Raw genomic sequence first — 144179 nt, 5'->3', positions numbered from 1 at the left:
TGTATATGATTAACGATATATGGTTGTTATCTCTGGAGACAGTAGATAAAACATGGGAGAGCCTTATCATAATGGAGGGACAGCTGTCACCCAGGCTGGTTGCAGGAGGGTCTCTGCACAGTGTGTCCCGCCTCCCTCCTTCAGGCCCTCCTGCCCCTCCCTCCCCCACAGAGGATCTCTGGCCACGATGCAGATCTGGACACCGGACCTCAGAGGGAAGCCCTGCTCTACACCGTGTCCTACTGTGGCCACCGCCGCTGAGCGCCACCTGCTGGGCTTCTTGCAGACACGCCCTTGGCCCCGTCACAGACAGGGAAAGGAACTACCAGGTTACTGCCTCCAGCCCACCCCCCGGGGGAAAGCCCCAAGCGCAGCCAGATCTAGTGAACACACAGCAGAGACGAATCTCCAAGCCACGGTGCCAGGTGCGCAAAGCCACACACACCATTCATCCCACATGAGTCACTGAGCAGATGCTCTAAAGAGCAGACTAGCCCGTGGAGGAAGAAATCAGACAGCAGCTGCCTCCAGGGGGCGGAGCAGGAGTTGCCTGGGAAGGTTCCTGAGGGGACTTTTGGGGACAACCGTGCTGTTCTGAGTCTTCACGGGGTTTGGGGTTACACAGGTGTCCTGTCAGAACTCATCAAATGATACACTTGAGTTTGCTGCTTTTAAAAAAGAGAACTCAACAAAAACTGTTTCCCAATTAAAGATATGCAGAATGAAGGGTCTGGGGAGGCAGCAGCCTGATGACTGTAATTTACTTTGAAATGCATCAAAAAATGAGGTGGTTTGATGAAGACAAAAATAAAGAGTTAGATAAAGATAAAGGAAATGTGGTCAGATATTAACTATAAATCCAGGTGTCAGAGCTAGGGGTGTCCACTGTACAAGCATTTCTCCTTTGCTGTAGGCTTGGAGTTGTCATGAAAGGCTGGAAGAAAAACAATGAACTGAATGATAAAAATAAAAAAGAAATCAAGCTGTGGACACAGCCAAGCAGAAGTCATGGTACATACTGGGTGACAAGTGACTACTAAGAGGAACAGACGAGGACTGTAGGAGGCCAGCTGATCAGGAAAGGCTTCAGGATTGAGGTGCTCTGAGGGTAAAGTCTCAAAGGCTGGGTCGGCTGGACCCTGTAACGCTGAGGGCAGAGCCGTGGTCAGTGATGAAATCTGAGCACCAGCTCTCAGGGGTGAGGGGCCCCGGCTTCTGGATCCTGTGCGGGTCACTGTGGACTCCACTGGTCTACGTCTCACTGCACATCTGACAGTGGGTCCTGCTATTTCTACTTCTTGGGGACGCAAGTGGAGCTCACAGACAGTCAGCAATTTGCCTGGGTTCGTGCCCGTGGGCAGCAGAGCTCAGGACCGGCCTCGTGAACTGCAGCCCTGCAGTTCGGAGCACGGGGCAGGCCCAGCTCCCAGGTCCGCGTCCAGCTGCATCTGGCTGAGTGCTGGTCCCTGTGGAAGCGTGTGCTCATCCCCCTGCCTTAGCTGCACAAACCCCAGTGATGTGGACACATGAGCTGGCACACAGAGCTCACTCCAGAGAGAGGGCTCCTGTCAGAAAAGGACCTGCACAGGGTCCTCCCCGCACTGATGCAGGGACCCTCCTGGGGGAAAGAGGGCAGCCCTGTCCAGTTCCAGACCTCAGGGAGAGGCCTTCCCCATCTAACCGCTGGGTGTAATGCTGGCTTGAGTATTTGCGTGATGCCTTTGTCAGGCCGTGTTCCCAGTATGATGCTGGAATCGAACTATGTCCAGTTCTTTTGTTCATCTGTTGAGACAATCCATGTTTCCCTTCTCCATTTGCTGATGTGGTAATTTACACTGATAAATTAAATACTGAATCAGACTCGCATTCTAGAGTGATCCATAATTAGTCTTAATGCATTGTCCTTTTTATATGTTATTGGATTTCATTTGCTAGTGTTATGTTCAGGGTTTAAAAACTATCTTTCCTCAGTTTTTAATTAAACTTTTGTTTTTGAGTTTTAAAAAGTAAACTTACAGGGGTAATTATTTCCCAGTAAATGTATGTCAAGTCATTGCGTGGTTTACCTTAAATTTATACAGAGCTGTATGTCAAGCGTGTCTCAATAAAAAGGGAAGAAAAGGCAATTACACACATATTCACACCACAGCCCCTGGCAGACCCAGCTCACATAAGCACACACTTAATTATATACTCAGGGCACAGTCACATATCTGACACACTTCTGTAAAAACACACCAAACACACACACACCACACTCACACTGCACTTAAACAGACACACTGAGGCACATTCACATACACACAGACAAACACCACTTAGTCCAAAACAATGACCCAGCCCTCACCTCCCACACAGGCGTAGGATCTCCAGCCATACCTTCCTTACAGGAATTTCCCACCAGCCGGGACACAGGGAGGGGTGGCAGGGTCAGGGAGCGTGACGGGCGTGACCATGCTGAGAAACCACCCGACCCCATCCTCACACTTAGCCCACACTCGCCGGTGTAAGAAAGCCGCCACCGTCCCTGGGATGGGGCACCTTGTGCAGCTGTTTCTTTCCTTCTACCATTTGAATCAGCTACAGGGAGAGGAGGTGGCTTGGCCCACAGCCAGGGGTTGAGGACCCAGCAGGTCCCATCCCAGGAGACACGCTCCTGCCTCCTGCCATGTTAGACCCCAAGGGCCACCGCCTGGCATCTGCCAGCAGCCCATCGTTAGGGACCGGGAAGCCCCCGCCTGCACCTCCGTCTGTAGGTCTACACAACACTCGTTGCTCATCTGCAGGGGCTGTCTGCTGTCTGAGCACTGGGGAGGGCAGAGGGCCATCCTCGGGGTGACCCTGGGACAGCTGCCTTTGAAAGCTTTCCCCAACTGGTTTACCCGTTCTGAATTCCCTGGTCTCTCTGATAGTCTTTTACACCCAGGCGGTAAGCCTTGGCCTTCATATTCTGAGCCCCGTTAGCCTAAGAGAAAGAAAGGCTTTGAGTATAAAACACACAAGCACACGGAGCACAAAGCTGGTGATGACAGATGGGACTCACCTGGCTCTTAGGTTCCCTTAAAGGTGTTGGCAGGAGTGGTCCACAGTGAAAACAGGCTGGCAGCCTTCCTGTCTGCAGAAGGAGCAGGGAGTGGCCTGGTCTGCAAGGCACTGGCTGCCAGGCCCACAGCACTGCTCCCCACACTCCCTCCCTGGGGAGAGGCCACCCTGACCCGAGCGCCTGCCATCCAGAGCGCCTGGAGGGAGAAGGGGCCGAGGCCCAGGACCCACCTGACAGATGAGGAGGCTGAGAGCAGCTCAGAGCTCTTCCTGGTGAACCCTCACTACGACCAGGGCACAGCCTTGGCCCTGAAAGGCCGCTCCAGCGACCTCCCTGGACGAGCACCAGCCTTTCAGGTGAGCAAAGGCAGGAGCTGGGCTCCGGCCCGGGCGGCGCCTGCGGCCTTTCCTGCAGGCTCTATGGGGCCTGCTGTTCAGGACTTGAGGTCAAGATGCTTGGACAGCAGCCCCCGCCCAGCTCCCTGCCTTTCCTTGCAGGTCATGCGTCTCTCCTGACAAGAGCCACACCCTGCAGTCCAGGTGCTGAGGGTTCAGGGCCGAGCACAGCCTTTCCCACTGGCAGAGGCTCAGTCATAGGACGGGAGTCAACCCGAGGGAGGAAGCTGAAGGGCAAGGAGACGGAGCTGGAATTGGGTGGACACAGGTGTGGGCAGCCAGGGGACATCAAGGCCTTTGTTCCCTCAGCTGATCCCTGTCTGCTCGCAGCCCCTGGCTTTTCCCTTTTCTGTCTCGTGCAGCCCAACTGCAGGTCAAGAACCTCATATCTAATAAGAACCGTCTGGTTCTCAGAAACCTCCCTGGGGGTGGCTTCATCCTCACTGCACAGAGGAGGAAGCGGCCGCACAGAGAGGGCGAGGACCTCGCTCCAAGAGGCAGCGCTAGGAACTGGCCACGGTGGGTATGCGCCAGCCCCTGCTGCGGCCCGGGCCTGGCTCTGTCCCACCCGAGCGCAGTGACGGCAGCAGGCGACTTACCTCCCGAGTTAGTTTGTTCCATCTGCTCATTCGCCTGCAACAAAATGAAGGAATGTGGGTGGAGGGCAGTGAGATGAGCCCAAAAGACTCTAAGAACTTGATAAAGCAGAATAAGTTCTCAGAGCTGTGGAGTCTGTACCTTTTTCAATCCTTCATGCATGTTTCTAGGTCCTGCAGGTACTATGTTCTGAAGTCTTTTAAGAGCAGCTTTTATTTCTTGTCTGAAAAAATCAGAAAAAAGGGTAGAGGAGGAATGAGAGTTGATTGCTACATTAAAAAAAAAAACTCAAAAAACAGACCTGTCCTGGCGCCGTTCTGCCCCGTGCAGACCTGCCTGGACAGGAAAGGACACAAGTCACCCCATCATGACCTTCCTGCCCACGTCTCTGACATGACAGGCCTTGCTCAGGACTCCTCTGCCCCCTGTTTGGTGAGTGTGGGGGATGCTGCTTTGCTGGCCCCACGGGAAGGGTCTGGCTTCCAATGTGCTCATCCCTGTCATAGGAAGGTGACTTCAGGGACTCAGCAAGGGCCCTGCCTTGACTGTCTGGGGTGAGAGGGGTCACCCAGGGCCATTCACCTGGGGATCCAGTGCTCACACGTCTCTGGTGAGGGCACATGGTCCTACAATAGACAAGGCTGAGTTTGGAAAAGGTCGTCCTGCTGACACTCCCACCCCTTCCCATCAGCCCCTGCCACAGACCCCTGCGGTCCACTTGGTCCCTCCAAGCCACTTCCCCTTGGGATCCGTGCCAAAGGAAGTAGCTGAGCCGCTTCGTTAGAGTGCTGGGCTCCTGGACTTCATGTGCCCCTGGAGAAAGACAATAGGCTGGAAAAGAGGCCTGACGGATGGGCTGTCGGCCTGTTAAAGCAGACGGCGGCAAGGGGTGGGCTGGGACACTTGAGGGGGTGGGGCTAGCTCAGGCTAATCCAGTGTGACTGGATTTGAAGTCCAAGGAGGATCTGGACCCTGAAGGCTGGCTTCTCACTGTGGGCAGAAGAGATTCTGATGTGCGGTGAGATATGAGAGCCCAGGCCTTCCCAGCCCAGCCCATGAGGAGAGGGTGGGTAACAATGGCCAGTGGAGGCCAAACCAGGACTTGCCTAGTCTAGCCAGACACCAGTCTTGGCACTTTTGGGAAGATTTCCATTTTATCAATCACACCCCGAAATACGCTGGAACTCTCAGCCCTCCCCAGCCTCCTGCCCAGGACCCACGATGCCAGGTGAAGTTCTTGCCTGTGTGGGCTCTCCCTGGTGCTGCCCCTCCAGTACAATGCCCAGCTTGGCTCATAGTGGGACCCCTGGCTCCTGGCACCCTCAGCAATCCCTTCTGCTCTTAAAATACCCCCTCAACTCCTGAGAGCCCCTTCACCTCTTCCCAGTTCTCACTTATCAAGCCATCACCCCTGGGGCTTCCTAGTCCTTGTGCTGTCTGGATTCTCCAGCACCCAGAGCAAGCCCTGTGTGGCCTGTGCCATCTCCATCCTGCTCCCCCTAGTGGGCAAGGCTCAGAAAGCACCATCCCTGGCCCCACCTTCTCTGCAGACCCACGAGTCACACCTCTTATCAGGCTCCTCTGGCCACTTCTGGACTCACCCTGCACACCAGGGCTTACCACAGCCCTCTGCCACACACTCCTAAACTCCTAGGCCATGGGACACTTCTGGGAAGGCCCAATCTCAAAATGAGCCCAGCTTCTAGTAAGATTCTATGGGTCCTTTGTGAGCTGGAAGTGTTAGGTTGATTAGCTAGAGCCATGGTTGATTTTGAGATGTCTTCTTAGTGCGTACGCCCACTCCCCACACAGGATTTCACATGTTTTCAACTCCTCTGATCTCCCCTCTCTCTCCTGGACCCTGTTTCATGGAAGATTTCTTCCCTCCAGAGAGGAGCAGGGAGGCCTTCCATGAGCTTCACCAAAGCTCTCTTGGTCCCAGCCTTGAGCCCCTGCCTTGGAGAAGTCAGTGGTCTTCCTCTCCCCCGTGAGCAGCTCCTCCACCAGGAACTCACCTCCAGTTCCCGCTGCCTCTCTCCCTGCCTCCTGCCCGAGCCCCTCCTCACAGACTTGCTTTCTTTTACTTCAAACCCACTCCGGTCTCTCTCCTAAAATTGAGCCACACACGTGCACACAACTTTGCCTTTCCCTCGCTCGCCGAGTAGGAAGCCCATTCCCCTCTTCTCCCGGGAGCCAGGCACGGAGAGTGCTGTCTCCACGCAGGGGCAGCCCTGCTCCCCCACCTGCAGCCTTGCTGTGCTGGCTCATCAGAAGCTCTGCGGTTCTCTCCAAGGTCCTGAAAAGCACCTCTGCCCCAAGTCCTGGGACCATCCAGGTCTATATGCCCTCAGCCTGTCTTTGGTGCTTTACCCACTCTTAGTTGGGTTCCAGTCATTTGCATCCATAAGAATCTTAACTTCCAGCTGCTCAGAAGAGCCATATCTTCCCACCTCCAGGCCTTTGGGCCCACTGCTGGGCCCGGTTCCTGAACTCCAGTCCAGCCAGATCTTCAGAACCATACTTGTGAACTCTCTTGTTTCAATCCCACCAAGACCAAGCTCCCTTCCACTGAGGCCTCCAGCTCCTCAACACAGCCCATCCCTTACTCCCTAGGTGTGATTCTCTCCTTCTCACCCCCACTGGCCTGGGACAGAGTGACACACAGCAGGTGCCCAACACGGACCAGCGTACATACATCTGTAAACCTGATCAAGGAAATGCTCACAGCGAGCCCGATCTGGGAAAACAGAAAAGCACTGAGAGGACACGGGACAGGTGGAGGGCAGGGCTTAGAGGGGTAGAGGTGGTCTGGCAGCACAGGGGTCGGCCAGTGCCAGCGCAGCCAGGGGTCAGCAGGAGCCCGGGAGCTGGGGCTGGGGGTCAGCATGGGCATTTGAGGGGAGCCCAGGATGGCTCAGCCTGCACCCAGTGGGTCCTCATGAGGTCTCAGGGAGCCCCTCAATTCCCTGTGCCCTCACCAATAGGGTTGCCTTAGGGGATTAAAACAGCATTTACCTGTCTGAGGTGAGGGGCATGAGGACGTTGCCGTATTGCGAGTAGGTGATGAAGGACACCTGCAGTTTAGGGCTGGGGAGGAAGCACGTGTGTGAGAGAAGCTCAAAATTACACCCCTGAGCAGCGAGGAAGGGGGTACATTCCAATTTCCCTGCTCCCCACCCCAACTCTTCTGTTTGGCCCCATTTCCCAAACCCTGGGATTTCCCATTCCCTTTGTAAAGGGTTGGGAGGCCTGTAAGAAGTGATGTCTTGCTGGAAGAGAGAGTCTGGGTGGCAACATGTTCCATCCTTATCCCCCAACACCCTCAGGTCTTTCTCTCTCTCTCTCTCTCACACACACACACATACAAACACACACACAGAGGTAAATGCACCTTCTCCCTGCGTGCACAAGAGCGCAGGCACCCGTGCTCCTGCATGAGGGCCTCTCCCCTGGGCTCTCTTCTAATGTAAAATTCTTTGGAACTTCAACTTCCCACACTTCCCCCCTTGCCTGTCTTCCCTTCCTGCCTCTCACCTCAAAGAAGTTGTTCTACCTCTCAGTAACAATTCATACATATCTTTCCCTTTTTCTTCCACTCTATTCTGGTCCATTGATCCCCATTATCTTTTAGCTAAATTGCTACCATATGTCCCTTCCTGGGTTCCATCTTCTCTTAGTTTATGCTCCAACTCATTTTACCCATAATTACTAGATTTTTCTCCTGTAGCCTAACCATAATTTTGTTAGACCCCACCTAAAAATCATCTATAGCTCCCAGGAAATCCAAGCCCCGAAGCTTGGCATTATGACCCCGTGGACTTAGCCCCAAACTGTCTTGTCCAGCCTCTCTGCCAGCCCTCCCCTGAGTTAGCCCTGCCTTCCAGCCAAACAGATGGGTCACTGCACAAGAAGTCTCCTTGATGGTTCCTGTTAGCTTGTCTTTTCTTATCCTTCAAGACCTAGTTCAAAATTCGACATCCTTTGAGAAGCCATCCTTGCCTTTTTATTCCCTAAGAATACTTGCTTTTTTCCTTAAATTGCAAGTAAATCCTTTGAACTCCTCTTTTGGCCCTTGGCACCATCTGACCTGTGTTTAGTTATATGCTACTAGTTCGGCTGTTTCCTAATCTGTGAGGTCCTCTGGACAGACTCTGTCCTCTACAATGTGGCCTGACTCCCAGGCAGGAGCCAAGAAAGCTGCTGGGAGCGATGGAACCAGTGTGCTTCAGGTCACCACCCTGGGCTCTGCGCTCCTGACCTGAGGGGCTCCCATGCCTCCCGAGTCTCAAGAGTGCACTCCGCCCAGCAGAACAAAGCACCAGCCGTAGTTTGTGTGCCACTTCATCATGTTATCCACTACTTTGTAAATGTCCTTCCATTTGTCGCCTACGCCGCTCAACCTGAAAACAAAAAAGACCTGATTACGAGAGATAAAGCACCTCCACCGGGTGGGGAGTTTCTCCCTCCCCAGTTTCCAGCAGACCCTCTAGCAACTCCTTCCCACCCCACGGAGCTGAAGGCTGCCGCCCTCCCTCAGCAACGTCAGCGGGTCACTCTGGGGGCGGCTTTCGTCAGTGTGGGGGTGGGGAGGGTGACCAACCAGACTTGTATGCTTGGGGATGAGGGACTTTGGTGGCAAACCAGGATGGTTGATACACAAGGAGTAAGGGAGGACGCGTTGGTTACTGACACACCAGCAGGCACCCTGGTCTTGGCTGGGAGAGGATGTGCTACTCAGACTATTTTATTTCCTTTCTTTCTTATCAAACTGCAAAGCTGAGCCACTCTGGACACAGAAAGCCTTTCTGGGGAACACTTACAGGAAAAGGCAGAGCTTGGTTTGGGATGCTGCTGTCCTGGAGTCATTACGCACAGGAAGCTGCAGGACCTTTCTGTCCCCACTTTGAGTTTCTCACTCTCATCAGCTCCCACTGTAGTAGCTGAGTGGAGAATGAGGAGGCTGGAAGGCGTTGAGGCTTCATGACCCCTCTGTCTAGTGGGAAGGACTTGATGTGCTGAACTGGCCAGGGTGCAAATGTCCCTGCGATTCCACACCTCGGCAGGTCTGCACGAGCCCGGTTATAGGGGGCAAATGTGCGTCTCATTGGCTAAGTGCTTGTCAATGTTCAGCAGATGGTAGGGGGGAGCTGAGGACGGTGCCCTGTCCTGGGCTCTTTGCCAGTGAATGTTGGCTCATGTCTTTCAGATGACATGTGAGTCTGAGGAACTCCCGGGAGCTCCTTCATTTCACCTCTAGTGATCACTATGCCCCTAAACATCCTGAATGTCATATTTATGTGTGTGGCTTCCATATACCCAAGAGCATCCTTCTCCTCTCTTCCATTCCTTCTACCTCCCTTTGGCTGCATCTCAACTGTCAAGAGATGGCAAGTAAGTTAAGGATAGATAATTCTAACAATACTAGGATTATCATTCATGGAGTGTGTATATACAAGATACATTCACGAATGGCTTACAGTTCCAAAAGAATCCTATGATATAATCATTATTCTCATTTTATAGATGAGAAAATGGAAGCTCTCACAGGTCAAGGAATTTTCCAAAATTTCCATGACTAGCATGGATCTGAACCCAGATCTAGCTGCAAAATCTACTCTACCCTGTGAACTTGGCAGATCTGGGTGACACTGCTGTGTGTGACAATAGTGGGCGGCAAAGCATGAGACACTGTCAACCCACCCATGATGCAGACTTTTCCGTGGGAGCTTCTATGCTTCAGTGCAAGGCAGCTCCTTTCCTAACTACTGGCACCACTCTCCATTTTCCTTCTCATAACTCCTCTCATCTGCATTTTCCCTCAGTGAAGAGGATTTTGCAAAGAAGATACAGAGGAAACAAAGAGTCTTCAACCCACCCACCTTCTCTGGAAAAGGTTGATTATTTTGAAGGAAGGTTTTTATCGAAGCACACGGGTGCTTTGGCAGTGGAAAATGTCACAGGGACCTACAGGTCTAAAGAAAGGAGACAGTTTGGAAGACTTGGACTTCTGGCACACAGAGCTTCCATCATATTTTAGTGTCCCACTCTTAAATGGGAGTAGAAAGACAAGGACCACCAGAAATTTGAGTGTATCTCTGCTATTAAAGCTTGAGACCAAAACATCCTAGTGTGATAATTATGCCAGGAGAATGGGAGTGGCTGGGGCAAGGTCAGGCAGGGGAGCTGAGTTATAGGAAAGATAAAATTTCCTCCCGCATATCAAAAACACAGTTGAGAATGTGTAAACCTCAAACATCAGGAAACAGTGGTGTTAGAAACGCGGTCACAATGCCAGAAGAAATATCTGGAAGATTTGTAAGCACCTCCTCTGGGGAGTGGGCTCAGATGAGGGGTGGAGAGGGTCAGGAGTCTCAAGATTTTTGTTATGAACATAATATTGCTTGATTTTACATTTATGGTCAAGCATTTCCACTGAAATGTAAATAAAAACTTGCAGCATGGGGGATGTCACCAAAATGGCAGATTCTGAAACTCGAATCCCTTATTCTCCTGTAGATACATTGAACAATCGTAAGCTGTCAGCACCCACTTTGTATGAGCTCTAGGAGATGATAAAACATTTACAACGATAAAGCAAACACGCATTCAAGAAACAGCTAACTTCAAAACGGTAGGAGAGTTTTGATGCATATTTCACCACCCTTCCCCCACTCCTCCCCTGGCATGGTGGCAGTTTTGGTCTTGACCACTGGCCCAGTTCTATGTTGTCCTTGATCCAGAGGGAGCAGTGTAGATCTTAATCACAAATTATTGCCTAAAACTCTCCTTTCTTGCCTGGAGTCAACTAGGATATTCAAAAGCAGCTGTGAATGTAGATGAACTTAGAAGCTGACACATGTGCCCAGGTCAGGAGAATCCTCAGGAAAGCCTTGGGAAGACCTTAAGCTTTCCCCTTAGGCGATCCTTAGGTTCACTGCTAATCTGGCTAAGGGCTAACGGATGCCCCAGCAAAGAACCATTCTGCAAAGAATGGACGAAAGAATGAAAGAGGTGGCTGCTCTCTGTATGGGTGTGTGTGTGTGTGTGTGTGTACAATTCTGTGATGGTTTTATGTTTGTTTCAGATCCTGGCATTCAAGGAAATCTCCACCTGTACATTTGCTGAATAAGAGCTAAAAGAACAGAAACTTCATTGATCACACACAACAGGGAATATTCTTTGTAAATATGGTTTGGAAAAGTTTCAGAATAAACAGACTATGACCCACATCTTCATTAACAGATAAAAGCAAATGCAACCCAGTAAGCTGTGGTGAATTCTACTTTTATTACAATTATGAAAATCCTAATTTTCAACAAAAAAATCACAAAACATACAAAGAAATAGGAGATCATTATTCAGTAAAAAGAACTAAATCAAATTAGAGAAACCATTCCCAAAGCAGGCGAGGCATCAGACTTACTAGACAAACACTTAAAAGCATCTGTCTTAAATATGCTCAGAGGTAAGGGGAAAATAAAGACAAAGAAGCAGAGGAATCAAGACAACAGTACATGAGTAAAATAAATATCAACAAGGACATAAATTATTAACAAAATAAACACAAATTCTGGAGCAGAAAAGTGCAATAATAAATTGAAAATTTTATTAGAGTTGTTCAGTAACAGATTTTACCAAGCAAAGCAAGGAATCAACAAAGTTGAAGATAGGATAATTGATACTATTGAGTGTCAGAAGCATAAAGAAAACGAATGAGTAAAAGTAGTCAGAGTCTAAGGGACCTATAGAACACCTGTTAGAAGACCAACATACATATTGTGTGCATCATAGAAGGAAATAAAAGAAAGGAGTGAAAGATCTTTTTAAAAAAAATCACAGTCAAAAATGTGCAAAATTACTTGAAATACATGATCCTGCAATTTCACTAATCCCAGATAACCCCAAATGCAATAAAATAAACAGATCCACACTCAGACACATTATAATCAAAGACTAAGAGAGAATCTTGAAAGTAACAAGACAGAAGAGGCTAGGTTTTCTTCATAAAACTTTGATGCCAGAAGGAAATAGAGAACATATTTAAAGTGCTACAAAAAATAAAATGCAGTCAACTGAGAATGTCATACTCTACAAAATTGTCCTTCATGAGTGAGGGAGAATTTAAGGTATTCACAGATAAACAGATGCTGAAGGAGTTAATTTCCACTAAAGCTGCCATGTAAGAAATGGTAAAAGGAGTCTTTGTGATTAAAGTGGAGGCACACCAGATGACAGCTTGGAGTCATATAAACAAAAACATTCTGTTATCAAAATACATGAGCAAATATAAAAGCTGGTATAATTAAAGTCTTCTTTTGAATGAATATTTTATTCTCTACAGAGTTTAATCATTAAAGTCACTATAAATCAATGTTTTGGGCACAGTAGGTACTATAATTTGTGACACTGATAACACAAAGGGGGATAGTATGTCCATCAGTGTAAGAGGAGAGTTTTTGTCTGTGATTGAAGTTAAGATAGTTCAATTCTAATAAGATTGTTAAACTCTACCCTGTTACTTTACCACTGTTAAACTTTACCACAGGCATTTACCAAGTTAATGCCTATGTAATTACAGAGAAAATATCTATAATAGAATACACACAAAGGAAATAAGAAAATCAAAACCTGTCACTACAAAATAATCTAGTAAATATATAAGCAGGTAGAAATGAAGACCATAAGGAACAAAAAGCTAGAAGACATAGGAAAACAAATCACAAAGTGGCAGAAGCCCTTCCATGTAGTAATTACTTCAAATGTAAATGGATTAAACTCTCCAAACAACATAGCTTGGCAGAATGGATTTAAAAAAAAAAAGATTTATATGCATGCCGTCTACAAGAGACTTACTTTGATGCAAGGACACAAATACTTAGAAAGGAAAGGAAGGATTCATATTCCGTGCAAACAGAAACCCAAAGACAGCTGGGGTGACTATATTAGATGTAGACTTTAAGTGAAAAACTGTTATAAAAGGCAAAGAAAGGCATTACATTACATTTATAGAAGGGTCAATTCAACAAGAAAATATAACAATTTTAAACAGATATGCACTTAAATATCAAAATTTAAGAAGCAACTATTAGAATTTAAGAGAGAAGTAGACAGATCTACAACAAAAGCTGAAGACTTCAATGCCAAACTTTCAATAAGGGTAGAACAACAAGACAGTAATATTAGGAAATAGAGAAATAAAGTAAGAGAGAATGTGAACAACCCTATAAACCAATTGCACATAGCAGATTTGCACAGAATACTGTAGCTAACAATAACAGAATGCAGGTTTTCTTCAAGTGCACACGGAATATTCTCCTCAGTAGATCATGCGTTAGGCCACAGTGTAAGTCCAAAGAAATTCTAAAAGATGGAAATCATCTAAGTGTCTTTTCCAACAAAGGAACGAAGTGAGAAGTCACCAATAGAAGGAAACCTGGAGAATCCAAAAATATGTGAATATTAGACAATAGAATTTTAAACCACCAATAGATCAAGGAAGAAATCACAAGAGAAATTTAAAAATACCATAAGACAAATGAAAATAAAAACTCAACAAATCAAAATGTATGGGACGCAGCAAAAATGGTGCCAAGAGGGAAAATGTAGAGCTATAAACAGTATACTAAAAAAGAAGAAAGATCTCAAATAAATAAGGTAACTTTACATTTTATAGAACTATACAAATAAAAGAACTAAATCCAAAGCTAACAGAGGGAAGAGAATAATAAAGACCATAATGGAGATACATAGTATACGCACAAAAACTGAGAAATACCCCAGCATCTCAGCCGCCCTTGCCCATCTTCACTCCCTCCCCCAAGCTTCCTGGGATCAGCCCAAATTAACCACCTGCTCATAAGCCTTTTCTTTTAGGTTTCCCTCTTTTTGACATTTAAAGGTTTAATTCATCTGAAATTTATTTAAAACCATAGTGTGAGGAGTGACTTTATGTTTTTTCAGTGGATTAACTAGTTGTCCCAACCACGCCTGTTGAATAACCCATCTCCTTCCTGCTTCAGTGGTGCCTTCAAGTGGCACCATCATTGTTTTATGCCCACTTGTCCATACTGCCTGGGCCTCCTTCCAGGGCTTCTGTTCTGTCCCGCAAGCACAATGCCAACAGCAGCCTCCTCAAGGGACAGCCTTAGTCCAGGTGCCAAGATGCCCTCCTGGCAGCCTATGCACTCCTCGGTGCCCCCTATTTCCACTCCCTTCTCCAACCACTCTCGCCATCTTCTCAGTCGTGCTCCCCTGAAGCACAGGGCGGCCCTGGTCCAGCCCCTACCCTCCTCTTTCCTGACCAGAAGCAGGCTCTGAGCCTCTTGCCCCAAAACATGACCCCACGGTGCATCTGGAACGTGGCTTCCCTCCTGGGCACCAAATTCCTAGTGTCCACTTCCTTCCTGGCATCTCCTTGTGACTCTTAAAACTCCAACCCTGGGAGACTTAACGTACACGTGCAAGCGCACACACAGAGACACGTTCATGGAAACACAGGCATGAGCACACACCTGTGTGCATGGGCACACATACAGTTATGCTGAAAAAAATCTATTTTATGTAGAAGAATCTCAGGCTGAAAGACCAAAGTCACACAACTATCGAGTAGCAGAGCTCAGGTCTTTAGTACTTTTAACTCAACTCCGGGCATTTTTTAATAACAGATTTCCAAAAATACAGAGTTTCAAATGTTGGAGCAATAAAATGGGACAACGTATGTTATGCAGTCAGCCCAATGCCTGGACACATAAGTGCTAAGTAAACCATCATTGTCGTGACTAATAATCTCTTTGTCATCCGCAGGCATGGCTCAGCGTCGAGGGCTGCACCTCCCCGGCAGTCAGAAGGCCCGCCTGCCGTCCCCGCGCGTTTGCTTGTCTGCGGCGCCCCCTCCTGGCCCCTGCGTGTAGCTCCCGGGGACAAGGGCGGGGAGCGGAGCCCGAGCCCCGCGGCGCGCGCATCCCGGGAAGAGCGACCCCCACCGCTCTTCACCGAACCATCCTCGTCCTTTCCTCTATCCCCCCAGGGGGGTAAGAGAAAGAGTCTCCCGCTTTGCTTGGAGGAAGGGCCGTCCTCTCTTTGAGCACACAGACGCGCACCTATACACGCACGTGCGCGCGGCGCACTCGAACACTCTCTCACCCGCACTCGCACGCGTGCCCGCACACTCGCTCTCACTGGGTGGCCCCTCTAGGCTTACACCGACTCCACACCGCTTACCATCCGAAAGGCACACGGGATCAGAGCTACGACGACCTCGTTTGTTTACATTATGCATGGGGAAACCACGACCCCCAGAGGAGAACACGCGTCCTGCCCAGTCCCACAGCATTTGCTGGCCCGGCAGCAGGGCTGGGTGTTAGGGCAGCAAGGGTTGTGACACCGTGGTCGGTTCCTGGGAGAGGGGCTGCCCTGCAGAGCCGGGCAGGCTGGCTGCAGCAGCGGAGGACCCCGGAGGACCCCGGGGATCCGGTCAGCCACAGCCGAGGACCTTGTCCGGGACTTAACATCCAGTGGGAGAAGCAGGTGTCTCCGCAAACAGATGCAATAACGTGTTAGGAGACAGAAGATGGACGCCTGCGCCGAGCCCACCGGGAACTGGGGACGCCAGTGGTCAGGAGCTGGGAGAGGCCAGTCTAGAGCTGAGCATGGACAAGATGTTACTGGGGGTCAAGGAACAAGCAGGGCGCGATGGGCAGGGGAGGGGTGCTGAGGCCTGGCCGGGAGGAGAAGCATGGCTAAGCCCTCCTGGAAGAAGGCTGGGGATAAACAAGACGGTAAACTGAGCTCCCTTCTGGCAGTGCCCACCCCCAGGGAGGAGCCCAGCCCAGGTAGCAGCTAACACTGGGCCAGGACCGCTAACAGCTCTGCCCGTGTTACCCGCGCCCCAGAGCCATGCTTTAAGGCACTAGGATTCCCACTGTGTGGATGAGGACTGAGGCACAAGGAGGTTTCGTAACCTGCTTAGGGCTGTGCGACTTGGTGGCCAAGGCAGGATTTGAAATATGCAGACTGGCTCCTAAATCCATGCCTTTTTTTTTTTTCAGTTGTGGTAAAATATACATAACATAAAACTTTCCATTTAACCATTTTAGTGGCATTAAGTACATTCACAATATTGTGCAACCACCAGCGCTGTCCACCTCCAGCACTTTTTCACTTTCCCAAACTGAAACCCCAGCTCATGAGACAACCCCGGACTCTCCCGTCCCCCGGCCCCTGGCAACCACTGTTCTATTTTCTATTCCTTTGAATTTGTCTTTTCTAAAGGTACCTCACATAAGTGGAATCACATAGAATTTATCCTGTTGTGTCCGGCTTATTATACTAAGCATAATATTTTCAAGGTTCATCCATCTTGTAGCAAATGTCGGAATCTTCTTCCTCTTTTTTAAGGCTGTCATATTCCATTTTGTTTCTCCCTTCATCTACTGAAGGGTGCTTCTAATTTTTGGCTATTGGGAATAAGGCTGCTGTGAACATGAGTGTGTAAATATCTGTTCAAGCCTCTGCTTTAAAAAAAATCCACACTCCGCACCACGCTAGCATCGGCTCTCAGAAACCTCAGGGAAGCTGTGAGCTGGTGTGGGAAAACAGAGGATGAAGAGGTGAAGGAGCAGGGTAAAATGGAGTGCAAGAGAGACTGGGCTGCAGGCTGAGGGGGGCACCCTGAGAGCCCCCTGAGGAGGAGAACTGCCTGCTCTCAGGAAGGGGTGTAGGACTTGCCGACACTCTGGTGTCAGAGCAGCAGGGCCCCCCGGGGAGCCCTGGCGCCCTTGCAGGAAACTGCCTTCCTCCTCATCCCTGCTCGGACCATCTCCACACAGTGGGCCGGCCAGGAGCCCAGGCCAGTTGGGAGCCAGTTGGCCAACAAGAGCTATCTTGAAGCAGGCAAGTGGGCAGTGTCTCAGCTGCTACAACAGAGGTGGGACCCCCACCCCAACCCAGGCGAAATGCATCTCCCCCCTGCGACTCCCGCCCACTGAGCTCACTACAGGCGAGGGCAGGAGGGTGGTTCCCTGGTAAGACACGACGAGAGCCAATGAACAATAATAAACAGAACTAAAAAGGTAACGAAGAGATTCGAGGGGCTCCATTTGCCTCCAGGGACAGGGGATCACCGTTACGGATGTTACCAAGGCGCAGGAGAAAATGAGAAGCTCCCCAGTTCTTTCCACAGGATTAACAAACCGAACAAGGATCACACGTACACACACACACACACACAATCTGCACGTTGCACACAGGCGCACACCCATGCACACACTGCAATGATACTGAAAGACCCACCTGAAACACATATAATAGTTAAAAACAGAAATCTTCTGAACAAAACAACCCTATTTGTGTTTTTTTAAAGACCACACGGAGGAAGAGAAATATACATGAATGTAAGTGTCTGAAAGAGATCTGGACAGTACACATCAGATGGATCAGCGCAGCGAACTGTGAAGCAGAGAGTTTGCGAGGAAGTTAAAGAGAAAACGCATTCTTTTGACACTCTTCTTATGTTGTTGGAATGTTTACAAGCTAAATATATTCATGTAGTACTTCAAAATAATTAAACTAAATGTAGGTCAATCAATAAAAGTAAATAAAACCTGTAATAAATCGCTTGATAATATTAATTTGAGAAGCTGTCATACTTTAATAATTACTAATTTAGTATTTTAAGCTAAAGAATAAAAACTGAACATTTAGAAAACTTATAGAAAGATTTTTTTTATAATAGGAGGATTTTTAAATAGAGTCATTTTTGTAGTTAAAAAGGTAGGAATGACTCACCCAAACAGGACACAAAACCTCAAATAAAGGGAAAATACCAGATTTTATTGTATGGACATTTAAAACCTCTGTACAAAGAAAGGCATCATGGACTTGTCAAAAGACAAATGTCATGCTAGAGAAAAATATTTATAAGATTTATAAGCAGCCACAGGATTTATATCAGAATATATAAGGAGCTTTTACAAAATCAATATGGCCAAGAACCCAACAGAAAAATGAGCAAAGAATATGCACAAATTACAGAAGATATGAGAATGGCCAATAAAAACTTGAAAAGACGCCAAAGCCTTCTGGTTATCTAATAAAAATGCAAATTTAAGCAATAATGAAAAATTTCTTGTATCCACCAGACTGGCAAAACTTAGAAGCATTGAACACATGCATCACTGGCAAGACCTGGAAATGGGAAAATTCTGTTATTTTTCAAATATTTCCTCTTATCTGTCTATCTTTTCCTCTCTTCCTGGCACTCATATTAGATAAATGTGAACGTTTTCCGTTCTCACCCCCATCCCTCCTTAATTCTCCGTCTCATTGGCCCCCTCCTTGTGTCTTCTAGAAGAGCCCCCAGCCTGATATCCCTTCGTTCATTTGTTCTTCTGCCCTCTAGCCCTCCCATCTAGTTAATCATTTCAGGCACTTACATTTTTCACGCCCATTATCCCTAGTTGTTTCTTCTTCATAACTGCCTCATCTAGCCTCGTATTTCCAATATCCTCTTGAGGGTATTTATTATGCGCATATAAATGCTTTTGCTGTCTTGTCTATTTACCTGCTCCCTCTGGTGTTCAGTTTGTGGTCTTTCCCTCTCAGAGCTTCCTCTTCTCTCTTGTCTCATTTTTTCCTACAGCTGCTCACTTTCCTTGAGGAAGGTCAGCCACCATAGCTGGTCAAGTACACTAGGGAGGAGGAATGGGGAGCCTTGGCCCCTGGCAGCACCTCCCAGATACCTTTAGGGAAGGCGGGCAGGGCACTCCGCAGGGCAGAGCGTGGGGTGAGATAACCTGGCTTATTCTCCGCTTTCTGCTCATCACCTCGGGGCCACTCTGGCCCTAAGGGAACTTCCCTGTCCTTCCAGCCTGGGTGCTGTCTCTGTCCAGGGGCTGTCAACCTGCACTGCAATTGATTGTCCCCTAGGATGGGGAGGTAGCCAGCTACCTGCCCAGGTGGTGTGGCGCTCACTCCAGGTAGCTTCTGGGTTGCTCTGGCATTGCCTGGACGCCTGTGTCTAGTATAGGGTCTCTTCCTCATGGGCGCAGCCCTGGGCAGGCAGTGACCTCAGGGCGGTACAGGCAGAAGTGGAGCTGCTCCAGCCTGGCCCTGGGTAGGCTGAGTAGCCGTTTCCACTCTCCAATACACCTCCCCTCCCCTCACACACCCCACTGGGCTCTGCCTCCCTGGGGATTTTTGTCTTTGTTCTGGGATCTGTCAACTAATCATCCCTTTTGTGGCATCTCCAAGCTTTGGGTTCACAGACTAGAGTCAGCGTTCCATATTAATTAGTCATATTATTAGGAACAAAAGCAAAATTTAAAAACACAAATCACAACAGATGTTTTCATGGTTGAAGAAAGTGGATGCATACAATTCTGGTGAGGTCTGAATTGTTACGGCTTTCCCAGGGGACAGACATGGCGGCGACACGTTCCAGATGCTTGACAGGGCATTCCGTGACAAGATGCTGTACACTCACCTGTTCCTACTTCTTCCCTCTAAATATAACTAAATGCACTGGAAATCATCTGACAGACAAGCATGAAAGGAATCTCTAAGGTGGAAGGAGGAAGGCAGACTAGCCGGGAAGCAGAGGACTTGAGGGATGACACTGCACTGAGCTCCTGGGTTTTCTTTTTACCTCCCATTGTCTTAGTCCATTTGGTCTCCTAAAACAAAAATACCATAAACTGGGTGGCTTAAACAACAGAAATTTCTTTCTTACAGTTCTGGAGTCTGAGAAGTCCAAGATCAAGGTACTGGCAGAAGGGGAGGGGAGAGACTAGGCAAAGAGTTCTTAGATTTAACACCAAAAAGTATAGTCCATAAAAGGAGAAATTGATAAATGGACCACCTTCATCAAAATTAATTGTTTTTTTTTTTAATCTACAAAAGGTCCTGTTAAGATGGTGAAAAGACAAATTTCAGATGGGATAAAATACTTGTAAATCACAAAACTAACAAAGAACTTATGTCTAGAATTTACAAAGAACTCCTAGAAGCCAACATTAAATAAACAAAATTGAAAATGTACAAAAGACATGAACTGATATTTGACCAAAGAGGATACACAGATGGCAAATAAGCACATGAAAAGATGGTCAATCCCATTAGCCATTAGAGAAGTGTGAATTAGAACCCCAACAAATTATGACTACTTATCATTAGAATGGCTTTAAAAAGTGATAACGCCAAATGCTCCCAAGGATGCAGAGAACCAAAGCATTGCTGGTGAGGATGTAAAATGGTTCAGCCACTCTGGAAAATAGTTTGGCAGTTCCTTTTAAAACTAAAAATGGACTTACCACTTGACCCAGAAAATGCAATCTTGGGCATTTATACTGAAGAAATGCAAACTAATTTTTTACACAGCATCTTATTCATGAATGTTCAGAGCAGCCTTATTTGTAATAGCCCCAAACTGGGAACTAGTCAAGTGTCTTTCAATGGTGAATGCTGAACAAACTGTAGAATGTAACAGATGTTGTGGAATACCATCCAGCATCAAGAAGGAAGGGACTGTAGACACTTGTGACAACTTGGATGAACTCAAGAAAATGATGCGGAGTGAAATGAGTCAATTTTAAAAGCCACATGCTATATGATTCCACAAAGTTGTGAAGTAATATAGTTAAAGAGATCGAAAACAGGTTAATAGTTGCTAGAAGTTAGGGATGGGGTGAGTGGGGTGAGGGCTTCGTGGCTATAAAGTGGTAGTGTGTGGAGGCCTTGTAGTGATGGTACAGTTATGTATCATGATTGTGATACATGATACACTGTGACGTATCACACGTGATAAAATATCGCACAAAATAGCACACACACAAATTAGTACATGAATAACTCATGAGACCCGAATAAGCTCTGTGGATTGTACCAAGGTCAGTTTCCTGATTTTGATACTGTATTACCGTTATGCAGCATTAGCACTGGAGGAAGCTGGCTAACTGGCATAAGGAAACTTCCTGTACTTTTTGGCAACTTCCTGTGAATCTATTTCAGAATTAAAAACGCATTTTTAAAAAATGGTCCCAGGATCTCACTTGTAGGAATCTGCTTTAAGGAGAAAAACAAAGGGAATTTTAATTCAGGGGAAAACAGAGTAGGTACATTTCACTGTGTCTCTCACTGAAATGCAACTATAAAAGATAAACAGAATGCATGGAGAAGCTATTTGAGGACTTTGAGATCAAATAATAGCAGAATTGGGGCGGGAGACCATCATTCAAAGTAGCACTGAGCTGGTGGTGAGTTTTACCATTTTCCCTTCACTCGCAGCTCACAGCTGTCCCTACTCTTGGAGGCCTGAATTCAGCCCGAGGTGGGCATAGGTGCAGAGAGCACTCAGGAAAGTCTTCCCTGTTCCCGCCAAGGAACATGATTATATAAATTGATGCAGAAAAGCATTTGGCAAAATCCAACACTCATTGATGATAAAGATTCCCAGTGAACCAGGCACAGAAAGTAGTTTCCTCAAAATGAGAAAAAGCATCTACAAAAAAAATTGGGAACAAAGCAAGGATGCCCACAGTCACCACTTCAGTTCTACATTACACCGGAAGTCCTAGCCAGTGTAATACATCAAGAAAGAAAAAAAAGGCCAAACAGTTGGAAAGGAAGGAATAAAAACTGTCTCTACTTGTTGACAACATGATAGTCTAAGTATAACATCCCAAGGAATTTGTTACCCTCCCTTAAAAAAGATCTCTAACAAATAAATGGGTCTACTAAAGTTATGGAATATAAGTTCAACACACAAAAGTCAGTCATTTCCCAAAACACTAGCAGTAAACAATTTGAAACCCAAAAAGCCCTAAGTAAGTGGAGAGATACACCACATTCATGGACTGGAAGACTCAACAGAATAAAGATGTTAATTCTCTCCAAATTGATCTATAGTTTTAATACACTCAAAACCACAATAGGATTTTTTGGTAAATATAAGCAAGCTTATTAACATACACCAAAAGGGAAAGGCCCTAGAACAGCTGCAACAATTTTGAAAAAGAAGACTAAATTCATCTAGAGGAATCACACTTCCCAATTTTAAGAGTATCGTAAAGCTACGATAATCAAGATTGTGTGGCAAAGGGAGAGACCTATCAATGGAACAGAACAGACAGCCCAGAAATACACCCTCACAAATGTGCCCAACTGCTTTCTGACAAGGATGCAAAAGTATTTCAATGGAGAAAGGATAACCCTTCCACAAATGGTATTAGAAACAACTGGTTGTCTGTAAGTTAAAGAAACAACCCAATCTAAATCTCACACCTTAACAAAAGCTAACTCAAAATTAAAATCATAAAGCTAAAACCTTTTAGAAGAAAACACAGGAGAAAATCTTCATGTCCTGGGGTTAGGAAAAGAGTTCTTGGTCATGACATCAAATGCACAATTCATTTTAAAAACTTAATACATTAGTCTTGACAAATAGTCTAAATTTTGCAAAGACATTATTAAGAGAATGAAAAGACAGTTATAGACTAGGAGAAAGTATTTGCAAATCACCTGACAAAGGACTTCTTCCAAAATATATAAAGAATTCTCAAAATCAACAATAAGAAAGTGATCCAAATAAAAAGTAGACAAGACTTGAACATAAACTTCACCAAAGAGGACACAGTATATGAAAGGCAAATACGCATATGAAAAGATGCTCAATATTATTGTTCATTAGGCAAATACACATTTTTTAAAACCACAGTGAGGTACTACTACATACCCTCTAGCTGGTGGGAATGCAAAACAGAATATAAGTTCAACACACACAAGTCAATCATTCTTCAAAAACAAACTTTCCTTCGGAAAAGTCTGACAGTTCTTTTAAAGTGTATGAGCCAGGAGTCCTACTCCTGGATATTTTTACCCTGGAGTAATGAAAACTTAGTTACCCAAAGACCTCTACACAGATGTTTATTGCAGTTATATTCATAATTGCCAAAAACTGGAAACAACCATAATGCCAGTCCATTGGTGAATGGATAATCAACTGTGGTCTCTCTGTACAGCTGGTTACTATTTAGCAATCAAAAGAGACACATCACTGACACAGAGGACAATTGGGATGAAATCTCAAAGACATGATGCCAGTTTCAAAAGATTACATGCTGTACTGTTCTACTTACATGACATTCTTGAAATGACAAAGCTGTGGCGATGAAATCAACATGACAGTAGTTAGTGGGGCTTGGGGGAGGGGAAGGCTTGGGCTACATAGCATGAGGGAATGCTCTGGAGAGACGGGACTGTTGAGTATCTTGACGGTGGTGGTGGTTACTTGAATATTCAGGTATGTGTTAAAGTCTATATAAATGTTAAGATTCAGACTCATACAACTTTTCAAAATGGGACCAGAAAGGGAAATAAAAAAATTTAAAAATCTGTTCTGTACCAGTCACATTGCATTTAGCCTCATTAAATCCTCACAAACTGCAAGACTGGTCTATCAGTCCCCGTATTACAGATAAGAAAGCTGAACCTCAAAAGATGCTCAGGAGCTTGCCCAGAGTTACGCCACAATGAGCCCAGACCCTCCTTGCACTTAGCACCGGGGTAGTCAAGTCTGCGCGTGGTAGTCTAAGGCATTGGGAAAGACAAGTTGCCCTCTCTGTTCATGTCACATATTTGGTTTCTGTGCACAGCCTTGCTTAGCTGGACCTGCTCGGCTTTTAGTCAAGTGAACATCTCAGCAGGATCACTTGAGCTTCTCGGGTGCTGGTCGGCATATGTGGGTTGCACTCAGTGATCTTCTTTGAGGAACATGAAGATACTGAACTATGGGAAAGAATGCTGGACTAAGACCTGGCTGTATTTCATCTTGATCCCTTCCTAGATGATTCCAGCCACTCCCAGGTAGGTGCTGATGTCTATCACGAGTGCATTTTAGGCCCAGACAGTGTATCGACCTGAGCTTCAGGCAGCATTCCTGCCTCCACAGACGTCATCCCCGGTCTAAAACATTAAAACAGTGCTTACTGTTCTAGCTGTTACACTGTCATGCAAAACATGTGAAATAAGATGGCCAATGCCCATGAGGGTCAATGATCAGAGAATATAACATATGACAGACAAAAAAACAAAAATAACTATATATCTTTCTCTAAAATTTTACCTTAAAGCTGAGGATTCAAGTTAATATTTTTTCCCTTCTGGAAGACTCATCAGGAAGGCGGCAGAATAAACAATTATCAAGCATTCATCCCTAATGAAAACTACTAAGCCAAAATTAACAAGAAAATATTTTAATGATATTTTTGTAGCACAAGATTAAACTAAGACAGGTAAGAGGAATGTGAGAGGATCTAGAGAACCATAAATTATATTGCTTTATGTTGACATAACCTAGATGTTGAGAATGAACAGGCGTCCTGCCATTTCTCCTCTCAAAGGCACAGTCTGGGCGTTATACCCAACAAAGAGGTCGTTTTTAGGCTCCAACCCCCTGACTTGTTATTTACAAGTACTACAATATATGAAACCATTCATCAGTGCAGATTCAAACTAGCCTGTCTGTCTGGAGCTCACTTCAACTGCTCCTTGGGCCCCTTCAGGCTGGACTTCTGATTTCTTCTTTCTTTCTGACCCTGAATTCGGAAGACCTTCTTCCTGAGGTCCTTCTGTCGCTTCAGTTTCTCCTCTTCCTCCTTCTGCTTCATTTTGAAGTGTTCTTTGTTCTGTAGATGCTGTTGCTCCTTGGCTTTCTTCATCTTCTGACTGTGCACTGTACTCAGAGCATCCAGCAACGCAAGGATCTATCAAGGATACAATCCAGTGAGCATCAGAATATTCCTCCGGTTACAGCGCGCTTTCCTTCTAAATTTCAGGAGGCCTAAACACCTCAGCTGACCATATCAAAACTAGAGTCAGTTCATGAGCCAAATGAATATTAACCTAGTGAAAATTTATCTTGAACTAGGAAATTTTAACTTGCTTGGAATATAAGGAGAAGCATATTTATTAAGCAAAGTATTTTTATAGTGGCCTTCACCACAAAACCACCTTTGTTGATCACTCTGTGGATGTGACGTACAAAGAAGACAGAGTGATTTGCCAGCTGTGTGCCTGTTACTCTCCATTAAAATGCATAAGGCAGAGCATGACTAAACCAAAGAAGAGAAATGAACTCTGCCCTTTCCTCTAACTTCCAGATCAAGTGCCTCGAATAAGTCTGGCTCCTATCCTTTTCTGATGAAAAATAAGAATGCAGTAGAAATGCCAAGTGTGTTACTAAAAGCATTATTTTCACATCTAAATGCCACGTGCTGGAAGCCACTGGTCGACAGTACCTTCCTTTCATGAGGCTCCCGTATGACGGCTGGTCTCCGTCTGTCCTTCGGAATCTTGCCTGCCTTTCCTTGGGTTTTGGGCTTGTTCTTAAAAGGCAGGGCCTTCTGCAAGGCTTTCGGAATGTGGAGTGAATTAAAATGTTTCTTTTGCCTCATGATTGGCTGAAAAAGAAAAATAAAACAAAGACTGTGACATATTTAAATTATGATCTATGTGCATTTAAAACTTGCATAAACTCTTCTCAATGGATTGACTTTTTCCACAAGATCAGTAACACCAGAGTTTGCTGACCATCAGAAATGGCGACTCAATCATCCATCAAATAAAAGTCGGCTCAATGGGCACACACAGCTCCAGGCAAAACAAACAACATACGTATTTACAATTCTTCCAAGAAACCAACTGTATCCATTTCTACATTATGGACAGCAGGGTCTCAACAGAGCAAATGAGAAGATCCAAAGTTTCTTTTAATGGAAAATTCAGGCTTCATCTTTGGGGCATTGAGATATTTTTTTCTAGCCTAATAATCATCATCTAGCTCTTCATCTTGACTATCAACCTCTCTGGATTTAAGGACATAGTTCTTCCTCCAATGAGCAGCCAAAGTGTCCACATCTCTGATTCTCATTAAGAAGTTTAACTTTATTCTGTTTCTACTAGAAGGCTGGTTGAGAAAAGTGAGATTTAAACAACAAAGGAAGGCAAAACTCTCTCTACATTCAATTTTCAAGCTAACCAAATTCTATGCTTAAATTGAAATGACCAATATTTTTAACTGCCTCAGAAATAGTTAATAAGTTGAAACTTTTGCCCTAGGCCTTTACCAAGATTGACAACTCTGTAGAGAATATTTTCCTATGTCTTTACATTTATTATTAAAGACATCACCCACAACAATATTCAATATTCTAAGAAACCAAAATGCTTTAGAATGAAAGAAACCAGAGAAATCTTCTCAGAAAAAGAGTAAGCACCACAGACTGGACAACAGGTATGACCATCCTAAAATGTATTTTAAGAGAAATTCATGGCAACATGATTCAAATTTTATTAACTATTTTATAGAAAAACTAATGCCTGGAAAACTTCTGTTTCTAGCAGAATGGCAGACCAATACCCCGAACTACTCTCTTATTGCAAAACAATTAAACATCCTGCAATAACACAAACAAGTCTTTTCAAATGCATTGTTAACCTGTGACCAAAATATTGAAAGTTCTCAGAGACCAAAATGTGAATGAAAATGGAAATCCAGACAGGTGCTGAGAACTTAGAATTAAAAAATACCGGTGAGGCCAATCCCTGGAAAAGATATGGAAGAAGAGAACTCTGAGCAGCTGTTAGAGTCTAACCTGGTATGAGTTCAGAATACACACACTGATGCTGAACACACGTTCCCTGTAACCTGGCAACCCGCCCCCCCGCCCCCGTGGGGAGCTATGCAGCAGAAATGTGTGCACATGCATAGCAAACAAGCTGCATTCAAGTGTTCAAGGCAGCATTTATAATAGTCCAAAATTAGAAATACTGCCCATCAATGGATAAACTGTCACTCATGTAATGAAATTCTACTCAACAGTAACAACAAATAAATGCCTGCTGTATACAAGAACATGGATGAATCTCGTAATACTGAAGGAAAGAAACTAGGCAAAATGGTATATGCCCTAATTTATAAAAGTCAAGAACAGGCGGAATGAATTTACATGTCAGGAGTTGGGAAAGTGGCTCTCTTTGAGGTGGAGGTGGAGGTGGAGGTGCGGTAGTGACTGAGAGAGGTCACAAGTGGGGCATCTGCTGTCGTGATAATTCTCTGCTTGATTCAGGCGATGGCAACTTAGGTGTGTTAAAATTCATGGAGCTGTACACACTTATGATTTGTGTACTTTTCTGTATGTATGTTAACATCTCAATAAAAAGTTTATTAAAATTTCCCCCACAAAACCCTCACATTGCCTCAAAAAGAATTAGCACAATTACATATATACATATGAATTACTATGCTGTACACCAGAAGCTAACACAACACTGTAAATCAACTATATTTCAATTAAAAAAAAAAGAATTAGCACATTAATGTTTTTAAAAAGCAATATATGTATATGGTGGGAAAAGAAATACTTGAAAAGAGCTGTATACAGTGAAAGGAGTTTGTCTCCTTTCCAACCCACAGAAAACCACTATTACCACTTGTCCTGTGTTCCTTCCAAAAGTACTCTTATGAATGAACAACATGTTCATTCAAAGTCAGTGTAAGGCTTTCCACTTAAAAATTCAAACCACAAAAAACATTACACACAAAGCCTCTGGATGACACCCATCTACAGAGTACATGTGTAACTGTACCTTATACAGAGAATCCTTGTTGGGCTTCAGTTTGATGCCATGGGCGAGCCGGAGTTGACCAGTTGTCCGCATTCCTGACCAGGTATCTTTCTCACCAATTGGTTTCAACAAAGATGTGACTGGGTTATAGAAGGCTGGAACGGAGACAGGATACCAAGTTCTCATGAAGACGATATCTGGAAAGAGAGGAAATTTACATTAACATTTTCAAAAGAAGATTCTTATCTATCTCATTAAACAAAAGAACAAAATATTCACTCCAGACTCCTCTAGCTGGTTGCACGGTATTTGAAGAAACTTCACAAGTGAACTACTCTCGAATAGCACAAAACTGTCAATGGGTGTGAATCACATGGCTCCAGGCAGTGTGACTTGGCACACTGCACAAGATGCTCCAACTGGGGACAGCTACAGCTGCCTCCTGCTTCTAAAGACCTAAACCACCACCTATAATTCACACTGGCTAGAAATCAACAGTGAATGGTAACACGCTGTTTTGAACACACCACAAAGGGTATTTACCACTCATCAGCAATTTATCTTCAAAGGTGGCCCGGAAAGCTCCTTCTGGAGTCCGGAGAGCCTTCTTGATCTGTCCCCTTATTCCACTGACAGTTCGAATCACGGCGCCTTCAAACTTGGCCACTTCCAAGGCAGAATTAAACATTCCCTACAAGTACACATTTTAAAAAAAAGGACATACACATGAAGTCAGGCATTTTACTTCTTAGTTCATAAATATACTCTTGGTTAAAAAACAAAATATAATTCATTGAAGGGTGATAAAATAATCAAAATGTATTTTTCCTCCAAAAGTGGAATTACTACGTCAAAAGAAATACAACTCTATTTTCCCTGAAATAACATGGATCAAGACTGTGGGCTCATTAACATGCTCAATGCTATCTTCGTCAAAGAGAAGATCTAAAAGATATTTACTGGACTGAACTGGTCTAGATGGCCTTTGCTGTCATCTCACAGGGCTGGACTACAGCTCATATCCTATTACTTACGTGCACATGCTCAGAAAACCAACACAGTCAGATAAACGCTGATGACAGTATCACCTTGTGTTACAGGAACATTTTATGATCATCTTAACTCTGTGTTTTTAATAGAAACACTCTCCACTATGAAATTTTCAACAAATGTTGCTCAAACTACCCTCCCATGTTATACTGCATAACAGCGTGTCCATATCTCTGTACCCTGTCAACAAGTACTTTGTGAACTGCTTTGTCTTATTTTTCTACTGATCTGTTTGACAAACCTGATTTTTTCCCCTCTTAACACAAGCCAAAAAGGTAGGAGACAAAATCCAGTGAATGAAATAACATATTTTCAATATTAGCTCTGTCATAGTCTCATATGGAAGTAATAGCCTCAATATATAATATCTCTATCTTACTTCATCTTAAGACTTCCAAGCATATTTAAGTAACAGAGACCAATATAAAAAAGTAAACTAAAAATATCAAAGACCAAATTTATTAAAGATTTCAAATACTTTTCTGAAAACATCAGACCTATATTTTAGACCTACATTAGAAGTATTTCACTCCTCCTTTAACAATATATACATTTATAAATATGTGAATATACAGATATACAGACCTTAATGAATGAAGTGTTCTTGAAAATTTTATATGGAAAACCAGTTAGCTTTAATTTCTTCACAATTTTTATAGATTTATCCAGATCAAGAACAACTCCTGTGGCAGCTATCCGGAAATCAGGCTAAAAAGAAATCCCCAAAATTTGAATACAGGAATAATATCAACAAGAAAAAAACTACATTTCTCTGTGATGCAATAAATTACCAAACAGCACATCATTTACAATCACCTAAGAAAAAACAAGAATATCTGAACACGAAAAACAGTATTTTAATAAAACCTATCTGAAACTATAATACACATAAGCCAAAACTAATGATATCTTGAGTATTTTCCTGAGTGTGATTTCATGGTAACACAGTTTCACAATGATGAATGAATGAAAGGATATGAAAATTTGATTACAATGTTTGAGAAATTATATTTTGGACATTCACTGCGGATTCCATTTGCTCCTTATCTGTTTTCTTTTCTGTTAAATCAGCCAATAAAACTTGCTCTGGTTGGTCAAATGAAGGTTGTGTGAACATAATTTGCTAAACCAGCATTAATAGGGTGTAGTCTTATGTCAAGCATTAAGGTATGGTATCCGATGCATCCCAGAATCTAGTAGAGTGCTTAGATCATAGTAAGCACTGCTTAAACATTTTTAGAAAAATATGTCTATAAAATCATAAAAACATAAAATGTCACCAGTATCATTATGATTCTTCGACTTCCCTCTTCTCCATCCCCACACCTTACTTTCAAAAATATAGGAAAATTCAGAGCAAAGAGAAGTATACTATAACTACTAAAATGAGTAATTTTCAACTTAAAGTTTCAGGTACACATTGCATATTCAAGACATACTTCTCAAACACAATCTGTAAAATAAAACATCCAGGATAGTTACCATCATGCCACTGACAGACTGTATTGCCAAGAACCCAGTACCCTGTGGAGTGATAGGACCTTAAAGAAAACAGAAAAAAAAAAAAAAAAAGAAATACAGTGAATCACAATTTTGGATTCTGTTTTATATATATACTCCAATCCAAAGAAAGAGAAAAATCTTATGAATTGGGATTTATGAAAGGAGAAAAACAAAACTATAATGATAAAGTCTAAAAGGTTTAAATGAACCTACACACAAGTTGATTCTAATCCCTTTTTACCCCAAAAGGTTGCTCCACAATGCATGTGCTGTGGGGTATATTTTAGAAGCCTTTGTCTTCCATTGTGGTCTTCAATATAATAAAGTGGTATGGTCTGAAACCTCCTCCAGCCTACAGAAAAAATGATTGGATCTCGAGATTTGAGGATTTTCTTATACCAACGATGTTTCTTCAGACGCATCTGAGGGAAGAAAAGATTTTTCAATAAGATTTCTGGTGCCAGTATGTCCAAAGAACCTCAATTGTTAAGCATGCAGTAGAGAACACCTACCTGTACATATCCAATATTGCCCTCACTATTGCCCAAACCACCCAAAATAATTGGGTAATGGGGGTCAAAGTTAAGCACGAATTCACAGGGGACATTCTCTATCTCAATTCGGACATACATCCCAGGTCGAAAACCTTCATACTGAACTCTGGCTTCGTCATCTTGATCTTCGAATTCTGCCCGGTTAAGCTACATATGAGAGGGGAAAAAAACAATGAAAAACCCATCATGCTATTATCTTTAATAAATGTAAGATTAACATTTAAAAAAATGAGCAATTTCCAAATAACAGAACCAAGTACAGAATTATTTAGGCTTCACTCTAATTAAATCTTTTATCTTTTATCTTCATAATTTGTTCAGGATATGTCCCAACTGTTTTCTCTGTTGCTTCAAGGTATAGTATAGCGAATATAAACAACTCTGAAAGCAGCCCTTAATGCTGGCTGGCAAACAGTGTTCAACTTCCCCATCTAAACTTTTCTTACTCTCCAATTATTTCACACCTTTTCTCCTTTCATCACCCAATAACTCTGACCAAGCTGAATTTTTCAGAAAACCTTCCCCAAAGAGCCCTGGTGTATACAGAAGTCACACAGGCCAAGACTCACATACCCATTCACGATTTTCTTATGTTTTTCCAGGGAGCATTAGGCAGAAAACTAAGGCAATGCTTGCAAGGAAACAAACACACTGCCTCAAATCACTACACTGTGAGATCCTCAAAAATGGTGGCTATGTCTCAGCTACTTGTGCTTCCTCAACACTTAACGCTTCATACAAAATAGACAGATATTTTTCTGATGAACGTCTAACTGGAGAAACAATTAGATGACTGCGTGAATAAACACACTCATCTGCATCTCAACCTAGGAGTCCAAACAAGAGGCCCAGCAGAGACCTAAACAAAGCTACGTATCCGCACCACGATTACAGCCCTGAAGTGAGGCTGATAGAAACTGAGTTTTCTCACCTGTGCTTGTTTCTGCATTTCTCCTTTAAGATCATCGAAGTATGTGCTTTCTCCTTCATCATATTCTGCATCAAACATCTCTTTCAATTTTCTCTTTTTATCCAAATGCTTTTTCTTGGCACTTTCCTCTGCGCTGGGGTCAATTTCTTCTTTAACTTCTTCCTCTGTGTCATCAGTCTTAAATTTCCAGAAGAGAAAATTTCGTAAAAATTTGTGGAGACCTTTTCTTTAAACATTAAGGCAGATTTTAGAAGTTCTATTTGAGCTGCAAAAATCTTAGTTATGATCTTCATGAAAATAAAACAAACAAAATAAAATGCAACCTTGGGATCTAAATAACATGTACTGCAACAAGAGACATTTAGACATCTGCACTACAATTAATCTGCCATTCCTTAATACGGCTGGGAATGCCAAACATGAATAAAAATAACAGCAAGTGCCCCCAACCCAGATGCTTCCAGATACTGTTCTAAAGAAATATTAGAACAGGGAATCAGTTTTTTCTAAATGGCATTTAAATTTAAGAAGAGTAGAATGATGGCAAAAGGAATAGTGGAGAGGAAGACAGTGACCCAGGAGCTAAAACTGTCAATGATTGAAGAATCACAACAAGAAGAGGTAGCAAGTATTACTCAAAAGATCAAGAATAACAAATAAGCCAAGAACTTTTGATCTTTTCCCACCCTCCTTATTATTAGGAAGAAATCCATCCAGTCGTAATCTACAGATAACAAGTAAGATCTATGTTTCTCAACATGAGCCTGTTGCAGATCATTCTGACCAAAGATCAAGGACCAGTGGCTGACGGCTGGCCATGGCCAAGTCATACCTGGGTATCCGGGCCTGATTTTCCCTTGTGCACGTCCCCTGTTTCCAGGTCTTCAAAGTCGCCATAGAGCTCCTCTGGGAAAAGAACACCCAAATGACACCTGTAAGTGAGGTCTGCACATGACACTTCAGCGCCACCCAGCACCAGGTGGACTGCATGTTCTGCATCTCAGACTTCATTTTTACTGCTCTTATTTCTACACACTCCGGAAGAATCCTGCACTTACACAGGCTTCTTTTTCTTGTTAAATTGTTGGCATTCCATCACCTGTTTCTGTTAAGTAAATGGACCCAATCTACTTTTCCATACTTTACTTCAAAATCCCATTTAGGCAAAAGCTATTTTTCCAGTATATGTGATGGACACTCTGTAGCAGAGATGCACACAGAGGTGGCATGTATGGCCCTGCATGTGAGTCCCCAAACCGACAGTTCAAAGAGTGACTTGAGAAGCCATGGCATGAGAAAACAGCACATATGAAAGCCTCAACAGTAAGATCAAAACAGCACAACCATGTGACACACCTAAGGAAAATCTTGGATTACATAAAACACAGCATTTAGAGTAACAGTAATATCCAAAACTGCCTAGCCCATAAGAAGAGCTCATTCATTGTTTTTGGAGCCCTAAGTTTAGTCATGGATCCTACCCTTGAAAGAAATAACCAAGTCAAAACTCTGGGAGGGGACATTTACAAGGATATCAAAACATTTTCATATAAAGAAGAGCCAAAGAACCAAAGGAGACAGAAAAGATGGGAATATTTCATTTGTAATAAAAACAAAACAGGGTAAAATATTTAGGAATAAGCCTAAAAATAAATGTGCTGAAACTTTATTTTTAAAAATGTAAGAGCTTTAATATGCTTTAAAGAACACATGGAATAACATAGCTAATGCTTTTGAGTGCTTCACATACCAGGCACTGCTCTAAGAACTTTACATGCCTTAACTACACTCTTCAACACAACCCAATAATGAAGGAGGCATTATTAATATTATCTACTGAACAAATAAAGAGTACATGTGTTTGGAAAGAGAGATTCAGTATCATGAACATTCTAATTCTCTCTTTTACACAGTTGCAATGAAAATTAACCACCAAGGATTTCTAGTCTGGGAAAGATGGTATAGGCATACTTTCCTCTGTTCTTCCTGACTATGTATAACCATCAACTCCAGAAATAATGCAAGAGCATGAGATAACCAAAGGAGCAATCTGAAAGGTGGAAAGGCAAGGATGGGCTGGTGAGGGACCCCAGGACCAGAGGAATGACACAGTGGCCTGTATCTTATTACATCACAATTCACAGAAAGGCAACTCAGGACCAGTGTCTCTCAAGTCCCAAGCTAGCAACAGAAGGCAGCCCAGATAGGTTCATTCTTGCCTCAGATTGAACCAGATCTCATCAGCAATCCAGGTAAATCAAGCAGCACTGGCAAGGGGGATGGATCGGGCATCCCACTGACAGTAAGTGATGAAGGAAAGCTACACAGATGGCCCAGCCTGGGGAAACTCCTCTGCTCCCTCAGAAAGCACCAGCAGGGACCAGCAGCACCAGTTAAACCAAGCAGACCAAAACAGCACCACAAAGGCTCTGAAACTAAACTGTCACTGGAACCACAGCCCACGAAGCAGACCAGGACCTGCACACTAAACCTAAACAGGATGACTACCTACTAAAATTTAAAAATTACATAGGACCCAGAGTCTCCAAACAAAATGTGTGGATACTGTAAAAATTCACCTGTCATACCCAGAACCAGGAAAATTATCATTTGAATGTGAAAAGACAAGTGAAAACAACACTGAAATGAATCAGATGTTGGAACTATCTGACTAGTATCTTAAAGCAGCCATTATAAATAAAATTATAAAAGCCAAAAAAAAAAAAAGCTTCAACAAGCAACAAAAAATCTTATGGCTAGAACCAAAAACTTAAAAACCTCAGCAACAAACTGAAGAACCAAGTAGCAATTATAGAACTAAAAAACACAGTAACAGAAACAAACAACTGGGTAGATGGACTCAATAGTAAGAGTAGAGAAGACAGAGGATAAAATCAGAAAACTTGAGGCCACATAATAGAATTCATTCAGTCTGAACAATGTAGAGATAACAGCCTAAAAACAAATGAACAGAGCCTCATGGACCTGTGGGACAGAAACAAAAGATCCACACACTTCTATCATCAGAGTCTTATGAGGAATCTGGGGCTGAAAGAAATAATGACTGAAGAACCTCAAATTTGGTGAAAGACATAAACTTACAGATTCAAGAAGCTGAGTAAATCTCAGAGTAAACCCAATGAAATTTACACCACTCAAACTTCTGAAAACTAAAAAAAAAATTTTTTTTAATCTTGAAAGCAGCCAGAAAGAAATGATAGATTACCTCTAGGGGCACACTTTTAAAATGACAGCCTGTGTGTCCTCTGAAATCCTGGAGGCCAGAAGGAAATGGCATTATTTTTCAAGTGCTGAAGGAAAACAACTGTCAGCTCCAAATTCTATATCCAGTGAAACTACTCTTCAGAAATGGAGGAAACAGAGACATTCTCAGATGAAGGAAAACTACAGGAATTTGTAGCTAGCATAATTACCCTTAAAAAAATGGCTAAAGAAAGCTCTTAAGCAGAAAGGAAATTATTAAAGGAGAAATCTGGAATCGTTAAAAAAAAAAAAAAGACCAGAAATATGGATACAGAGAACAGACTGTCTTCTTATTAATTTCTAAAATCATGATTAAAAAAAAATTATACCACCATCTAATACTGAAGCCAATGGTATTTAAAAGTGAGGAAAATACAACAAATTAATGAATGTAACAAACAGACTCACAGATACAAAGAACAAACTAGTGACGACCAGTGGGAAGAGGGAAGGCGGGGTAATATAGGGTAGGATACAAACTATTAGGTACAAAATAAGCTGTAAGGATATACTGTACAACATGGGGAATATAACCAATATTTTATAATAACTATAAATGGAGTATAACCTGTAAAAATTGTGAATCACTACACTGTACATCTGTAACTTATATAATTTAAAAAAAATTTTTAAGTGGGAAGATATAGAAAGTTTTCCACATGTTACTCAAAGTGGTGAGATGTTAGTATCAGCAGGTATGATATTACAATACGTATAGTGTCTATTTTGAACACCTCTAATCAACACTGTACTGGAAGTTTACGCCAATGTACTAAGGTAAGGCAAGAAGAATAAGTCATCCAGATAGCACAGAAGTAAAACTGTCTTTATTCACAGATCATATTTGATGGTCTTTGCCATACCTTGGGGAAAAATAATTGCAAACTGCATGTGATAAAGGACTTGTATCAAAAATATGTTAAAAATTAAAATTCATTAAGAAGACAACCAAATTAAAATAATGTGCAAAAGATCTGACAGACACTTCACTGAAGAAGAAACAGATGGCAAATAAGCACACGAAAAAAAAGCTCAGTATCTTGGACATTAAGAAAATAAAATGAGATACCACTCTAAACCTAAAAGAATGTCTAAAATTCAAAAGACCAGCCTTATCAAGTACTGGCAAGAATGTGGAGCAACTGGAAGTCTCATAAAGTGCTAGTGGCAATGCAAAATAGTACAACCATGAAGGAAAACACTTAGTTATTTCTTTAAAAATTGAAAATGCATCAACCATCTGATCCATTTAATCCACTCTGAGATATATACCGAAGAGAAATGAAAGCAGTTGTTCATACAAAGACCTGTACGAGAATGTTCACAGTAGCTTTACTTGTAATAGCCCAAAACTGGAAATAACATAAATGTCCATCAACAGGTGAACAAAAAAACAAACTGTTGTGCATTATACAATGGAATACTACTCACCAATAAAAAGAAATTAACTACTTAGCAATAAAAAGGAACGAAAATGCAACAGCATGGATGAATCTCAAAATAATTATGCTGAGTAAAATAAGTTAGACAGAGAAGAGTGCATGCTATATGATTCCATTTATATAAAATTAGGGTACAAATTCTTGTATAGTGACAGAAAGCAGAAGAGTGGTTACTTGGTGACAAGGAGAGGACAGGAGGGAGGGATAACAAGTGGCATGAGGAAATTTTTAAGGTGACAAATATGTTCATTATCTTGATTGTGGTGATAGTATATGAATGTCAAAGCTTATCAAAATGTACACTTTAAATATGCACAGTTTACTGTACATCCATTAAACCTCAATACTGCTCCTAAAAAAAGACATGAATCTACCACACTTTCTTTTGGAAACAGAAAACTGATTCTTAAGTTCCTATGGAGAAATAAGTAAGAGAGAATAGTCAGAAGAATTCTAAAAAATACAGCACAGACAGGGAGAGACAGGAACCAGCCATGCCAGTTTTAGTAACTGGTGTCTTAGTAACATACTCTGAAGCTATATAAGGGTTTTAAACATAGCAATACTGAATGGACCAACAGAAATCAGTGACAGACTAGAAAAGTCCAGAAAATGATTTCTATATCTATCAATTAAGAATATGACAAAAAGGGCATTTGGTAGCAGGGAGGGTATAGCTCAGTGGTAGAGCATGTGCTTAAGCATGCACGAGGTCCTGGGTTCAATCCCCAGTACCTCCATCAAAATAAATAAATAAACCTAATTACCCACCTGCCCCAAAATTAAAAAAAAGAGAAAGAAAAAGAAATTTTAGAAAAGGAAAAAACACAGGGGCATTTTATTCAGTTGAGAAAAGAATAAATAGTATTCAAAAGAACCTGTGACCACCTGGAAAAAACTGTATCTATGCCTCACAACTCATACTAAAATAAGTACTAGATGAATCAGTGATTTAAATGTAAAAAGAAAATGGAAATCAGGAAGTACTGGAAGAAACAATGAGAAATTATTTTCTTTATATATGTATATAAAGATATATATATTTTATATATATATAAATATATGTATCTTTTTTTAAAGAACTTTTTAAGTATAAGACAAATCCCAAAGCCATTTAAGGCAAAACATAAATTTAACTTCATCAAAAAAAAATTCCACATAAAAGAATCAAAAAATTAAAATACAAATGATAAATGAGGGGGGTAAATGACCTCATATCACAAAAGACTAATTTCTCTTATACATAAAAAAATTCTTATAAATAAGTAAGAAAAAATATCAACAATAACCGAACAGAAATATGGGCAAAGCATACTGAAAGACAGTTCATGGAAGGAAATATAAATGGCCTTTAACATACAAAAAAGGTGCTCAAACTGGCAGAGATTTAAGATTCTGTTAGCATCCTGTTCATTAACAAACATACCATACAGATGTAAGATATTAATAGGGCAAACTGTGTGCGAAGTATATGGGAACTCTTATATTCACAATTTTTCTCTAAATATAAACTATCATAAACTTATTTCTTTAAAATAAATAGACAAAACACTTAAATGGAGGTCTCATAAAGGAAGATATTAAATTGGCCAATAAGCACACAAAAAGACAATGTCATTAGTCATCAGGGAGTTATAAATTAAAATCACAATGAGACAGTATTTTACACCCACTAGGACGTGCACTGAAACTGTCATCAAGTGCTGGAGTTCTCTTTGAAGAACTGTGGGGCGGTTTACTTTGTGATCAACCTGTAGAGACAGGAAGAACTCGGGAAAATTTGGCTTGGATACTGAGACAGATGATACACGCATGAATCCAAAGGGTATGTAAAGAGTTATGATGCACATAATGAGACCTCCTGGGGACAGCAGGGTAGACTTCCCAAGCTAGTTCAAAGACAGCCTGGGAGAGCAGGGAGGGAAAAGGGAAGAGCTGGGCTGTTAATGGTGGTTTGGAGGTGGGGCTTTGGTGAGAGCAGTAGTGCACATGGTTTGGATCAACAACTGTGGCACATCTGTGGAACAGAATACTTACTCAGCAGTAAGAAGAAACAAACTATAATCTGAATGAATCTCAAAGACAGTATGTTAAGTAAAAGCATCTACAGACAAGAGAGTACATTTTCTCATATAATTCTAGAAAAGCCAAAACTAACCTTTAGGGACAGAAAGCAGACCACTGGTTTCCTCGGGCCTGGTGTGACTGGGAGTAGGGACTGACTGCAAAGGGGCCTGCGGGTGCTTTCTGTTGTGATGGAAATTCTTTTTTTCTTGATTGTAGTGGTGCTACATGAGTATATACAATTGTCCAAACTAGCCAAACTATACTCTTAAAACAAGTATATTTAATTGTATGTAAAATATGTCTCAACAAGGTTGATTTATTAAAAAGTAAAGCATTATGTTGAGGGGAAGAACCTAGACACTAAAGAATACATACTGTCAGATTACATTTGTATGAGTTCCAAGATCAGGCAAGATAAATCTATAGTGACAGAAATCCCAGAGTGGCTGCCTGAGGTAGGGGTTGGGTGTTGACTGCAAAGGGCACAGGCAAACATTTTGGGGGTGACAGAAATGTTCTGATTCTTGTTTTGTGTGATGGATACAAGTATAATAATTAAGAAAATACAGTAAGTTGAAGATTAAGCTGTATCTTATTTTAAAAGTGTTTTCCTTAAAAACAAAATGAAAAAACTCTGTTTCTAATCCCACAACTAACGAATACAAGTAAAAGGAAAAATAAGACCTTGTTAATTTTTTAATCATAAGAAAAATGGGAGAATAAAAAATAAATCCGAATGTTATGGATCTAACAAAATAGGTAACTTGCAAATCTAACTAAAAAGAAAAAAAGAAAAAAGAAAAAAGGAATGATGTTAGAATTGAGAACATGTAAATAATAGATGAGAGCTTTATTCCATTATAAATTCAAAATTTCAGTGAAAAATCTTGTCAGAAAATATTATGAAGAATAGCTCAGGAAAATGTTAAAATATAAACACAAAAACTACAACCAACACTAGAAGAAAACCAATGATTTGACCAACGATCATAGAAGAAACTGAAAATGTTTCTAAGGAAGCCTTTACATATATATGCTTACTTGTCAAAATGCTTAACCTAATCTAATCACGCCACACATATAAGAATGACTATTTTTAACAAATGCATGATAAAATTCATGGAAAGCTTTCCACTTTTCTTCAATGCCCATATCTAGTAAGTCCATTAAACAGAGGGAGAAAATAAGATCGTTATGAAAGGAGGAACTAGACTATTACTGCTGTCAGAGTTCCCCAAGGCATTTCACAAATGACTATTATTTTCAACTTGACTACTAAAGATATGAAAGAAAATAAGATATAGAGAAGGCAGTCTTCTCTGAAAAATACAGCCCTTTACTTACCATCTTCTGCTAATATCTTGGCTGCATCTTTATCCTCTTCCCACTTCCCAGTCACGAAGCAATCTCTGATACTGTTCATAACCTTATACAGAAAAGTCAGCACTTAGTTGACAGGTTCCAATCATTCAACAAAATAACTGCTATTGAGAAACAGAAGGTGATAGCTTCCCTTTACATACTTTTCGAGACACTTCTATGGACATTCTCATTCCAGATGGCCCTATGAAATAGCTCTATCTTGATGTAGATGGTGTAACAACAGGGATAAAAACATAAATATCATAGCATTAACCAGTGGATAGGGAAAATACGATTAGCCCACTGACTTCATGGGTAAACAAACAGATATTAACTAATTTGTTACTTCAGACTTATCACGGCTGTTTGAAAACTTAATTCCTGTAGCCAATGATAATATTCTGACAAAGACAATACGTCTCATATGAGCACAATAGTGCAAAGAGTACTGATGAGGTTCCCAGTTCCAGATCTGCCAGATCATCCAATATACACATGAAGTGGACATTGGGCGCATCTCTCAAATATAGACTAAAACTTGTACACAACTCTCTGTTTCAGAGTGTTTCCTGGGGAACCTGACCTAAGACAGCACTTGTCACTCACTGCCAAGGCCTCAGAAGCACACATATAGAAATCTTCACATAGGTCCTGGCTTTCAATCAGATTTTGATCATGATTCATATTTTTCATACACAACCTCATTCTCAAAGAGCAGCCTTGAAGCTAGCATGATTATAATGGATGCAAAAGCAAATTCGCTCATTTACTCATTCCTTCATGCCTATAATCACTCACTAAATATTTACTGAATATTTACTCTGTGGTCAAGCTTTGCGGGCACTAAACAGTGAACTGTTCCAAGAAGATCCTTGCTTTTAGGAAGCAAGTTAACAATAGTTGACTTAAAGGAACCGGGGTCCAGATAAAGTTTTAAAAATAGACCCTCTATGATACAAGTATTCAACAAACTAGGAATAGAAGGGAACTTTCTAAATCCGATAAAGGGCATCCATGAAAAACCCACAGCTAGTAGCATACTTAATGGTGGAAGACGGAGCTTTCCCCTGAAGATCAGAAGTAAGATAAGGATGTCTCCTCTCACCACTTCTATTCAACACTGAACCAGACCTTCCAGCCAGGACCATTAAGCAAGAAATTGAAATAAAAGATGTCCATTTTAGAAAGAAAAACTATCACTATTCACAGGTGATATGATCCTACATGTAGAAACTCCTAAGGAACACACTGAAAAACTATCCGAGTAAATGAGTTCAGCAAGGTTGCAAGATACTAGATCAATACACAACAACAAATTTTATTTCTATACACCAGGAATGAACAATCCAAAAATGAAATTCACAGAACAGTCCCTTCCTTTTACAATAGCACCAAAAAAAGAATAAAATACTAGGAATAAATCCAACAAAAGAAGTGCAAAGTTTATACTCTGGTAACTACACAACATTCTTGAAAGAAAAGATCTAAACAAGTGGAAAGGCATCGGTGTTAACAGATTAGACAATGGTAAGATATCAATACTATCCAAAATACAGATTCAGTATAACCCCTATCAGCATCCCAGCTTGTTTCTTTGTAGAAATGGAAAAGTTGATTATAAAATATAGAAAACCCAAGGGATCCAGGTAAGACAAAACAATCTTGAAAGAACAAAGTCAAGGGATTCACACTTTCTGATTTCAGAAATTACTACAAAACAATAGTAATCAAATATTATGGTACTAGCATAAGGACAGTTGTATAGCTCAATGGAATACAGTTACGAGTCCATAAATAAGCCCATTTATCTATCTATGACCAAGTGATTTTTACCCAGGGTGCCAAGACAAGGCAATGGGGGAAAGAATAAGATTTTTCAACAAATGGTGCTAGGACAACTGGATATCCACATGCAAGAGAATGAAGTTGGACTCACATCACACCAAATATAAAAATTAACTCAAAATGTAGCAAAGACCCAAGTTTAAGAGCTAAACTACAAAGCACAAAATCACAGGAGTAAGTCTTCCTGATCTTGGATTTGGCAATGGTTTTTTAGGTATGATACCAAACATACAAATAACAACAAAAATGTAGAGAAATTAGATTTCATCAAAATTCAAAACTTTGTGCTTCAAAGGGCACAGAAAAGACAACCTACAGAATGGGAGAAAATATTTGTAAATCACATATCTGATAAGGGACTTGGATCCTGAATACAGAAACAACTTAAACTTAGACAACCCAATTTTTTAAATGGGCAAACAATATAAATAGACATTTCTTCAAATAATATATACAAATGGCCAATAAGCACAAGAAAGATACCTAACATTATTAGCCATCAGGAAAAGGCAAATCAAAAGTGCAATTAGTTATGACTTCACACCTCCCAGAATGATTATAACAACAAAAAACAACAACGAAATAGGTGATAACAAGTGTTGGTGATGTTATTCTGATGTGGAGAAATCGGAAGCTACGCACACTGCTGGTGGGAATGCAAAATGGGTAGCCACTTTTGAAAAGAGACAAGGGAGAACGTATAAGAAAAAACTTTACCTGTTTTCAGTAGTCAATAGAAACAAGTATAATGCTAGACACCTTCTGTGTGTAACTGGGATAAAGTAAATGAGTAATTATACAACTTTCTAATTTAATCATCTTCCAATTCAAACAGGGAATAATTCTCCAGTGGAAAAACAGAGATATAAATGTAAGATAAAAGAGGTTAAGTAAAAACCCTGTAGTCCTGAATCTGAATTGGAAATGTACACATGAATTCTCCCAGCTCTGGTTACTGAAGAGGCCTAGAAACAATCAGGACTTCTTATGGCTGTTTCCAAGTCTGGCATCAGAAATGTACAAGATGATGCTGGAACATCTTTTCCTATCAGACAGCAATAAAGCAGTCAAGGACTCCTAGGGTCATGTCAAAAGGACCCAGGAGCCAATATGAAGAGACTCCCACTGGCCACAGATGAGACAAATATGGTCATCAGTAAGGATAACAAGTGCAGTGGCAGAAAACACATCAACTATATTTAAATCCAAGTTAAAAATAGAACTTAAAAAAAAAAGTCACCTTTGGACAATCATTCTGAAAAAAGGAATCAAGTATTTTTACTGCTTATATGGAACTGGGTAACCAAATAGTAGACGAGAAGTTTCTCTTTATAGAAGTATTTCAGCTAACAAGCGAAGAGAAATTTGAACAAAATATTACCATTTTACATCCTTAATAAATTAATGGATCTAAGCATTGAACATCTATAGCTGCTAACAGCACAAGGTGATTTTGTGTGTCTCCTAATGAAAAAACACTACAACCTAGGAAGTAGTCTTGAAAACAAAACAATAACAACAAAAAAACCACCTAAATCTAATCAAACTTCTAGATGTGCTATCCATGGGTAGCTACAACTATTACATGGTAACTTACATTCTAATTAATTGAGATTAAATAAGACAAATAAAATTAAAAATTTTGTTTTTCTGTCTCATAGCCACATTTAAAGTGCTCAGTATTTTAAATAATATATACAAATGACCACACTGGACAGTTCTTTACAGATCATTTCCATCACCACAGACATCTCTATTGGTATTGCTCTGTATCAATTTATAGAAAATACAGAGAAGAGTGGAGCCTGACAAACTGCACATGGGGATGCGATGCAACTCAGGACACCCAGAATATGAGAAACTCTATACATCAAATACTTGGTTTCTTAAACAAGTGAAAAGGTAAGGGGAAAAAAAAGAGATGACTGGAGGGGAATATTGTAGATTAAGAGACTTAAAAGGCAGAGAAAAACAAAGAAAGATAACCTGGTAAACTAAAACAAACCCTGGTGTTTACTGATGTATACTTGGAAGATGAAGTTATAAAGAAAAGAAGAAATGATTACTATAGGAGTCACTGTTCCTTCTGCAGGGAGGAGAGGTCTATGACTGGGGTTGATACATGGAGTTACAGAGGTACTCACCTAATAATCCATTAAGTTAAACAATTATTTTTATGCGGTTTTCTATAATCTGTGTTAAATTTTACCATAAAAAATGGCTACATAAAATCTCATAAAGTGCATAAAACTGCTACCCAGTGAATTAATATAGATAATATGATAGTGAGTGGGCTTCCAAAGGAGTGACCTTTCAGCTAAACTGAATGATCAGAAGCCAGCCTTGGGAAGATCAGAAGAACATTCCAGAAGAGAAAATAGAGCACAAGAAATTCAAGATGGGATTAAACGTGGCAAGTCTGAGAACTGAATGAATTCTCCAGTGTGACTAGAGAGGTGAGCAGGGAAAGAAAATCTACCACTGTCATGAATTGCTGTTTGCTTACAAATGGTAGAAATTATAAAAGTTAACTTCTGGGACACTAGGTATCTCCTAGTTATAAAACACAAAGTATCTCAAATGTATGAAAACTTACGTGTAATGCTTCAAAATAAAGATTTATAATACTATTCACACTAAGAGTTGAACACTTTCCTTTTTTCCATAACACATGCACATGGTCTGACTAAACTCAGAACATATTATTGCTTAGAATGCATGAAACATTCACTCCAACTGCTGGAGAAATGTCCTGCTGTGTCATAAAAATACGAAGCTAGTAACAGGCAATATTGAAATCACATAATCTTCTTTTAGAACAATTCCCTCATTCTCTCATAAGTCACATATTCATACTCAGCCTTACCTCCTCTAAATCCCAGTCATGGGGCGCCTCCACGTGAAATCTGGAGCAATCCAAAGAGTCAGCCTTGTGCTTACACTCTCTGGCAGGCTGGCTGACACGAAACAACCCTCCAAGCTCTTCCCTGGTATCACCATCTTCTTCTTCTTCATTATCCTCTGTCACTAAAGAAACCGCCATGATAGAAAAGTGAGAACAGATCTACCCACTAGAGGACTCAGGACTGAGGGTCCCTGTTTGTGGTAAGTATGGTGGTGCCCCTGAGCGCATCAGCCACAGACAGAGAAGGCCAAGGAACTCCTGCTCAACGTCTGGAGGGCAGCTGCCCTCCCGCAAGCCAGCAGCAAAGTGTGCACTGAGGAGGGAGAATGCTAGGGCTTGGGGGAGGGAAGAGACACTTAAAGGCAGAGTTTTCAATTATCATAAAGAGTTCTTCTTGAAGGGCACTGAGTCTCTAATTAGTAACAGCACTAAGGCAAAACCTGAATGGAAATCAGTAAACACCAACCCTCCGATTAAATGCTCCTAGCTCACATATACTCCTTGGCCTTGTTCTAATCACAAAATAAGGACCACAATATCAGGTTCACCGCTTTATATTTATTTTTTGCATCACTGCGTCAAGCTCTTTTCAAAAAGAATATATAGACGTATTAATAAAATACAAAATCAGAGAAGGGCAAAGGGGGGAAAGAGAATGAGTTAAACACAGAGCTCATTCTCCAGAAGGGAAAAAAATGCCTTTATAGGCAGAATTATTTTTCTGGCACTAAATTCTACAAAAATTTTAATGAAAGACTTTGTATAGGAGGTACAAAATTACATAATGGAGAGTATTCTCATCAAAAGTTTTATGGCAAACCCATAAATCTATTTCTTATGACTGACTTTGGGTCCTCATGACCTGATGATTAAAAACATCTGCCAGATCTAAAGTTTGACAGCCAGAAATATCTTATGGATACCAAAAATACCACCCAAATCCTCCAACCAATTTTCTCACCCCCTTTTCAGAAAATAGTCTAAGAAACTAAAATGTTTCTAGATCTGAACCAGAGCTTCTTTTACCTGTCCCATAAATAAGCTTTCGAAGATTTGGAGCTGTTTGCTGCTGCCTCAGAAAGGCCTCAGCTGCCTTCCTGGACAGGTCTTCCTTCCACTTGAGGGCACCTGAAAGGACCAACACCAACATCGGTTAAGTCTGTTTATCTGTCCTCTCTGCTTCAAGCTCAGTGCTCATTCATTCTGAAATCCCTTTATGAGGTGCAATATTTGAACAGTTAACAAAATCTCCAGAACAGCAGACCCTCAAATGTAGACATTCAGTTTGTAGAACATTTTCAGGGCCAAGTTTATAATGGCCGTTAAATTAAATTTAAACACACCTGAAGTTTCTGTGGAATAGTTATTTTCTTCCTTGTAATCTTCTTCCTCTTTGAGTAAGTCTTCTATATCACTGGTCTCTTCGGTTAAGTTCTCTGACCCCAGTTTCTGACTACTGACCACCTGAGAAGGCCGTGGGAACTTTTTCCTAATAACCTTTTCATTTTCTGAACCCTCCTCCTCCTCTGTACTGACAGAGGAGTTTTCTTCAGATTCATCTTCGGATGCAAATGCCTCTTCAGCTGTGCAATGGCCTGAATCTGAAGTGGTGAGGGCTGCCTTTTTCACTGTCAAAGACTTCTCCAGATGCAAACTATCACTCACACCATTAGTTTGTAATGGTCCTCGCTTAGTGCCTTCTCTGACAGCCTTAGATTGTAAAATACCCCTCTCTTCCTCTGCAGTGGAGTCCTCTTCCTCACTGCTTTCATCGGCTTCCTCTGCTTCTTCTTCCACTGAGCTCCTCTCAAGGTCATCATCACTATCGGCAAACGCTGGCAAATCCACCTCCACATCCTCTTCTAGCTCAAGTTTTTGCCGTTTGATACCTTTACCAGACATATACTGTTTATCAGTCATTTCAGCATCTTCCTCCTCTTCTGTCTCATCACTAGAGCTATTTTCCAACCTGTCACCTTCAGACATTTCTTCATCATCTTCATCATCACTGTCTCCAGACTCATCTTCTTCATCTCCAAAAACGGCTTTCCGACGCACTCGCCCAGTTTTCAAATCCACCTGCTTTTCCTCTTTTGGCATCAACAGCCTGTATTAGAAAGGAAAGCAACAGAACTCAAATTGCACAATAATTGGCTAATCTAGAAATGGAAGTCAATAAATATGCAAAGAGATAGAAAATAACCTTAAGAAATGGTTTTAAATGACACAGCACAGAGAGGAACGATTTGCTCAATACTGGAATAGTTGATAGGCAAACTCATGCACATTTCCCTAAAAACACACTCTTCAAAAGAATTTATGAAGAGAATAAAGAAATAATCTTTAAAAAAGGTCCGATTTCAGAAAGAAATTGCTCAAAAGGGAAGTGAGTATTTAACAGATCTTTTAGAAGACTCATTATTTCCAAGTTTGAAACAGAAGATCCTTAGAGGAATGGCTGACTCCAGGTCCAAGGCAGGGAAAGTACAAAGTAAGCCTGGAACGCCCTATTGTGTCAGAAAGCAAGAAGAAGGCAAGGGCTAACAGGGCCATGCCAAAAGGACAAAGACAGACTAAAGGCATCACAAAAAATAATGATAGTAATGGGATAATAACAGATGAAACTTTCTAATAAAGTCCATTAGTCAACAGTGATGCTAAAATAAGAGTGGTAAGTTAAACTCTTTGTTAAAGAATGCCAGCCAACAAATGGAGAAGGAACAACACGTTAAGAATAATGCCATTCTGAAATCACCAATGCAATACTTGATAAAGAAGAATCATCAAGATGTCAAAACTATGGGATGAAATAAAAAACAATCAAGCTATTTAACAGCAGTATTTATGAAATTGTGAAAAAAAATTAGAAAAATTGTACTAAAAATGGATAACTTAAAATATATCAATAATAATAAAATGATGATTATATAAAGAGAACATATAGAAACAGGAAATGCTCACAATGCACATATAAAACTTTACACGTATTATGACTGTAACCATGTTAGCGTATTCATGTACACAAGGATTAGAGGAACACTCAACAATGAAAATAGTTAGCTAGCAACATTGATCATAATAGCAGGGGTCTTCTATTGATATTTCTTATCCATGAGACATCGTGGTAAGTAGTATAGTGTGTCCTATTGTATTTAATTATCACAACTCCTATGAGATATCAGGAAATTAAGGCTTAGAGAGATTGATTTCCCAAAACCAGTAGTCCTATCGCACTTAATTACCATGCTATATACCACCTGCTAGTTGGAGGGCAGCAGGTGAGTTTCCCCAAAAACTTTTTCCTGCATTTATACATACTTAGAATTATAAACTAATCTCGTTTTCAGACTAATTTTTAGTGGGAGTCATAAATCACTATAATAAAACCAAAACACCCACTATGTATAGGTATACAAATTCCCAATTCTGACTAAAAATAATTCACATAAGCCAGATATTAGTGGAAATCAACCCACAGAAGACATTACAACGCAATATAAGTAAAAATTTTAGAGACAACACATGTGGCTTCCGGACAGCCACCTGAGCAAGCTTCCTGACTCTGCTTGCTATTTTGGCCATTAAAATAAAGCCAAGTGGCCTTAGGACTCCTAAGAAACAAATCAACCAATGGAAAGGTTTTGTGATATTCAAGGAATACTCTGAGTTTGTAAAAACTGAATCCCGTATATTATTTCAAGAAAATACTTACACATGATGTTCACATAAGCGAAGAGCCCTCAGAAACACATGCACGTACAAAGTAAAGCAAAGCAAAGCAAAACCAAACAGCCTGGAATGAATCCCACCAAAATGTTTTATGATGGCAGAATTATGTGTGATATAATCTTCTATAATTTTTTTTATTAAAAATAGAAAAATAGCAAACTTACCCTTGATTATCTATATCCTCTGACCCCAGCGGTTTGGAATCAGAAAAAAGTGTCACTCTACTTGAAGCCATCTTGGCATCAATAGTGGAATGGGTGGAAATGAGACTCTGGACCAGTTCATGGGTGGGCCTCACCTCCTCCTGTCAAGGCCACCAAGAAAGAAAGTGAGGAACGCACAAGGATGCTGAAGAAAAATACACTGGTTTCAATCAGTTTCTCAAAATTACCCTAAACACCATTCCTGAGAACCTTTCTTACTGCTTCAAAAAAAAAAAAAAAATCTTACAACAAAGCCTAAAATTGATTGCTCTCTCATTAAACTTTTCCAAAGTTCATGGAGTATACAATCTAATAACCTAAATACAGAGGTGCCAGTGCTACAGAAAGCATTTATTTTGGCCCAATAAAAAAATCCCATTTCAGAACAAAGAAATTAAAAATCTGAAGTTTACTTTTTTTTATTTGTTGTCTTTTTATACAAAAATTTTATTCAAGGAATTTACTGCATAAAAGATCCCTCCCAGTGAGCAAAGCTGCATGTGTGAGGGCACTCACTAAAGCACTGCTCCAACCAGGGGAAACTGGGGGTGAGCCCCACGGACCTCCAAGGATTGGTTCAGTAAAGGAGAGTTATCGATACAACGAAATACTACAGTTATAAAGAGATTGGAGCATCTCTACAAATACTAACAGGGGAAAAATGGCATCACATATTCTTAGGTGCCCCCAAAAAGTTGCAAGAGCATTTATAGTTGGATCCCATATAACAAATACTACTGCTCTCTCTCACACACACACAAATACCACACAGATGGTGTTTACATATAATGTATAATAATCTAAAGATATATACAATATAGTCTAAATAAACATGTGTATGTTTAGAGAGAAAGAGAAAGAAAAAGACCAAAGAGAGCCAGAAAACACACTGATTTTGTATAATGAGAAAGCAGAAAGTATGCCAAACTGTTTCCAAAGCTCACACTGGGAGACGTGGGTCCCCTGTGTATCTTGGCAGCAGGGAGGTACGGAGGACATGACTTTCACCTTCTGCTTGGTGTAGTTAAGTGTTCCGTATATTTACAAGACACACAAAGATAAAAAGCTTCAGTAAACAAAGGCTGACTACAGTACTTCCCGTGACTTTCCCCTCACCGATTCCTGGAAGCCGTGGCTGCCCCCAAGGTCGACGTAGACAGCATCTTTGTCATACAGCACACCACCAACTCCAGACAGAGGTGCATACACCAACTTTTCTTTCTCATTTAAACAGCGCTTCTTTTGTTGTTCAGGACGCGCACAGGGGTCTGGGAGGAAACTGACGTCACTCACAGCAAAATCTCCTACACCTGGAAGACAGACCCAGGAAGATGGCTTCAGCTGACAAGTGACCGCCGGCAGAAATGGCCCACAGTCAGAAGGCTTCAGCCACAACAAAGGCATTGGCTGACACCAGCACTGTGCCTCTCTAGCTAAACACCACCATCAGAGCGGAGGAAATTTGGTCAACTTAACCCCTTTGCTGAACGATGCAGAGCTGACTTACTCTTAAACCCTCCAGCAAGATGAAGCATCCTGAGAAATAAAGTCATCCCAAGAGCTCTACAAATACAGTATATTTTACCACAAAAGGATACCTGGCATGTGAATTTGGCTTTTATTTTTCAAATGTGCTCCTCTTAAATAACCATAAAGAGACACCTTTCGGTCACACTTGCTATTTGTTCGGATATCTTCTGGGTTTGTCAAATCTTCCATCCTGGAAAAATAAGACTCAATTATACCGCAGAAATTAATGTCAAAGTTCCTATATCTCTCTTCACATTTCAATGATTCATCACATTCAGCATTTCACTAAACATATTGTTTAGAAAATTATAGAAAACAGAGAAGTAAGAACAGTTCACCATCTACCAGAAGAAAAGGTGCAGACACATGACTGCCTCTCTCTCAAGCTCTACATGATACACACTCCATAAGCAAGATGCCAAAAATGGGGAATGACATACACCTGGGGTTACAGAAGAGTGGAGAACATATCCAGAAAAACTGTTTCTGGAAGATTAAGCTTTGATTTGGGTTTTTGAGTGTGGCTTGGATTCTGGCAGGTGGAGAAAGGGCATTCTAGCCCAAGAAAAAAAATACGAAAAAAGCATAAAGGAAGGAAAGCACAGGGCACATCTGAGTGACAGGAGCAGCGTGATCCAAAGGCAGCATCACTGAAAATGAAGGCTACATCCTGTAGCCTTAAATGCTTCAAAATCCTCACATTTTTCTAAACATTTATTCTTTATTTACTCCTGAAGCCATAGCATCTTTAAGAAAGGATACGAAAAAGCAGGTATTTCCCATCAACTATATTTCTCTCTCCACTGTTTAAAACTAAGACAAAATAAGCTCTAGTACTGTTCCTTTTCTAACCTTTTTCGCTTTGAAACATATGGGTCAGGAAGAAGTTTACATTCACTTTTTACCTGTCTGCAAGAATATAAGGGTGAGACGTTTGCCATGTAAGAGGCCTAAACTTCATAACTGTAATAAAACGGCCCAGATTATGAATTTCTTGGTTTTGATATTCTCCATGCACCATTCCAGAAAGGTAGAACAGCTTGGCACCCTAAATATTAAAAATTAATTAATTAATTAATCAATTAAATTTCAACTGAATTTTTGTCACTACCACACCAAAATAAAGGCCTCTAAACAAGAAGCAATACTGAATAGATGTATGTGTATGTATGACTGAAACATTATGCTGTATACCAGAAATTGACACAACATTGTAAACTGAAAATTAAAAAAAAAAAAAAAAAAAAAAAAGCAGCAGCAGCAACGGTAAGAAAGGGAGACTTCTAGCAACCCACTGTGCCAATGCTTCCAGAAGGCCTCTGGCTTCTTTCAGGACTCATCTTGTTAGGGCTTTGTAGGGACAGAGCTGTAGATGTATTTAGTTTCAAGTCAAGCAGTGACATCTGAGTGCAGCATTGCACAGGAGAAATGAGGCTCCTGGGCACCAAAAAAATTCTGTGACCAATGGGACCCAGTGGTCTCGGGGAGAGGAAGCAGTGGCAGTGTGTGTGCAATACAGTTCTTGGTCCTGTGACAAGGAAAAACTTTGGACAAATTCTATTAAATCACAAATCCAAAAGACATATAGCCAGACGCTGCCTCGTGCTGGTGCTGGGGGAAGCAGAGATAAATAAGACACACCAAGAGGCCCAGAATGAAGACTATCGTGAGGAAATATTCCAGGGATTATGAACAGATATATAAAGGAAACGAAGGAGGCGATCCTGTAGAGAGGTTTGTTAATCTCTCCTTTTCATTCTATTTTTAAAGGATTATAGTACTCTTCCTACCGGGTAGACTTCTGTCCAGAACCTGTGTTTTAATCTCTTCTTTGTCTTCTTCAGTTGCTTATTATGCTTGAAGGAGTCTAGGTGAGTGAGAATGCCCATAATTTTAGGAAAGCCATGTACTTGACAGATGTTTAGAAACTCAAATGTTTCCATTTCAAACCCAAAGCTGGCATCTATAAGCATCAGAACCTAAAAACAGAAGAGAAACAAAATTTCTCAAGGAGGCTACCCAAAACAGACCATCATCAAACAATGGCCCACGGGTCAAATCTGGCCCGTCACCTGTTCTGCAACTAAAGTTTTACCGGAACACAGACATATTAATTTCTTTATATTGTCTGCAACTGCTTTTGCATTACAACCACAGCTAAGTAACTGCAACAGAAACTGTGACCCGCAAAGCGTAAAATATTTACTATCTTTATATACAGTCCTTTGTTGAAAAGTTTGCCTACTCCTGCTCTAGATTAAATTAAACAATTACTTTAGGGAATCACCATGATAAAGAAAACCTTCTGACCTGCTCTACAAGGCAAGCTTGAGACAATATCAACCACATTTCAATAATCTGGATATATGAGAAATAACTCAGAAAAGGCTAGGTCTAATTTGGTCCTTAACCTGAAAAGTTTTCACTTCAAGAAATATTTTTCTGTTAAGTATTTTTAAGCCAAGCAACACATCTCTGATGTCCAAAAAATGGGAGGATGTGGTAATCAATGAAAAACATAAAAAATGTGAAATTTTTTGAACATTTTTTTCAATCTTCTAACAGAAAAAAGAGTTTCTCACTGGGAGGTATGTAGTAGGAAAGCTCTATCTTTCTTATATTAATTTGTAACATCCAACTGCTCATCCATAAACAAAGGATAGTTTTGAACAGTAATCTATAAGAAAATGTAAGCAAAGACCAATTTTTTATATTTATGACTCTTCAAACATGCAAAACAACTTCAGAATTGATTCCTGGAGACTTAAAACATCTCTGTCCTCATCTTTCTGGAGGTAACGTAAAAAAAACCTAACCCCAAAACAAAAAATTAATCTTTGATTAAACTAGGGGACATTTAGAGCCTTAAAACAGAAAATACATGAAGGCAGGCCACGGGGCATTGTGAGAAAGCACAGCTGTGTGGGCTGGCTGTGGAATATCCCTACACCTCATCTGACACCATGGACTGCCAGGGAGCAAGTAGCTAGATGTAGGGTCCGAAGAATAAGTGGCAAACAGTCCCTTAGCTGACAATCTTTGTCAGCTAAAGATAAGTGAGCCTTTATTACTACTCCAATGTACATACACGTGCCCGCACACACACACACACACACACACACACACACACAGGTCCACGTACCCAGTGTGCCTTCACTGTGACTTAGGAAGCTTTATGACAGCCCAGAACAGAGCAGTCAACATTAGCCAGGTGAAATAAATAATGGTACATACAACAGAATAGTTAAAAAGAATGAGTCTGAGCTTATCTTATACCTTCAAGACATACTAAGGGAAAACAAGCAAAGCACAGAACAGCATGTATGATAAACAGTGTGTGCTCTAAGAGTTGTACATATATTTATGATCTGGAAGGATACCGCTGAAGAGAACTGAGAGACTAAGGGTCAGAGAAGGAAAGCAAAAGCATGCATCGTGCATATCCCATACCCTGAAGTACAGTTTGAGTATTTTTGGGCAAATGTGTGTGTTCCTTTTTAAATTTTAAAAACATGTATATGAAAAGCATCTTTCTTACTATGTGTATGCTTTTAAAATTAGTATATGGTATATGTTACATAAAAGAAATTAATGACATGCTTAATTGTTTCAATCATGTCAAGTATACAAGATTTAATAACACTGTGCTATTTTGTGTGGCCAATGACATACTTATTTTTATTAATTGCAGAATTACATAAGCAAAATGTGAATGGTACTTAGTTTCTGGATATTAAGATGGCACAACTATAATAACTATATTAAATTACTTTTTATTTTATTTTTTAGGAGACTTCCTGAACCAAAGGATAAAACCTGCATCTTCTTTGTCACCAATGAAAATGAATAAGAAAATCCAACATATCTGTCACCCCACACTTCCTAATCAATATGGTTTAATTTTTTTTCTTTTTAGCTTTATTTTTGCTAGTTTAAAAGGTAATTAATGAACATGACCATTTTATAAATGCATTCATGGCTGCACAATTTCCATATGCTGAGTACTGTCTAGATTTTCCACTATAAACTTTGACAACTTCTCAAGGGTAATCCATGTACTTATTTTTACCATAATTATTAAGAACGGAGTTCCTGATACCATCAAGAGCAAAGTTCCCAGCCTCAGATAAATTACTTAACTTCCAGGAGCCTCGATTTCATCATATGTAAACTGGAGACCCAGTTACCTCTAAGGCATACTGGGGGATTTGATGAGCTAAATTTGTAGAAAGCCTTTAGCACAGTGCCTAGCAAAGGTCCAAAAAATGATACTTTCATTAAAAGTTTTCTCTGTCCTATGGTTTGCTTTTAGATTTTAGAATACATTTCATTATGTGCATTCCATTTATATTATTTATCCATTTATTATAACAATTATTATTATCATTATCATCAATTCAAACACATCTATTGTATCCCTGATGATACTCATCATTCCTTTAATAATCATAAACCTCTTCCCTTCAACATGGGATAAACAACCTATCACAATGCAGCAAGTCCCCACCAGAAATCCATGCCATCCCCAATAACTTACCAGATCTGCTACTTTAGCCAGATCAATCATCATGTTAATGTCACACCCACATTCAATAATGGTGAGTCTGCGCTTTTTACCTGTAAGTAGAAAGATAAAAATTTTACTTTTAAAAACCTTGGAAAAAAATCTATTAACTCTAATTATCATTTTTAATTGCATCCACTAAAGCACCTTACACACTTACAAAGAGTATACCAGAAATTCATTTGCAGAGGAGAAAACTGATCATAAAAAATTAATTCCATCTTAGTTTTCTTGCTATGTTCACTAATTTTAAAATAATACCAAAAGACCAGCCATATGAATCAAGTGCTCAAACAGGTACAGTTCCAATTGGAATGGGCAGACAAGTAGGCTTCATGATGGTCATGATCCTCCTTTTCAGCAGTGGGCCAATGCTTCTCTCTCTAATAAAGTTTCCTCTGTTCTCACCACAGCTAAAACATCTAAGCCTAATGCAACAGAATGTCCATGGCATAATCATTATTTCTAAATTAAGTTAAAAGAAATCAGTCAAAATAATAGAATGCCTTAAAAAGAAAAGCCTCAATCCAACTATATTATTGCTCTAATAAGAGATTTCAGATTCTACCACTGCCATTTGGGAATCTGCTTCAGCTTCCCTAAAAGTTTAGAAAGGTCACCATTTCCCAGAGCAGACAAGCTCTCACAGGAAAAAAAGAGAAAAACTCCCTCACTTCCACAAGAACATGGCTTCATGTGGGCAAGCCTGGTATGCAGCAGGTACTCACTATCTGTTAAAGGAAGGTGCTCACTCTGACCAAGCCAGCCTGCCCAGGCCTGCCAAGCCCTTCAGAGGACCACAGCTGGCAAATCCATACAGCAGTCAGAAGAAGGTATACGTCTACATCATTATTATCTATCCTTTTCTGAAGCTACAACCACCTTACTAAAAGTACAAGAGTGGTAATATGAAGTGACAATATTACTTTAACATTCACCAGTCAAGAAAATATTCAAAAAAGACACGCATGTCCCCCAGATGACAGGATGTGCCACATCAGTCTTTGACAGCACTCTCCTACCTGACACGATTGTTACAGGGCCCCGGATCTCAGTCAGCTTCTGCCTGGTGAAGTTCCGAATGAGGCACTGGATCAAAGTGCTCTTTCCAACTTTTGGAGGCCCCATCACCACCACCACTATTGGTGGGGGCTCCAGTGGAGTTCGATCAACCACTGGAATGTGATGCTTTTTTGTCTTCAAATCCTGAGTTCTATTTATTTACAAAAAAAAAAAAGTAAATTCACTTTCAAAATATAAAAGGCATCACCCCTAGAAGCAAAGATTTTCAAGACAGCAGAACAGACAATATGTGAACACAATTAACTTGTTATCTTCTAGCCCCAATCCAAATAACCACTTCAGTAACTATATACAACAGATTGACTTCAACAGTACAGTGCTGAAAACCATATACACCTTAAGTCTGGTTGCTTTGTTAGTTGACTGTACTAGTTTAAAAAGAAAACAATAAGGCAAACGTGGAGGTAGTGTACCATAATAAATAAGAGCTGAGGCTTTGGAGTTAACTTTGGCTCTTCTACTGGGAAAATGGAATTCAATAATGGTTAAATTACACTGCCTTTAACGTACATATAATAAGCACTCATTAGATAAAGCTTTTTAATACTACATATTACAATTATATGAAACATATCCAGAAAATGTAATACCACATCTATTAACCCAGAAATTAAAGTTTACAAATACTATAAATAAACTCTCAAGCTTCTCTCTTGGGCAAAAAAAGCCAGTAAGTGTGCAGATGCTAGAGGCAAGGAAAGACTTCTTACATTTTAGTTAAAAAAATACAGCATGCATCTCCATGTCCTTCAGAGTTGGGACAGATTCATGAACCCAAATATCTGGAGAGGCTCCTACTGTTTAAAAAGAATAAATGGAAAAACTACTAGACTCCAGCTAAACATACCTGTGAAAGGATCTAGCCATTCGCACAGCAGACTGGACTGCAAAAGCTTTGGGGTTTCGCTTCCTGGCATCTTCCTCATCTCCAAGTTGGAGATCCTGCAAATGCCGTTTCTTCTTCTTTTCAGCTTTGGGCCCACTGTTTTTCTTTCTGTGTTTCTTCTGGTCCTTAGTCTCCATAGTGGCTTTTTACCAATTCACACGTAACTCTAATCTACACTGAATACACTGAATGGGGTAAGGATGGGGGAAACATTTTACAATCCAGAAAACACCCAGAGAAAAACAGTATATTTCATTTATCTCCTTATGGGGAGATACGCATTTGCTCACCCATTAGGGATGGAAACTGCTTAACATTATCCCCAATTTCATTTCTATTATGCTAAAAATCATTTACCTCTGCTTAGATTACTTTTTGTCTTAAATGTCTACATCAGCATTGTTCATTTCTGCAATGATGGAAATACTCTCTATTTTTTAATACAGTCACCAGCCACGTGTAGCTAGTGAGAACTTAAAATGTACCTGGTGAAATTGAGAAACTGAATTTTAAATTTTATTTAATTTTAATTAATTCAACTCTAAATTCAAATAGCCATATGTAACTAGTAGTTACCATACTAACTCAGCCCTAAATATCAATTGGACTAATGAAGTGGCTTCCAAACTTACACTATGTTTATGATAGTTTGAAAAAGTAAATCATTTTAATAAATCTCCAACATAATGGCAGTATTACTTTTAGCTACTGCAGAATCTCTAAAACTTTTACACATAATAGTCGTGTGTATACATTAAAAAAACAATAACTACGTGTGTGAAGTATGATTGGCCCTAGATGATGCCTGGACACCATACGGATTTGCAAAATCCTCACAATAATTTCTGAGAGTCCCAGGAATTCATGGCCCATAAATTGGGCATCACTGGATTATTATTATTTTTTTTAGGAAATCAGGTCACATACAATATGAGCGCTTGCTTTAAAAGGCGGGGGGGGGTGCTCATTTCATTCAATTAAGGTTCATTTCAGTTCAATAAGCATTCATATCTGCCTATAATGCGCTAGGCACTGTGCATGGAGATGGCTACAGCTATGATCTGAAATAGTGGAGGAAATCCAAACCAGTGTCTCCTGTACCATGCAGTAGGGGCCACATCAGAAGGCTGCACAACTGTTGATCGGTCAGATTTCCCACGGACAGACACCAGCGGAAATACAAAGTCCACATATACCAGCACAATGTCAAAAATACAATGGCTGGGACTTAGGAGAGCTTGGTTCTAGGAACTCTTTGACTAAACAGCTGTTGTGATTTCAGAGACATTATTTTTCTTCTCTACTATATTTTGGTTCCGAACTTGTACTGATGACGCCTTTCTCCTTTTCTTTCGGGAAGTGGGGGCACAATTTGGAGTCAACAGATCTGGCTCAGCTCTAAGCTATCTGCTAGGATTCCCCTGCCCTTTAACGACCTCTCACTTCTCCCTGACACCTCCCCTCCCGGTCCCGGCTCTGCGCGAATTCCTTCAACACTTTCCCAGCAGGTACGAAGTATGTCTGCCCGTGGCAAGAGGCGCTTCTCGGGAGCAAAGACTGTCCGGGAGGGCCGAGGGAGGACCTTACCACGCGCGCGACTCGCGACCCTCCCGGAGCCCCAGCCCTGAGGACCCCAACCATCGCGGCCTCCCCCAGCCCGCGGCCGTTACCAGGTTCACAACTGCTACTCCTCCTTCGGCCCACATGGACAGCGCCGGAAGCGGAAATGCGCTCTATGAGCAAACTCTATACGCCGGCGGGAAACAAAGGGAGCAAAAGAAAGAGTTCCGCGGAGGGACGACTTTCAGGGGAAACGGGAAAGGAAAGATCGTGATTGGCTGAGGGCGGTCTCAGGCGACGATTGAGCGGCGCACTCCACCTAAAGCAGCGCCCCGCCCCGCCGCCGCTCGGCGCTGTAGGTCTGGGTCTCGGAGCAGCGAGCGGCGCTTATGCCCGAGTTCACCCGGAGACTTCGGCGAGAGTGCCGCCTGGCATCTGTTTCCAGATGCGGGAGAAAAGCCGAAAACAGCAGATTTAGCCTGGTCACCTTGGAGTCACCAGGCCCGTCTGCTCTGAAAGCTCCAGGCACCCGTCCTCCGACTGGCCTAAAGGAGTAGCATTTGATTGGGAGTCACACTAGTTGGTCCGCTTGCTCATCCTTAAAGATGACTTAAAGAGATTTCTCGGAAGTCTTTGGTGCTGGGACCCTCTTTTGCCGGGACCAACAGTTTCTGAGGGCAGAGACAAACTCTGACCCTGCATGAAATGACTTGGCCTTTCTCTGTTCCTGGGAAAGGAGCTTTCCCTGCGGGGCTGCAGCTTCTTGCAGTTTCCTTGGAGCATAACTATCTTCCCAGGGTTCCGCCCATTCCCACCTCTCCGGTGAGCTGGGATGCGCCAATGCCTAGGGAGCTAGGTACATTTTCAGAGTTTTGGAGGTTTTCTTTTCAATATGGTCCCACCCAGGCACCTGAAGCTCACTTTTTCTACCTCACAGTACTAGACTCACTATAGTAATCGAGACCCCACTACGCCTCATGCCTTTTCAAAGCGGTCTCGTTCTCCCTCAGCATCCCACAGCTATTCGCTCTGCATACCCTGTACACTCTGTGGTGTGCTTGGGAGGCTGCTGTACAAGGCAAACACTTCCCTCATCTGTAAAGAGCTTATAATTTTGTAACTCCCTCCGACACTATCCTCTTCTTGGAGACTTCAGTATACAGGTAGATAATTCTTCTAACTTCTTGGCTCCATGGATCCCATTCTTATCCTCTGCTTTACCTCAGATTCTCACTCCCTCTGTGATCATACTCTAGGTTTTGGCAGGTCCAAGGACTGGAACTCCTGAAGCATCCCACTCTAAAACACCACCTGACTTCTTTACAGGTAACTCCCTCTGATGCTCTGAAATCAAGACTTTGTAACCCTGCCCATACCTCCAATCCAAACCGCACTACCTTCTTCCCTTGATAACTTCTCTGTCTCTAATAAACTAGCTTAAACTCCATGGTCAATCATTATCATCAGTGTCTTGCATGCTTTTTCAACTCCTTCGCCTCCCTGTCACCTCATCATACTTGCTTGGTAAAATGAGAGCCCTGGATAAACCGAATTCCCCATCTACTCCATGCTATAGCAATACAACTAAACATGGCTGGAGGAAAACCCAGAACCATGCTGAGTGTTCTCACTTTAATGATTCTAACTTTGCCTGTCTATGCCCTTCCTCCAAACGAGTATTTCATACTTCCTCTCTTCAGTCCTTCTCACCACCTCCCCCTTCCTTCTTCACTAAGAAAATGGAAGTGGAGACTACCACCACCAGAGATCTCCACCACCACATCCGCTCATGTCCCTCTCTGCTGCCTGCCTGTTACTGTAGATGAACTACCACTGTGACCACCTAAAGGAATTCTGTATTGAGTACTGGATCCCATCCTCTCTTACTACTCCAGGGCATCACTCCAGCCAGTCTATTGTCTCCTCAACATCAGCAGTTTTTACTGGACTATCCCCATCATCATCATCATACCACATGTAATTATTTGTCTCATCTTCAAAACCACCTCTTGACCCCATTTCCTATACCAGTTGATACATCGTCCTTCTACTCCCTTTGTGCAAAATTTCAGAAAAGTGTTGTCAGTATGTTTTCTGGTTCCTCTGTCCTACTTCTCTTTGATTCACTTTGCTCCCAGAATACCACCTTCTGCCCAGGCTGCTCCTTCTTAGTGGCCTTTGCTGGTTCTTTCAGCCTTGCCTGGTAACGTTAGAGCCCAGAGGGCTCAGCCTTAGTCGTCTTCTCTTCTGTGTCTATACTTACTCCCTTGGTGATTTCATCATGTCTTTAAGTTTTATATGCCCTCTGTATCTGTTATCAATTTATTGTAACTCTGCTACAGATTCACCCTTCATTGCCTACTCTGAAAAAATGGAATTAGCCCTTTAAATATTTTTCCTTTGACACTAGTGGGATCCTAGGTTTTGTCAATAGAGTGTGATGGAGAAACTTTGCAGAAAGAAGCAGTCTTCCTTCTTGGTTCTGCTGTGCTTTGGCCACACTTCTTCAGGTGGGTGACTCCTGCAGGGCCTGCTCTTCTTGTGTGTGGTGACCAGCAGCATCCCACTGCCCCATTCCCACCTCCCAGCAGTTGTGTCATGGAGTTACTCTCCTGAGACACCTCCCCTTTCTCCAGTACCTAAGAGAGGGATTTCCAACAACTTTCAGTGGTGCTGAACCACAGGGACTCCCCCTGACACTGGTGGGCCATGGCCACACCCCTTCCAATGAAGTCTGCATCTCAGCTGTTGTGGAGCAGGTGCAGGGACAGGGAATCCCTTCCTGGACCCTCCATCACCACCATTGGGTAGTGGCTGCTCCTCAGAGCCGCTATTCTTATACCCTCAAAAAATTTGGGGAGGGGGTAGGTAATCACGTTTATTAAATGGAGATACTGGGGCTTGAACCCAGGACGTCATGCATGCTAAGCATGCACTTTATCACTAAGCTATACCCTCCCCCTCCTCTATACTCTTTAGAGTTCTCTTCATACTAAGCCCATGCCTCATTGCTCCAATTCCTTGTTGTTAGTAATTCTTGGGTTTGTTTTTTTTTGCCCATTAACTCAGTACTTTTATACTCTTCTTTTATCATTTGTTTTAAATTTCTTAAATAAGAGAATTTCATAGACTGTGATATGTCACCAGTGACATATTGTATAAAATAAATTATAAGAAGAGATTAGGTTTACACACACTTTAGCAATAGGGATATGCATGATTTACTTAATAACCTGCTACTACAAGCCTTAAAATTCAGTAATTGGGAGATTAAAGGCCAAAAATATGCAGATTTGTAATAAAACACACTGCAGAATAAACCAGATATCTCTTAGCATTCGAAACAGAAAAAATAACAATATTTAATTATTAAGCAATAAAATGGTTAACATTTATTTCTCACGTGAAAGACAACTTAGTAGGCACTTTACATTTCATCTTATTTATTCCTCACAAAACCACTATCAATAAGGTATATTTTTCACTGCCAATTTATTACTAAGGAAAATGAGGCAAAGTGAGCTTTAGTAGCTGGTGATTATGTAACAGTGCCAGGGTCCAGACTTACACCAGACAGTGTGACACCAGGGCTAATACAGGAGAAATCAGAAGCTAAGATCTCCCAAGAAAATATTGCAAATACACTGAAGACTAAGCATTTGTATTACAACTCTTTCTGTAATATGAGAAAACAGAACCCAAAGTGGATTGGGCAAAAGGAGAATCTATTGAGTAACAGAACTGATAGCCCCAACAGTATAAAAAACTTCAAGAATAGCTTGATTCAAGGGCACACACAGTGGAAGCCCTCTCCATTTGCAGTTATCCTGTCCTTTATCATGAGTTCTGTATTTAGATTTCACTTGGTATCAAGATGGCTCTCAGCAGCTATATGTCCACATCCACTAGGTTAAAATCCAAAGAGGGAAGAAAAGTGGTGGGGAGGAGGGGAAAGAGATAATTCTACAGAGGTTCTAGCCTCTAATTCTGTTGAATTGTTGTAAAAGAAAAAAATCCCTTAATGATTCTTAATACAATTTTTTCCTGTTCAAGTTACTGTGTGGTTTCTCTTTCTTCTTTGGGTGCTGATCAGTACAATATCATCTGCCAACAACTTCCAATTTTATATCAGTCACTCAGACCTCTCTCCTGAACTCCAGCCACCTCCCTGAATAGCCATTCAGACGTCTAACAGACATCTCAAACATAACATGCCCTAATGGAACTAATGATCTCTCTCAAACCAGCTGCCCTGCTTTTATCTGCATTGATGGCAGTTATGTCCATAAGGTTAATAAGGCCCAAGACCTTGGACACATCCTTGTCTCCTCTCTTTTTCTATGTTCCATACTCAACTTATCAGGAAACTCCTATTGATTCTACCTTTAGAATATAACCAGAAGCTAACCACTTATCACCATCTCCAATAGTACCAGTCAGTATTACCACTGAGCCCCATCTTATCCACATGGATGACTGCATGACCTCTTAATCAGTCTTCCTGCTTCCCTTAGCATTACCCTTACCCTTGCACAGTCACTTCACCATGCAGCAGCCAGAGTGATCCTGTTAAAACATAAGGCACTGTTGGGAATTTAAATTTTGATAAGCACTTAGGAAAATGGTTTGGCATATCTATTATTACTAACCATGCACCTACTCTATAAGCCAGTGACAGAAATATATGCTGGAAGACGTACAAGAATGTTCAGAGTATTGTCCAAACTGGGAAAACCCCAAAAGTCCATCAATAAAAGCATGAATAAACTGTAGTGTATTCATATGATGGAATATGTAACAATGACAATAAGCTACCATGATCAACAACATAGATGATTTTTAGCAAAAGAAGCCAGACAGAGAGAAGAACATGTTGTATGATTCCATTTATATAGAGTTTGAAACTAGGCAAAATTAACACATGGCAATAAAGTCAAGATAATTGTTAATTTTGTAGAGAAGGGGACATATGACTCTAGGGGCCATGGGGACAGCTTCTGAAATGCTACTGATCTGTCTCCGCAGCTGGTGCTAACTGATAGGTGTGTTTACTTTGTAAATATTTATTGTGCTGTATGCTTGTGATATGTGTACTTTCTGAATGTATATTCTATTTATTTTTTAAGTTTATAAAACAAAACCATATAAGATCATGTCATTCTTCTGCTCAAAACCTCTCACAGGCATCCATTTCATTTCAGGAAAAAGTCAAAATCCTTACAATAACCTCCCAGCTTTGCAGGCTTTGGTCCTTCCTCAAACCTCATCTCCTGTTACACACTGTTTCTGCTCACTGGACTTCATTGCCACTGGCCTCCTTGCTCTTCCTTGAAGATGCAGGCATGTTTCTGCCTTTGAGTCATTGTATCCATTCTCCTTCCTCCAGATAGTCGTGTAGCCAACTCCTTCACCTTTTTTAAGCTTTTGCTTAACTGTCCCCTCTCCATGAAGCCTTTCCTGACCCCCTACCCTCACTCCTAGCTCTCCCAGTGCTCTTATCCTGACCTACTTTTTATAGCATTTATCACCTTGAAACATACAAATGTGTAATTAACTATCCCTCTTTGCTAAAGGCAGGGAATTTTGTCTGTTTCATTCACTGATCCATCGCAAGTGGCTAGAATAGTGCCTGGCATATACAATACCTATTTGTTGAATAATGAATGGATTTGAAAATGAAAATGGGGTAGGCCTTTTCTGACATGGTCCCAGTGATCCCCACCCACTGGTATTCACACCTTTGATTTCACCCTTGAGAGTGAGCCAGACTTAGTGACTTGCTTCTAATGAATCGAATCTAGCAAAAGTGATGGGATGTCACTTCTGTGGTTAAATTATAAATGGCTGTGACTTCTTTCTGGTGAGTATACTCTCCACTGGGTCTCAGCTTGCACACTTTCATGAAACAAGCTGCATGTGGGTTGGCCCTGATGGCAAGGAACTGAGGACAGCCTCTGAGGGTTCCTCTCAGCAAGGGACTGGGCCCTCAGGCTAAGAGCCTGCACAGACCTGAATCCTGCCAACAACCACGGTGAGTGATCCTGGAAACTGAGCTTTTCCCAGGTGAGCTTTGCGATGGTCACAGCTGAGACTGCTATCTGTGAGAGACTGGGCCAGAGGCACACCCAGGTAAGCTGTGCCCAGATCCTGACCCACAGAAACTGTGAAATAAAAGTGTTATTGTCGGGGGGAGGGTATAGCATAGTGGTAGAGTGCGTGCTTAGCATGCATGAGGTCCTGGATTCAATCCCCAGTACCTCTGTTAAAAAAAAAATACCTAATTACCTCCTTCCCCTGCCAAAAAATAAATTTTAAAATTAAAAAAAAAGTGTTGTTGTAAGCCACTAAGTTTTGGGGTAATTTGTTACACAGCAATAAATAACCAATACAGGAAAAGAAGACATGAAACTGTTAAACACTGATAGAAAGCAGAAGTCAGAGAAAAAACGTGCATGCTTATTAAGTACCTACAATCTGACAAGCACTTTCAGATGTTTTTAATGTTATCTCAAAAACAGATATAAATGACATGTTAGAGTTCTCCAGAGAAACAGAACCAATTGAGTGTGAGTGTGCGTGTGTGGGTGTGTATGTGTGTGTGTATGTGTGTATGTAGACAGAGACAGTTTTATTTTAAGGGGCTGGCTCACGTGACTGTGGGGGCTGACATGTCTGAAATCTGCAGGGTAGGCCACGGGGCTGAGACTTAAGGGATGCTTCAGCTTGAGGCTCTGGAGGCAGAATTCCCTCTCTTAAGGCCTTCAATGGCACACTGACATTCAATGACAAAGACATGTGAGTAAAGCCTGGAAGCATTTAGGGTAGGGAGAATTAACTTTTTTGTCTATCAAGTACTTATTTCTTTGCATTATGAAATAAGGCAATGCTACTGGCCTCTACTATAAAACGAATGCAATGTAAATAATACATATATAAGATAAAAATAATAAAACAGACACAGGTATGTACATTACCCAACCAAAGGAAAATAGTGTAACCCACAACTTTAAAGTTCCCTGTGTGCCCCTCCTTAATAAGATCCTGAAAAAAGTAACTGCTATTAATAATTTTATTTATCGTTACCCAGATATTCATTATAGTTTTATTGCTATTTACACTTCCCTAAGTAATACAGTAAGTTAAATATTTTAGACTGCTACACAATATTCTAATATTCTATTATATGAATATAACATTGTAAATGTATTCATTCTTCTGTCTACTAAGGTCCCAGTTGCTACTAGTTTTTGATTTTGCTCTTACAATATCTCTTGGTGCACATATGAAATTGCCAGATCACAGGGGCTCATATTATCCTGCCAAACTATTTTCAAAAGCAAGTCTACCACAACAATGAGATAAGGCTACACACATATTAGAATGACTAATTTTTTTTAATTGACAAGACTAAATGCTGGATCCTTTGACAACAAAAAGTATAGGGGTCAAAAAAAAAAAACTTCAAGCAATATAAAGAACTTGCCCTACATTAAAAAGCATTACAAAGCCATACTAATTAAAACATTATCTTTGGCATAAGCAGAAACACAGAATTTAGTGAAACAGAAATCATAAACTGATCATAGTACATAGTACATAGGATGTTAGCATTTGCTGTCTTGACTCTTAAATGGATGGTACATTGTCACAATGGTATATGTGACAATGGAAAGTAATACTTGTAAGTGTGCATCCATATTGTTTGGACTTCCATTTATGCCTTTGGATGGTGTAAACAAAACTTTTGAATGTACAGTGGAGAATGCAGGAGATAATGTAGATAACCTAATGGATTATGTTGAAGGAGTATATGTTCCTGGAAGGCATGGCAGAGGCAGAAGACCAGAAACTGTAAGATTTCCACCAGAAACCTGGAAGGTTTATACATCAGTACTAAATGGAGTTCACAGGACAAACAATACAGTAAAAGGCTGGCACAGCAGATTTCAAAAGCTGCTGATAGTGCATCATCCTTCAACTTGGAAGTTTACTGGAGTGCTAAAGGCTGAGCTGCAAAGCAATGAACACGTTATCACCCAGGTTCCTGGTGGCCACCCTCAATGATGGCTGCCAACTTCACAACGATGCTGACAAAATCAATTTCATATAACCGAAATTATTCCCAGGTATAAGGAATATGAAACCAATAATCAGGTCAAAACATACTCAAGAGCAATTGGCCACTGACTTAAGAGTAACCCTGCTAAAAACATCACGACGAGGAAGAAGAGTTAATGTGAAATCCAAAATCCATCATGAAATACAACAAAAATAACATAAAATTTTAATGAAGTTAAATGTTTGTATTGTTTAATGAATCATGGACCAAATGTCCCAATATCCCAATGGACATTTTGGATGGGACCAAATTTCAAGGATCTTTTTGGTGCGGACAGATGTCTCATATAGGACCAAATAGCAAAGACCTCTTGTAGATCAAATGTCTCAATGGATGTTTTGGACAGGACCAAATGTCCTCAAAGGGTTCTAGGACCCACCTCAGATACTGAAATTTGTGGGATGCTCAAGTTTCTTATATAAATGGCATAGTAACTGCATATAACTTACACACATCCTCCTGTATACTTAAACCAATTCTAGGTTAATTATAATACCTAATATAATGCAAATACTATATAAGTAGTTGTAAATGCAATGTAAATAGTATATAAATAGTGCTGGCATGCAGCAAATTCAAGTTTTGCTTTTTGGAACTTTCTAGAACTTATTTTTAGATTATTTCTGATTCGTGGCTGGTTGAATGCGTGAATATGAAACTCTCAAATGTGAAGGGCTGACTATATCTTACAATTTTATTTGTCAATTATACCTCAAAAAAGCTGAAAAAAATAGGTTAGATTGTTATCTCTTACATCATACATAGGAAAGACAGAGAATGAAACAAAAACAACATTCTGCTGGCATGGAGTAAGTGAGAGACAGCTGTTGAATAACAAATCAAAAATCTGTAAAAGCTCCTACAAATCTGTTGCAAGAAATTATGCTAGTCTTAGAAAAGCTAATAGTTGCGACACTATACAATGGTCTAAGTACTTTACATTGACTAATTTACCTAATCTCCACTAGACCCCCATGCAGTAGGTAATATCATTATCATCATTTTGAAGATAAGGCAACTGAAGAACAGATGTAAGGGATTTGCCCCGGGTCACACAGCTGGTATGTAGTAGAACTAGGATTTGAGTCCAGGAAGTTTGGTTCCAGAGCCCATGCTCTGAACTGCTCTATCAGGAGTCAGTGAACTATGGCCCAAAGGCCAGATCTGGCCAGTAGCCTGTTTTCCAATGTTCCACAAGCTAAGAATGTTTTTTACAGGTCGTAAAAATATGTGACAGAAAGCACATGAGGCCAACAGGGTTAAAATGTTTACTATATGGCCTGTTACAGAAAATGTCTGCCAACTTCTGCACCATGCTGTTGGGTGAGAATAGGTTCTTGCCTCGTGCAGTAAAGAATTCAAGAGCAAGGCATGGTTAAGTGAAAGTAGGTGTATTTAGAGAAATACACACTCCATACACAGAGTGCAGCCTGTCTCACTCAGAAGGGAAAACGGCTTAGGAGATACACACTCCATAGGCAGAATGTGGGCCATCTCAGAAAGGTGAGAGGGAGAGAAGCTGAGAGGTGTGGGGTGTTTAAAGTAAAAGTAGATACACACTCCATAGACAGAGTGCGGGCTGTCTCAGAAGGTGAGAGCAACAGAGCGAGAGCAAACACGAGGTGTGGGAGTTGTTAGGTTTTACGGACTCAGCAATTTCACATGCTAATGAGTAGGAGGATTATTCCAATTACTTTGAGGAAGGGGCAAGGATTTCCAAGAAATGCGCCCCCCACACTTTTTGACCTTCTATGGTCAGCCTGGGAACTGTGATGGTGCCTGGGGGTGCACCATGAGGTTCCAGGTCTACTGGAAGTCGAATCTTCTGCCATCTTGGTTCTAACTGGTTTGTCCTGTGCCCAATGGCTGTGTCATTCCTTCAATGGTTGTGCCCTGCCCCCTTTCCTCCCACTTCAGTACCATGGTTACTTATACTAGAAGTAAAGACAAAGATACATAGCATGTTACTATAGAAATAATTCCCGGGTTACATCTAAATTGGGCTGGCATACTCAAACCTTCTTAGGCTCCTCTATTAAACATTTCAGGATATTGAAAGATGGGCTTGTTTTCTTACTGAGCATTACTGTTCACAGCTGTTTTCTCAAATTCAGGCTCATGCCAAAGGTAAAAATTGTGAACGTAAGCCTCTATTTTGTATGTAAATAATTATTAGAGAAAACACGTCACTGGCAAAAATACTGTTGGCTTCTTTATTGAACAGGCAGTTCAGTAACAATGGCCACACCCATTAATATATACCAGGAAATAGTAGAGAAAAACGTGTGTCCAGTTGGCCCTTGAATAACACAGGTTTAAATTGTGTGGGTCCACTAATAGGTGGATTGTTTTCAATAGTAAATACTACAGAACTATATGATCCATGGTTGTTTGAATCCACGAATGTGGAACCAGATATGGAGGCTGGTGCTAAGTTACACTCAGATTTTCAACAGCACGTAGGTTCAGCACTCCAGCCTCTACCTTCTTCCAGGGTCAACTGTAGTGTGATTCTTTAAATGTGTCAAATATTATTTCACATAAAATATATATTGTGTTAAAATAAAAAGACTGCAGTGATGTTTACACTAAGAAATGATAATACATGTCATACTGGTCATTAAAGTAAGGATCTTGTTTTTTTAGTTTGACTCTATCGGGTTCCAATGAAAACTTTAAACACAGAAAACATTATGTAATATATTCATATATAAAAGTCCCCCACAGCTCACGGACTTTTCACACATACATAATGCTGTATACCTGATTCATTCAAAATGTTTGTGATGTTTTACAAAAACACATGTACTACAGTGGCTACATCCATAGGAAATGTTTTATTTAATAAAATTTTTGTTACCCAAGCACACATTTTTTTCTTAAAAAAAATTCTCTGTATTTTCTTACTTCAGTGTCCCTCAGTAAGAATTCTCTGAAATATAGTAAGTAGGTTTTGCTTAAAACTTTCAGAAAGCCAAACATTTATAAAGTTTTACTCTGCTCTTATTTACCTGAGGTTTGATGAGGTATCTATCACCTTTAGGTAAGGCCTTTCTACCTTTGTTGTAGCCAGTAGAGTTCTTGACTCTGATTTCTCCAGTTACAGGGAGTTTGATGTACAGATGGGGCTTCTGACCATTCAAGATTTTGACAGGAGTCTCCACTCTTGTGGGAGTACAGTGAGTGCTGACCTCTCAGTGGAAGGCATCTACGTTCCTACTGCTTAGAGAACAACAGAGATCACAAAGGGTTGCCCTGGATCCCATTACATCTCAGACCCAGAAGTGAATGACATCATTTTGCTCACATCCCATTGGCCAGATCTCCTTCACACTGTCCAGCCTGGATGTGAGAAGCAGAGAAATATAGACTAGCTCTGTGCCCAGGAGGAAAAGGAAACACATATTGATTAAAAAAGAAAGAAAGAAAAACAAACAATAAAAAACATTGCCAGAGTTTCTCCCCTGTGTGAGTTCTTTGATGTAAACTGAAGGCTGACTTCTGGTAGAAGAACTTCTCATATTCATTACATGCATAGTTTCTTCCCTAGATATACATCCTGTCCCACCGGAGGCTCTAGATCATGGTAGGAGTGTTTTGCACCTCAGTCTTTCCATCATTTCTCTTCTGTGTGTATTCTCAGATGCGCAGCAAGAGTTGGTTTGTGGCTGTAGGTCTTCCCACATCTGTTACAATGACAGGGTTTCTTCCTTGAGTGAATTCTCTTATGTTTAACAGGAGTTGAACTATCCTAGAAAGATTTTCCACGTTCATCACATTCATAGGGCTTCTCTCCTGTGTGTGTTCTCTGATGTACACTGAGGGATGCTTTGTGGCAAAACATTCTCCCACATTCTCTACGTTCATAGGATTTCTCCCCTGTATGAATTCTCTGATGTTGAATGAGTTGTGACTTTTGGCAGAATGCTTTCCCACATTTGTTACATTCAAATGGTTTCTCCCCAGTATGAATCCTCTGATGTTTACTGAGGGTTGACTTCCAGAAAAGGTTTTCCTGCATTCAACACATTCATAAGTTTTCTCCCCTGTATGTGTTCTCATGTTTAAGGAGCACTGACTTCCCATGGCAGGTCTTCCTACATTAACTGCATTCATATATTTTCTCCCCTGTGTGAAGTCTTTGATGTTTACTGAGGGTTGACTTCACACAATACATCTTCTCACATCCCCTACATTCACAGGGCTTCTCCCCAAGTGTATTTTCAGGTGTACCATGAGTTTTGACTTTATACTGAAGGATTTATCACACTCATCACATTTATAACATTTTTCTCCCATGTGAGATCTCTGATGCACAGTCAAATCTGACTTTTGGGAGAAAGATTTTCCACACTCACTATATTTATAAGGCCTTTCTCCCCTGTGTGAGTTCTTTGATGCTGATGGAGGGCTGAGTTCTGGTAGAAAGTTTTCCCACCCTTGGTACATTCATAAGGTCTCTCTCCTATATGAATTCTTTGATGTACAGTGATGGCTGGCTTATGGTAAAAAGACTTCCCGCATTCATTACACTGATAGGGTTTTTCTCCTGTGTGTGTTCTCTGGTGCACGGTGACGTCTGACTTCCAGAGGAAGGTTCTCCCACATACCTAACACTCATGACGTTTCTCACCCACGTGAAGTCTATGATGCTTCTTCCAGAGGGCTGCCTTATCACAGGTTTCCCCATATTCATTAAGTTTATAGTGGTTCTTCCTGGAGTAAATCATCTGACATAACATGAGGTTTGACTCATCCCTGAAGGTTTTCTCACATTCATTATAATCACAGAGTTTCTCTCCTGTGTGAGAAGTTTCCCCTTGTGTAATGGAGAGAGCATTACTGTGGAGCACTTTAACACAGTCTTTGTATTCAAATAGTTGCTCCACACTGTGGTTCTCTTGAATAAAACCCTTGTCACGATAGAAAGTGCTCTCATTTTTATTAAATTCACTAAGTTTCTCTCTAGTATGAGTTTTCTCATGATTAATTTCAGGGAGCAACTTCTCATACCCATTGGAAATGTGAGACTTCTTTCCTGAATAATTTCTATTATTAGTGATTATGTCTGACATATTTTCTCAACTAATTCTATCAAGGCTACATTTACTGGGCATTTTTCTGGAAGGAATACAGTCTGTGCAATAATTAAATGGTTTGCTCAATAAACACTCTTTCTCTGTAGTTACTCTTTTGTTATTGGTAAATTCAGTGCACCATAAACGTCTGTCTTGGTTTTCTTTGCTTTCCATCATGGCATCAATTTTCAATTCTTCTAAAAATAAGGAAAATGAAACATACCTTACGAATTAAACTACTTATAAAATTGGGCTAATACACAAATGCTCTTTATTTATCTGATTCTTTGGTTTTAGTACCAGTCTTTTGAGATAAAAGTTCCAAATAAAATTTTCCATTTCCTCCACTTTTCTGAGAAGCTGAGGGGAAAGGGTAACAATAAATCAACCAATCAAACAAAACTAATGTGTTGAACTAGGGGAGAGTAAAGTTGGCTATGAATGGACGTATGTTTGTGTGGCCTTTTACAAATGTACCTTCCAAAATGGATAGAAGGGGTGAAAGAAACATGCATAATAGAGAAAAAAAGGTTCAGTAAGAATGGATGACTCACAAAGAGTGGAATTCACAGTAAGATATGTTCAATCAGAGAATTAAGCAGTAAATATGACATGGAAAACAAGTAGACAAAGGTGTTGTTCTAAGAAATTATCAGAGGAAGAAAGTGTTTAGAGGAGGTGGATTAGAGTCCTGGTGCTAATTTTGTTAACTCTCTCTTCAATGTGCACCCAGAACCATCACTCTGTATGCTCTGTCCCCTTAAACCTAGTCAATGGTGCTTTCTGTCTTCCTGACTGGTCTGCTCGCTTCTACTTTTGCCATGCTAAATCATTTCCTCACAGGGCAGTCAGCTTCCTGTGTCTCTCTCCTGCCAAAATATAAGTTCCCTGAGAGCAGGGGACTTAGTTCACCCTCCGCTGTATCCCTGCCATTTGGAACATGATTGGCATGGAGCAAGAGCTCAATTAGTACTGGTTAAATTAATTAATTAATTCCTATAAACAAAAGAAGTCCTTGATAGAAGGGAATGTGGGTAACTAAGAATGTGAGAGAAAAGCAGACTAAGATAAAATATTTACTATGAGATAAGAATGAAATTTAAGGTACAGGTAATAGGGATTAAACTCTTAAAAAGCCAAACAAAAAAGAAAACATTTATGTCTAAGAGTGTATCTGGTCAATTTAGGCATCTGAGTCATGTAGGCTAAATATCCTTAGGTCATTTCCAAACAGATGGAGTCTCTAAAGAGATTTTTTTTTTAATGCTCCAAAGATGTCTGTACCTAAACCAACAACGCAGGATCTAATTTCCCCTGGATTACTCACCTGGGTAACACTGGCTTGCGAATTCTTCCTCTAATATCCATGGTGCTTCTTCTGGTTTGGTAATGCAATGCCCTGATACTAGAAAGAGACACAGGATGTAGAAGAAGCTGCCTGGCTTCAGGAACTCGGAAGAAAAACTGAGGTCCAGCTTCAGGAGATGCACAATGAAGAGGCCCACTGGACTCTTTCAAAGGGAAGGTGAAAACACAAACAATATTCCTGGTGTCCAAACCTAAATATCATTAAACTCTACAAAAGACCCATCTGCTTTGGTAACAAAGAAAGGACATGCCTGATGGTGTTACTTGAAGAGCTCTACTTACCCAGTGAGATGAGGATGCTGTAGTTCTCCAGCATCACATCCCTGCACAAGGTCCTCTGATCAGGGTCCAGCTGACCCCATTCCTCCCGGGTAAAGTTCACAGTCACATCCTCAAATGAAACTGATCCCTGTAATAGCACATATTTGATCAATCTGAAGTATTCAAAACTGTATGACAGAGAAAAGACATTTAGGAACTAATTCTTCATCATGTTCACTGTTGAGTGAACTTAGAAAAAGTGTATGTAAGATGCTTACCATAATACCTGTTTTGTGTTATATATGGTGGGAGAAATAGAAACATAGTGAAAATACCCAGTTAATTTATTAATTCATGCATAACGTTGTCAGAGAGGAAGAAATTGTCCTCTACTCTTCTAGGTTCTTCCGGCTGGTCTAAGAATTAAATTGATATGAGAGTTTTACCTCTCCCTTTCTAATTTGGATACCACAGAGATTAAAAAAATCATAAGAGAATACTATGAAACCGTTACATGACAACAAATTGGATAATCTAGAAGATATGGACCAATTTCTAGAAACATATAGTCTGCCAAGACTGAGTCAAGAAGAGACAGAAAATTTGAATAGAGCAATCACTAGAAGTGAAACTGAATCTGTAATTTAAAAACTCCCAGCAAACAAAGTCCAGGACCAATGGCTTCACAGGGGAATTCTACCAAACACCTATCTCAAACTATTCCAAAAAACTGAAGAGGAGGAGACACTCCCAAATTCATTCTGAGGCCACCATTACCTTGATGCCAAAACTAGACAAAGACACTACAAAGAAAGAAAATTACAGGCCAATATCTTTGATGACTACGGATGCAAAAATCCTCAACAAAGTATTAGCAAAATGAATCCAACAATATATAAAAAGGATCATACAACAAGACCAAGTTGGATTTATTCCAGAGTCATAAGAGTGGTTCAACATATGACAGACCACGTTAACAAAAGGAAGGATATTCTCTAGGTCAAGATATATCTGTGAGGCTGCTGGAGTTTTGCATATACATTTACTTGTGTTATTTTTTAGATTCCACATATTAGTGATATCATACAGTATTTGTCTTTCTCTATGTGACTTATTTCACTAAGCATAACATTCTCTAGGTCCATCCACATTGCTGCAAGTGGCAGAATTTCATTCTTTTTTATGGCTGAGTAACATATATTTTCTTAACCCAGGCATCTGTTCATGGGTTTGTGCATTGCTTCCGTGTCTTGGCTATTGTAAATTATGCTGCTATAAACACTGGGACGCATATACCTTTTTGAATTAGTGTTTTCATTTTTTTCAGGGCACATACCCAGGTGTGGAATTGGATCATATGGTAGTTCTGTGAGGAATCTCCATACTGTTTTGCAAAGTGGCTGCACCAATTTATATTCCCACAAAGGGGATGTTGAGGGTAGTGATTTTGGACTTCGAAGGGGAGGAAGGCAATTTACATGGAGATGGAAAAGTAATGTTTGATGAACAAATGTTTGTTGGGTCATGCAGAGATGATGGGACACAGAGGTTCTAGGCTACGCAGTTTCTCCCACCACACCTAACCTGCAGGTATCTCTGGCTATAGCACTATTCCAGGAACAGGCTCCATATCTAAATTCTTTAGGTAAAAAGAGACTTCGTGAGTCTTCTGTTTCTTAAAATTAATCAGCCTAAATTAATCCTCATGCCAAAGAAACAAATTTTGGGGTGACAGATTTTGCTTTCCTACACACAAGCATAAAATACATTATATGTGTGAAAGATTCCTAGTTTCTGTGGATATTAAAATACACAAAACACTGTTTTTATCCTCAGGAAGCTTAGAATCTGGTATGGATGCAAACTAGATTATCAAATAGCATAAAATCAGGAGAGAATTGGGGCTTTAATGATATAAAATGCTCTGGTCTGTTCAGGGAATAGATGATGTGTAATCTTGAGATTATTCCTTTACACAAGAATTCTCCTAAGTATCTGATGACCCACTTTGTCAGGAAGAACTTTTAAGCATCTAAAACTTTGTGGTAATAGATAGGTAGGTACGAATGTCTATACAGGTAGCCCACCTTTGGATGGCTCTGATATGCATGGATTTCAGTTACCATAACTTAGTTACATAACACCAGCCTGACAACATGGGTTAGATTTTTAGTTACTATGGTAACTGTGAGTAATTGAATTAAATACAAACTTCACTGCTTTTTTTTCAGCCCACAGATCAATACAAAATAACAGAAGTTTATATAATGAACAATGATCAGCCGTGTCATTTATTTTCAGTCCGCCAGTGACTAGCTGCTGTGCATCCATCACTCAGTTCACACACAGACAGCAAAGCAAGTAGTTGTGTTGCCTCCTTGTCTCTTAGCAACAAGGCATTTGTAAAAATGGCCAACAAAGATGAAAGAGCAGCAAAGCTGTGAAAAGTGATTACAGTAGGAGTCAAATCAAACTGAATATAAATGATGCTTTAGAAGAAACAGCTGACTGTGGGAATGCTGACACTGCTGCCATTTAGGACATTTGAGATCTGCAGCCAGGCAAACTTAGTGACCAGAAACTAGGTACCAAATATTAGTTGTACTATTTTTTAACTTCCATATACTTTTATAACTGATGGCTTCCAGCATACTAATTTGCCCTACAAATTTTAGACTTGCCAGCCTCCACAATCACATGAGCCAATTCCTTAAGATGAATGAATATGTGCATGTATGAATATATATGGGTGTGTACATACATATTATATGTATATTGTAAACACACACCCTCCCACACACACATACTATTGGTTCTGTTTCTCTGGAAAACCCTGACTGATAGAGGGTTTAAGGAATATTTATTTTTCTTCATCTTAATATTCTCTCCATTCTACCTCCTCCCTCTCTCCCATCAGCCACCAGAAGCAGGGTGTAATGGGGAATGGAGTCTCCTCTACAACCTTAGGCAGGAGTGCAGCCCTGACAACACCTTTATTTCAGACTTCTGGCCTCCAGAACTGCAAGAGAAGACATTTCTTTGTTTGAGGCCATCAAATTTGTAGTAACTTGTTACAGCAGCCACGGGAAACTAATACACCAAATCTTTGCAAAAACCCTATAGAAAATCAAGTTTGCTTGGCTTATTGAGAATCCATCTGACCAGTAATAGCTCTCACTTACTTAAATAGGCACAAAATTCAGCTTTTGAGTTTCAAATTTTGAGTGATTGTTTTTGATATAGTTAAAAATTCACATGGTATGAAATCAGTCAAGAACAATAGTAAGGTAAGAATTCAAAGAGACCAAGGATGAACACACGGGGTAAGCGTTGCTAAAAGGCAACAGGACAAAGGAAATGTCACGAAGCAGACAGAGGAAATCAACTTACATAACTGAGTTATGCTTTGGCTCCCTGCCTTCTGTGCCCACTAGAGAACAATCAGAAAAGAAAAACATAGGTAGCATTCATTTCAGGCTTATTAAATAAGGCTCTCAACCACTTCACTTTCATTAAGGTAAAGAAATTCTTTTCAGACTTCAGGCCAAGAGGTCTTTATGTTCCAAAGAATTACTTTTGTTGATTCTTATACTCAAAGCAAAGCATTTTCCTTTTGTACAAACTATCAGAGATAAATCTGCACATTATTATTATTACAAAAATGATAGTTATATCATTTAATGTGTAATATACATACTAACATAAAATGATTATGATTCTCTCCATATAACTAAATGTTGACTTTTCCTTGTTTTAGATCTGTTAACTCTATATATTCCTTGATAATTTTTATTTTAATCTTTAATTGTTTTCTGCAATGGAAGACAATATGAGAAGTGAATAAATAAACAACTCTCCTGGGATCTGTTCTTTTTCTGTTCCTTTTGGGAAAGTACAGAGAAGGCTGAACATACAGCTGTGGGAAAAGAAAACAAGTGGGTCAGGTAAGATCTGGCTGCTATGAATCTTTGAGATTCAGCTTCCTAAAACCCTGTGCCTACCAGCTGGTGAAATGTCCCTCTGTGGGAAAAAATTTCTTTGGCCCCTGATGAATAAGCCAGATCCATGTGGAAGGAGAATTCACATGATCAATTTAACACTGGGTTTACTTCCTTATGATTTATTAATGTCATTTTTCTTTTAGAACCAACTCAGGACTAATTTAACAAATAATATTGTATCAGAAGACAAATTATTATTTTTCATGATCAATGTTGCAGGAAAAATACTCAAGATATCTGTTTGCTTATATTCCTACTGAGTTACATACCCTTCGAGTCAGAGAAATCACTCTGAAGAAAGGGATAAGAGTTCCTTTAGGAAAAGGTCTATTTAAACATTTGTTTCAACTAAAATGTAATAGAACCTGGTGGGCAACTTACCTGTTACAACATAAACAGACTTTCTCTACACCTAGTTCTACCACTAACAAACTGGGTAATTCTGGGCAGGTTACTTGTACACTCACAGTCAAGGTTTCTCAGCTTTGAAGTAAAGCAGACACAGATGACCCTATTCTATGACTCTATGAAGGCAGGTGGATGGAGTGGGAGCATATGGCTAGAGGGCAAATATGACGGACATCACATGAGAGCAGCTCAGAATTTGGAGAAAGAGAGGCATTTGAGGCATGGTATGTTTATTAAAAGCTGTGCCTAGTGATCTCTCCCTGCAGACTATGCCCACACAAACCCTCCAAAAAATTATTATTTCTTTGCCCACCATCTCAGGGCCCTACTCACCTGTTTTCTGAAACTTGGTGCAGACATTTCACCATCACGGTGAGGCCTTCTGGATGTGGTGATATTCGTGAGCTGGTTAACGACCACTACTTCAGGCTATGTAAACCCAGAATCTGCTCCTTTCTGACAATTTCCTGCCTCTGCTCTGAAGCTATGATGAGAGTTTCAGGTCAGAAAAATGATCTTCAAGGCAGGTTCCTGTTCCTGAGGGCCCCTTCTTATTTCACAGGAGCTGCTTTCTGCCAAAAGAGCTGGAACCTAGGCTTAAAGGACAAAACCATTTTATTTAGAAGCTTCATCCCAGGGCTCCAAATCTCATAGAACTCACTTGTCTAAACTCTAAGGCCACCGAGGATGCTGAAGGTTGGACAGTGCAGCAGTCCAAGCAAGACATTATGCAGTCTGACCCAAGGGTTCTGAGATGCCAAGAAATCCCAGAATACATGACCACAAAGTGAGATTCAGCCCACACACTGCCTGTGCCCCGAGGGAGGTGATGTGGGGAACACAATGCTGGTTTTAGGCTCGATGTCTATACTATGGCTGTGTGACTTTGTGTATCGCACTTGAAGCCTCTGAGGCTGTTTCCTTTTTTGTCAAAATAGAAAACAGTTACATAAAGGCTATTGTGAACATTAAATAAAATTTAGCTAACGAAAAGAACAAAGCATCTTCCAAACACCTTATCAGCTAATATTAACTACTAAGTTCTGTGCTATATGCAACAACTTTATGTATGTAGTTTTAAAACGTATGTAAAACAATCCTCAAAACCCCGTGTGGCACATATTAATATTCTCCTTTGACAGATGAGGAAACCTAGTCATCCTGCTGGTGGTAATTAATTTACACCTGATTCTGCCTGGATACAAAGTTCACGATCCCCTTGCCGCAGTTGCGTGGACTTTGCAGCCTCCCGGGGGTCAGCACCCCGGGGTCCCCAAGGCCAAGGCCTGCCCCTTCCCCTGACAGACCCACCCCGACACCTGCCGTCCCTCCCCGGGGCAGAGGCCGCCCAGACCCTCCCTGGCTGCTCACTGACCAGGGATCCCACTGCAAGTCTCCTCCCCAATGCTGCCTCCCACCCGTCCACCGAGCGACCGAGGACACTCCTCGGCCAGGGCTGGACTCTGGGGCACACCCGCCACGTTCACTGGGGCAGCTCCCCATCCCTCACCGCGTGCAGACCTGGCGGTTCCAGGATTTTTCTCCGCAGGAAGCAGAAGACGGAGAAAGACACCTGGGAGACCGAAGTGCACATGCGCAGAACAAGCGGGAAGATGGGCTTCCTGAATCCTGCGCTGTGTGAGCCAAGACAACGCAGGACTATAGTTCCCATAAGACCTGGGCGCTGCAACCTCAGGGAGGGTTTGAAGAATTAACACTGAAGGCGGAGGGGGGGGGGAGGCTCTCTCCCTCCTGACTTGGTTGGTCCTGGAACTCTCTGAGACTGATTCTTTCAGGATTGCCAGACACTGCAATTACTGTTTATTGTAGTGCTATGCAGGGTTTGTGATTGAATCTGTTGAAAAGAATAAGATGTAAAGGAGATTTTAGAGACCATTTTGGAAAGGTGAACTACACAGTTGTAAGGTGGTTAAGTTTGTTCTTTGTGTTGAGTACAATAGTGCCACCTGCCTTCAAGTTCATGTCCCTCTGCAACATCATAAGGTGACTATGTTTGAAGATTCTTGGTAGATGTAATTAGGTTAAAATGAGGTCATACTGGATTAGGGTTGGCCCTAATCCAAAGACTAGTGTCCTTGTAAGAAGAGAAGACAGAGGAGACAGACACAGAAGAATGCCATGTGAATATGGAGACAGAGATTGGAGTACTGTGTCTATAAGCCAAGGGATGTGGAAGATTGCCAGAAACTGTAACCGAGCAGGACCCTATTGTCATCAGTGACCATCTGATATCTGTAATGCTGTTTGTAACTACTTAACTGTATAATAGTTTAAAAGGTTTTTCTCATGCTCTTGCTGACCAGGGTTAGGCTGGAAAGGAGGGAGGCTTGGGTGGTCCACCCAACCCCTCTGTGGTGCTGGTGCTGCATGCAGGGATTATGCTCAGTGCCCTGCTCTTGACCTCAGTGCCCTCCTCTTGACCCCTTATGGTTTCCTTGTATCCTGTTGTTCAAGCTGCAGGAGAGTCCAGGCCTCAGCCTGCTTAAAAAAGCTAAAAGCATTTATCAACCTGACTTTAAACTGCCCAAGTTTTTCTCTAGAGCTCTTTCCCACACAACCCCTTCTTATGCATCCTTCCTTCTAAGTAGAAGAATATTAAAAGAGTCCCAAAACCAGAGGTGAACTTCATACTTAGCAGAGGGAATGGGAGCACTGCCTCTGCCAAAAAAAAAAAAAAAAAAACTTTGTAAAAATTTGTTACCCTTTATGCAGTCTCTATGGAAACTAGTTCTACCCCTTGAACTTACAAACTTTTACTATAAAGCCCCCTGCCTTCTCTCTCCAGCAGGCCAACAGTCTTAGAGGCATTAGCCCACTGTGATCTCCTTTGCCTGGCAAAGAAATAAACCTGCCTCTTCTACTTCATCCAAAACTCTGTCCTCGAGTCTCAATTCAGTAAGCATGGTATGGAGACTAGGTAATGAATACAGATATTCATTCTTACTATTCTTACTACTTCAACAAAAGCAAAAACAAAAACTGGTTTCTACTACAGCCAGTGCATGAATAGCCATGTATTTTAGAAGTAGTTTCTCCCATGGGAATTATACATTTGACTGGATGTAGTCTTAAAATAAATCTACAACCATTGTAGAATATTTATTCTTTTTTAATTGAAGTGCAGTCAATTACAATGTGTCAATTTCTGGTATACAGCACAATGTCCCAGTCATGCATATACAGACATATATTCATTTTCATATTCTTTTTCATTAACGGTTATTACAAGATTTTGAACATAGTTCCCTGTGCTATACAGAAGAAACTTAAAAAATATATTTTTATATATAGTGGCTAACATTCCCAAGTTTATCCTTCCCACCCCCTTTTCCAGTACCTATAAGATTGTTTACCTTGTCTGCAAGTCTGGTTCTGTGTTGTAGGTGAGTTTATAGTGTCCTTTTTTAATTCTTTTTTTTAAGACTCCAAATATGAGTGATATCATATGGTATTTTTTCTCTTTCTGGCTTACTTCACTTAAAATAACGATCTCTAGGTCTATCCATGATGCTTCATATGGCATTATTTTATTCTTTTTTATGGCTGAGTATTATTCCATATTTATACAAATATACCATAACTTCTTTATCCAGTCATCTGTTGATAGACATTTAGGTTGCTTCCATCTTGGCTATTGTATATAGTGCTGCTATGAACATTGGGGTGCATGTGTCTTTACACATTAGAGTTCCCTCCAGATATATATCAGGAAGTGGGATTGCTGAATCATATGGTAGGTCTATTTTTAGATTTTGAGGAATCTCCATCCTATTTTCTATAATGGCTGCACCAAACTACATTCCCACCAGAAGTGTAGGAGGGTTCCCTACATATTGTTAACATTAATTACCATTTTGTTGTTATGTGTGAACAATGAAGCTGGGCTCTCACAGCAAATTTTAAGTATACAATGTTCTTGACTGGATAGTCCCCATGCTCTACCTTAGACCCATGTAACTTACTCATCTTATGTACCCTTTGACCAGCATCTCCCCACCACCCCCACCAAACTTTCAGCTCCAGCAACCACCATTCTACACTCTGTTCCTGAGTTAGTTATTTTTAGATTCCACATATAGATGAGAACATACAGTATTTGTCCTTCACTGACTTACTTCACTTAGCCTAATGCCCTCAAGGTCTATCAGTGTTCTCATACAGCACGATTTTCTTTTTTACGGCTGAATAAGACTTCATTGTGTGTGTGTGTGTGTGTGTGTGTGTGTGTGTGTGTGTATTTTTTCCCTCTATCTATTCATCTGTCAGTGGATATCTAGGTTGTTTTTATATCTTGGCTATTGTGAATAAAGCTGCAATGAACATGGGGGTGTCGGTATCTCTTTGGGATAGTGATTTCATTTTCTTTGGATACATACTGAGGGCGATTTCTGGATCATATGGTAATTCTATCTTTAACTTTCTGATGAATCTCTGTATTGTTTCCCATAGTAGCCTTACCACTGTACATTCCCACCAGCAGTGCACCAGAGGACCATTTTCTCTACTTCCTCACCAACATTTGTTAACTGTCTTTTTGATAAGCATCTTTCTAACAGGTGTGAGGTGATATGCCACGGTGGTTTTGATTTTCTCTGATGCCTAGTGATGTTGAGCACCTTTTTATGTACTTGTTGGCCATTTGTATGTCTTTTTTTGGAGAAATGTCCATGCAGTTCCTCTGCCCATTTTAAAATAAATTGTTTGGGTTTTTTTTCCATTGTGTTTTATCAGTTCCTAATGTATTTTGGTTATCAACCCTTTACCAGATATATGGCTTGCAGATATTTTCTCCCATTCCATATGTTGCTGTTTCATTCTGTTTCCTCTGTTGTGCAGAAGGTTTTTGGCATGATGCAGTCCTACTTGTTAATTTTTGCTTTTGTTGCTTGTGCTTTAGGTGTCATTATCCAAAAAAACTTTGCTAGTGTCAAGGAGCTCTTTCTCTAAGTATTCTTCTGGGAGTATCACAGTTTCAAGAGTTAATGTTTAAGATTCTTATCCATTTTAATTTTTGTGAGTGGTGTAAGATAGGGGTCCAATTTCACTCTTTTGCATAAAGATACACAGTCCAATTTCATTCTTTTGAATAAAGTATACTTTAATTCTCTTCTCTTTATCTGGGGTGTATCTACTGAGGTTTTGGCTTTGTGGTTACCATGAAGCTTACTTAAAACATCTTACTGATATAACAGTTTATTTTATGCTCAAAACAACTTAACTTCAATCCAAAAGCTATACTTTTAAAAATCACCCATTTTATGATGCTGATGTCAATTTACACTTTTTGTATTATATATCCATTTAATTATTGCAGCCATAGCTATTTTAATGCTTTTGTCCTTTAAGCTTTATATGAGAGTTAAGTGGTTAACACATCACCATATTATAGTGTTAGGGTATCCTAAGTCTGACTTGGAATACTTACATTTACCAGAATGTTGTATATTTTCATGTTACTAATTAGCACCCTTTTGTTTCTGCTTGAATAACTCATTCCAGCATTCCTTGTAAGGCAGGTCTAGTGGAGATTAACTCCCTCAGTTTTTGTTCGGGAAATATCTTGCCTTTGTTTATGAAGGACATCTTTGCTGGGTAAAGTATTTTTGATTGGCAGGTTTTTTTTTCTTTCAGCACTTTGAATATATTATCCTACTCACTTCCGGCCTACAAGGATTCTGTTGAAAATCTAGCTTTGTGATGGTTTCTTTGTAAGAGAGAAAATTTTTTCTATTTTTGAAATTATCTCTTTGATTTTTGACAATTTTATTATAATATGCCTTGGGAAAGATTATTTTGGATTGAAATTATGGGGTGACCTATTAGCTTCATGGACCTGGATGTCCAAATCTCTCTCTGAGTTTGGGAAGTTCCCAGCCATTATTTCTTTTAACTTTCTGGCCCTTTCTCCTTCTTCTCCTGGGACTCCAGTGATGCATATATTGTTTCACTTCATGGTGTCCCAGTAGTCTAGTCCTATAGTCTTCCTTCATTCCTTTTCATTCATTTTTTCTTTTTGCTCCTCTAACTGAATAACTTACAAGTGATCATTTTTTGGGCTCACTTATTCTTCCTTCTTTATGGTCTAGTCTGCCTGTGAAGCTATTGAATTCTTCAGTCATTGTGCTGTTCAGCTAAAATTTTGTTTTTTGTTTTCTCTTTGTTGAACTTCTCATTTTTTTCTGTACTATTTTCCTGATTTCATTAAATTCTTAATCTATGTTTTCTTGTAGCTCTCTGAGCATTTGTTTTAGTCACAATATTGTTCATTTTTATTTTTTAATTGAAGTATAGTCAGTTTACAATATATCAATTTCTGGTGTACAATATAATGTTTCAGACATACATATATATACATATATTTTCATATTCTTTTTCATCATAGGTTATTACAAGATATTGAATATAGTTCCCTGTGCTATATAGAAGAAACTTCTTGTTTATCTATTTTTATATAGTAGTCAATATTTGCAAATCCTGAACTCCCAATTTATCCCTTCCCACTCCCTTTCCCTCTAGTAACCGTAAGTTTGCTTACTATCTGTGTCTTTTTCTGTTTTGTGGATAAGTTCATTAGTATCTACTTCTTTCTTTTTAGAGTCCATATATAAGTGATATCATACAGCATTTTTCTTTTTCTGGCTTACTGCACTTAGAACAATAATCTCCAGCTCCAATCATGTTGCTGCAGATGGCATTAATTTCTTTTTTATGTAGTATTCCATTATATAAATACACCACAACTTCTATCCAGTAATCTGTAGATGGACACTTAGGTTGTTTCCATGTCTTGACTATTGTATATAGTACTGCTATGAACACTGGGGTACATGTATCTTTTCAAAATAGAGTTCCCTCCAGATATATGCCCATGAATGGGATTGCTGGATCATATGGTAAGTCTATTTTTAGTTTTTTTGAGGAGTCTCTGAGCATTATTTAGAATTCTTTGTCAGGCAAATCATGAATCTATCTCTTTGGGGTCAGTTACTGAGTTTACTGTGTTCCTTTGGTGCTGTCATATTTCTCTAATTTTTCATGATCCCTGTATAAGTGTCTGTGCATATGAACAAGCAATCACCTCTTCCAAACTTTATGGACTGACTTTAGTAAGGAAAGGCCATCACCTGTGCGTGGGGACATTCCAGAATGTTCTGTGATGCAGGTCTAGTGGATCAGAGTGCCAAAAGCTGGGGTGTGTGCTAGCTGTGGCTTGGGGGAGGGGGCACATGATGTCTCATTGGTGCAGGCCATGGGGTCCAGGGCATTGGGAACTGTATGGTCCTTGGTCAGTGCTGTGGGGGATCCTCAGTGGCTGTAAACATTGATAGGTTTGTCACTAGCACCTCCAGTCCAGTGGCTAGGGACCAGGGCAGGCCACAGTGGTGGCCAGAGCCAGTAGTGTGCATACACTCAGCTCCAGTTGCTTGTGAAGTGGCAGGGGTTGGTTGCAGACACAAACATAGTGGTGAGGACCAGGGCCAGCAACAAGGGCCTGGGCCAACTGTGGGCACACTGGCTTCTGTAGGGCCCTGGCTGCTCGTGTGCACTCCTGTGGCTGCAGGATCTCTTTACAGGCACATGCATGGCAGTGAGGTCAATGAAGGGAGTCAGGCCAGGAGCATGCAGGCACATAGCTGGAGGGATAACTGTGGGTGAACCCAGTGGTGCAGACCAGTGACAAGTGATGGTTGAATCTGGGCACAGAAGCAGTTAATGGGGCTCTGTTGCCCTGAACACCTATGGCTGTAGGATATTGTCACAAGTCCACAGCAGGCAGTGGGGCTAGATGCTAGTGAGCCCAGTGGTGCAGGCCAGTGACTTGCAATATGGCTGAATCCAGGCCCACAAGCATTTATGTTATATCCATGATCACCAGAGTTTCTCCTTGCAAAATATGTGAGATTGGAAAAATTACATAACTATTAAACAAAAATGGAAAAAAATCTAAAAAAGAAATACAATCCAAAAGAAGACCCCTCCTCTCAAAGTTAACTTTAAGCACCAACTCTGACTTTTCTACAAAGGGCATAATGCTGTGTAACTGTATTTTCATTGAGTATATCATGAATATCTTTATTAGTTAATACATTTTAATAGTATAGTGTCTCCCTTATGTCCATGATGGTAATATAGTCAAGAGGTTTACAAGTTCAAAGAAAAAAATATCTAGACATAAAAAAGAGTCTGTATGAAATTATTAAACATTACTCAACAATAGTTTAAAAGACTTGAGTAATAAGAGGTACAAATCATTTTCCTGAATAAAAAGATGGAGTATATTATGGTACAATATTGCAAACAAGATCTCAACAAAGTTTGTATTTTCACATTTTTTGTTCTGTTGCAAGAAAAATGTAAATTTTATGTGGAATAATGGGAAGAGCCAAACAATTTGTGAAAATGCAGACTGAAGTTTATCTGAAGTTATGTCTTTAATGGCTATGATCTAAATATTTTCGTTTTGAGTCAGTAAAAACACGTCAAGTCCTAAGATTGGGTTAACAGTTTAGTATGTGATAATGGTGGTGTTTCAAAAAAGTGGAGAGAAATGAGCCTATTTAATAAATGGTGTTGGAGTTATCTCTCTAGATAGCATAGTAAGAGTAGAGGTCTACCTCATGTATTATGAGTATATTTTTATGTGGATTCTTAATTGAAATATAAAATTTAAACTATCAATTTTCTCAAAAATTATGAGAATTTCATAATTGTAATGTTGAGAATGCATGACACCAATTATAGGGACAAATTTTTTAAGTTTAAATTTATGAATTCTGAACCTCAAAAAAAAAATCCGTCCATAGGCAAATTTTAGAGTGTATTCCCCCAAAATGAGAAAGAATATCATGTTGACATGGAATAATATAAAGTGAAAAAAGCAACTGTGTGTAGTTTTCACTGTTGCTATAAAAAGGGGTAAAATATATTTTTAATTATGTAATTTTATATATAATTTATATGTATATTTATATTTAATTATATATAAATATATATATATATATATATATATTTAGATTCATAGTACAAAGAGCACATAAACCAAGAGAATACTGTAGTCTTTTTTTTTTTTAAGCACACATTTTCCTTTTTTGGAAAGGGCTTTTTTATTAGGGGGAGGTAATTAGGTTTATTTATTTACATTGGGAGGAGGTATTCAGGATTGAACCCAGGACCTCATGCATGCTAAGAATGCTCTCTACCATTTAAGCTATACCCTCCCCCCAGTACTGTAATAGTTTTATGACCAACTATTATGAAATGATAAGCATATTAATTAAAATGCAGCTAAGGACATGAGCCAATAGTAAGAAATTGAAGATGAACAATGAATAAATAGCATTAAATTGTTCAGTGTGTCTAGAAAATCAGCTTAAGAAATATTTCATTACATCATATAAATAAGGAGAAACTGTAAAAAGAACAGGATCCACTGTGGGAATGATTTAGGGAAATCACATTTCTTAACTTTCGATGGGAGTTAAATTCATATAGACTTTCGTGAGTCAATTTCATCAGAACTGAAAGTGAATTTACCTTTTAAACCAGAAATTACACTTTAAGAAAGAAATTCTCAGAAGAAAACTTGGACCAGTAGAGCAAGATTTATGCTCAAAGGTGTTCCTCTACAGTGTTATTTATGATAGTAAAAATACTGGAAGCTATCCTAAGTGAGCATCGGTGGGGTACAGGTATTGATCTGGAAGATGGAATTCTAGGTAGTCATTAAAAATGATTGTGGAAAGGCAGAAAAAGTGGGAAAATCTTAATCACAATAATCACACATTGTGAAGTGAAATATGGAGTTCTCTATGTATATATAAAATCCTAATATTGTATGTATCCAAAAAGAATGTTGAAATACAAGAAGCCAAACCATACCTACCCAAACACCACAGATAAAACTACAATCCAGAGCAGTATTTTTTTTCCCCATTACTTTTCCCATTTAAGTAAAATTGAAGAACACATCTCAGAGAGATTAAGTCTGTGACTCCTGTGATATATGAAAGTCACTTTATTTGTACTTTCTGAGCATTATTTTCTCAGTATTACCTAATACACCAGCTGCACCGTGTTTCATGGTTAAAGTTCTTCACAAGCTTCCACAGTATTTGACTGCTCTTCTACAGTTAACGATGTTGAGATATGTTTTTCATCACTATCACTGACATTAGCAGTTTTAAAACTCTTGGATACACTTTTACAGGAATTTTTAAATGCTTTTAACTATAATAACATAGACTAGCTACACATACCACCAAATCAAGTGAAGAACCTCCAAAAACCCATAAATATCAGTAATAGTTGTTCATTCATAGAGCATTAAAATGATACGGTTTATTTCTCTTAAGTAGCAATTACAGATACAGCCTGCCAATCACTCTAAGATGATCTAATTCTAGGCAACAAAATAGGATTTGGAAATAGCATTTATAATTTTGCATGTAATACAGGACGTTATTGACATTTTGATGGGAACTCGCTCTCAAAAGTAATGTTTAAGAGTAGACCTCAGTTCCTCACTGTCTGAAAGAGAAGCCTGAGTGTGAGAGGAAGGGCAGGCTGGGAGAAGGGAGGCTGAGCTCCTCACATAAAAGGAAGGAATTTGAGATTATGCAGTGTTTGGTAACTGAGTGGCAGATGATTCAGTGACAGTGACAGGAATTCAACAGGCTAAGTCTTCCCCAGAAACACAGAGATAAAGGGGTAGGTTCTGGGTAACTACAGAGGCTATGTCTCCAACTGGCAACAATAAATAGGGGTAGTGGCTGAAGACAGCTAGGATATGCATGGGTTGAGTCCTCCAAGAGGCTAAAGGCTGCCACCTTTCCCTGCCAAGCATAGGCTGGATACGAAGTGACAGGACATACCAGGTAAGCAGAGGCCAAGTTCAAGACAGAAAATGGGCTGAATTCTAAAAAAACAGGTGATACATGTATATGTATCACACACTCTCACACACACACACCCCAGCTATCCAAATGGCTCATTCTCTCCACTCTGGCTTCCCCATTTCCCTCTCCACACTACCTAAAATCAAACCATCTTTCTGACAATTTTTCATATTTTACTTTATTTTTATAACATCACCACATCATCTCCCTTGCAGATATATTTTCTTGATATGGCTGGTGGTAGCAGCAAGGACACAGACTACCTGGTCACGATGACTTCTCAATAAAAATATTCTAGGATGGCTTCTCATTGGCCTGTTTTGTAACAAAGGATCATTTCTGGATGAGTGCAAATGTGGGGCCAGGAAGAAATGGTGTCATCTGGGGTAAATGCCAACTCTGTGCTCAGAATAACAGGTTTTATTACTAGAAGAATGCAGAAAAGTTCTAATAGCCCCTTCAAAATCTTTAAGTACATAATAAAAGCGTCATATCAAGTGAACAAGAAAAAGGACAAATTAATCAAACAGTGCAGGGAGAACTGGCTATTTATTTGGAATAACAGAGAGCTGCCAACCTCCTACCACATGTAACAAGAAACATCATGGAAGGATATATGAATAATTTAACATGTCTGCTTCACACACGTCAAAGGAAGAGACATACTTGCCACAGTGCTTGGTTCCAAACGGGGTTTATTGTGACAACACAAAAGCACAATGAAGCGGAAACATTTAACTTTCAACTAGTAGAAGAACTTTATTTCTAAGACTGATCCTTCACACAGGAATTTACAGGGATAAAAACACGGTGCTGCTTATTTTCCAATGGCTTCACCCAGACCTTCCCCTCTACCTTCTCAATGCCCACTTGGGCTCACCTGCATGCAGCATCTGGTTGGGTTCCAGCAATTTGGTGCCACAGTTTCACTAGTGACAACACCTCCTATGAGGTGGTCCCTCCTCCATGAGAGCAGCTCCTGTCAGGCTCTGTGACACTTGCTTCCACCCTCTTCCCCTTAAGGACTGAGAATGGTAATGTCTTCCTGGTGATGCTAGTCTCTGGGTGCTTCATTATTCCTTGTTTCTGGCCCAAACCACCATAATAAGCCTACCATTAAAATCTTCTTAGTTAGAGTAGAATTCTGTTTTTCACCAGAACCATGGCTGATATAAACAGCCATCCTTATATTGTCGTTAAGGAAAAATTCTTCCCTAAAAGTGCTGCATAGAACATTAACACTTAGAAAAGAATTCATCTGTAACAGGGAAAAGCCTTCAGCTCTGAATAAAAGACAGCCCTAAGAATAAATAAGAAGCCACTATTGCCACAGTGATACAACGTCCTAGTGGAGAGCAGGCCTGGACAGAGCTGTGCAGCTCAATGATGTCACCTCTGAGCCAGGCTTTTCCCATCTTGTGGACTGTCATCTTCAGACTATTGCCCTTTAGAGACACAAGCTATAATCTAGTGTGACATATGGACATGAAGAAGTCCAGGAGAGAGACAATCTCTTCTCATGTCACCATAGAATTTTATCACTGAGATCTTTCCCAGAATCACAACAGAATAGTTTCCAAACATCTCACTGCTCACACATTGACCCCAACAAAATCATTAGAATAGAGTCTTCATGAATGACTTGGACTAACCTGGGTTTAACCCTAAATCATCTGGGGGAAGGCCAGACACAGAGAACACAGAGCCCAGCAAATACGAAGTAGGGAATGGCTGTAGGGTGGGCAATGTCTCTTGAAACTGCTTATCAAGGTGTTCCAAGGAAGCAAAGGAAACCACAGGACAAAGGAGGGGGAGACAGTATATTACACTCCATTAAATTAAATACAAATACAGTTCCTGGGTTACACACAACTTGGGTTACACACATCATGCCTAAATAGCTACAGCAATGAAACACCAAGCATATGACAGGAGCATTTCATTACATACCACTACATTTTATTTGTAGAATGCAGGGGGTGTTACTGCTCGTAACTGATGTTAATCTTTGCAAAATCTATGTAAATATGGTTGTGATTAACAGCACTTACATTATCGACTGACCCGAGACAGCTGAATAACCTCAGAAAAATATTATTTGGCTTTACGGAAGTGGAAGCTCAGTACCAATAGTCATACTCATTCTTGTATGCCAGCAAAGTCAGAGGAAAGGGGAGGGATATGGTTGTAAAACAGAATATCCTGGCCACACTACAGAGGGACGCTGGTCGTATTTAGAATAGGACTGATGCAGAGGTAGTTAAAAACCTCACAAAAACATATTTTGGCTTCTTTATTGAAGAGGCCATTCAGCAGCGATGGCCCTAGCCATTTATTTATGTCACGAAACAGGAGAAGGGGTATGTGGCTTGTACTTAAAATTTTCCAAATGTATTTTCATGTATACAGTGGTGTACTGCTGTAAATATCTGAAAACAGGTTCTCTGAGAAAACAGAGATCCTGATTTGTAAAGTCTGCCAATTTCCACAGTGTAAATACTCTCACTAAAGCCAAGCTACCAACACAATGGCACTGAAAGTAGAGCTGGGAAGAGAGGTGTAGTGACAGGTCGTCATACGGTAGTTTCACCGTGCAGATTCAACAACACAAATAACCCAGAGAACTAAGATGATAACAAAATACTGTAAAAGAATTAGGAAGGGCTGACTACGTATTACCTTTGTTCTTAATATAATTTAACTGTAAGTTTATACAGTTTAATTTTCAAACAATGACTATGTTTAACAACGGGCTCGCAAAATTCCTGAAAATTTAATAATCAGCAGTACTTGCAAGCCAGTATGAGCCGACTGCAGCAGATTCCTGTGTGTTGGTACGTGCATATAAATATATTTACAAATACATATAAACCAATATATAGTTATATCCACCTATAAAGACACTGGTAGTAAATAATGTGGGAAATATTAATATAGGCCAGAATAGTTACTTAACTAAGGGTTCAGATTTTCTCTTCACAAGCACGTTGGGCTCTAATATACAAATCAAGGACACCTCAAATTTCTGTTACATTAGCACACTCACATAAGGCCTGCAAACATCAGGGACTCTTCACATAAATGTTTAATCCTGTTGTCATTTAACTTTTTTGAACTCCAGATTCCACTGTGAACATGAGTATAAAGCAATAGCATCCATTACAGTTACAATAAAATTTTGGTATCACATCTGGAATACAATCCTACACAACATCAATTCTGCATGAAGATTTTTATCACATGACTTCAATGGATTTCCCCTCAATACAAATTTTCTGGTGAAAAGTTGTAACTTTTCTTGGAAGCTTTCACATATTCAAAACATTAATAAGGCTTTATTCTAGTAGTAACTGTTTGAAGTACAACAAAACGTAACTTTCTAATAATGTGTGGCCTTCTTTGGGTTTCAGTAATCTCATTTTAAAAAACTGTATAACGAATCTGAATGCGTGGATGAAGGCTTCTGGACGTTCAGGACGCTGAGAGTGCTTTCACCCTGGTGTGAATCCTCTGATGTTTCGTGAGCACTGACCTCTGACTGAAGGTTTTCCCACATCCACTACACTCATAGGGTTTCTCCCCTGTGTGAGTCCTCTGATGTTTAGTGAGAGCTGATTTCTCACAGAAGGTTTTCCCACACTCATTACATTTATAAGGTTTCTCCCCTGTGTGAGTTCTTTGATGCACAATGAGGTTTGACTTTACACAGAAGGATTTCCCACATTCATTACAGATAAAGGGTTTCTCTCCTGTGTGTGTTCTCTGATGTACAGTTAGGGCTGACCTGTGGCAGAAGGATTTTCCACATGCGTTGCATTCATAGGGTTTCTCCCCTGTGTGGGTTCTCTGATGTTCAGTGAGGTTTGACTTCACACAGAATGTTTTCCCACACTGCTTACATTCATAGGGTTTCTCTCCTGTGTGCGTTCGCTGATGGTTGGTAAGATGTGGTTTCTGACAAAAGGATTTCCCACATTCAGAACATTCATAGGGTTTCTCTCCTGTATGTGTTCGCTGATGTTGAGTGAGGTTTGACTTCTCCCAGAATGTCTTCCCACATTCACCACATTCGAACGTTTTTTCTCCTGAGTGAGCTCTTCGAAGCTGGGTGAGGTGTGACTTCTTGTTGGAAGTATTTCCATTTTCATTGTGCTGATAAGGTTTCTCCCCCATGTGTACTATCTGATGTTTAAAGAGGGCTGACTTTTCCCATGTTTTGTGACTTATTTTATATTCATGGGGGATTTTTCTTGGGTAAGTTCCCTGAGGGATAATGAAAGTTGAATTGTCACAGAAAATTTGCCCATATTCATCATATTCATAAGGATTGTCCCCTGTAAGAGCTCTCTGATGTCCCAATCTTAAATCCACGAAGAAGGACTTCCCACAAATACTGCATTCATATGGCTCCATTTCCAAATGAGTTCTCTGAGATAAATTGAGCTTCAAACTTTGGATGAAGGTTCTTCCACATTCATTATATTTACAGAGTGTCTCTCCTCTCTGAGCTTTCTTGTTTGTGAAAAAGGCTGCCTCCCCATGGAAGCCTTGTCCATTTTCATTATACTCAAAAGGCTGGTTAAAAATAGGCTGAGTGAGATCTGGGCTATGATGGAGGACATTCCTTTTTTGATTATATTTATAAGATCTCCCTCCAGTAGTTTTCTCATGCCTAATGTCAAGGAGTAACTTCTCATATACATTAAACTCATCCGACTTCTTTCCAGAATAGTTCTTTCTGTTAATAATTAAGCCTGAAATGTTCTTCAAACTCATTTCACATGAGTCACATATCTTACACAGAAAATGTCTTGAAGGAACGGAGTCTGTACCTAGACTGAAAGTTTTTCTTACTCTATCTCCACTATTTGTACTTAACTTTTTGTTGGTGGTGAAAGCAAGTTGCCAAAAATGTTCATCTTGATTTTCCTGGCTGCTCTCTATCAGGTCATCAACTTTCCAGTCTTCTAGAAATGAGAAAAATAACCACATCTTGTGAATCCTAGTACACTTCCAATGGAATGGGACTTTCACACAGATGTCCTATTATGTAGTCACTTCTATTGTTTTGGGCTTAGTTTCCTGGTGTGAACTAAATCCATGTATACATTTCCTTTGTCCTTCTGGTTTGAGTGGAAAATAAATACCTGCTGCAGTGGAAACAGGGAAAGCAAAGTGGCAATGCCATTTACTTTATAAATATAACCTTCAAAACTGGACAAAGGTGAAATAAAATTCAAAGCCTAGGGAACTGGAGAGTGGCTGATTCTCAGAGAATGGAGTGAACCCAATGGAGACAGTAAACACTGAATAAAGTGACACTAAAGATTAGGAGACCGAAGGATGCTTTCAAAGGATGAACTATGATAGAACAGAGTTTAGCCCTAATCCCCTCATACACTGATTACTGGGGTGGGGGGGAGGGGGATATTACTGCTGGAGTACTTGCTTCTACTCTGCACATCAACACCATACTAAAATTCTGAAAACACTAACTTCCTCAGGTTCAGAATAGTCCTATATGCTAGGATCTAGTTTTGCCTTTATCTCACAAAGAATAATTTTTTTTTTAACTCCCGTGAAAGAAGCAGACTGGAGAAGGTGAAATGAACTCAAAACATGGTGAGCAAGGGATGGACATTTTCTGAGAGTTCTTCACTTAGGGAGAAGGAAGCTCTGAGAACTGGGTAAGTTCGACAAGGGAGTTTTGCTGTTATTGTTGTTGCTTTTTAAGGAAAACAGACTGTTTGAGAAACGTATGAGAGGGCAATTTCAGCTGGACATGTCCTTATCCCCACACAGTTTGATGACTGTGGTAGGATCCACAGGAATTTGCAGGTTGCCATTTCTTTTTTTCCCCTTTGAAATATCAACATCAAAATAGATTTCTGAAAGCACCTAGTTCCTCATGTTTTAAGCGACAATGCTGTACCCCAGACTCTATCTAGTTGTGATTCACAACAACACAGATGTCCAACAGGAAATACAAAACAGATGAGGGACAGGCCACCTCTGCAAAAGGCCCAGGTTCATTTTGTTTTGTCACAGCTGTTAATGAAGCTGGCCCAGCCATCAAGTCATATGTTTCGTTACTTCAGTCTGCAGGCTTACTTTTCCCCAAAACAACTTTTGTTTTTGAAGCAGTACTGATGTTTAAGCCTGCTTTTATTTATATCCAGATTTATTTTTTACATCAAGGTTTTCTGCATTCATATCTAGCCTCATCTTGGCTTTTACTTACTTGTGAGACCCATAATAAACACATTTCTCTATATGGTTCTGACACCTTCAACAAACTTTATCATTAAAATTCTTGGCTGTACTTTACAACCGCTACCCAATGCAGCAATGTTAATCACGTGTTAGAAGAAATCTCTAACAGCCCATTGCTCCAAAGTCTAACTGATAATAGTTATCATCCTGGCAAACACAAACCAAATCAAAAACTGGATTCACATTACAAGTTCACATCATAATTCCTCAAGTCCACTAAAAAAAAATCTGTGCAGCTCTAACTGAATCTCTAATAAATTGCTTGTTCTCAGCAACACACGTATCACTTAATTAGCTACACGAGCCTTGGCTCTCTTTGCGACTGGGACATCCTTCAGGAAAGTCTACTTACTTTAATTTAAAACAAGCCACAAAAATAATATTTAAAAACAAAAGCCAACAAACTCTAAAACATCCCTACCATTTTCAGCTTCCACTTGCTGCCTTTAGAAGAAGTTACTGTCTGTATAAAAATTCCATTGCTCAAAGCTACACCCTTTGTCATGGTCACAGTCTAGCTCTTGGTAAGTGTTACCAAAATCCTGTTTCCTCATTGAAGAGACAGTACATTAATGATTCTTAAAAAGCAATGTACTTGTGAATTATTTCCAGCCTGTACCTGATGAACTGTAATACACGAGGACAGAATATGGGAATGTGCATTTAGGAAAAGTACTACAGAATGCTCTCTGAATGGATGAAGAAGAGTGATTGCTTCTAAACTTGGCTCCATAGTTATGCAACAAAGTAATTATTAAAATATCAGAATTAGGAAGAGTATGAAGGGCCTTCTCTTTGGGAAAACAAAATCTCAACAAGGAAAGAAACCCTAAGCAACAATCACATGGTCAGGCCTGAGTTTTTGGGTTACAGCTACTAGTGGGTTAGGGTTACTTAGAAAATATGGACCATTTAAGTTCTAGCAAAAAACTGAGCTCTGACTTAAAATAAGTGAAATAATAACAACAAACCAATACTATACACCATACAAAGTTCAAATACTTTACATGTACAATTTTAATTAAGTTTCTGAAAAGGCAAAACAAACAATAGTAAAAGTTATAGAAAAAAGAGAAAATGTTTATAAATGAAATTTAAGATTTAAGATGGTATTAGGTTTAGTACACATTCTAAAGAGCAGAAAGACACTGAGATATAAAGAATAGGACTGCATTGTGATAGTCAATGAAAGGAGACTGTAATTTCATTTATTGATAAGGAGCAAATTTGTCGGGCTAGTGAAAGATAAATTGGATCCTTTGGGTAAAAAAATAACCAGTTAAAAATAAGATCAAGTCAGGAATGACAGAACACAGAGTTAACAGTTTTGAGCAACATCAGTGAAAAAGTGAGAAAATGAAGAGATGCAGAAGATGGTTTTGAAAGGAAAACAACCACAGAAGTATGAAAAGACTAGTACTAGGAGATGATGGGCTCAGTACACTGACGCCGTGGTAGTAATGGATGGTAGACTGTTCCTTATTTGATCCCTGGGAAACGAGTCTCTCTAATTTTCATGTGACTCACACTGCTCCTCTCAAGCTCCTCTAATGATGAGATTTAATGGACTTACACACCTTGTAAAAGCGGTATTGTCCTAGGACCACCTCTCTCATTTCCAAACAACCACTCTCTAGAAAAGGGGTCTGCAAATTGTGACTACAAGGCAGTGGTCCTAGAACTAAGAATGCTTTTTATGTTTTTAGAGGGAAAAAGATGGAAGGGGCAGTAGAGAGGAGTGAAGAGGAAGACACAGGAGGAAGAGAAAGAGGTAAGAAGAGGAGGAGCAGCAGCAGTGACCAAGACCATGTGTGGCCCACTAAGCCTGAAATATTTACTATCTGGTCTTTTACAAAAAAGTTTGCCTATCTCTAATCTAGAAGACTTCATCTAGCCCCAACCTTTAACCCCACCTAAAGCTGATGGCTTTCAAATGGATACTTCTGGTTCTGGCCTCAACCATGTACTTATATGATGTGTTTCAAATCTCCTATTCAATCCCAGATTACAACAATTATCTCAAGCTTCTGTCCAAATGTAAAATTTGTAGCAACTCCCCTATAATCTCTCCTCCAGATTTTCTCTATCTCAGTCAATGGTACCCTAAATTATCAGATGCAAGAGACAAATCATTGGAATCAGGCTTAACTCCTCTCTTTCTCTCTATATCCAACCCAGCGGCAAATCCTCTTGGCCTCATCTTAAGATATATGTACAAATCTACAATTTCTCAGCACTTCCAACATTGCCTTAGCCACTGTCCTCTCTCCTCCACAGTACACAATAGTGTCCTGTTGATATTTTTTCCTTGCTCATGCCTAAGCACTGCCTACCCACCACATATTCACTGCACAGAAGTCAGAGAGATCCTTCAAAACTGTAGATCTGATAGCTAAATCTGATTTACACTGAGTCAAAAGAGCCTGAAGATTTCCCAAATCACTCAAAATACAATTAACGTATCTGTCACGGTCCCTGCTACTTCTTATGACATCATCTCCTGCCAATCTCCCTCGTGCCCACTCACCTCCCACCATGCTGACAGCCTTGCCATACTTCTGACACTCTGAGAGCACACCTGTCTAAGAAGTTCAGCACCTGATGATCCCCCTGCCTGGAATTCTCAGAATCCACACAGCTCACACTTTTATTAGAGACTCATTTCTATCGTGGACCTCATCAAAAAGGTTTTCCCTTGATTTCTTTACCAAATAACACATTCCATCATTCTTCAAACCCCTTTCCACTGCTTTAACTCTTCATAGTACTTACCACTGCCTGACACCACGTGTGTGTATGTATGTACACATATCCACACACACAACCCTATACCTACACACACGTATGCTTTTTGCCCCTCACTGTAATATACACTCTTTGATAACAGGGACATTCTTTTAATTACCTACAAATGTAACTGGGTCACGGTGGGAGCTCAGCATGTATCTGTTAAATGAATATACAGAAGTATTGCTTGGATACGTACCATTTAATAAAAGATGTCTAAAGACAACAGAGGGAAGGTGAACAATTTTAAAAGCTAAACTAGCCAAGAAAAATTACCTAAGATGAAGCCAACTGAGTTTGGATTACGGGTATAGGCAAATCACTCTAAGATGTCAAAGAACAAATGACAGTGTTTATGAATGAAAGTAACATATGAAGGATGTGATTAAGGTAACAGAGGGATGTGGACCAACTGTTCTTAATCACTTCAAAAGGTCTGGGGCTAAAAAAAGAAATTTCTAAAAAATATTTCAAAGTTGATAAACCATAAACCAGTGGCCTAAGGTCTCATTTCCTCTGGCTTCCATTTGCCTGGGAACTTACTAACTCACCTGAGAAGCACTGTTTTGGGAATCTTTCCTCTGGTATCCAGGGCTCTTCTCCTTGCTCGATCTTGAAGATCACTTCCGGCTTAGTAATGCAATTCCCTGTAGAGAAAACAACACAGGACTACGGCTAAACAGCCTGGCCTTGGGGATGGAAAAAATGACAAGGAAGAAAGGCAGAGCTTCAGGAGCTATCTAAGGAGGTGCCGAAATGAGCCAATCCTGGAGGAGGGAAGGACATAGCATTCTTTATAGCGGCCAAAGGGACTGGTCCTCTTAGAACCTTGAGTCCCAGTCAGAAAATTCCACAAGGAGTTCTTATGTTTCATCAACTAAGAAATGCATGCTACTGGTAATCACATGGGAAAAAAATTCTTACCTACTGAGACAAGGTGGCTGTAATTTTCCAGGATCACATCTCTGTATAGTATCTTCTGAGCAGGATCCAGTAGGTACCACTCTTCCTGGGTGAAGTCCACACACACATCTCTGAATGACACTTGTTCCTGTAACAGTATATTCCTTTTCTATATGAAGTTGTCAGAGCGATATGAGTGGAAAACATTTAAAAGAACTAATCTCTTTAGAATTTACTAAAAATTGATATGTAGGATTGCCTTCTTTTATGTTAGAGTACGTACGATAAAAGTAGTATCTTATACAGAGTTTCCACTAAGGGCTTGGAACTGTCCTAGTTGCTACAAATACAATTCCTGATAAGGAGACATACACAGTAACATTTATTAAATTAGACATTGTAGAAGCTAACAGTATGCACAAAGTAGACTGTGGTAACCAAGAAAAAGTTAGTTCTTTCATATTGTCTTTTATATTATCACATTAACTTACACTGAGGAAGGAAGGAAGCTGTTAAAATGAATAGAGGAACTGAAATTAATATGGTACAGGCCCTAACCAAGCTCAACTGATTAAAGTGACCAGCTCTGCATTCTACCTGCCTACCAGAGAAAAAAGGATGGATCCTCTCAGCTAAAAGAGATCATTTTCTGGAGCCTCTACCAATATTTGTGTTGTTAAATACAATGCTTGGCATCCAATAAAAAAGTTTCATGTTATATGAAGACACACAGACCAAGAAAAAAAGGACAATAAAAGCAGACTCTTGGGAGATTCGGATACTAGAATAAATAAGAACTTCAAAATGAATTATGGTTGATATGTTCAATAAAAAGAGGAAAATATGAATAAAATAAATGAAAGGATGGGAGAAGTTCAACAGATATGTGGTTCTGTGTGTTGTGGAGAAAGAATTAATAGAACAGGCCTGAGACTGCTATTCTTTTAAAGGTCTGCTACAAGGGTGTCCCTTGGCTGGCATCTGGGAGCTTGGATTTCTGGAGGATTCTCACCATTCCTTGGTAAGAATGGTTCACTGAGCTTAACCTGTTTGTGTAAACAATATGGTTTATGCTGCACACATGCATTCCTTCTGGAGTCTGGAATTTCGTTACATGCTGAGCGGAGAGTATCTATGTGACTAGCCCCTGACAGAAGCTGAACACTGAATGTATGTCGAGATTCCCTGGCAGTCATTTCATACCTGTCGTCACACTTCATTGCTACACGACTTAAGTCTTTACTAGGAGGAGACTCTTAGAAGTTGTGCCTGGTCTCCTCTGGCTATGCTCCACATGCCTTTTCCCTTTGCTGACTGTGCTTTGTATCCTTTCACTTTAATAAGTCACAGCTGAAGTACAACTACATGCTGAGTCGTCTTGGCAAATCACTGAACCTGGTGATGGTCCTGGGGGTCTCTGATACACGTGTATACACAGACAAGTACATACATACATCCATCAAATGGGCATTCTAAGGTTGAAAATTACAATATCTGAAATTAAGAACTCATTAGATGGGTTCAAATCACATGAGAGAAAGAAGACACAATCTAAAATGTACGCACCTAACAAAAGAATATCAAAACACATACAGCAAAAACTGATAGAACTGAAAGGAGAAATAAACAGATCTATAATCATAGCTGAAGACTTCAATATCCCTCTGTCAGTACTGAGAGATAAAGCAAGCAGAAAATCAGTTAAGCATACAGATGAGCTGAACAGCGCTATCAATCAACATGATCTAATTGACATTTGTGGAATACTCCATCCAAAAAGACAGAACCCACATTCTACCATTCTATTCCAGCTCACACGGAATATTCATCAAGACAGATGATAGTCTAGGCCACAAAACACATCCGGACAAATTTAAAACAATAGCTATCATACAAAACATGTTCTCAGACCACAATGGAATTAAATAGAAATCAATAAACAAGAGATAGCTGAAAAACTCCCTAAATACGTGAAAGTTAAACAACATAGTTATAAATAACTTAGAGGTCAAAGAAGAAGTCTCAAATGAAATTTTAAAATATTTTAAATGAAATGGAATAAAAATGAAAATACCATGTATCAAAATTTGTGGGATGCAATGAAAGCAGTGCATAGAGGGAAACGTATAGCATTAAATGTATATATCAGAAAAGATTTAAAATCAACAACTTAAGCTTCCATCTCAGTAAACAAGACCAAAAAAAGGGAAATTAAGCCTAAAGCAAGCAAAATAAAGGAAATAATAAAAATTAGAAATCAGTTTAACTGAAAACATGAAAAAAATAGAAAAAGTCAATGAAATAAAAAGTTGCTTCTTTAATTAATAAACCTCCAAAGTAACCAAGAAAAAAAGAATAAAGAAGCAAATTGTGAATCTCAAAAATGAAAGGTGACGCTACTAATCCTAATGACATAAAAGAATAATAAGAAAATACTACAAACAATTCTATTCCTGAAAAATTGATAACATACATGAACTCAACAAATTCCTTAAGACACAACTACCAAATTCACAAAAGGAGAAACAGATAACCTGAAGAGACTGTTAAAAAAATTGAATCCATAATTAAAACACTTCCAAAACAGAAAAGCACCAAGCCCAGATGGTGTCACTGGTCAACTCCACTAAACATCTAAGGAAAAGATAGTAACAATTCTCCATAACCTGCTCCAGTAAATAACACTTCCAAACTCATTATGAGGCCAACAATACCCTAATACCAAAAATAGATCAAGATATTATGAGAAAAATAAAGACCAATAACTCTCAATAACAGATGCAAAAATCTTCAAATATCGGCAAATCAAATCTGACAAAATATAAAAAGAAATACGGATCACAACAAACTGGAATTTATTGCAGGTATGGAAGTCTGGGTCAACATTAAAAAAAAAATCAGGAAGGCTGGGTCAACATTAAAAAAAATCAATCAATATAATTCAACACATGAAAGAAGAAAAAGCACGTATCATATCATGAAGAAAAAGCATTTGACAAAATCCAACAGTCTTTCATAATAAAACCTCTCAGCAAACTAGGAATAGAGGGGAACTTTCTCAACTTGATGAAGACCCTCTACAAAAACCCTACAGCTAACATCATACTTAATGTTAAGAGGTTGGACACTTTCCTCTAAGTGCAGGAACAGGGCAAGGCTGTCCTGTTGCAATACTCCTATTCAACTTTGTACTGGACATCATAGCTAGTGCAGAAAGACTTAAAACAAGACAAAACAAACAAACAAACAAAATGAAATAAAAAGTATATGATTAGGGAAAAAAACTGTCTTTATTCAAAGTCAACATGATTGTATATGTAGAAAATCCCAAAGAATCTACAAAAAGAAAAAGAAAAAAAAAATCCTGGAAGTAATAAGCAAATTTAGCAATCACATAGGATACAAGGTCAATACAAAAAAGTTAACTGTTTTCCCATTATCAGAATTAACAATGGAAAGTTCAAATTTTTGAATTAAAAATATCCCATTTACAATACCACCAAAAAAAAAGTACTCAAGTATAAATCTAACACAATATATTACAGGAATATGCAGAAAAACAAAAACTGTTGGAAGAAGTCAATTCTTCCCAACTTATACTATAACTCAATGCTATTCAAATAAAAACCCCAGCTATTTTTTAGACATTGACAAAATGATTCTGAAGCTTATATGGAAAGGTAAAAGACCTTGATAGCCAACAAATGTGGAAGAAGGAAAAAGAGGATTTACGGTACCTGATTTCAAGACTTACATAAAGCTGTAAGTAACCAAAACAGTGTGTTATTGATAAAAGAGACACATAGATCAGTGGAACAGAATAGAGGGGCCAGGAACAGATCCACTGAAATAGAGTCAACTGATTGTGTGTGTGTGTGTGTGTGTGTGTGTGTGGTATAGTTGATGTACTATACATAAGCTTCAGGTGTACAATATAGTGAGTCACAATTTTTAAAGGTTATTTTCCACTTATAGCTATTATATAACACAGGCTATATTTCCTGTATTGTATATCTTTGTATTTTTACTTATTTTATATACAGTAGTTTGCACCTCAATCCCCTACTCCTATCTAGCCCCTCCCTCCTTCCCTCTTCCCACTGGTAACAACTAGTTTGTTTAACTGTGAGTCTGTTTCTTTTTTGTTATACTCACAAGTTTGTTTTTGTTTTATTTAGTCAACCTATTTTTTGACAAAGGCAAATATCTAAATGGAGAAAAAAAAGTCCTTAAACAAATGATTCTTGAACAAGTGTACATCCATGCAAAAAAAAAGAACCTAGACACAGACTTTATACCTTATACAAACATGAATTAAAAATGAGTCACAGACCTAAACGTAAAATGCAAAACTACAAAACTTCTAGAAGAAAATATAGAATATAGGAAATCTGTGTTATCTTGGATTTGGTGATGAGTTTTTAGATACAACAGAAAAATCATTCCATTAAAAAACATTCCATTAAAAAAAATACATGAGTTGGATTTCATTAAACAAAATCTTCTGCCTTGCAAAAGACACTTCTTAAACAATGAAAGGACAAGCCATAGACTGGGAGAAAATATTCACAACATGTGTCTAATAAAGGATTGCATTCAAAATGTACAAAGGAACTATGAGAACTCAATAGTAAGAAAACAAATGACCTAACTGAAAAAACAGACAAAACATCTGAACAAACACGTCAAGCAAAGACATGTGGATAGCAAATAAATTTATGGACAGGTGCTCAATATCATCTGTCATTAGGGAAATGCAAATTAAAACAAAAATGAGATACCGTGACACATTTATTAGAACAGTTAAACCTCAAACAATGACAATATCAATTTCGGGTCCAGATGCAGAACAACAGGAATTCTGATTCATAGTTGGTAGGAAAGCAAAATAATGCAGCACTTTTGTAAAACTGGCAGTTTCTTACAAAGCTAACCACAGTCTTAACACATGATCAAGCAATTTCACACTGTAGGTATTTAAAATCTTACATCTATGAAAAAACCTACATTATGAATGTTTCCAGCAGCTTGATTCATTATGACCAAAAACTAGAAGGAACCAAGAGTCCATGGGTTAACAACTCTGAAATTACTTGTATGTGTATGTTGGAACTGAACAATTAAGTAAATGAAATGAGGATGGTGGTAGCCAGACTGCTAGAATGGGAGTTACAGACAAGCACGGGGAGAAAGCTAGAATGTTCCATGTGCTAATGATTACAACAGGAGACGTCATTAGTGTGAACTAATGCTTAGCTTAATATAGACAGAGATGGTTACAGACTGAAATGTTTATAGTTATGTGTATATATGTGAGTTAGTACACATATATTATGTCCTTGTTCAGTCAGCTGAGAGGGTTTATAAGCACACCAGTAGCAACAGGCACATCCAGCCCCTCAATCTTGGTTTCTAACATCATTCTCCAATAAAAGGAACCAGAGCTCTTCAGAAAAAAAATGGCTAATTCTAAGGCAGGAAATATATAAGATGAGCCTGGAATATCTTCTAGTACCAGAAATTATGGAAGAAGTACTCAAACAAAAACACAGTAATGGCGTAGGTCACAAGGACACAGGAACCAGTTGAAAGTACTCTAGTTAATAACCAAGCTGGAACAATTTGAGCAACAAAATGAACAAGGTAGTATTGGACTATAAACAAAGTATAAAATAACTAGTCATGAGTTCATTTTGGTATAAAAATTGACTGAGTTAACGAACAGGAGAATACACGAATCTAATCTCCTGTGCAGAATTCCTAATAATTTATGTGGCTACTCCACCATGAAGGAAGTGTAGTAGAACTCCACATTTTCTTCCAAAGAGTACAGTATGAAAACAGGAAAAAGGAATAATTTTACAGTGGAGAAAGCTGACCATACAACCTCAGCCAGGTGATCAACGGTGACATATCAACTGTGAAAAGTAATGTTGAGAGCATTTACCCCTTGATAAGATGTTGCCAAATGGCATGTCAGTTATAATGTGTCAACTTCTGGTGTACAGCATAATGTAATATATTCACTTTTAAATAAAGGCTGAGGGCACACAAATTTTCTTTTAACTGAATAAAAAAACACTGGGAGGACAAACAATAAACTAGAAATAATGGATACCTATAAAGGGTGACACTACATTCCAGTTCGTCTGGGACTGTCCCAATACATGGCAGTCATCCCAGCACAATTGTTATTAAAACTTCTTTCACTCGCAGTGAAAGTGTCACAGTTTAGATGAGAAATAAATGTCACCCTACCTGGAGGAAGCATCAGATACAGAGAGACTGGGGGTGTGAATTTTTACTTACGTTTTTATTGTATCATTTACTTTACCATGTTAATATATTACCAATTCAAATATATATATATATATATATATATATATATATATATATATATATATATATATATTTTTTTTTTTTTAAAGACAAAACCTGTCAGGAAAAAACAGGTATACTGAGAAGGGCAGTGGGCTAAGGATATACAAAGCAATGGATAAGCAATAAACTCAGGGATAAGCAATGCTGGGGCAAAAAGGCAAGGACAATTTCATGAGGGATAGAAGATAGACAACAGAGGAGACTTTGAAAACAAAGAGACTATGGATAATAGTACCAAATGCTGCAAAAGGGTCAAGTAAGACAAAATTGGATTTGACTACAATTTGGTAGCCTTTTCCACCATTGATTCAGGTGACTGGTAGTGAAGGAGCAAGACTGCATTGATTAGGCTGAAATGGAAATGCAGAGACAAAGTTAGGACTACCTGCTACTCAAGCTACAAATACAAATGTGCAGACCCAAAGTTTTATAAACCTTTATAAACTTGAGAAAATCCATTTTAAGTCAAAGTGGGAATAAATAAAAAAACTCACCTGGGATTTGTTCATTTTTCACTCTTAGTGGAGGAGGGAGCGCTGAGGGAGAAGGAAGAAGGAAGTAAGAACTTGGCCTGCCTTGTAGTTCCTGGATTCACCTGCCTACACAGCTCCACACAAAAGATACTTACATGTCCATGTGTGGCTCCGATTTATGTTGAGCTTAGACATGATACTTTTCACTGAGTGAATGTAAACATTTGTTTCTTATTGATTTATTACCAATATAGGTTCTGTGACACAGAAAAATTAAAAACATGAGAAGATGAGTTTAACATATAACAGTAAGCTAAAGGAGGAAACACTAAAGATTTGTCAAAACTGATGTTGTATGGGAAAAAAAAACACCCCAACCACATTGTTAATCTATTTAATCTATTTACCTGCTAACACCGTTAATCCTATGAGGTCAGATAACCCAAGAAAGGTCTGAAAAAAGGGATGGGGGTGTTTAAGGCAAGATTAAAAAAAAAAAAAAGTCTGTTCTAACCTATTCACAATCTTCAGAAGGATCTTCTAATAAAAAACTATCTTTGGCCTAACAGTGATAAAAGAACCTGCAGTGGCCCAGAAATCTGCAGACCTGACTTTTAACCTTGGTTCTGGCACTAAAAAATTGCACGATCTGAGCCAGTCACCTTCTCGGGATCAATGTTTTGGGGTTTTTTTTTTTTTTTTTCCATCTTTCATTAGGACACAAACAACCCAGAAAGGACTTGCCTGCACTACCATCCTGGGAGTCTACATGGCCAGGAGAGCAGGAACCTCAGCATTTCTCCTGATGCCATCAACAATGGGACACTGTTTGAGGGCAGCTTGCCTCAGGAAGGAGTGAATGGAGAATGAGGGAGGAGGGGGTGTGTAGGGACGGATAATGACAGACTTTCCTTAGCTATGGCTAGTGAGCCTTTCAACTCGGACCATGCCTTCAAATTCTCCAAAGAAGTGACATTTTCTGTGTAGCCTGAGTGCCCACCCCTCTCAGCTCCAGCTCACCTCTCTCTTCTTAAATTTGTCCCAGACCTTCCACCGCCACACAGCCTTCGATGGCTTCAGGATACTGTGTCATGATTATACATAACAAATAACAAATGAATACACAATAAATAATAACTGGGGAGCTGGGTGATGTCAGAGCTAGGAGAAAGCTTTGGTGGCTAGCTGGTCCAGCCCCTTCCAACTCCATTTCATAAACGAGTTAACTGAGGAATGGAGGCCCTGGAAACGTGTCCAAGCTCCAGCCGCAACAAACACACACAACAGCAGCTAAGTAATGTGAGAGCTCAAAACAACACAATGCGGCAAGCATTCTCGATATCCGCATTTTGGAGATGCGCAAACCAAGCCTCCTGCCGGCTATCTGGTCCTGGAAACCCATTTATTTCCGACCACCTGCCTGGAGCACTCGTTTCCCCCCCAACACACAGCCGCCCTGCTCCCCGTAAGCCCAGCGCACAAGCAGCGTACACGCACACGTCACCCGGCGGAGCGCGCGCACGCGCACTCGCTCTTCCCCGCACCCCTGCCCCCTCCCCGTGGGTCCAGCGCACACGTCACGCACGCGCACTCCCCACCCGCGGCCACACGACGGCTCCGCCCGCTCCGCTCCGGGGCTGGAATGCTGCGGGCCAAGCAAGCCCGAGAGCCCGCGTTCCCGCTCGAGACCTCGGCCCCTGTAGGCAGAGACGCCCCCGCCTGCCGTCCCTTCGGTTCTGCAGGCGCCGAAGACTCCTGCGGCCCCGCTGGTGCTCGCGGGGCTCCAACCCACCACCTGGCACCGCTGCCTCCGCCGGCTCCCTGAACCGCGCGGGGCCCCCTCGGCCCTCACCCCCTCCCTCAGGGGCTCACCCGCAGCTCCCTTGCCGCGTGGACCTGGAAGCCAGGAATTGTTTCCCACGAGGGGCTGGAGGCCGGGGAAGGACGAGCCGGGAGGAGAAGGCGGGGATGCACATGCGCAGAGGGAGGGAGCGGCGCGGCGCGGCGGCGGCGAGCTGGAACTAGGCTCCTGGCTGCTTGGGTTGGCTAAGTGGCTTTACCTTTAGAAGCGGTGCCTCACTCCTAAATTGTAAAAGTAAGCTAACGGCAGTACAGTACCTCGCTAGCGGTTTTTATGAAGATTAAAGGCGTGTACATCGTAAAAGCACTTAGGACCGCGTCTGTCACATGAATTGTTCAGTACATTCCTTAAGGTTACCTTACCCAATATACACAATGCCCACTCCTTTAGAGAGTTTCTGCCTTGTTGACGGAGTTGAGAGGTTGCTGTCTGATATACTCACTCCTGCTTCCTGGACCCTGGATTCTGTCTGTGTCCCAGAGATGTACGTCAAAGCACTGCCAAGAGACTAGACACAAGCCAAGAGAAGTAAAATTGTGCATGAATTTTATGTATGGACGTGGACAGATATTATTTTAGTTTTGATAAGTTTATTTTCTAGCAGTTTAGACAATAAGTTTATGTAAACTAAGATCTGAGACCAGCATATTATTTGGAATGAGGAAAAAAGCAAGCTAGCAATTCAGTTTTAATAATAAAAACTGTTCTTACGTAAGAAAGTATTCATATACCACTCTTGAAGAAAGCACATTCTCATCTGTTGGAACCAACCATGCTTTCTTTACCTGGAATCAAATGTACATTCCTTTATGTGGACATCCTTTCGACATTTATAGCACACTGATCATATGGACATATTATTTTATGATCATTTTTCATAAAAGAATATATGGTTAACTCTTTTTGGTCAATGTCATTTAACTTTTTTAAAATAAGGTTTACAGAAGAGTTGCAAAGATAGTTCCTGTGTATTTTTTACTCAGCTTCCCCTAATGTTAACTCAACTTTACGTAACATTGATACATTTACCAAAACTAAGAAAGTGACATGGGTACAATTCTGTTAACTAAACTACAGAGTTTATTCAGATTTCATCAGTTTTTCCACTAATGTCCTTTTGCTGATCCAGAATCCAATCCAGGATACCACAGCACGTTTAGTCATGATGTCTGTTCGGTCCCCTACAGTCTGTAACAGTTTCTTTGTCTTTCCTTGTCTTTCGTTACCTTTAAATGTTTGAATAGTGGTCAGGTATTTTGAAGTATGTCCCTGAATTTGAGTTAGTCTGAAGTTTCTCCTGATTGGACTGGGGTTATAAATTTTTTTATAGGGAAATCTTTTTTTTTCCTTTTTCAGTTTTATTATGTAGGATTATTACAGTTCGACGGCACATACACATTATGTTGCATGTAAATCTGTATATACAGTATATGGCACATTTTTTTAGTTTACATATATGTACTAATTATTGTTTCTAAGAATAGATTAGATCTTTAGCTTTTTAAACTTACATAGTTATCAAAGGAATAAAGTCAATTACAAAATAAGAATCAACAGAATGCAGTGATTCAATCATACAGGACAGTCAAATGTGCTTACATATGTTTAAGAAATCAAAATAATAATTAATTCATTTGTGTCATTATTGTTATTTTTCTTTAGATTCCTTATATAAATGATGTCGTATGACATTTTTCTTTCTTTTTCTGGCCCACTTCATTTAGAATGACAGTCTTGAGGTCCATCCACATTGCTGCAAATGGCATTATTTTATTCTTTTTCATGGGTGAGTAGTGTTCCATTGCATATATGTACCACATCTTCTTTATCCAGTCATCTGTTGATGGACATTTGGGTTGTTTCCATATCTTGGCTATTGTATATAGTGCTGCTGTGAACACTGGGGTGCATGTGTCTTTTTGAATTTTATTTTTCTCTGGATATATACCCAGGAGTGGGCTTGCTGGTTCACATGGTAAGTCTATTTTCAATTCTTTAAAGAACCTCCATACTGTCCTCCATAGTGGCTGCACCAATCCATAATCCCACCAACAGTGTAGGAGGGTTCCCTTTTGTCCACACCCCCTCCAGTATCTATCATTTGTAGACTTTTCAATGATGGCCATTCTGGCTGATGTGAGGTGATATCTCATTGTAGTTTTGATCTGCATTTCTGTGACAATCAGTGATGCTGAGCAATTTTTTTTCATGTGCCTACTGGCCATTTGTATGTGTTCATTGGAGAATTCCTTATTTAGGTCTTCTGCCCATTTTTGGATTGGGTGCTTTTTTCTTTGATACTAATTTTGTATATTTTGGAAATTAGTCCCTTGTCAGTCACATCATTTGCAAATATTTTCTCCCATTCTGTAGGTTGTCTTTTCATTTAGTTGCTGGTATCCTTAGCTGTGCAAAAGTCTCACAATATACTTTTAGTTGGGCTGTTTATTTTCTTATTGTTGAGTTTAGTAGTACTTTGTATGCTTTGAATAATTTCTTTATCAGATGTGTATTTGGCAAATTTTTTCCTCCTAATCTGTGATTTGTTTTTTCATTCTCTTAGCAGTGTCTTCTAGAGAGTAAATGTTTTTAATTTTAAAAAATCCAACTTATCAATACTTTGTTCCATGGATGATGCTTTGGTATTATAGCTAAAAATTCAAACTGCAGGTTCCCTAGACGTCCACGTATGTAATCTTTTAGAAGTTTTTCAGTTTGGGGTTTTACATTTAAGTCAGTTATTCATTTTGAGTTAATTTTTGTAGAAAGTGTAAGTTCTGTGTCTAAGCTCATTTGTTTTATATGTTTGTTTTATTGTTCCAGCATTGCTTGTTAGAAGACTATCCTTTCTCTATTAAATTACCTTTGTTCTTTTGTCAAAAATCACTTGAGAACATTTGGGTAAGTCTCAATTCTGGGCTACTGATCTCTGTGTCCTTATTTGCCAATACATGCTTTCAAAAATCAATTGACCATGGATGTATGTGGCTATTTCTACATTCTCAGTTCAATTCCATTGTTCTATATGACTATCCTTATAGTGGCACCACACTGTTTTCATTAATGTAGCTGTGTAGTAAGTTTGGAAATCACAAAGTGGGAGTCGTCCAATTTTGTTCTTTTTTGACATTGCTTTGGCTGTTTCGGACACCTTGTATTACCTTATAAATTTGGAGATTAGCTTTTTCATTTCTGCAAAACTATTGTGGGAATTTTGATAGGGATTGCATTGAATATGTAGATAATTTTCAGTAGTATTGACGTCTTAGCCACATTTTGTCTTACCTGGCATGAGCATGGGGTGTCTTTCGTCTTATTTCAGTATACTTTAGTTTCTTTCAGTAATGTCTTATAGATTTCAGTGTACAACTTCCTTATCTCTTTTAAAAAATTATTCCTAGGTATTTTTTTCGTTTGTATGCTATTTGAAATGTGAAGTTTCTTAATTTCTTTTTCAGGATAGTCAATGCTGCTATATAGAAACACAACTTATTTTTCAGTATTGACCTTGCATCTTGAAATTTACCCTAATTTGTATATTAGCTCTAGTAGTTATGTATGTGTGTGTGTATTCTTTAAGATTTTGTATGTATAGGATAATGTCACCTGTAAATAGAAATAGTTTTACTTCTTCCTTTCCATTTTTCATGTCTTCTATTTCTTTTCCTTGACTAAATTTCTCTTGCTAAAAGTTCCAGTACTTTGTTGAAAAGAACTGGTGAAAGCTGGTATTGTTGTCTTGTTCCTGATCTTAGTAGGAAAGTTTTTGGTCTGTCATTGATTTCTATGTTACCTCTGGATTTTTTCCTAAATTCCCTTCACCATGTTGAAGAAGTTCCCTTATATTCCCAGTTTGCTGTATTTTTTAATCATTAAAAGATATTGAACACTTCAATTGCTTTTTCTGTTACAATATATGTGATCACTGTTTGCCTTTGTCCTATTAAGGTGCTATATTACATTGGTGGCAACTCTATTTGTATATTAAACCATCCTTGCATTCCTGGAATAAATCCCACTTGTTCATGGTGTATAATCTTTTTTAAGATGCTGCTAGATTCAGTTTGCTAGCATTTTGCTGAGGAGTTTTATATCTATACTGATAAGGAATTTTCATTTGTGATTTTTCTTTGTAATGTCTTTGTCTTTTTTTTTTTTTAACAAGGATGATGCTAGCATCATGGAATGAGAAAATAGTGATCTCTCCTCTGCTATTTTATGTAAGAGTTTGGGAAATTCTTTAGATGTTTGATAGAACACAACAAAGAAGCCATCTGATTTTGGACTTTTTTTGTTGGGTGTAGGGGTTTGATTACTGATTCAATCTATTATTATGGATCTGTTGAGATTTTCTATTTCTTTTTGAGTCAGTTTTGGTAATTTGCATGATTCTTGGAATTAATATTGTTTTACAATTACTGTTGGTGCATTTGTCTTTTAAATTACATGAGAAACAAAAATGAGTTACTAACAGACACCATTAATACTGGTTTTTATATTTACCTATGTAGTTATGTTTACCGGTATTCTTTATTTGTTAATATGACTTCAAGTTACTGTCTAGTGTCCAGTATCCTTCCTTTTCAGGCTAACAGACTAAGTTTAGAATTTCTTGTAGGTTAGGTCTGCACTGACTTTGCTTGCCCACACTTTAATCAGGCTTCTCTCCCCATTACAAGCCCCTGAAACTTTGGCTGTCCCTAAGTCCAACCAAGTACAGAAAGACAGAACATACCTTGACTTAGCAGCTCATTCTAAAGGCTAATGCGAGCCAGACACATTTCCTGTCAGACTACCCCGTCACGCTGTTTGTTCTCCTCCTCCACTCACTTGTCCAACTTCCTCTCCAGAGTTCTTGTTAGCCCTTCTTATTCATTCCTGAAAAAGAAAATCTTTTTTTCTATTTAATTTTGAGATGCTTTCAAATCCTGAAGTTGAAGCATTCTTTCCATTGCAACAGTCTTTTTGAAACGTTTCTACTCCCTAAATTCTGGCTTTATTTTTACTTAATATCTGAAGCACTAACCTGCTTATCTTTTTCACTGCTGAGAGAAATGCTATTATTTGCTGTTTACTTTTAAATACTATTATTTTGTTGCTAGTATTTTCTGGTGTTTAAAGTAACTCCTATTTATATTCATAATTCACACTGATTTACAACTTTGCTTGCTTGGGTAGCTTGGTGTTTTAAAAGGCACACTAAGTGTGAGAAGACTATTTTTGCGAGGTGCTTAAAAACCTCAAGGCTGTACACAGAAGTGACAACCCTAGGCCACAATCCCTGAATTGCTGAAGAACAGTAACGTTTCCAAAACCCTCTCAAGGCCCTGGGCGAGCAGGCTTCTGGGAAATGGAGTCTGGAAGCTTGTGGGCTAGTCGCGCGTAGTCTTGGGAACTGGTCTTCTGCGGCTCCTTCTGCGCATGTGCAACACCCCGTAGGCTAAGCCTCTTGAGTGCGTCGTCTTGAGCCTATTGTGGGAGACGGTCCCGAGCATCCAGGTCTGCTCGCCGCTTGGGGGCCGGACCGGGTGCAGCCAGGGTGGGAGTAGTAGGCGAGGCAAAGGCTTGGGCAAGGGGTGAGGGGACTCCCTGCGCCGCTCCGGGGAGCGGGCAGGGGGCGGCGGTGCCCGACGGTGGGGAGGAGCCTCGTGGACCACGGCAGGACCCGCAGCCTTAAGAAGAGGAGAGGGCGGGTAGGGGCGGCCAATGCGGAGTCTCTGTCAAGGGAAGTCGCCGGCGTTGGGCGTGGGGACGCGGGGGCCTCGGTGAGGCTGCAGACGCCGCGTCTGTCCCGCCCCTCCGCGGCGCGGGTGCCTTGGTCTCTGCGGCCCACGAGCGTGGAGCACGTGCACATGCGTGATGAGTGCGCTCAGCCGGGGATAGGGAGCTGGGGGTAGGGGAGCTTTAGTGCAGGGCAGAACTTGGTGTAGAAGAATTATCTGGGAAAGGTTACCTACGTGAGACTTCGTTTCCTCATTTGTAACACTCAGGATACTAATACCATGTGCCTCTTGGGGTTGTTCAGAGATTAAATGTCATAGCATAGTACCTGGCAGTGAATATTAGCTACTCTTGTTTATAGAAATATTTTTTACTCGTTAGTTTATGCTCCCAACCTCTTAGGTCAATATAACTGTCCCCACTGTAACAGAACAGCGAGAGGGAGACGACAGTTGTATATCCAAAGTCACAATAACTAACTAGTAGACAACCTCAGATTTTTCTCCGAATGTCACGGTGTTTCTCATTTACTATCTTGGTTAGAAAAGCCAGCATTGCAGCCTCCGCAGCACTTAGCACAAATAATTTGACATGTGAAGAAAAAATCTGAACGGTTGAATATTACTGTGTGGCAGCTCTGTGGGATTTCTAGATGTCTTCAGAGTCCTTGGTTCAGACAGCATAATTCTTTCTGAGTTAGCTCTGTAACAGTCTGGCTTTGTCTGTGTTCTAAGCAGCCTTGGTTTGAGTTTATAGAAGGTCGACCTGAGATTCTGTGGAATAATGAATACTCATAGTTGAATTGTCCTGGGTGAAGGTTCCAGTTAAAATAAATTTGCCCCTTAGGCACATTTTCTCATTATCTCATAACAAATTACCTCTTGCCAAATAAGAAGGAGGAGGTTCTAGGAACAGAATCCCACGTGGGAGAGGACGCCACACCATTTGCCTTTCTCAGCAGAGGAAGTAGTTCTCAGAAAGGAGCAGATCCCAGGTTTACATAGCCTGATCAGAATTAGTGAGATTTGGATAATGCTGCTACATTCGGAAGCCACCACAGGCTGTGTAATGCAGGAAAGTCTGGACGGGGTTTCAGAAGAGAGAGGAACTGGGGCTGAGAGGAATGAAGGAGGGTTAAGCTACCTAGGAAATACTACTTCATTGAAGGGGTTTTCTTGACATGGTGTGGGGAAAGGAGCTTTGCAACCAGATGGGAATACTGTTTTACCAATCCCAGTTTAACTCCCACTCTGTTTTTCCCTCTGCCCAGATTCTGAACTGTTCTCACACAGTGAATCTGGCATCTAAAAATACGCTGATGATTTTCTTACAAAAACAGTGCAAGAAGAGTTTTCTATTTGTCTTGTTAAAAGTTGGGAAAAATTGGTCCTGAGAGTGTAAATGAATTCTCTGGCTTTGTGTTTATGGCAGAGCCAAGAGTAGGTGTTGAATCTCCACGTAGCCAGGCCAGTGGCTGACACAAATTTCTTAAATCTTTTGAGACTCTACTTATACTTTTAGAAAAACACTAAAAAAGTAACCTTAACCTTCCCTTAAAATGCTTCCATCCCTTTTTTTCATAGGTTTGGTGAATTCTCTACCTCAAGGAGTAAACAAGAAAGAAATAAACAATGTACATTACAACATTTGATTTATAACTTTTGATGAAGGCTTAGTGTTTCTTCATTTAATGTACTATAATTTGTTTAACCAGTTTTCTCATAATTTTTAAAATTCTTTGAAATAAAATAAAGGAATATGTATATTGTTTAAAAAAATAGAAAGAATTATATTCACCCAGTGAAAAAATTGCACATCTAAGCTCTTCATGACCATATCGCACTCACACATGGACATGTGGGTACTTTTTTCATATGTCTCTTCCTGCCCGTTCTCCAGGATGAAAAGGATATTCTCCCAGAGAGTCATTTCCCAGAGGTGATGTTTGTAGCTTTTTAAATACGCAAATGCAGGAGCTGTGGGCAGTCTGTATCTCTAATGACTTCATTCCTCTGTTTCTATCCCAGCTGTACCTTCAGAGACTTCAGTATTTTCTCAAGACCAGCAAAATATGAATAAATCCTATGTGAGTTGTTGAAGTCATCCTTCATTTTGTTTTATAATGTGTTTTATGAAGTTAATGACTCCTATACTTGAAAGGGAAAGGCAGAGGTCCATAAAATGAACCTGAGGGAAACAGCATAGCACAATGGTTCTCAAATTTTAATGTGCATTAAAATCACCTGGAAACTTTATAAAACACAGAGTGGGGCCTGAGAATTTCCATTTTGAACAAGACTGCAGGTCATGCTAATGTTGAGGTCTACAGGCCAGTGGCACTGGACTAGTAGATCACTGGGGTAAAGAAGACAAGGAGACACATACACACAGATCATAAGAAGTTAAGTGGTTATCAGTTTTTCTTAATTGAAATGTAGTCCATTTACAACGTTGTGTCAATTTCTGGTGTACAGTATAACGTTTCAGTCATACATATACATACATATATTCATTTTCATATGCTTTTTCATTGTAAGTTACTACAAGATACTGAATATAGTTTCCTGTGCTGTACAGAAGAAACTTTTTTTAAATCTATTTTTTATATATAGTGGCTAACATCTGCAAATCTCAAACTTCCAAATTTATCCCTTCCCACCCCTTTTCCCCATAAGATTGTTTACTATGTCTGTGAGTCTGTTTCTATTTTGTAGATGAGTTCATAGTATCTTTTTTTTTTCAATTCCACATATGAGTGATATCATACAGTATTTTTATTTCTCTTTCTGGCTTACTTCACTTAGAATAACATTCTCCAGGTCCATCCCTGTTGCTGCAAATGGCATTATTTTATTCTTCTTTATGGATGAGTAGTATTCCATTGTATAAATATACTACAGCTTCTTTATCCAGTCATCTGTGGGTGGACATTTAGGTTGTTTCCTTGTCTTGGCTATTGTAAATAGTGCTTCTGTGAACATTGAGGTGCATGTATCTTTTCAAATTAGAGTTCCCCGCAGGCATATACCCAGAAGTGGCATTGCTGTTATCATATCATAAGTCTATTTTTAGTCTTTTGAGGAATCTCCATACTACTTTCCACAAGGGCTGTACCATACTGCATTCCCAACAACAGTGTAGGAAGGTTCCCTTTTCTCCACACCATCTCCAGCATTTATCATTTGTGGACTTTTGAATGATGGCCATTCTGACTGGTTTGAGGTAATATCTTATTGTAGTTTTGATTTGCATTTCTCTGATAATTAGTGATGCTGAGCATTTTTTTATGTGCCTGTTGGCCATTTGTATGTCTTCATTGGGTAATTGCTTGTTTAGGTCTTCTACCTATTTTTGGATTGAGTTGTTTTTTTGTTACTAAGTTGTATGAGCTCTTTATATATTCTGGAAATTAAGCCCTTTTCAGTCGTATCATTGAAATATTTTCCCCCATTCCATAGGTTGTCTTTTTGTTTTGCTTATGGTTTCCTTTGCTGTACAAACTCTTGTAAGTTTAATTAGGTTTCATTTGTTTATTTTTGCTTTTATTTCTATTGTCTGGGTAGACTGTCCTAGGAGAACACTGCTAAGATTTATGTCAAAGTATGTTTTGCCTATGTTTTCTTCTAGGCGGTTTATAGTGTCTTATCTTATTTTTAAGTCTTTAAGCCATTTTGAGTTTATTTTTGAATATGGTGTGAGGGAGTGTTCTAACTTCATTGATACACATGCCAGTTTTCCCAACACCACTTGCTGAAGAGACTATCTTTTTTCCATTGTATATTCTTGCCTCCTTTGTTGAAGATTAATTAACTGCACATCTGTGGGTTTATTCCTGGGCACTCTATTCTGTTCCATGGATCCATATATCTGTTTTTGTACCAGTACTATGCTATTTTGAATACTGTAGCTCTGTAGCATTTTCTGAAGTCTGGGTGGGTTATTCCTCCAGCTTCATTCTTTTTCTTCAGTAATGCTTTGGCAGTTCTGGGTCTTTTGTGATTCCATATAAATTTGAGGATTGTTTATTCTAGTTCTGGGTAATTTGTCAGGGATCACATTAAATCTGCAGATTGCTTTCAGTAATATGGCCATTTTAACAATAATTCTCCCAATCTAAGAGCATGGGTAATCTGATAGGGATCACATTAAATCTGTAGATTGCTTTGAGTAGTGTGGCCATTTTAACAGTATCAATTCTTCTAATCTAAGAGCATGGAATATCTTTCTATTTCTTTAAATCATCCTTAATTTCCTTAATCAGTGTTTTGTAGTTCTTTGCATATAAGTCTTTCATCTCCTTGGTCAGGTTTATTCCTAAGTGTTTTATTTATTTTGTGCAATTTTAAAAGGGATTGCTTCTTTGCTTTCCTTTTCTGATATTTCTTTGTTAGTGTGAAGAAATGCTACTGATTTCTATATGTTAATCTTATATCCTGCTAACTTGCCAAATTATTTTATCAGCTCTATTAGTTTTTGTGTGGAGTTTTTAGGGTTTTCTATATATAGTATCATGTCATCTGCATATAGTGACAGTTTTACCTCTTCTCTTCCAATACGGATCCCTTTTACTCTTTTTGTCAAGTTCTTTTGTCTAATTGCTATGGCTAGGACTTCCAAGACTATGTTGAATAGAAGTGATAAGAGTAGGTATCCTTGTCTTGTTCCAGATTTTAGCAGGAAGGGTTTCAACTTTTCACTGTTGAGTATTATGTTGGCTGTGGGTTTGTCATATGGCTGTCAAATTTGAGTTTTTGTTTTTCCACTCCTGGATAAAACTAGAACACTTAAAGAATAAACTGACTGCATGTCCTTAAAAGAAATTTCCAAAAGTCTTAGTTAGTCTTGCTCAGTATGTCATTTAAGAAATGACTCTCTGGCAGATATTTCTGCACTTAATCAAATTTCAATCTGCTTCGTGTAGAGTGAATTCTTCCTCATCATTTGCTGGAATTTGGTCATAAAAAATCAACAATAACATATATTTGTTTATTGGGTTAAATACACATAAACAATTACTCATTTTAAAGTGTACAGTTTGGTGGCATTCAGTACATTCACAATGTTGTGCAAACATTATCACTGTCTAGTCCCAGAACATTTCCATCATCCCAGTAGAAAACCTAATATCCTTTAAAGTCATTCTCCATTCCCCTTTTACTCCAGTACCTGGCAACCACTAATCTACTTTCTGACTCTCAGGACTTGCATGCCTCTTCTGGATATTTTATAAAAATGTAATAATACAGTATGTGGGTTTTTCTTTTTTGCATCTTTCACTTAAAATGTAATGTTTTCAAGGTTCATCTATATTGTGGCATGTATCAATCTTCATTCCTTTTCACCCTGAGCTTTATTAAGGTATAATTAACAAAACTGTGAGATATTTAAAGTGTATATCATGACAATTCGATACACATGTATGTTGTGAAAGGATTCCTCCCATCTAGTAAATTAACATATCCATCACCTCACAGATTTATCCTTTTTTTTATAACAACATTTAAGTTCTCTCTTAGCAAATCTCAGTTATACAATATAGTGTTATCAATGGTAGTTAGCATGTTATACATTAGATCCTCAGACCTTATTCATTTTATAGCTGAAAGTTTGTACTCTTTTATCAAGACTTCATTTCTTTTTATGGTTAATAATATTCCATTGTATGGATGTACCACACTTTGTTTATCCATTTATCAGTTTATGGGCGTTTGGGGTGTTTCTACCTTAACAGTAATTGTGAATACTGCTGTTGTCAACATTTGTGCACCTATTTTTTCTGTTTTTTTGTTTTGAACACGTGTTTTCAATTCTGAGTGTTTCCCTAGAAGTGGAAATGCTGGGTCATGTCTTAATTATTTTTAACTTAATGAGGAACCACCAAACTTTTTCACAATGGCTGCACAATTTTACATTTTCACCAGCAATGGATGAGAGTTCCAGATTTTCCTCATCCTCGACAACACTTGTTATTGTCTATTTTTAAAAAAATTATAACCATCCTAATGGTTGCAAAGTAGTATCTCATTGTGGTTTTGGTTTGCTTTTCCCTAATGACAAATGAACACCTTTTCATGTGCTTTTTGGAAATTTCTGTTTTACAGACATGTCTATTCAAATCCTTTTGTCCATTTTTTAAACTGGGTTTTTTATTTTAAGAGCATTTTGGCTACTAGGCTTTTATCAGATACGTGATTTTCAAATATTTCCTCCCATTCTTTTAATTGTCTTTTTAAGTCTTCATAGTATATCCTTTGAATCAAGAAAGATTTTAATTTTAATAAAGTTTGGTTTATCTGTTTTTCTTTTGTTGTATGTGCTTTTGATGTCATATCTAAGAACTCATTGCCAAATCAAGATCATAAAGATTTATTGTGTTTTCTTCTAAGGTCTTTGATCTATTTTGAGTTAATTTTATATATAACATAAGGGAGGGATCCAATGTCATTTATTTGTATGTGGATATCCAGTTGTCTCAACACCATTTGTTGAAGAGACTGTGTTTTTTTTCCCCATTAAATTGTCTTGGCACCCTTGTTGAGAATTAGTTGACCAGAGAGGTATAGATTTATTTCTGGACTCGGTTCCCTTCAGTTGATCTATATGTGTATCCTTATGCTGTTTTGATTCTCAAGCTTTGTAGCAGGTTTTGAAGTTAGGACATGTGAGTCTTCTGATTTGTTCTACAATTTTATTAAATTTGTTTATTAGCTCTAATAGTTTTTTGGTGGGTTCTTCAGGATTTTCTGTTTATAAGATGATGTTTTCTACAGACAGAGATAGTTTTACTTCATTCTTTCTAATTTGGTTGCCTTTATTTCTTTTTATTGCCTGATTCCTCTGGCTGGGACTTCTTTTACAATGTTGAATAGAAGTGGCCAAGGTGGGTATTCTTGTCTTGTTCCTCATCATAGTGGGAACGCTTTCAGTCTTTTACCATTAAATATGTTAGCTGCCGGTTTTTCATAAATGCTTTTTATCATATTGTGAAGTTCCCTTACATTCCTAGTTTATTGAGTGATTTTTATCCTGGAAAGGTTTTGGATCTGGTCAAATGCTTTTTCTGCTTCTGCACTTGAGCATATGGAGATTTTCCATCTTCATTGGTATATTAAATTGATTTTCTCATGTTGAATGACTCTTGATTCCTGGCATTAATTCCACTTTTGCATGGTTTATGATCCTTTTAGTATTTTGTTAGACTCAATTTTGTAGTATTCCGGTGAGGATATTACATTTATGTTCAGCAGGCATATTGGTCTGTAATTTCATTTTATTGTGGTGCATTTATCTGGCTTAGCTATTAAGGCTAATTAATGCTGGCCTCATTAAATTAGGTAAGTACAGTTGACCCTTGAATAACATGGGTTTGAACTGCATGGGTCCACTTAAATGCAGATTTCTTTTGACACTGAATACTTCAGTACTATAAATCTATGGTTAGTTGAATCTGCAGATGCAGAACTGTGAATATGGAGGTTCAACTATAAAGCTGCACTTGGATATTCAACTGCACTAGGGTTATCACCTCTAACACTTGCATTTTTCAAGGGTCAGTAGTATTTCTTCCGCTTTTGGGGAAGAGTTTGTGAAGGATTAGTGTTAATTCTTCTTTAAATGTTTGTTTAAATTCACCAATGACATCATCTGGTTCTGGACTTTTCTTTGTTGAGAGGTTTTTCATTACTAATTTTATCTCTTTGTTTACTATTCACATTTTATTTTTCTTCCCCAGTCAGTTGGTAATTTGTGTGTTTCTAGGAATTTATTAATTTCCTCTAAATTTCCAGTTTTTTGATGTGGAATTGTTTGTAATATTGTCTGATAACCCTCTTATTTCTGTTAGGTTGGTAGTAATGTCTCCATTGCTGATTTTATTATTTTGAGTTTTCTTTCTTTTTTGTCAGTCTAGCTAAAGATTTGTTAATTTTGTTGATTGTTTTCAGAGATACAATCTTTGGTCTTGTTCACTATATTTTTCTATTCCATTCATTTGTCTTTCTAATCCTTTTTATTTCCTTCCTCCTGCTGGAGACAAAGACCAAAATACTATATCACAGGATCACAGGGATAGAGACAAACAGAGGGAACACTTTGTGATGACGGAAGCAGAGATTGGAATAATGCAGCTTCAGTCCAAGGAATGTCAGGTATTGCTGGCCAACATCAGAAACAAGAAGGAGGCAAGGAAAGAATCCCAGAAGGAGCATAGCCTTGCTAACATCTTGCTTTCAGACTTCTAGACTCCAGAACTATGAGAGAATAGATTTCTCATTACCACCAGTTTGTGGGAATTTGTCACAGCAGCCCTAGAAATGTAATTCATATGCCTGTTAACATAGATTTGTAATTATTGTTTTATGCTTATGTCTTTTAAGTCAGATAGGGGAAAAAGAGGAGTTATTAACCTAAAATATAACATTGGCTTTCATATTTACCTTAATAGCTTAATGGTGTTCTTTATTTCTTCTAATAGCTTTGATTTAGTCTTCTGTTCATTTTCACCTGAAGGACTCCTTTTAGCATTTCTTATAGAACAAGTCTATTAGCAGTGAACTCCTTCAGCTTTTGTTAATCTGAGAATGGCTTAATTTCTTCTTTATTTTGAAAAATCGTTTTTCTGAATATAGAATTATTCATTAAAAGTTTACTTCTTTCAGCTCTTTAATATGTCATCCCACTGTCTCTTGTCCTACATGGTTTCTTAGGAGGAATTGGATATTCTTTTTCAGAATCTTCTGTACATGATGAGTCATTTCTTTCTTATTTCCTTCAAGATTCTCTTTTTTCCTTTGATAATTGATTATTCTGTGTTTTAGTGTGGATCTCTTTGTGCTTATGTTACTTGAAGTTTCTTGAGCTTTTTGGATGTATAGGTTCATGTCTTGGATCAAATTTAGGAGGTTTTCAGCTTTTATTTTTTCAGATTTTTTTTCTGCCCTTTCCTCTCCTGGTAATCCCATCATGCAGAGGTTGTTACACTTGATAGTATCCCATAGGTCTCTTAGGCTCTGTTTATCTTTCTTCGTTCTTTTTTCTTTCTGCTTCTCAGACTATAATTTCTATTTACTTATCTTCTAGTTTGCTGATTCTTTTTTTTTCCATCTATGCACATATGCTGTTGAACCCTCTGTTGAATTTTTCATTTCAGTTTCTGTACTTTTAAACTTCAGGACTTCTATATGATTCCTTTTTATTCATCCTACCTCTTTGTTGATACCCTCTTTGGTGGAATGTTTTTCTTCTGGTTTCCTTTAGGTTTTAGGTTTTCTTTTCTCCCTATGAATTCCTTTACCTCTTTAATCTTACTTAAGACAATCTGATTTACAGTCTTTATCTAGTAAGTCCAAAGACTAAGCTTCCTCGGGAAAGTGTCTGTGAATTTTGTTTTTTTGTGCGTGAATGGGCTATACTTTCTCATTTAGATGCCTTGTAATATTTTGGTGAAAACTGGACATTTTGAATATTATAATGTGTTAATTCAGAAATCCCATTTTCCCCCAAGCCCCAGGGTTGTTACTATTGCATGAGGTATAGTTTTTTGTTTGTTTGTTTAGTGAATTTCTAAACTATTTTTGTAAAATCTCTATTCTTTGTTGCATGTCATCACTGACATCTCTATTCTATTTGCTATAGCGGTCAACTGGTGATTTAATGGAGATTTCCTTAAATGCCTGTGGCCAACAAAATAAAAAATCTCCCAGTCCTTACTGTGGGTCTACATGTGTTAGGGACACCTTCAACAGTACACTGGGCAGTTTACAACGCTTCCCTCCCTCCTATTTCCTACTTATGTAGAGCTTAGCTTGATGGTCATCCAGAGGTGAGCACTTAGGACCTTGTTGGGTCTTTCCTGAACATGGGCCTTGTCCTAGATATGTGTGTGTCTTCTAGATTTCCAGGAATAGATAGAAACTTTTCAAAGCCCCAAAGCATTTTACTCCCCAACTTTTCTTCACAGACTTTTTCAACATATTTGTTGTTTGCTCCAGCTGACATCCTTTGCCCCAGTGGCAGCAGCTGGTTCATTTGCCTTTGAATGTTTTCAATAGATGCCCTTCATACAGTCATTTCTCTGATGTCAGAGAGTTGTGAGCATTCTGCTCTAGTCTTTTCAGGTGTCCACCAGTTAGGTTAAAACAGACAACCCTAATTGTTTGAAAAACAGCTCTAATCTGTTGTCTCCGGCACCAGAAATCTACACCAAGAATATTGGATTCTATCTTCAAGACCACTGCTAAACCAGTGTTATGAGTGAGTTGTCTCCTGAAAGTTTATATGTTGAAGTCCTAATCCCCAGTACCTCAGAATATGACCTTATTTGGAAAAAGGGTCTTTACAGGTCTTTACAAGAGGTAATCAAGTTAAGGTGAGGTCATTAGATTAGGCCCTAATCCAATACTGGTGTCATTATAAAAGGAAAATTTGGACATAGAGCTACGTACAGTGGGGATATATTGTGGAGCCACAGGGGAAGACAGCCATCTGGAAGCCAAGGAGGGAGATCTTGAATAGCTTCATATGTCACAACCCTCTGAAGGAACCAACCCTGCTGACACCTTAATCTTGGACTTCCAGCCTCCAGAATTGTGAGATGATAAATTCATGTTGTTCAAGCCATTCAGTCTGCATACTTTGTCATGGCAGCCGTAGCAAACTAATACAGCCTGAGTGGGTGAGGTCAAGCAAGATCCCTCCTGCCAGCGTTCAGCTGCATTTTCGTTTTTTTGTTTTTTGTTTTTTGGGTTTTTTTTTTTTTTGGCCATCACCTCCTCCTCCTCCTCCTCCTTACAGGAGTGGCTGTTCCCAGTCTCATTTTCTTGGTTGCTGTGACCTTTGTCTTTTTTCCAGAGTTCTGCTGAAGTTGATTCTGATGGATTTTGCCAGGGTTCCTGCGGTGTTTTGGTGTTCCTGCGGAAAGATGCAGCCCAGGGTTTCCTGGTTTCCCTGATAAAAGTCTGTTACTGGTGATATTTTCTAGAGTGTGAGCTCCTTGACCTCTCTGCAGCGTTTGACCCCAGTGTCTGCTTTTCTGCACAGCCTCTGCTGGTGGCTTTCCACCTCTCTAGTGACACCTTCTTCCTGGAATCTTTTGACTCTTTATGAATAATGTATCCACTGTATATTAGTTTCCTATTAAAGCTCTAACAAACTACCACAAACTTAGTGGTTTAAACCAACACAAATTTATCCTCTGTAGTTCTAGACGTCAGAAATCTGAAGGTAGTCTTACGAGGCTAAAATCAAGGCGATGACAGGGCTGGTACTCTGGGCTCTCTGATGGGAGAATGTGTTTCCTTGCTGTTTTTAGCTGTTGTGGTACCTTCCTCCATTTTCAAGACATATCACTTCAGTCTCATCTCTGTCTTTCCACTGCCTTCTCTTTTGTAGTCGTATCTCTCTCTGGCTCCTTTTTAGTTATTAGGACACTTATGATTACACTTAGAATCCACCTGGATAATCCAGGATACTCTCTTTTCAGAATTCTTAGCTTAATCACACTTACAAAGTCCCTTTTGCCATATACAGTAATATTCACTTGTTCCAGGGATTAGGACGTGAAAACTTACGGCCGTTATTCAGTGTACTGCACCAGGGTTTTCATCCTTGACTCACTATTCATATATGTTTTTACATATACATATGTATATAAATATGTATGTTTATATATATTTATTGACTCATTTCTGTTTGTATAAGTAGACAAACGTATGTATCATGGAAGAGTATACATTTTGTTTTATATGCTTCTTAGAATTATGTAGGTTATCTCATTTGGTACATGGGTTACTGCAGCTCCTTTTTAAAAATTTAATATTGCACTTAGGATCAGTCAAGTTGATTAATACTTTATTCTTTTTGATGCCATATAATATTTTATTATGAACCCATAACACATCTTAGTTTTCCATATTTTTACTGAAAGACATTTGTCATTTACATTTTTCATTATCATGCCTAATAGAGGTGCACCTTGTTCTGTTGTGCTTTATTACACTTCACAGATACCGCATTTTTTACAGATGGAAGGTTTGTGGCAACCCTCATCGAGTCTATTGGCACCATTGTTCCAAAAGCATTTGCTCACTTCATGTCTCTGTGTCATATTTTTGGTAATTTTTTGCAATATTTCAAACTTTTTCATTATTATAATATTTGCTATGGTGATCAGTGATCTTTGGTGTTACTATTATAGTTGTTTTGGGGCACTATGTAACCCATATAAGACAGTGAACTCAAATGTGTGTATTCTGACTGCTCCACCCGGCCAGCTGTTCCCCAGTCTCTTTCCCTCTCCTTGGTCTTCCATACTTCGTAAGACACAACAGCACTGAAATCAGTAACCCTACAAGGGCCTCTAAGTGTTCAGGTGAAAGGAAGATTCACACATCTCTCACTTTATCATTTAAAAAAAAACTTTTTTCTTTTTGGTGAGGGGAGTTAATTAGGTTTATTTATTTATTATTCTTAGAGGAGGTACTGGGGATTGAACTCAGGACCTTGGGCATGCTAAGTGTGTGCTCTACCACTTGAGCTATACCCTCCTCCCATCTCTCACTTAAAATCAAAAGCTAGAAATGGTTAAACAGTGAAGAAAGCATGTTGAAAGCCTAGACAGACAGAAAATTAGGCTTCTTGCACCAGTTAGTCAGGTTGTGAATGCAAAGGAAAAGTTCTTGAGAGAAATGAGAAATGCTATTCCAGTAATCACACAAATGATTAAAAAGCGAAACAGCCTTGTTTCTGATATGGAGAAGGTTTTAGTGGTCTGGATGGAAGGTGAAACCAGCTACAGCTTTCCCTTAAATCAAAACCTAACCCAGAGCAAGGCCCTAATTCTCTTTTCTTCAATTCTGTGACAGCTGAAATTGGCGAGGAAAGCTGCAGAAGAAAAGTTTGTAGGTGGTAGAGGCTGGTTCATGAGGTTTAGGGAAAGAAGCTGTCTCTCTAACGTCAGAGTGCAAAGTGAAGCAGCAAGTCTGATGTAGAAGCTGCAGCAAGATATCTGGAAGATCTGGTTAACCTAATTAATGAAGGTGGCTACACTGAACAATGATTTTCAGTGTAGACAGTACAGCCTTATATTGGACAAAGATGCCATCTGGGACTTTCATGGCTAGAGGGAAGTCAATGCCTGGCTTCAAAGCTTCAAGGGGCAGGCTTACTCTCTTGTTAGGGGCTAATGCAGCTGGTGACTCTAAGTTGAAGCCAGTGTTCATTTACCATTACAAAAATCCTAGGGTCTTTTAGAGTTATGCTAAATCTACTCTGCCTGTGCTTTATAAATGGAACAACAAAGCCTGGTTAACTGCACTTCTGTTTACAGCATGGTTTGCTGAATATTTTAAACCCACTCTTGAGACCTACTGCTCAGAAAAAGATATTTCTTAAAAATATTACTGCTCGTTCACAATGCACCTAGTCACCCAAGAGCTCTGATGGAGATGTACAGTGGGATTAATACTGTTTTCATGCCTGCTAAGACAACATCCATTCTGTAGCACATGGATGGAGTAATTTTGATGTTCTGGTCATATTATTTAAGAAATACATTTCATAAGGCTATAGCTGCCATAGATAGTGATTCGTCTGATGGATCTGGACAAAATAAATTAAAAACCTTCTGGAAAGGAGTCACCATTCTAGAAACCATTAGGAATGTTCGTGATTCATGGAAAGAGGTCTACATATCAACAGTAACAGGCATTTGAAGAAGTTGATTTCAACCCCCATGGGTGACTTTGAGGAATTCAAGACTTCAGTGGAGGAGGTAATTGTATGTGTAGTGGAAATAGCAAGAGAACTAGAATTAGAAGTGGAGCCTGAAGATGTGACTGAATTACTCTAATCTCATGATAAAACTTTAACAGCTGAAGAGTTGCTTCTTACAGATGAACAAAAAAGTGGTTTCTTGGGCTGGAATCTACTCTTGTGAAGACTGTTTGAGACAGTCTGTTCAATTATGGGAAAATATTCAGATGTCCACCTACATTTATTTTAATCTAAAAAAAAAAGGAATGAAATCTTATGTATAGATTGACACTATAAGTTTACAGTTTATAAATAAAAAGGTTTCCCAGATGGAAGAGTAACCAGATATTTTGGACACCCCTGTTCTGCAGGAGTTATGTCCAAATTTATTCAAGAAATAATTCCCCAAACACCTTTATAGCTCTTTGTCTTATCATAGTCCTAAATGGTACTCTCCTATGTGCTAATTGTTATTCGTTTAACTACATGTTTTAAATGTATCCATGGTTATGCCATTGCCCCAAGTTCATGTATGTTACTCTAATGTTGTTTTAACAACTCAGAATTTGACATCAATGAAACTCATCCTAACAGCAGGAATAGAACTTTTGTCGCCTCCTCAATCAACCTTGCAAATCTTTTCACTATAGTAACACCTGATTGTAGTTCTCGCTTGTATGTTTGTCTGTTTTTCAGATTATATGCTCCTTGGTAACAGTAACATTGCTTTATCATTGGATTCCCCCAAAGTAGAAGAGTTCTTTGTGGCATGTAGGCACACAGTGGGATGCCAATAACTTATTACAGTAGTAGGAAATATCTTTTATGATTTCTCCGTCTCCATCCAAATACAGTGTAAAAGTAGACACCCCAAAACACATTTTCTGATTAACTCTGAGAAGTGAACATCATAACAATTCTCATGCAGCTTTTCCATGTCTTCCAATTCTGATTACTTAAGTTTGAGCACAGATGTGCTATTTCAGGGATCCTTATCATTTGAGGATGTGACTGTGGGCTTCACCCAGGAGGAGTGGCAGCAGCTGGACCCTGCTCAGAGGACCCTGTACAGGGACGTGATGCTGGAGAACTACAGTCATCTCATCTCAGTAGGTAGGGATTGTTTTCCATGTAGACTCCTACTTTGCACGTCCTTTCTTGGTTGCTGAAACCTGTGGGGGCTTTTTTGAGTTTAATGCTTTTTCAGGCTTGAGATTCAGAGTGATAAGCAGAACTGTTCAGACATCATGAAGAATGTTTTTCCCCCAATAAAAGATTGAAATTGGTTCCTGAAGCTTCATTTTCTGTTTTCCTCAGAAGCCCTAAAGCCCTTGAGACTAGCCCAAGTCCTGTGTCATTTCCCATTCACAGGATATTGCATCTCTAAACCAGAGCTGATCTTCAAGTTGGAGCAAGGAGAGCAGCCATGGGTGTTAGAGAAAGAGTCCCCAAGCCAGGACTACCCAGGTGAGTTAGGCTGAATTAAACAGATGGACACTGGTGACAGCTATGAATTCTTTTTCTTAAGTGCTGCTCATAAGTTCACTTTTTTTTCATTCAACAAATATTGAGCACCTATGTGTGTCATTCAAGTTTTAGGTGCTGGAAATACATCAGTGAACTAAATTTTGTCCCTGACCTCAGAGAGCTTACATTCTGATAGGGAAAGAAAGATAAGAAACAAACAATATCATACACACACACACACACACACACACATACATACATACACACACACACATAATATGCCAATAAATAGAAGGAAATTAAAGAAAGTTAAGAATGATGGGGTGTTATACTTTGAAAAGGAGGTCAGGAAGGCCTTTTGATGATATCAACTTGAATAAAATGAGAGTGAGAACCATGGGGAGTCTTGATGGCAGTCCATCAAAGCAGGGATGCACTTAGTGTTTTTTAATTTTTTCATTTTTATTTATTTACTTTTTTACTTGGTGTTTTTGACAAATATCTTCATGAATTTAGGGAAAGGAGTGAGTGAAGAGTAGTAACAGTTGGCATTGTAGAAGTGACAGGAGCTCAAATTATGTAGGGCCATTTCGGCCATGATAAGGATTTTGATTTTATTCTAAGTGAAATCAGAAGCCATTGGTATAGTTTTAGCTAGCAAGCAAAAGACACTGATACATCTTTTAAACTGATCTTTCTGGCTGTTGGGCAAAGAAAATACTGTTAGGGGCAGAGGGCTGAAAGCAGGAACAACAGTCAGGGCCATATTTCAATCTATGGAAATGTGATGAGAGCTTCCCCTTGGTTGGAAATGGTGAGGAAGAATAAAAGTGATTGGCTTCTGGATATATTTTGAAGGTGGGGCCTATAAGATTTGCTGTTGAAATGGATAAGGAATGTGAGAGAAAGAAACTCCAGTTACTTTCTGAGCATTTGGATATATAAGCAGAGGTAGATTAGGGGAGGGTCCAGGTTGGAGATATTTGTGTGGAAATTACCAGCTATGGCAGTATTTAAAGTTTTAAAATTTAGTGTTAAAAGCTAAGAGGTTAGGTAACATCTCTCCCTAGGAGTAGGAGTGCACAGAGGTCTGAAGGCTGTATGCTGGGACACTAGCTCACAGAAGCCATGAAAATGACATGACTTGCCAGAATAAAGGGAAGCAGGAGTTTGGAGATTAGGGGGAAACAAAGAGAATGTAGTGTTCTGAAGCCAAGTGAAGACAGTGTTTAAAGGATAGAGTGAACTTCTTTGAAAAAGAGTGTGTGAAGTCAGCATTTTCTCTATCTCTGCTTGCAAATCATCAAGAAACATTAAGGAAAACGAGTAATACAAACTCCATTTTTAACACTAGAGAATATCCAAGATCCCAAATCAGTATAAATGTAAAAGCTGCAACATTACTGAAAAAAAATCAAGCAGGAGTATATGTATCAGCAGATGGTTATAAAACAAAAGCATTTTTTATAACTCAATAAAATAAAATTAAAAGAAACAAAAAACAAAAGCATTTCTGATGTTCAGAGGAATTGGCAAAGTCCTCTTCAGGTACAAATTACATACTCAAAGGTGTGAAACCTAAATGTTCATGTAACCACAATATTGGGCACAGGATAACTGGAGCTTTGAATACAGTTTTGTTCTGCAAAGCAAACATAGTAGGGCTAAGTGTGGAAGCAGACACACAAGCCATATTTTTCAATAGCAGTCTTTCTGTGACAACAAGCAAAGGAAGACTTTCCATTTGTTGAGGGAGGAACCTCACAGAGGCATATATGTGGGGAAATAAACTTACATGCTACTTTAGTGAGTAATCCTAGAACACAGAATTTAAAGCAAAGACTTTCTTGATAACAGTTGGTCAGGATGTGCAGACCTCCTACAAAAATGAGAAAATGCAGGGAGTGAGTCTGGTTATGAGGAAGGGAACACAGTGAGGCAATTAGCTATGGGTCTGTAATAAGCACATTTGATTGCTCAGTCAGCAGGGTATCTTCATAGTGTTCATGTGAACCACCATGTCCTGGAAGAACCAGTCAGAAAGGTGGGAGGGGAACTGATGTATCTGCTGTCTTCTTGTTCCTCTCTCTCATTAGATAAGACTGGTCTGTAGAGTTTTAACTCCATCTCATTTCTGGATTGCATTAGCTCTCTAGGTAGCTGCTGGGGAAGCCAGCGCCTTCAGGGCCCCAGTTCAGCTGCTTGTGCAGTGAAGTCAGCACAACACTTGGTCGGCAGCTGCACTGGTGCCAACCCCAGCACTTGACTCCATGATTACCAACAGAGCAAGCCCTGTAAGGCTACTTGGTTGAGAAAGGAAGGCAGATCTAGGTTGATCTATAGACTGAATCTGGTACATGTGCACAACACATGTTCATAGGGAATTATCCTTTTAATCTAAGATATATCTCTATTCCCTCTCCCCAGTATACCTCATGCAGTGAGCTGTTCTTAAAAACTCATGTCCTTTGAAGCCAAGTAATCAAAAAGGAATCAGCACAAATGTATACAAAACTATTGCAAGAAAAAAGGGATGAAAAAGATCAGAAAAGAAGTAGTAGGTAACTGAGTTGTCATCTGACCGAAGCAGTTATAAAGTACCTAAGTACTGCGACCAGATGTTAAACCATGAATTTCAGAAAGCAGAGCTAACTGATTTGATTACTTCTGTGACAAAAGGATTTAAGGAAGATGTTCATAAGCGAGAAAATGAATTGTGGGATGTCAAACTCAAAAAACAATTGGAACAGAAAATAAAATCACAGTTAAGTAAACAAACTGGAGGAATCTTAAGGAAGAATAGGTACTGCCAAAATTATATTCAGAAAGAAATGAAAAAAATGAGCAAGAAGACACTGAAATAAATAAAATTTGAATTACATAAAAAAGAATAAAAAAGATTCCATATATATTTCATAAATACAATTCATTTCCCAAAATAGAAAGTCAAAGAAATAGAGCAAGTATTTAAAATATTCTACGAACACTTTTGGTGGGGAGAGATAACAGTTTAGTCTGCATAAAAGAGCAAATCCTCCATCAGGGTATATGGACCTAAAATTGTCAACATTATGATATATGCTAACATGGTTAATAGATTTCAAAGACAAAAAATCAGTTTGACAGCCAGTCAGTATAAGAAAAAATCCAGCTAGCTTCAGACTTTTCCACAGCAGAATTTGCCGCTAAAAGTCAGCAGAGCAATTCCTACAAAATCCTTATGAAGTCACATTACGAATTTTATACCCCATTAAAAAGATATTTAAGAAAAAAGAGCCAACATTCCTTGAGTAGGCAAGAACTTTGTTCCCAGAAGCCTTTGTTAGAGGATACATATCAGATAACCAGGAGTGACATAAAAAAGATTGGTGGTTTTCTCTGAATTTAACTGAAGGACCAATTTTAAAGAAATAGAGGAATTAGATGATGGAAGAGAATGTAATAGTTACAAAACTGAGCAACAGAGAAAGGCTGTATGGATTGATAAGGGGAGGCTAAAAATTAAGAAAGAAATATACTAATGCAATGAGTTCTGTTATAACAGGACATGTGCATTCCTAAAAAAACACTGCTCAATACAAAATAAATTAAAAACTACATGGCTAATGGAAAAATGGGGTTGGGGGTATAACCCTCAAAAGCTTTGTCAGTGACACATTGAGAGAGCAGTATTGCAGTCTCCAGCTGTAATTTTGCATTTATTTCTCCTTTCAGTTATGTTGGTTTTTGCTTTATGAATTTTGAAGAATTATTAGGTGCAAAAATATTAGGATCTTTATGTCCTCTTGATGAATTGATCCCTTTATGATTATGTAATATCTCTCTATCCCGGATAGTAGTCTTCGTTCTCAAGTTTACTTTGATATTAATATAGCTCCTCTAGCTTTCTTTTAATTAATGTTTCCACATATGTCTTTTCCCCTCCTTTTAACCTATTTATGTCTAAAGTGGATTTCTTACAGATAGCATGCGGTTGGGTCTTTTTTATCTAATATGAAAACCTCTATTTTTTAATTGGAATATTTTGACCACTTAAATTTAACATAATTTTTGTATGTTTGGATTCAAATTTATTATTTTGCTGCCTGTTTCCTATTTATCCCACTTGTTATTCCCCCTCCTTTTTTCTTTTTTAAAAGCTCTTTTGGATTGAGAATTTTTTTGTTTTATCTCTACTATTTACTACTAGTAATACCTCTATCTTAATTTATGTACTAAGTGGTTGCCCCGTGGTACACAGTATACATCTTCAATTTATGACAGTCTAATAATACTATTTTCCATGTTGTCTTACAGTCTTAAAACAATGTAATTCTATTACTCCCTCCCACTCTATGTGATGTTTAGCCATTTTTACTTAGATTTACATTTTTACTTAGAAATCCCACAATACATGATTAACATCTTTGCTTTAGGCAGCTAATCATCTTTTAAAGTGATGAAAAAGTCTTTTACTTACCTTTAAAAAAATTATATTCTAGCAGTTTATTTCTTTGTATATCTTAGTCCTTCCAATACTTCCTTTAATATTTCTTTTTTTGTGTTTTATTTTATTTTATTTTATTTTAACATTTTTTATTGATTTATAATCATTTTACAATGTTGTGTCAAATTCCAGTGTAGAGCACAATTTTTCATTTATACGTGAACATATATATATTCATTGTCACATTTTTTTCTCAGTATGTCTTGTAACACAAATCTCTTGGCAGTGAATTTTCTGAGCCTTTTTTTTTTTTTGCCTAAAAAGACCTTTATTTCATCTTTATTTGTGAATACAGAATTTCTCTGAGTATAGAATTGTGGATTGGCACTTTTTTCTGTCCTTACTTTAAGGAGTCGCTCTATTGTCCTCTGGCTTACATAATTACTCCTTCCTTTGTTCCTCTATGTTTAATGTTTTAGTTCCTCTAGCTGCCTTCCAGATTTTCTTTTTATTTTTGGTTTTCAGCTGTTTGGCTACAATGTTTCTAGGTTTAGCTTGTTTTGTTTTATTTGTTTGTATTTCTCTTTTTTGTTGTTTTCTCAGCTTCTCATATATGTGGTTTGATGGCTTTCATCTTTTTTTTCCTTCTTTTCTGGGACTCCAGTTACTTATATGTAGCTGTGTTTGATATTCATATTTCTTGGATCTTTTTTGTCAGGAGAATTTTCTGTGTTTGTGCTCCATATTCAGCCTTTAACTGTCTTCCCAAGGAGTTGTGTTAGAGAAGGCTGATCTTCCAGCTCTTGATCCTCCTTCAGCAGTGGGCTGTTGCTCTTGTTACTCCGTGCTACACTTGTGGTGGGGGTTGGGGTGGTCCTTGTTGTTCTGATCCAGCTTCAGTCTTGGGTATGAGCCTGGGCCTCAGCAGTGTGACTTCCTCAGTATACCTCCCCTTTCTTCAGTTGTAAGAGACTTCTACTTTTGTATCAGTAAATTCCTGGGCCCTAGATGATTATCTGCTCCTCCTGGAGGGATAGAGTGTTTGTCTTCTACCCTTACCCCACTTTATTCCCGCACTAAGGGATCCAAACTGTTGGCTAAGTTTATCTCAGATTGGTAGCTTGCTTTAAGCAAAAGAAAACAAGTCCTCTCTTGTTTCCAATTCAGGACATTAAGATTCTCACTAAGTTCAACAAAACATGAGCTCAAAAAAACTAGGAAATAAATTATTTGTGAGATTAAGCAGAAATAACAAAATATATTTTCCAATACCTGTTAAGAAAATGGCTTTTTAGACAGTTAAGTGTAAAACATTCATTCAAAGAAATAAAAGGTGAAATAAAATCAGTAAGGAAGAATGTCTAAATGGGTGTGGGTAGGCAGATTGTTGAATAACCAGTCGAATTTTTAGAACTAAAAAGAAGTTGAAGTTCTAAAAAATAGATTAAATAGCAGACTAGATGCAGCTGAAGAGACTTTACTAGAAAATAAATGACATAGTCCAAGTAAAGGTGACAGGAGAAGGGAAATAGGTCACTAAATTCAAAGATATCTAGGATAGGAATGAGAAGACAGATATAACATGAATAATTGGACCAGGAAAGAGAAAGAAAAATGGAGAAGCAATATATGAAACAATGATTGCTTAGAATTTTCTAGAAATTATACAATAAGATAACATATGTGGGACACAAAACACATACCAAGCAGGATAAATAAAAAGAAATATATACTTAAGAACTATTAATATAATTGGAGAACACTGGATCTGAACAGCAGCCAGAGAGAAAATCAAGTTACCTACTAAAGTATGAGACGCTGCCAGAGACTTCTCAATTGAAGCAAGAAATATTTGTCAAATTAGAACTATGAACTCAGAAAACTTTTTTTAAAAGAATCAGAGTTGTCAAAGAGAAATAAAGCCTAGTTAAAGCAATATAGATTTTATTCAGTAACTGTTGCAATAAGGGTTAAAGTTTCAGTAAAACTGAGCTCAACTCCAAGTACAGCAGAGACAGCTGGGGATTTGTAGTGAGCAAGCAGAGTGAAGGGGTCAGGGAATAGAAAATTACTAAGAGCACAATCAAGGGTAGGGGGATTCTTACTAAACTGGCCTAACAGGATGCTTGCTAAATGCAGGCCACAGGTTTATACATCAAGGTTGGGGCATGAGGAACTTGATCAGACATCAAGGGGGAGGAAATTCTCCTAGACTGACAAGGATTCTTGCCAAAACTGCTCAGCAAGGACAGACATGAAAGGCCAAGATCGAGGTCTGGCCAACAATAGGTCTCAGAAGAGCTTATATAAATTTAGTTAAGGAGAGAGTCTTTGTCAGAGTGTATCATTAAATTTGAACTGATCCTGAAGTAAGTTATAGAAGCAATATTGTTACTGTATAACTTTGTTAGTAAAATTCTAACAGAGATACTACAGGAAGAAAGAAAATGAAACCCAAAAGAATGCTTGAGATGAGAGAAAGAGTGGTAAGTGATAAGAAATTAGGAAACATATGGGTAAATCTAAACAATATGTGGATAAAATAATTATGAACCTAATTTGTAGGGCTGAAAAAGACACTATGATATGCTAAACATAATTGCATAATTGACTTGGGAGGTGATCAAATTGTATTTGATTCTTCTGTTATTCAGAAAAAGAGATTCAAGATACAGAATCACTTCAAATGCTAGGTTAAATATTCATGATGACAAATGAAATGGACAGCCATCTAAAGTGGAGAAATGTGTGTATAACCTCCAAAGTTTTAAAGAGGAGAAAATGGAAAAGATAACAAAAAACCCAAATTAGTCCAAAATGAAGGAAGAAGAGTGCAATGGGTATAGTAGTAAAGCTGTGACAAATACAAAGCACCAAGTAAAATGTAGGAGACAACTTGATATATCTTAGTAGTCACCATAAATGTAAAAGGACTAAATTTACCAGTTAAAACTCAGATAGTCAAATTGGATCCTCAAAAAATAAAATAAAATTTTGCTCCAAGACTTTAGGTTTCAGTGACTCCATATTTATATCTTCACTTCCTTTGCTCATTCAGTTATTCAGTATTTTTTCTCTGCAGGGCATCTCTAACAGGATATTCTGATTTCCTCCAATGTGGCGAGAACTGATGTTAAAATCATCATTAACAAATCACAATCTTCCCTACTTATCCACATTTACTAGGTTCCATAGCCTTCTACTCTTACAGCTGACAACTATAGCCATCATTTAACTTTTCTCTCTGTCCTTCTTTCTGATATTAGATCACTGTTAGTGTTATACTTTTGTAAAAGTGTGTAAAAAATATTCTTATCTTCTCACTTTCCACTGATACCACTGAAAACACTAGCCATATTGTTTCCTCTTTTGATTGTTCTAATTCCTAAATGAAATTAGACTCTTCCCCCCGCCCAAAGCATCTGATTTATCATATTTGTAACCTGAGTCCTATTTTTTTCCCAATAGTAATATACAACATTTAAATTTTTCTCTTTTAATGACCCTTTAAATGTGGCTTCATCTCATTTCTGTGGCACAAAACTGGGGGTGCTAAACTCCTACTGAATCTTTCCTAAGTATCACCCATATATATGCTTTCCTTCCCTACAACTCTATGTTTAATTCCTATGTGTTTAGGTGATTCTTGTGAGCAAATACATGAAAAGTATATGGAGACTGCTAGATCATGGTAATGGTTTGTTATTTTTCCTGTTTTTATTATCATTATGATGATGATGATGATGATGATGTAAATTTTGGGGTTTTGTTTTTTACTCTTCATTTTAGATTGTTTCTTGATTTTTATCTAATATCTGAGTCAAAAGAGAAAAATAATATATTTCCATAAATAATTTTTTGAGGAAAAAAGAGCACTGTGCTCAAAATTAACTTATTTTCACAAAACAAATAATATTTATAAGATGAAAAATACCCAAACTCATAATTTGGAAGTTATTCCCTCCCATATATTGACTAAGTTAGTCGCAGTGCAACATTTGTTCAGCAGACTCATATAGTACATCATTTACCATGATAAAAATGATTAAGGTGTCTTCCTATGCCATTCAGGAGAGAGCTATATATTCTGCCATTCCATTTGATTTTCTTATTCATTTCAAAATATACTACTAAAAACTCTGTTTTTATAATTTTTACGTCCTAAGTCCAGAACAAAAAACCAAAAATCTCTACCCTTTCCTCTAAAGTCTTCATAGATCCCCTCAAAAAATTATTCTCTACCTGTTTCCACTCTCATATTCCTTTATTTCTCTTTTCTATGTGTATTACATCCTGCAATATATTATAGCTGTATGCTTCCACTTCCGGTATTCCCTCTACTATGTACTGTGATCCTGAGGTCAGGATTAAGGTTTATTTGTTGAGATGCCCCTCCCAAAGAATTTGGTCTAATCTGATATAAACTCAGTGTTAACATTTTGTTTAATAACTAAGTCCCTTTTGGTTAGTGATCCAAATGGGATGTTATTCCACTATATAGGAGCCTGTACTAATTATTGATTTTTTTACACTCAGTGCTTGCCTTAAGGTGACTCTCCACTGATCTTTATTTAGATACTTAGTGTTTTCTGTTCCCTTTGTCTTTGTGCATCAGATCTTGGCTTCACCATTCATGAAACAGAATAGGAAATATATCCATTAAAAATCAGATTAGAATTTATAAAAGAGAAGGCTTGAAAGTATGTATTTATGTGCTTTTTAACAGTGCTTTGAAATGAATTGTTTTAAATACCAGTAAGATGCCCATCAATGAAATATTTGTGCATCATTTTCATAATAAAAATTGTAGATTTAGTAGGCATTTATTATTTTTAAGAAATATTTTCAACAAGTCTTGGTATTTCCCATTAACTTTTATCTGTGTATACATGTTGCAACATGTATTCATTTTATTTTCATTTTTTATTTTTATCTTTTGAAGTAAAAATTTTTTGATACATTTTAACTTAAGCTCAAGTTCCACAGCTTTTATGAAATGCTTCTTGCTTGTTTTAATTTGCATTATCTGCTATAGATTCTGATTATTGATTCTGATAGAGTATGGATATTAATGAGTCTGCTTTCTTATCTATATTATGCTTTCTCCAAAGTGGTTATATCTCCAAAGAGGGTATATCTTATTTTGTTATGTAACTTATAATGGATTTTGGATCATTACTTAATTGGGACTTGATGAGTGGGCTTTTTTTTTGGATTCATTCAGAAAACACTACAAGGAATTAACTTCTAAATGCATATACTGGGTTATAAACCTCTAGATTCTTGTTCAGAAATTATAGGCTTGAATAAAAGTTGAGATGTGTATTTTGAAAAAGCACATCACTTGTTAAGGACCAGTAATTCCGTGTCCACTCAGGATATTCAGAGGAAATCAAAGATAAACACTTATAGGATCATAGGTTATAGTTGGAAAAGGAAGAAAAAAAAAGTTGGGTATTTTAAATTTCTGCAGTAAGTAGAGGGTGTTTATGTTACAAAGGAGTATTATTCAATGTTGTGATAGAATGAGATGTATAGAATGTAAATTTTAAATTTCAGTGTGAATAGAACTTGAAATTGTAGAGATGTTTGTAAAGACTTATTTGGACAGTGTCATTTCCCTGATGTTTAATGTTTAAGTTCTGGGCCAAGCCAAAATGAGGAATGTAAGCCAGCTTAGTGAAAGTCTTGGTTGGACTTGAACAATTTATGGAAAATTAACAGTCTGACATTCCTAGAAAGAAGACATTTATTATGGACTTTTGGAGTGATAGCATGGATACAATATGAATGTAATTGGTATAAAGTGTTTTTATCTTTCTCCAGAATTGTAACTTCAGTCTATTTTGTCTCATGGTGCTTGCAGACAGTGGGCTCTGGACAGGTTTTTTAACAAAGTCATCATTTTTATTATATTGCATAATCTGGAAAGGAAGATAACAAGATGAAGTCTAGCTGACAGTTCTTAGGGTAAATAAATATAAGTGTCAATGAATATTTTTAAATATAAATGTCCATGGTTTTAAATATAAATAAACCCCAGAAGTGTGAAAATCCTAGTGTAAAAGCAAAAATTTATTAATACTGTGTCAGAGCAAATTTAAGATGAGAAGTTAGCATTTGATGATAGGATAGGTTCACTTTTGCAGAAACTCTGAGAGAATAAGCTGAATATACCCAAACTAAAAGCAACAGATGGATCTGGCCCTCTGGCAATCTTCCTTGTCTCTTTGATTTTCCATCCCCTGGTAGACATTTGTATTCTTTTTAAGTCACGTGGGTAGAGGGAGAATTAGAAACCAGGCTACAGGACCCCTTAATCATGAACAAATCAGTACTTTCCCAGATATTTAATTTGGTATTAACAGTATAATAAATTAACAATATATAACAGAAAATAAAAATAATTTTTGAAAGAGGAGAATTGAAGTGGAAACATGTAAACCATAGAGATTTATCTGCAGTATTTTAAGTATAAGAAAATTATGTAAAGTCTCATCTGTTTCCTTCAAAAGATCAGATCATTCCTCTGATATTTCTCTAGGGTGCTCTTATCTACTAATCTTTATTCCCTCTCTGGTTCTCTGCATTTCCCATCCCTGGATCAGTCTTTTTTTTTTTCCCAAAATCTATTTTTCTTTATGCTCTGTGCTTTGAATTTATTTCTAACCTCTATATTAAGTCTTGAAGTTTATATTTATAAATTACCAAATGTAGACGTGTGTATTCTAAGTTTCTATCCCCTCTTTCCACTCTATCAGGTTTTGTTTTTTCTAAGCCAAAACGATGGGGGATATGAACATTTTGGATTATTCTTATTTCAAGAAACTAAGTCAGCCATATAAAAGGGCATTTGTATATAAGTTCATCATATTATGTAATAAAATTCATAACTTACAGTTTTTTTCTTATTTTTAGAAGTCTGCAGAGTTTATTGCCAACTAGAGCAGAGTCAAGAAATCCAAGACAGATATGTCTGGCAAGCTCCATTTATCAGCAACAAAACACTGGCTATAGAGAAAGGTAATGTATTAGGAAGAGTGTTTAATTTTAGCCCAGACCCAGTTCCTTCCATAAAAATACCCTGTATATGTGACACAAGTGCTATGAGTTTGAAATACAGTTCAGAATTTATTATTGAGGAAAACTATGTAAGAAGGAAGTCTGATGCATACCTCAATGCATATGGAAAATTGTTTTTTCATGTTAACTGTGAAAGAACTCATATGGGAGAGAAACCTCATGAATTCATTCAAAATGAAAAGTACCTCAGTCATAATGAAGACTTCATTCCATGTCAGAAAATTAAAAATGTAGAACAATCTTTTGAATATAAAGAAAATGGGAAAGATTTCCATGAGAAGACAGTTTTCATCACATATAAACACACTCACATAGGACAGAGTCCTTGTGAACGTAATGAATGTGATAAAACATTCTGTAATTATTCAACTCTCATGGCCAATGAGATGGCACAACAAAGAGAAGATCTTTATAAGTTTAATGAATATGGTAAAACCTTTGAGACATTATCTCTTTTGAAATGTAGAATTCATCTGAAAGTTAAAGATTGTGATTGTATTGAAGGAGTGGATAATTTCAGCAGATTAACCTTTCCTAATGCAGGAGACAGAACATTTGAATGTAGCAACTTGAGGGGACCTTTCTGGGAGAAGTCAATTCTTAATGTAACTCAGAGAACATGCATAGGAGACAAAGCCTATGAATGTAATGAATGTGGAAAAGCATTCTGTGAAAAGTCAAAACTCACCAAACATCAGAGAACACGTACAGGAGAGAAACCTTATAAATGTAACGAATGTGGGAAATGCTTCTCTAGGAAATCCCTTCTCACTTTACATCAGAGAATCCACACAGGAAAGAAACCCTACAAATGCAATGAATGTGGGAAATCCTTCTCTAGGAATTCACACCTCATAATTCATCAGAGAACTCACACAGGAGAGAAACCCTATGAATGTAGTCAATGTGGGAAAAGCTTCTACCATAAGTCATATCTTACAGTACACCAGAGAATTCACACAGGGGAGAAACCTTATGAATGTAATCAATGTGGAAAAACCTTTATAAGCAACTCAGTTCTCACAATACATCAGAAAACACACACAGGTAAGAAACCCTATGAGTGTAATCAATGTGGGAAGTTCTTTCCCAGGAATTCATACCTTACAATACATCAGAGAACTCACACAGGTGAGAAACCCTATGAATGTAAAGTATGTGGGAAAACCTTCTGTCACAAGTCAGATGTCAGTAAACACCAGAAAACTCACATCGGGGGGGGGGGAACCCTATAAATGTAATCAGTGTGGGAAAACCTTTAGTCGAAACTCAGGCCTAAAAGTACATCAGAGACCCCACACAAAGGAGAAACCCTATGAATGTAATGAGTGTGGAAAATCTTTCTCTGAGAAATCAGTCCTCACGGTGCATCAGAGAACACACACAGGGGAAAAACCTTATGAATGTAATGAATGTGGGAAAACCTTCTACAATAAGTCAGATCTCACTAAACACCAGAGAACTCACACAGGGGAGAAATCCTATGTGTGTAAAAAATGTGGGAAAACCTTCTGCCATAGGTCAGACTATACAGTACATAATGGGGCACACAGAGGGGAAAAGTCTTATCACTGTGATCAGTGTGGGAAAACCTTCACTTGCAATTCAGTCCTTAGATCACATCAGAGAACTCACACAGGGGAGAAGCCCTATGAATGTAGTGAGTGTGGGACATCTTTCTCTGAGAAATCAGTCCTCACTGTACATCAGAGAATACACACAGGGGAAAAACCTCATAAGTGTAATGAATGTGGGAAGCCCTTCTGTCGTAAGTCAGATCTCACTAAACATCAGAGAACACACACAGGAGAGAAACCCTATGAATGTAATTATTGTCAGAAAACCTTCAGTTGCAACTCAGATCTCAAAGTACATCAGAGAAGACACATAAAGGAGAAACCCTATGAATGTATTCAGTGTGGGAAAACCTCTAAGAAATCAGTTCTCACAGTCCATTCAAAATTATACTCGGGGAAGAAATCTTATAGCAGTGAGAAAAATATTTAGCGACTCATACCTGAAAATAGTATGGAGAAGTCACACAGGATGTTACCCTCTATGAATATAAAGTTGCAAATTTTTCACCCTAAGTGATATTCTAGAGTAAATAAAGAGTACCCATAGAGGAAATTATTATGAATATAATGAATGTCTGAAAATATTAATAAGACAACTAAAAGTGAATACATGTAGAAAAAACTTTATTAATGTATTTAGGAAGTGTGGGAAAATATAAGTATGGGCTTATCAAACAAATAATTTTGTAGGGGATAATTCTGTGAATCAAATGGATGTAGGAAAGTGTTCTTCCAGAACTTGGCCATTGCTAACAATCAGATAAACTACACTTGGGAAAAACTGTCAATAACTTGTATTTTTTGAGACCTTCATACACAAGTTGTACTCATTGTATGTCAGGGAATAACAAGGAAGCTATGCAAAGAATACAGCAAGTGTAGTTGAGCTTATATCAAGAAATGCCATTTTACTGAATAAGACAATTGATGTTAGATGAGGTCTTCAAAATGTTTTGAATGTGAAGGCTTTAACAAAATTCAGACTTTATTATATCTGAAGATTGTATTGGAGGATGTCTGTCCATTTAGGAAGTAGGGACAGAAATTTTCCTTTAGATATGATGTTATTCTAAAAGTTATGTTTTGCACTGATTTCAATTTTTTAAATAGAAATAAAACTGAAAATAGACATGAAAATATTAACTGTGGAATATGAAGGAATAGTACATGGAATATGGACTTTTTAAAAGCACAAATATGTTGAATAATCTCAGTTTCTGATTCCACTTTTAGAGAAACGCATGTCAGCCCATGGCCTTCCGCTTTATGAGCCATCACATGTTTTTAATGAGTTTTCATCCCGGCTGTGCTGTCACCCCTGCAAACACAGTCAGTTCTGCATATCTGTGTCTTCCTGTCTGTGGTTCTATGGTTGATTGAATTCTCAATGCAGAACCCAAGGATACGGAGGGCCTGCTGTAAGGGACTTGAGCATCAGCTGATTTTGGTATTTGAGGGGGTGCTCTTGAGCCAATCCCTAGCAGATACTGAGGGATGACTGTAGTGCCTAATGGTCTGATTCATCCTGGGGCCGACCTCTAGGGAATCTCAGCGTAGACTAGATCTCATCAGAACAAACACCAGGGGCAGCTTTGAGGCTGCATCTACCTCCTCTCCTTAGGTTCAGTAACTGGAAAGCTGAGTGTGTGAATGAAGCTAGAATACTGCCTGGAATACTCTAGAACATGTGACCTCAACGCTCCAATTCAGATTTACAGGAAGCTTTTCATAGCTTCCTTTTGAAGCTAAGCCTGTTGACCCAATTACAGCCCACCCTTTTAGGGGAGGGAAACTTGGTATAGTTGTAGTGAGATATTTCATGCATATGTCCAATTTTGAGTCAGATATAACCAATGAGTGTACCCGTTGCAGGTTGGAAGTAAAGTATTACAAGAAGAGTTCATGCATCTGCATACTGTCCTCACACCCATTTTATATCCTGTAACTGCTACCACCTTCAACATGTCTCATTACCTCTACAACAATACACATAAGTTATTTTGTGTATGTGTGTGTAATAACATTGTTTTGCAACTATTTCAGTGGGTACCTGTTCTGCAACTTGCTTTTGTCTTCAGATGTGTGGTTTTGATATTTATATATGTTGATATATTTTGCTTTAGTTGATTTATTTTAATAAAACATAATATATGACTATGTGACTATAACAATATTGTCCATTTTTCTGTTTATCATTTTAAAAATTTTTCAGAGTTTCAGTATTAAAGCAATAAGGTTTAATTTTTTTAAAAAGAACTTTGAGATATAATTTAAACATGGTAATGTATGCCCTACTTTAGTAGCCAATTTAATGAGTTTAATAAGAGTATAATCACATGCACTCTCTCCTACAGTTAAGATAGACAACATATCTGTTACACAGAGGCGTTCTTCACTCCCCTTCCCAGTCCCTCCCGGGACTTCCTTCTCCCTCCTGGCTCCTGGCAAACCAATGATCTGCTTTATAGTACTAGGTTAGATTGATTTTTTTATTGCATGTCATATGAATGGAGTTACACAAACTGTCCTCTTGTTTGTCTCCCTTCATTCAGCATGATTTTGAGATTCATCAGTGTTTCAGCAGGTACATTAAGTACCTTTGTTTTTATTGCTGAGTGGTATTCCAGTGTATACATATATTACAATTCATTTATGTATTCTCCTGTTGTTTCTAGTTTTTGATTGTTAAGAACATAGTTGTAATGAACTTAATGTGCATTTTTGTGTAGATGTGTATTTTTATTCCTCTTTGGTAAATAATTAGAGTAAAATTTCTGAGTTGGTAGGGTTATTATGTGTAATGTCAAGGTTTTCTGAAGCAAGTTATTCCATTTTACATTTCCATCAGCAGTGTGCAAGAGTTGCAGTTGTTCCACATTTTTGTCAGTACTTGGTATTGTCGCTCTTTAATGCAGCCATTCTAACGAGTGTATAGGTATCTAACTGTGGTTTTCAGTTGCGTATCTCTGATAAATGATGTTTAGCATCTTTCACTTATTTGTTGGCCACTTGTGTATCTCATTTTGTAAAGCATCTATTCAAATTGTTTGCCACTTCTTAGTATGGGTTGTTCATTTGTTTATTAGTAAGTGATAAGATTTTCTTTATTAATTGTGAATATTTTCCTCTAGTCTGTGGCTTTTCAAAAAAATTTTTTTTTCATTTTGTTGGGAGTTCAACTTATCAGTTTTTCTT

The 144179-nt window shown here is 39.1% G+C and overlaps 4 protein-coding genes across 7 annotated transcripts; 2 read left to right on the top strand and 2 right to left on the bottom strand.

The window, feature by feature from the left end:
• Positions 1–24429: 24429 nt before the first annotated feature.
• BMS1 (BMS1 ribosome biogenesis factor) lies at positions 24430–69367 on the bottom strand. Of its 4 annotated transcripts, none has more exons than XM_072971064.1 (23): positions 69263–69367; positions 56534–56757; positions 55626–55816; positions 54577–54656; positions 51830–52018; positions 50945–51087; positions 50108–50229; positions 49626–49819; positions 48471–48610; positions 45921–46684; positions 45604–45705; positions 44539–44699; positions 39810–39891; positions 32525–32598; positions 31693–31869; positions 30720–30908; positions 30449–30629; positions 30187–30245; positions 29290–29412; positions 28198–28345; positions 27676–27851; positions 25326–25487; positions 24430–24791 (listed from the first exon to the last, which is right to left on the bottom strand). In XM_072971064.1, exons 2-23 carry the CDS (start codon positions 56707–56709, stop codon positions 24561–24563), a joined length of 3864 nt encoding a protein of 1287 aa, XP_072827165.1. In that variant the 5' UTR covers positions 56710–56757; positions 69263–69367; the 3' UTR covers positions 24430–24560. The 4 variants fall into 4 exon arrangements, with proteins under 4 accessions (XP_072827165.1, XP_072827163.1, XP_072827166.1 ...); XM_072971062.1 differs by lacking the exon at positions 69263–69367 and adding an exon at positions 58243–58313; XM_072971065.1 differs by lacking the exon at positions 69263–69367 and adding an exon at positions 58160–58178.
• An 18018-nt stretch (positions 69368–87385) lies between these two features.
• Positions 87386–107047, bottom strand: LOC102542787 (zinc finger protein 248). The gene is made up of 7 exons (XM_015252045.3): positions 106973–107047; positions 106121–106184; positions 105256–105357; positions 105122–105163; positions 98268–98394; positions 97895–97990; positions 87386–93250 (listed from the first exon to the last, which is right to left on the bottom strand). The coding sequence occupies exons 4-7, from the start codon at positions 105134–105136 to the stop codon at positions 91755–91757; spliced, it is 1734 nt and encodes a 577-aa protein (XP_015107531.1). The 5' UTR covers positions 105137–105163; positions 105256–105357; positions 106121–106184; positions 106973–107047; the 3' UTR covers positions 87386–91754.
• Positions 107048–111271: 4224 nt separating this feature from the next.
• LOC102544391 (zinc finger protein 248) lies at positions 111272–143111 on the top strand. The gene is made up of 6 exons (XM_072971085.1): positions 111272–112460; positions 114710–114768; positions 127418–127544; positions 127803–127898; positions 139243–139347; positions 142857–143111. The coding sequence occupies exons 2-6, from the start codon at positions 114754–114756 to the stop codon at positions 142865–142867; spliced, it is 354 nt and encodes a 117-aa protein (XP_072827186.1). The 5' UTR covers positions 111272–112460; positions 114710–114753; the 3' UTR covers positions 142868–143111.
• LOC140699519 (uncharacterized) lies at positions 139782–141414 on the top strand. The gene is made up of 3 exons (XM_072972201.1): positions 139782–140587; positions 140670–140944; positions 141029–141414. The coding sequence occupies exons 1-3, from the start codon at positions 139782–139784 to the stop codon at positions 141412–141414; spliced, it is 1467 nt and encodes a 488-aa protein (XP_072828302.1).
• Positions 143112–144179: the final 1068 nt, after the last annotated feature.

This window comes from Vicugna pacos, chromosome 11 (genome assembly GCF_048564905.1).
Source record: "Vicugna pacos chromosome 11, VicPac4, whole genome shotgun sequence".
In the NCBI taxonomy this organism is placed as follows: Eukaryota; Metazoa; Chordata; class Mammalia; order Artiodactyla; family Camelidae; genus Vicugna; species Vicugna pacos.
Note: the sequence above shows the minus strand (reverse complement) of the source record. Positions and strands in the feature narration are given on the sequence as shown.

Bases quoted from the DNA above. Each gene is read 5' to 3' on its own strand.
- BMS1 (XM_072971064.1), bottom strand. From the start codon at position 56,709: ATGGAGACTAAGGACCAGAAGAAACACAGAAAGAAAAACAGTGGGCCC. The intron at 52,019-54,576 runs GTAAGTTATTGG...TTCTGTTTTTAG, and splicing joins TGGCTAAAGTAGCAGATCTG to GTTCTGATGCTTATAGATGC. The intron at 29,413-30,186 runs GTAACTATCCTG...ATTTCTTTTTAG, and splicing joins AGTCTGTCAGTGGCATGATG to CCTGATTTCCGGATAGCTGC.
- LOC102542787 (XM_015252045.3), bottom strand. The intron at 97,991-98,267 runs GTAAGAATTTTT...TTTTCTCTACAG, and splicing joins CAGCCACCTTGTCTCAGTAG to GGAATTGCATTACTAAGCCG. The intron at 93,251-97,894 runs GTGAGTTAGTAA...TCTCATTTCTAG, and splicing joins CCCAAAACAGTGCTTCTCAG to AAGACTGGAAAGTTGATGAC.
- LOC102544391 (XM_072971085.1), top strand. The intron at 127,545-127,802 runs GTAGGGATTGTT...TCCCATTCACAG, and splicing joins CAGTCATCTCATCTCAGTAG to GATATTGCATCTCTAAACCA. The intron at 127,899-139,242 runs GTGAGTTAGGCT...TCTTATTTTTAG, and splicing joins CCCAAGCCAGGACTACCCAG to AAGTCTGCAGAGTTTATTGC.
- LOC140699519 (XM_072972201.1), top strand. From the start codon at position 139,782: ATGGCCAATGAGATGGCACAACAAAGAGAAGATCTTTATAAGTTTAAT. The intron at 140,588-140,669 runs GTCAGATGTCAG...GAAAACCTTTAG, and splicing joins GGGAAAACCTTCTGTCACAA to TCGAAACTCAGGCCTAAAAG. The intron at 140,945-141,028 runs ATAATGGGGCAC...TCCTTAGATCAC, and splicing joins TAGGTCAGACTATACAGTAC to ATCAGAGAACTCACACAGGG.